At 26.0% G+C, this 143,839-nt stretch overlaps 4 protein-coding genes across 5 annotated transcripts; 2 read left to right on the top strand and 2 right to left on the bottom strand.

Annotated features, from left to right (window-relative positions):
• Positions 1 to 13,586: 13,586 nt before the first annotated feature.
• Positions 13,587 to 16,663, top strand: LOC145849830 (large ribosomal subunit protein P1-like). The gene is made up of 4 exons (XM_082954906.1): positions 13,587 to 13,730; positions 15,695 to 15,769; positions 15,924 to 16,109; positions 16,574 to 16,663. Exons 1-3 carry the CDS (start codon positions 13,656 to 13,658, stop codon positions 16,107 to 16,109), a joined length of 336 nt encoding a protein of 111 aa, XP_082811032.1. The 5' UTR covers positions 13,587 to 13,655; the 3' UTR covers positions 16,574 to 16,663.
• Positions 16,664 to 29,440: 12,777 nt separating this feature from the next.
• Positions 29,441 to 61,447, top strand: LOC145829681 (unconventional myosin-X-like). The gene is made up of 44 exons (XM_082937537.1): positions 29,441 to 29,539; positions 31,486 to 31,587; positions 32,179 to 32,337; positions 34,226 to 34,413; positions 35,896 to 35,988; positions 37,349 to 37,530; positions 37,753 to 37,766; positions 37,832 to 37,916; positions 38,088 to 38,191; positions 38,850 to 38,979; positions 40,346 to 40,464; positions 40,930 to 41,076; positions 41,980 to 42,080; positions 43,330 to 43,489; positions 43,657 to 43,725; positions 44,056 to 44,138; positions 44,254 to 44,359; positions 46,116 to 46,196; positions 46,254 to 46,378; positions 48,284 to 48,398; positions 48,708 to 48,869; positions 49,065 to 49,262; positions 49,349 to 49,483; positions 49,604 to 49,882; positions 50,045 to 50,287; positions 50,403 to 50,486; positions 50,560 to 50,640; positions 50,786 to 50,992; positions 51,372 to 51,547; positions 52,126 to 52,329; positions 54,115 to 54,248; positions 54,634 to 54,779; positions 55,231 to 55,437; positions 55,852 to 56,019; positions 56,083 to 56,190; positions 56,326 to 56,672; positions 58,163 to 58,376; positions 58,457 to 58,593; positions 58,693 to 58,813; positions 58,942 to 59,054; positions 59,438 to 59,594; positions 59,759 to 59,920; positions 60,326 to 60,501; positions 60,704 to 61,447. The coding sequence occupies exons 1-44, from the start codon at positions 29,513 to 29,515 to the stop codon at positions 60,855 to 60,857; spliced, it is 6,303 nt and encodes a 2,100-aa protein (XP_082793663.1). The 5' UTR covers positions 29,441 to 29,512; the 3' UTR covers positions 60,858 to 61,447.
• Positions 61,448 to 73,027: 11,580 nt separating this feature from the next.
• On the bottom strand, positions 73,028 to 79,054 carry LOC145849855 (large ribosomal subunit protein eL32-like). Its single transcript, XM_082954936.1, has 2 exons — positions 78,976 to 79,054; positions 73,028 to 73,490 (listed from the first exon to the last, which is right to left on the bottom strand). Exon 2 carries the CDS (start codon positions 73,478 to 73,480, stop codon positions 73,070 to 73,072), a length of 411 nt encoding a protein of 136 aa, XP_082811062.1. The 5' UTR covers positions 73,481 to 73,490; positions 78,976 to 79,054; the 3' UTR covers positions 73,028 to 73,069.
• Positions 79,055 to 94,667: 15,613 nt separating this feature from the next.
• Positions 94,668 to 126,941, bottom strand: LOC145830280 (uncharacterized). 2 transcript variants are annotated; one of them, XM_082938234.1, is made up of 13 exons: positions 126,684 to 126,941; positions 120,337 to 120,397; positions 117,861 to 118,003; positions 102,070 to 102,169; positions 101,645 to 101,717; positions 101,330 to 101,575; positions 99,902 to 100,202; positions 99,217 to 99,324; positions 99,107 to 99,152; positions 98,067 to 98,136; positions 97,818 to 97,905; positions 96,987 to 97,346; positions 94,668 to 96,355 (listed from the first exon to the last, which is right to left on the bottom strand). In XM_082938234.1, exons 1-13 carry the CDS (start codon positions 126,906 to 126,908, stop codon positions 95,855 to 95,857), a joined length of 2,322 nt encoding a protein of 773 aa, XP_082794360.1. In that variant the 5' UTR covers positions 126,909 to 126,941; the 3' UTR covers positions 94,668 to 95,854. The 2 variants fall into 2 exon arrangements, with proteins under 2 accessions (XP_082794360.1, XP_082794361.1); XM_082938235.1 differs by having other exon boundaries at positions 101,645 to 101,714.
• Positions 126,942 to 143,839: the final 16,898 nt, after the last annotated feature.

Genomic DNA, 143,839 nt, shown 5'->3' with positions numbered 1-143,839 from the left:
ATGAGATAAAACTACTGTGTCCTATTAACTAAGTTAAGAGCATATTTTAAATAACTTTAATAAAAACTATCAATTTTAATTCTGCATAGATTTTTTCTAAATAAATGACGGGTTTAATATAAATCACAAACCTGATGTTTCTACTCGCGGGCAGTATGTTACCTACATTAAATCTCTGAAATACGTTACTATTCAGTTATTTAAATGAAGTTAAATATTTCTATATAAATGTTATATTTTAAGTTTCCCAAACCCGAAATTGTTTAAGCTGTTTTTCTAAAATTAGTACAAATTTATTTTGAAAATAGATTTTTATAAAACCAATAGTTTTTTCTTTAAAAGTTTCACTAAGCTTTCTACACAGGTCAATAAAATAGACAAATTTAAATAATTTATGATATGTTTATCTTTTTGGAAAATAAAAGAAAGGTTCTTTGATAACCATCTTTTTTTCAAATTGTTTAGTAAATATTTTCTCACTACCAAAATTTTCAAAAATACGAATCTGTAAAGGATGAAGGTTTTAAACGGCCTTGCTTACTGAATTTAGAAAGGATTAAAAACAAGTGTTTAAACTTTTAGCAACCGAATGTTGAACTATTACATGATTAAGTGTAAATACTCCCTATTCAAAACATTTTCAAAAGTTCTCTATAGTACTTATTTTTCATAAAAAAAACCGCACCTATTAAGCTTTTGTTGATACATTGTGTTTAACATGATTAATTTTTTGTTAACAATTTATTCAGTCACTCTCTTTGTACTTTTTGAAATAAATACATTAATATGAGAACGTTGGCTTTGTTTTATTAGTTCTAACTCAACACAACTGAGCATTGTTTATTTGACTTATGAAAAGTAAAAAAAATAACTATAAAGAGTATTAATTTAAAAGTACGTTGTTTTATGAAAAAAACCATTTGCCTTTCATAATTTACTCTTTACCATTTCATTTTGTTCAATTTAAATTATTATCTATCGAAACTTTAAAATACGTATAACTGTTTTATTTATTTCGACTTCAAATTTATATTAAGCTTCTTAGTTAGTGGCAGAAAACTATAATAATAAAGCAGATTAATTAGACCGCATTGTAGAAACTTACAACTAAGAATGACGACCAAAAATATACTTTTCAAAAGAAAAACTAGCATTTTAAGTTCAAGTTATGCTATAAACTATTCTTTATTAGAACACTTTACAATTAGTTCCAAATTAAAGATACCTAATGTATATTTTATAGTTTAGTAGACACCATTTAAATTAGTTGTAGTTTTTACTCAAAAAAGTTACTAAAATTTTTTTATGAATAAAATATTTAATTTTAAGTGTGAAACTTGTTTTTTGATCAAGAAAAAATTTAGCACGTAGATAACAAATCTATTTTCTAGCTTACTAGAAATCGCTCCCTTTTGTGCTTGTTTCAGTTATTGCAAACAAAATCAATCAGTTAAAATTCTTCAACCTAAGAAACCTCTTTTATAAAGGAAAGAGAACTTCTTTCAGATTAATGTTTTAATAGTTTATATAGACCTAATTTTTAAAGGTCAAAAATTATTTTTGCAATGGTTAGAATAGAGTGTTATTAAATTCCATGTCGGTTTTTTAAGTTATTGTTTTTACTCAAATCAAAACGTTTATAATATGCTTCAAAAAAGAAAGAACCATAAGTAAATTTAATTTTTAGCTTTATGACTGATATATTGATAAAAAAAATATATTTTGTATATATTTTGGTATAACTACATAGATTAATTACAACTTTCAAGCTCGTCCTTAGAACTTCTACTCCCAGAAGTCCAATCTAACAACTGAAAGCAGTTTTTTCAACTACTTATAACCTTTTTTTACATAAATATACAAAATTAGACAAAATTAATAATTTTGACCTTTTAAATAGGCAATTTTATTTTGTTATGAACCAGATATATTTTAAAACAAAACCTCACAGAGTATTACTTTTATATTGCATTTAAAACAGTGAAACCAATTTTTTTTATTCAAATCTGTATACCAAAATAATGTTTTAATTAACAAAAAAATTTATTTAAAAACATAACTTACTTAAAAGTTTTACAATTAACAAAAATGGTGTAATAATGATCTCGTTGTTATAATCAACGCGTAAATTGCAAGTTTGTAAAATTATTTTGAATCAAATGTTAAAAAAAGCGTTTTTTTAAATTTTTACAGTTTCGATAAAACCATAGCTTTATTTTAAAAAATTATTAAAAGCTTTCACAGACAAATTTTTTCACTTAAACTAATTAAAATTTTACTATGCACTTTTTCTAAGATTATTTGACAAAAATCAAAGAAGTTTATTTTTTAGTTTGGAATTGTTGATGAAGAAACAAGAAACATAAGTTTATAATAAAGCTATATTGAAATCAATGACTATGTGAATAAATTTATAAGATGTAAATGAAGAAAAAACTGAACAGTTTTACTTTGGAACTGATACAAAAAATTCTATATAAATCACATATTAATTTTACCATTTTAATTAATTCAATTTATTTATTTGACACATATCGTCTTTGATACATTGCTTTTACAAAATTATAGTATCTGACAAAAAAATTTTTGAACTCCGTAGTAATTTACTCTTTACATTAAAAATGTTATAACAAAATAATTGTATAACTTTCTTTTTTACACTAGGTTTCACTTTTTTAACGTGACAATTTACCTCGGAATTACAATGCACAAAAAAGAAGCTACATTGTTCCCTTGTATGCAGTACTCCGTTATGCGGTTGCAAAACAAAGACATTGTCTAGGGTGCAGGAGAAGAAAATCATTATCTCCACCTACGTTGCCTCCGTAGTACCCTTAAAATTATTACTCAGCAAAGATCACCAACAAGGAAGTGTTGAGACGTACTGGTCTCTCATCAAGCGCAGGCTCCATTGGGTTGGTCATGTTTTAAGAATGGCTAAAGAACGAATCCGTTAGTCTCTGTTATATAACAAGTTTGCCGTTGGCAAACGCAACTGCGGTCTGCAAGCGCGACTTAAAGAGCTTGATGTGTTGAAGGAGCTTACTAGTAATCGCGACAATAACACTTTAAAACACAGAAGCAGACGATGAAATGAGAATTGAAAGCAAATTTATTGTTATTTACTTAGTATATGATGCATCAACCTGTTTGTAGTTTTGTTCTGTAGATGGTTAGTTTCACCACAATACGCTTGGCCGATTTTGGCTGATACCGGCTTGTTATTGTTATCTGTTTTGTACTGGTGATACTTTTACTTTTATCCTTACTTCTGCGTTTATATCAATGTTTAAATTTGGAATATTTAAGTACTCACCATCACATGTTGTGTTGTTCGTCAAATGCAATGTTTGTGCTTAATTTAGTCTTTATAATGAGCGTTAAATAATTAATGGGTGTGGAATTTTAACACACATTAGAAAAAAGCAGAAAAAGCATGTATAATTATGTATAGTGTTTATGTAGGTAGTAACTATAAACGAACTTTATGGTTTAAAAACAAAGTTTGGGATAAAAACATAAAATTATAAAATTGTGTACAAAAATACAAATTTATTAAAAGTAAGCACTAACCTCAAATAGCTCTAAGAATAGGCAAGTTTTTAAAAATAAAAATTAAATTGAGTTGTGCAGAAATGTTACGTCATAATAAATTTAACAAATTGGTCAATAATTTATGCGGCTTAAAAACATGAAGTATTAAATTTGCAATTGTTTGTGATTGTAAGTGTAGTGAAATAAATTAGTACATAAGTAAACAGAGTTATTTAAAGTAGAATCGTCGGTTGTGGGGACAAATATTTGATAAATCTTGCCGCTTATTCAGAAGTAGGTCTTTATCTTTTGCTGCAATTACTGCTCTTTCTGTATTGCAAGTTGGGCAAATTCTACTTACTCCGTTGGATGCATGTTTGATCTTTGAAACAATACTCCACTCCATGTTTGGCCTTTTACCGTACCTGTGAAAAAAGCTCCAGACATAATCCGATAAACGCGTGCTTTGTTTTTTATTTATATTTTTAAAAGTATGTTTATGGTTAGCATATCTATCCTTGAAACTACCTGCTGTACTTCCGATATAAATTTTATCTGGGTCCTTACTTTCAACTTTAACTTTATAAATTACATTTTTAATTAAACATTTACCTTTTAATGGGCAGTTATCTTTATTTATTTTACGGCAATTACATGTTTTAGGCATATTACTTAACTTATTACTATTAGGGTTAGTTGGTTTTAAATATTTATTTATAGTTTTATTGTTATGCATTTTGCTTATACTTTTAGCGCTAACATCACTTACTTGTTCTAAGTTTTCTTTTATCATTTTAGAAATACTTCTAGTTATACGTTATTATAATCTACACTATTGTTAGTACTATTGATATGAATATTTTAAACATATAATGTGGTATATATAATGTGGTATAATCCTCCATATTGCTCTTCAGTTAATATAAACTTAGGTAAAAAAATTTTAAAGCTAGTCGATAAACATTTCCCCGATAGCCACTTTTATAATAAAATTTTTAATAGAAAGACAGTTAAAATTTATTATAGTTGCATGAGTAATGTTAAAACTTTAATACAATTGCACAACAAAACAGTAATTTCAAACTTTAAAAATAGACATATCAAAGCTAAAACAAATAATAATTCTAGTAATAAAGTTAGTAATAACGTAGATATGTATAATATTTCTAAATATACTAATCATATTAATAATAACAATAAAAATAATAATTTTAATAGTAGTGACAATAACAGTAGTAAAGATGATAATCATAATAGTAATAATTTTAATTACGGTAACAATAATGTAAAACATATTAAATTTTAAAAATTAAAGATATAAGCTGTAATGATAACTTTGATATTAATGATAATGAAATATTCATATCAATAGTACTAATAATAGTGTAGATTATAATAATCAACGTATAACTAGAAGTATTTCTAAAATGATAAAAGAAAACTTAGAACAAGTAAGTGATGTTAGCGCTAAAAGTATAAGCAAAATGCATAACAATAAAACTATAAATAAATATTTAAAACCAACTAACCCTAATAGTAATAAGTTAAGTAATATGCCTAAAACATGTAATTGCCGTAAAATAAATAAAGATAACTGCCCATTAAAAGGTAAATGTTTAATTAAAAATGTAATTTATAAAGTTAAAGTTGAAAGTAAGGACCCAGATAAAATTTATATCGGAAGTACAGCAGGTAGTTTCAAGGATAGATATGCTAACCATAAACATACTTTTAAAAATATAAATAAAAAACAAAGCACGCGTTTATCGGATTATGTCTGGAGCTTTTTTCACAGGTACGGTAAAAGGCCAAACATGGAGTGGAGTATTGTTACAAAGATCAAACATGCATCCAACGGAGTAAGTAGAATTTGCCCAACTTGCAATGCAGAAAGAGCAGTAATTGCAGCAGAAGATAAAGACCTACTTCTGAATAAGTGGCAAGATTTATCAAATATTTGTCCCCACAAACGACGATTCTACTTTAAATAACTCTGTTTACTTATGTACTAATTTATTGCACTACACTTACAATCACAAACAATTGCAAATTTAATACTTCATGTTTTTAAGCTGCATAAATTATTGACCAATTTGTTAAATTCATTATGACGTAACATTTCTGCACAACTCAATTTAATTTTCATTTTTAAAAACTTGCCTATTCTTAGAGCTTTTTGAGGTTAGTGCTTACTTTTATTAAATTTGTTTTTTTTGTAGAAAATTTTATAATTTTATGTTTTTATCCCAAACTTTGTTTTTAAACCATAAAGTTCGTTTATAGTTACTACCTACATAAACACTATACATAATTATACATGCTTTTTCTGCTTTTTTTTCTAATGTGTGTTAATATTTTATAGACTCCGTAGATCTGTTCTTAAATTTATTTGAGAGCAGTGAAACGCCGTTAGTCGGAATAAAGTTTTAACACAAGAACATCTGTGGTATATATTCCGATAAGCTTAGCTTATCAGGATCTCCAGAATTTAACGCCTTTTAGTGTTACATCTTAGTAGTATATATATTTTTATATTATTTAAAATAAGTTAGAACTGTTAAAGGAAGTATTGGCTTAATATAAAAATAACGATCTGAATTCTAGTAGTAAAAAAAAACCAAAAGATTAAGAAAAACTATATTTCAATCCTCCGTCTTACAATTCTGTAAAAACCAATAAAGGAAAGATGTTTTTGGATCTTGTTCCCAAAAACAATAACTTTCATAAGGTTTTTAACAGGAATACGATTAAAATCTCGTATAGCTGTTTGCCTAATATGAAAAATATCATCAACTCACACAACAAAAATATTTTAGAGATTGAATTTAACTACGAATAGAACGTGCAATTCTAGAAACAAGATGAATTTCCCATTTAATGGTGAATGCCTCTTAAAAGCTGTATATAAAGCAACAGTCTGAGAGAAGGAACACATTGATTCTACGGGAGTTTCTTTCAAAACAAGGTGGCAACAACACAAGTACAGCATCCTTAAGAAATTACAAACAACAGCCCTGGCCAAATTTACTACATCAAATAACATCGAATTCTCCGAAATTAATAGGTAAATGCTACTTGAAATCAACTTCTCAGTATCCCGAAAGACAGATAATTATTTTATTTGCAATTTAGAAAGAATGGCTACCGCCGAAGCGGACAGAGTCAAAGCACATAATATAAGAAAAAACTTACTTCTACATTCCCCTATTTTAGATCTAACTATTTCTTTTTTTTTTTTGTTGTTGTAGTTTTTTATACTATCCTAAGTTTCATTTATTTATTATTATCAGTTTATTTATAAAAGTTATTTTATTTAGCGAGTGTTTTTGCTTAGTTTTTATTTTATATTTCATTAATTTCCATATATTTACTTAAGCACGTAATTACAATGACTAATTAATTACTAATTAGTTATTTTCTCATTACTTGATCTTACCATATATATATTTGTGTGATTCGTGTTATTATATTGTTACTTAAAAAGCACTGAAAGTCCTTTTAGGAGAAACAGTGTCAGCTGTGTATAAGTATTTACCTAGCTTTCATTATGTTTTCTTGTACAGATTTTATCATTCTTTTAATTAGTTTGTAAATAGACTCAACAAAGAAAGATATATTTATTTATGATAAAATCTTGCTGAATTGAATCTACAATGCCTGTGATTAAATGCCCTCTTGAGTGTTGCACATATGAAACACCAGACGTTGATGCTTCTGTAGCTGCTTCTTTACTTATCATTCACAACAACGTTCACATTAATGCAAATTCTTCAAAACCAAAGCCTCCAAAAATGGACCGTCCTCGAATAGAGAGAGACTGCAATGAAGAGGGTTGGAACATATTTTTGCAGAAGTGGACTATTTTTAAAGATAGTATGGAAATGACAGAAGTAGAAAAGCATCGTCAACTGTACCAGTGCTGTGAGGAAGATCTAGGCGATGCTATTTTGAAGGGACATAATGATGTAGTAAATTTAAGTGAGCAAGAGCTTTTAAGGATGATCAAGCAGCTTGCAGTTATTCCTGTTTCAGTTGTTGTACGACGATCAGACTTTCTTAGTACAAGACAGGATTTGACTGAAAACACGAGATCATTTGCTGCCCGTTTAAAGGGAAAAGCTAGTACATGCTCGTACTCATGTAAATGCCCAAAGGATGGCTGTAACCAAATGATAGATTTCACAGACATTATCCTTAAAGATGTCATGGTAACCGGTTTAGCTGATGAGGATATACGCAAAGAGGTGTTAGGATGGGGTAGTTTAGACGAGAAAGATGTCAATGAGACAATTAGTTTTATTGAGGCAAAAGAGATGGCACGAGATGCAATGACACAACCTGCTGTTACTGCCTCAGTTTCCTCGTACAAATCCTTTAGGAAAATTACAAAACGACCAAGTGGTAAAATAACTTGTAATATATGTAGTAAAACATCTACAAAATTTATTTGGAGCAGGAAAAATAACAAGTATATTGAGTGTAATACATGTAAGCAATGCTGGATTAAATCCAGGAAAAAAGTTTATCATGGTGACAACAATTGTGCAGATGAGACGAATGCACTTCTAGTTGGTGGATCATATACACAAAATTTTGATCAGTCAGTTGATGTTAATGATAGTGTAGTAAAACTTGATCATTACGTCTTTGATTGTTTGAATGGATGGAAAGCATCAGTGTCACTGAAACACCCAACAATTCAATTAAAAGCTTCTATTGATGAACAAGCATACACTCAGATGAATATAAAATGCCCTAGACAAAATTATTGCAAAATTAATGTCGTTACAGATACGGGTGCTCAGTCATGTTTATGGGACCTTAATAGTTACCTCAAACATGGTTTTAAGAAGTCAAGTCTTATACCAGTTAAAAGGAAAATGTTAGCGGCCAACAGAGAACAGATCAAAATAACTGGTGCTATATTTATGGAATTAATGGCTAAAGATGTACAAGGTAAAGTTCATGTTGCAAAAGAAATGGTATATATAAGCCCATGTACTGACAGGTTTTTCCTTTCAAGAAATGCCTGCATAACACTTGGCATAATAAATCATGATTTTCCTCGTATTGGTGCGACCATTGAATCCTGCACTGTCCATGAAGAACTGCAAACTTGTGATTGTATACCTAGAACTCCTCCCCCTGATAGGCCAAAGGAGTTGCCATTTGCTTGCATTCCTGCAAACAATCAAAAAATGAGAGAATGGCTTTTAGATAGGTACGCATCATCTACATTTAATAAATGTACTCACCAATTGCTTCCAGAAATGACAGGTCCACCTTTGAAAATTCATATTGACCCAGATGCCATTCCAAAAGCAATATCAACTGCTTCCCCAATTCCAAAACATTGGGAAAATGAAGTAAAAGAAACTTTGGATAGGGATACTCGATTAGGTGTGCTTGGTAAGACTCCAGTTGGTGTTCCGTCTACTTGGGTACATCGTATGGTTGTGGTTGCTAAAGCTGATGGTAGCTGTAGAAGAGTTGTTGACCTTTCACCTTTAAATAAGTATTGTGTACGAGAAACACATCATGTAAAGCGTCCATTCATTCAAGTATGTGAAATTCCTGCAAACACCTGGAAAAGTGTGACCGATGCATGGAATGGGTTTCATTCAGTACCACTTCGTCCAGAAGATCATCATCTCACAACATTTCTCACTCCATGGGGGAGGTACTACTACAAAGTAGCACCACAAGGTTATTTGGCAAGTGGAGATGCATATACGCGCAGGTATGATGAAATCATAATAGATATACCTAGAAAGACAAAATGCGTTGATGACACTGTTTTATGGGATGAGAAGTTGGCTGATCATTGGTGGCGTATGATTGACTATTTAGATTTAATGGGGAAAAATGGAGTTGTACTCAATCCTGAAAAGTTTCAATTTGCACAAAAAGAAATAGACTTTGCTGGCTTTACTATTACGAAATCTGAAATTAAGCCACAAGAAAAGTTCATAAATGCTATTAGAGATTTTCCTATACCAAAGTCAATAACAGATGTGCGATCATGGTTTGGTTTAGTGCACCAAGTTTCACACTACAACCAATTGACTTCTTTGATGATTGTGTTTAAGCCATTATTAAGTCCAAAAACTAAATTTTACTGGAATGATGAGCTAGATGATACATTCTACAAATCAAGAGAAGCTATAGTTGCAGCTATAACAAAGGGAATACAAATTTTTGATTTGGGAAAGCCCACTTGTATACAGCCAGACTGGTCTACAACTGGTATTGGTTACTTTTTGTCGCAGAAACATTGCTCTTGTAAGTCTGCTGTGCCAGGATGTTGTCAAACCGGATGGCGTATTGTTTTAGCAGGCTCTCGCTTTCTTAGACCTTCTGAATCACGTTATGCTGCGGTAGAGGGAGAAAGCCTTGCAATTGTATGGGCACTTGAGCAATCACGGTATTTCACACAAGGATGTGATAATTTGTTGGTTCTGACTGATCACAAACCACTGGTTAAATTATTTGGAGACAGAACACTTGATGAAATTGCAAACCCCCGCCTTTTCCGGTTAAAGCAGAGAAGTCTTTTATGGCGATTCAAGATTCTACATAAACCTGGTAAACTACACCTTGCTCCAGATGCAATGTCACGTCATCCAGTGGTTACCGTACATAAAACAAAAGATGAAGTTGAGATAAGTGCTTCTGAAATTTTAGCTGGAATACGTTTGCCAGACAGTGAGTGTATCATTGCAAGTAATCAAGTAGGTGACAATTTTCAAGCTGTGACTTTTGACCGAGTTAAAGAAGAAACTTTAAAAGATAAACAAATGATGAAGCTTATTCATTATGTTCAAGTTGGTTTTCCAGAGACCAAAGACCACCTACCATTAGAATTGCATGAGTTTTGGATAGTTCGCTATTCTTTGTTTATGATGGATGGGGTCATTATGTGTGGTGATCGTAAACGAGAACTTGATCATAATAAGTTTCTATCAACTAGCAGTATACTTAAGGATGATGTGTATAGAATTGTTATTCCTCCATCATTAAGAAAAGAGGTTTTAAGAGTGTTGCATTCTGCTCATCAAGGAGTCACTGCAATGAACGAGCGAGCAAAATCGATTGTTTATTGGCCGGGAATAACAAATGACATTCAAGGCTGTCGGGAAAATTGCAATAGTTGCAACTTAATTGCACCAAGCAATCCTCGCCTACCTCCAATTGAACCATTGATTCCAAAGGTTCCTTTTGAGTCAATTGTTTGTGATTATTTTCAGTTCAAAGGTTGGTATTATTTTGTAGCTGCCGACAGACTTTCAGGATGGACAGAACAACAAAGAATCAAATTGGGTACAAATGATTCTGGTTCAAAAGGGCTGTGTAAAGCTTTGCGTCGTATTTTTGTGACTTTTGGTGTTCCAGTTGAAATATCTTCTGATGGAGGTCCAGAGTTTTCTGCAAAAGTTACCAAAGATTTTCTGAAACGATGGGGTATACACCATCGTATGTCATCTGCATATCATCCAGTGTCAGACGGTAGGGCGGAATTAGCAGTAAAGGCTTCTAAGCGATTGTTAATGGAGAATGTTGGTTCAAATGGTGAACTAAATAATGACAAAATGGTACAAGCTTTACTTACGCAGAGAAACACGCCTGATCCAGGATGCAAACTATCACCTGCACAGATCCTTCTTGGAAGAAATTTAAAGGACTCCTTGCCTTACCTCAGGAAGAGTATCATGGCTTACAATAACCCGCAGATCTTAAACATTTGGCGTAACGCATGGAGTAAAAAGGAAGAAGCTCTTAGGTCTCGTTATGTTAAGTCTCTCGAGAATTTAAGTGAGCACACAAGATTGTTGCCACCATTGAATTGCGGTGATCATGTCATGATACAGAATCAAGCAGGTAAATTCCCTAACAAGTGGGGGAAAAGTGGTGTAATAGTAGAGCTAAAAGACTATCATCAGTATGTTGTCAAGATTGATGGATCAGGTCGCTTAACTGTACGAAATCGAAAGTTTTTAAGAAAATTTAACCCTCCTGTTTGCAAATCTCAAAATAGTATCCCTTATCTTAGAAAAGCAAACATACCAACGCAGAAGTTGGTTTTTTCTGGCAACTATGAGAGAAAAGATTCCAAGGAAAGTTTTGATTGTGTGCGCTCCCATAAAGGAATACGTTTCAAAGCTTGAGATAACTTTGACAAAATTTGCAAAGCGAAACCAGCTACCTTCCTTTCACCTGAGGACTCAAATTGCACTGATGAAAGCCAATCCTCTACAAATCAGAAAAATGGTGTATTGTCTCGTTTGGACCCTAATGATAAATCTAGGGTATTTGAAAGAAATTTAAATGACGATGGAGTATTTCCAGAAAATGAACTGCGTCGTTCCAGTCATGTAAGAACCCGGAGAAAGATTTATGATGCCGAAAGAGGTACATACAAACCTGTTTAAACTGTTGTTAAAATTAATGTTTTTGTACAAATTGTAACTATGTTTATTGTAACATTTTAATGATTTACGTTCGTTTTGAGTGTTGTTTCGTTGATGTTAGCACAGAAAACGGTATTTAAGTTTGCAATTTTGTAAATAATTTGTTTTGTTAGCTAGACGTGTCGTTTCATCTCCTTGGTGATAAAATCTGGGGGGAGATGTATAAGTATTTACCTAGCTTTCATTATGTTTTCTTGTACAGATTTTATCATTCTTTTAATTAGTTTGTAAATAGACTCAACAAAGAAAGATATATTTATTTAAGCTGAAGTGACAATTTTTGAATAGATAAAAAAATAATAGAATTGTTTCTATAAAGTTTGAGCATTGTTATTGTTTTTAAATATATAAGACCAACTTAATTAAAAAATAAAAATCTTTTTATAATTTTTCTATGGTAACTTTAAAAAAACAAGGAAAAAAAACGCTATTTTTCTTTGTAGCTTTTATGATTTTAGTTTTTGGTTTGTTACAAAATTTTTTTAAAATAAAACTAATAAAAAGTAGTAGTTTTGTATTATTAACAGTAATAATCTTTTTATATGCAGTGTTACTTACAGTTTTATTTTATAAACCATTTCTATAAAGTCTTTACGTAGAACTGTACCTTGATCTATAAATTATTAAAGTTTTTAAATGATTGTGTTCTATATAATGGTTTGGTGTAATGCTGTGTTTCCTAAAGTATACACTTTTTTATGGCACTTCCACAATTTTGTAGCGAAACGTAGATTTGTTTCCAAAGCAGGCCTAATAATAATTTTTTTTTTATCTAGCTGCTTAAGCTATAAGCTTAACTTTACTCTTAACTTATTAAGCTAAACGTATTTTGGTCTAAAAATAAAAAAATTAAGATATTTAAACAGCTAGATTTACAAAAGCTAAAGTGAAGGAAACTATGCACCCGTTTAGATCATTGACAAACGACTTAAAAACAGTTTATAGAATTTATTTAATGTATTTTGATTAAAGGTTGCGTAAAGTGTATTGATAGCAAAAATATTTAAAATTTGCTTAACGATTTATTTTATTTGTCGATTGTGGTAACACAAAATAGCTTTTTCGTTAAAAAGCAAGTTATCTTATATTAAAAAATCTGCGCACTTAAATGCTTTATCTTTTAAATTACAACAAAACTAGATTTAAAAAAGCTCATTTAACATAAACTCTTTAAAAAATTAAATTTATTTAATTTGTGGTATCAAAAATTATAAAAAAAAGTGAAGTAATGTAATTTAGAAGTTTTTATTTATTTTCTAAACTTAGATTATTTGAAATATTTTCAATTTTACTGTAGTTAAAATTTTTTGTTTTTTTATTTCAATTTTTAATTTAGGAATATACTGTTTTAATTAAAGTTAATAAAAAAATGCTTTTAAATTAATACTTAAAAATGTTGGTATTAAAATATATAATTTTTCATTTTAGTATGAATTGATTATTTTATTTAATTACTAAAAAAGTAATTTTCTTTTAAAAATAAAAGCATATTTTTGCCCTGCTACTTGAGAAACCATTTTAGGTAAAACACAAACTAAAAAAGCCAAAAAAGGATAAGATAAAGTAAAACTAGCTTTAAGTATACTCTGTCTTGCAAAACAATTGCTTACTGTCTTATCTCAATCAAGGCTTAAATCTCGTTTGCATTTGAAAATGGCCCAAAACATTTCAGAAAAAGCTTGTGTCTACGCTTCCATCATCTTGGCTGATGACCAGATTGAAATCACAGTAAGTATCATAAGTTTTATATTTATATTATATATAATTACATGTTAGATAGTTTGTTTACTAAATAGCTTCTTTAAATTTTTTTGTTATAATTTAGAAGAAATGTATGAAAACTTATATAGAATATGGTTTAAATATTCATGAAATTTTGTTACAAATAGTAGGTTGGTACATTAACTTTATTGTAATCAGCTTCGTGTGCTAAAACAAACAATTATTCATATTCTTTTGTTTACCTGAATTTTAACCTTGTGAACTCATTTACCTCAAATTAATAATGCAGATATAACTATTATACAATCTCACTCTAGTAGATTAATCTTATAAGTTGTTTATTTGTTTTAATAGAATGTTGTTCATCATAAAGAAGGTGACCATATGGTACTGAATTAAGGATATAAGTCCTTAGTTAAAATATTTGTCCTACAGATTGTATTATTAGTCTTAATGGTTTCCCAGTATGACTACATTCCTCCACATTTTTAGAATTTACCCAAAATTTTCTATATTACCCTGTGAACTTTTGAGTAGGTGATGTAATGCCACTATACGATTTATTAGCAGTATTAATGAATATTAATATCAAACTTCAGTAATGTATTTCTGCTAAGTGCTATTAATTATTCTCTAGGTTCCAATACTTTCAGTTATATTGTCTTGATTAAAGTATGAAAAGCATTATTTCTGGCTAAGCCTCAATGCATATCTTATGAAACTAATATTTATATAAAAGTAGTGTATATGCCTAGGTCTTTGATATACTAACAACTAACAGAAGATAATTATTAATATTAAAATGAACTCAGCCTATTAAATTTATTAATTTAAATAACTCAGCCTAATTGATTTTAAATTCTAGCTGACTTGAGACAAGTTTGTTTATTTTGACAAACTCTGGATATATTTAATTACTATTTATTCTCAGAGAATATTTTAATTTTATTTTTGAATATGTTGTTTAATTAGTTCCATGTTTGTAATTTTTAACCTATCATATTAAAGAAGAACTTAATACATTTTTTTTTTTAAAGTTGTAAAAAACTTTTACAGGAAATTGAAAATTATAAAGATTTTGATGTCAAAACACAGTTTATGATCACACATGACAGTTTCTAGTCTTTCAACATAGTTTGAGAAAACTTATATTTATTTATATTAATAAGATAATGTTTGCAAAATTTTATGTTGAAATAATGTGAAATAAAATTTCATTACTAATAAGTATTATAATTTCAATTAGTTTGATTTAGTGCGTATTTCAATAATTGTGGTATATGTGAAATTTTGTGCTTTACATAGTAATTTTTAACAATAGGTTTATCTAATTAAAAAAAAAAATTATAATAAGAATTTAATAATAGTGATGTTTGCCAAATAGTATCTGATTACCCTAAAACTCAACATAACTTGTTGAGTTTTAGTTGTTTTTACTATATTGAATTGGATTATAACCTGGTTATAAATTAAATAATATTAAGCATATGGTTTTAAAAAGTGATCCTATAATATAGTCACTTATTAATATATTTTATATAAAAACTTATTAAAATACGTTAAACATTTAAACAATTTAATATTAATTTAATAAAAGTATATTTTCAATTTGCTTACATATAAATACTTAATAACAAACTACTTCTGGGTTACCACTTGATTTTCCTCAATTAGATTGATAAAATACCATGAATACTTAGTATGCTTAGAATTCTTCTATTTTGCCTACTGTTGGACCAACTTGTAGTTGCTCAATCATAAACAAAATAGTTATTCAGTGAAAAGTAGTATTTTTTAACAACTTGTTTTCTTAAAATATTAGTTAAAGAAATTGTAGCATATTTCAGCCTTTATGTTTTATGTTAAGTGATACATTTCCAAAAGAATATCGCATTATATTCAACATAGTGATTAGCTGATTAAAAAAAAATAAATATTTAAGAAAAAATATGGAGAATATTATTTTATAGGCTGACAAGATCTCTGCTCTCTTATCTGCTGCCAAAGTTGAAGTTGAGTCCTACTGGCCAGGTCTTTTTGCCAAGGTAATTAATTAATATTTAAAAAATATAACAAACTGATTTGCTTTATTAAAATTTTAACTTTTACTTACAACTTCAATGTGTTATAAATGAGAACCTTTTGTTAAATTGTTTTTATAAAGTAGAACTAATTTAAAAAATAATAATAAATTTACAGGCTGTCAACGGCATTGATGTGAAAGCCATCGTTGGAAACGTTGGTGTTGGATCAGGAAGTGCCCCAGCAGCAGGTGGAGCAGCAGCTGGTGGTGAAGCAGCAGCAGCTGAAGAAGCTAAGGAAGAAGTCAAGGAAGAATCTGAAGAGGAATCTGATGACGATATGGGATTCGGCCTTTTCGATTAAGTTAGTTTAAGTTAAATTAGTTATCTGATGACAAGACATACAGTATTTATTTATCTGTTACAATATTTCTAAACTGTGTCACAAGTGTCACAACTAGAATTTAAAACAAGCTTGAAATAATTATTTTTTGTACTATATAGTGCACTCATTGTTTCCAATTTTTTACTCAATCATAAAGAAAAAAACTTTCTTAAAAATTTGAGTATATAGCTTTTTATTTCCGATGTTTTGTCATGTATTTAATTTTAGATGAAAAAAAAAAGTTTTTAAAACCCCTTTTTAAAACTTGCCGTTATTAATTTTTACTAATATATTTTGTTCTAGACCATTTTGTATAACAAAATATTGTGTTTAGCATGGTTGATAATAAGTGTTTAGTATTGAATACATTTATATTTTGATCCTTAAATAAATAACATAATTTAAAACGGTTGTCTTTGTACTAATTACAATTTAAATTACAGATTCTCTCACAACGTCAAAAGGACCTAGCAAGACCAAGGTCCATTCCGATCTAGGAAATTTTATTGTGTACTAATAAATAATAAACCAAATTTTTGTGTATTTGTGTAATAGAATTAATTATTTAAAATAGAATAGATAAAATTACATAATAAAATTTATTTAAATACTATATAAAAATAAAGTTTATTGAAATAATTAGATGAAAAGTTATTGTGACCAAAAGATATAAAAAAAAAATTATTCATTAAACTAAAAATTAAAAATAATTTTTTAACTATAAAGTGGCTAAAATAATATTTATTATTTACATCAAGCAATTGTAGTACTGTGTCATATTGTACGCTAGTTCTTGAGTGAATAATAAAGTAATTAGAATCTTTTCCGCGAATTATAAACCTACACATTTAATTAACAACATATTAAGAGTCGTTCATCATGGTATTATATAGTAGAGCCGTAATGTTGTAAAAATGCCGCCGGAATGTAATGTAGAGAAAGTTAGAATTAGCAACCAGGACAGCAAAAATATTCCTAAGATTTAGTTGGCAAACTGCAAAAGGATTTATGCTAGTTGAGGTCAAGTGCCTTATAAACAATAGAACGCTCCAGTAAATTTATAAATGTTTTAAAAGGTAGCCTAAATTAGAAAAAAAAATTACTGTGCAACAGGCAGGGTTGCCGCTCTACCTGCTGTTTGACAATTTAGGCGAAAAAGTCTTGAAATTTTAACAATTTTCATATGTTCAGTAATAAAATTTCGTTTTGACTCTATCATAAAGATAGATTTTTTTCATCAAAAATATTTATTAAGAAAGAAATTTAAAATAGCTTTACAGCATCTTTTCAATGTTTTTATACAATTTAACACAGTTTCTTACCTTGAACTTAATTTTTAACTAAAAGTAGACTCAAATATGTGTATTTTACAAAACCTGGGAAAAAATTTAGGAAAAATTAGTGGCAAACCTGAACAGGACATTCTTATTTCCAGGGGTGCCACAAAATTAGGAACTAAAAAAAAACAACTAAAATAACCAAAATTTTGACATGCGAACTAGTATAATTTCGATTTGACACAAGAATTGTATCATATAGATAATATTTTTTGTAATCAAAAAAAAAAAAACACATTTTAAGTTTCTTTATAGTATCTTTGAAATGTTGTTATACTCTTAGACATAGTTTTTTTCCTTTAACTTTCATGAAAATAGATAAAAAACGTGTACTGTTACAAGTATGGAGTAAATTTGGCAACCCTGTAACTCTATCAGTTTTAACCGCTTTAACACTATATAATACTTCCTCGCTGATAAATACAGGGTTGCCACTTTACTCGGAATTTGACAATTTAGGCAAATAAAATAACCTGAAATTCTAAAAATTTTCACATGTTCAGTAATAAAATTTCGATTCGACACATTGTTTCATCAAAATTATTTTAGCTAAAATATTTATCTAAAGTAGCTAGACAGTATCCTATTTAATGTTTTTATACTATTTAACACAGATTCTTACCTTAAACTTGACTATAAACTAAAAATAGACCTAAAAATGTGTACTTTTATAAAACCTTGAAGAAATTTGGAAAACCCTGAAAAGTTTTTGAAAAAACGAGTGGTAATCCTGTATACATACTATTTACTTACAAGTGATCATTTTGTGATCAAAAAATAATGGTTAATTTAGATAAGTTCGTATTAATGTAATCTACAGATTAAACAAATATTGTTCTTTAATTTCAATCAAAAAATAAATTTTCTAGGATTCATAAAATTCTACAAAAGCATTGTTTGGTAAACAAAAAGAGTTTATCATCTAAATAATGTACTCAAAACAAAAAAAAAAAAGAACTTTTTTATAGAAATTTAGAACTTTTCAAGCATTTGTACTAATAATTTGTCTTCAAATAGTTGAAAAAAAGTCAAAATCTAGTAATCTATTCGATTTTTTTTAAGTATTTAAATTGAAAAAACTTAGAAGTTGCCACTTTTTCTAAAAGAATTAGCCTGAAGCGCACAAACCCCGCTGTGTGTAGTTTTATAAAATTTCGTGTTGACAGCCTTGCAGGGTTGGTGCACATCAGGCTAAATAAGTTTAAAAAATTGCAAAATGTCTGTCTTTTGGTTGAAAATTTTAGGATTTCAGTTTATGTCATTTCAAATACTGGAAAACTTCTGAACTAAAAAAAAGGAGAATAGCTTATATTTCTAAATCTTATTAAGCTTCGAATTCGTTTTTTAAACTAAATTAAGTTATTAAAGGTATAATCAGTCAGTATTTGTAAAAACAAATGCTTAAAACAGGATTGCCACTTTACCTGGAAAAACCTGGAATTTGAGAAATTGTGAAAAAAAACCTAGAATTTTAAACAATTTTTACATGTTAAGTAGAAAAAATTTGATTTGACACAAAAAATCTACCATATAGATAAAAAGTTTTTCTCATCATCATAATTTTTTTATTTAAAAACATATTTAAAATAGCTTTACAGTATCTTTTGAATGTTTTTATACTATCTAACACAGCTTTTTACCTTAGACTTAAGTTTAAACCAAAATAGACCTAAAAACAAGTAGTTTAAAAAACCTGGAAGAAACTTTGAAAACCGGAAGAAAGTTTGCCAAAAGTTAGTGGCAACACTGTTAAAATTTGTGAAAGTATGTTTTTGAATTTATTTACATCTATTATATATATTTACAGCTATTTTTTTCAGAGCTTAGTTGCTTTAACTGTTTTGATTTCTAATTTAGAAGCTTTACACCTAATACATTTTATACTAAAACTTTTAGCAGTTTATTCATGTATTTTACTGTTTGTTTATTTAAAGTTATTAGATACATTCACAAGACTAAAACTTCCTTATGATATAAATTTCTATCCATATATTCATAGTAGAACTATACTTTTACAAGTTATTAACTTATTAGTAATTTTTATTTTACTTTTTTTTTAATTTAATAGTGAATTATCTCAATTAGGCAATTTTAATTAGCAAAATGAAGCTTATTTTAAAATTTTGTTTTTATTTAAGAAGTTCAAAATAAGTGATGAAAGCAAGTAGTTTAAATAACCGGTAAATAATAAACTTATTTTAAAGAGTTAATATTTTTCAGATTTAGTTAACTAACTACAATTATATAAGAGATAGCATTAAGTCAAAAGTTGGGAAAAACTTATTTCAATGATAGTTGGAACTAGATTTGATTTTGTTATTCATTTACAGACTTATTCAGAGGTTTGTTTTAATAAAAACTTGTTGACCAGTAATGTAACTTATACTTAATGAATTCAAGGATTATTTGACACGAATCCTGTATTACAATATGTGTGGTAGATGCAACCAAGCCACAAAACTTGATAAAGATAACAATTTATTGAAGCAGAAATTACAATGACCAGTTTAAAATAAAAAAGTAGCTTGGTAAGCGATTGATAGATGTTAAAAAATAATTTAGTTAAGTTTTTATTTGAAAGTAGTGTTTGTAAATAATTAATGTGTTAAATTACTAATTAAGATCCCCCGGTACCCAAACTGACTTCTAAAGGGCTAAAAATATCAGGCTTAATCGGTCAAAATCAGGGTAAATTAAAAAATTTTGCGCACGAACCCTGGCCTTCACAAAAGTTTACTGACCGGATTCGATTGCATAATCAGTCGCAACATATATGCAGTTGAAGCAAAACTGATTAATTGTTTCTTGACGATTCACACTAAGCTGCAATTATATTTAAAAATTTTAATAGCCGTACATCTAATGCAGGAGTAGTTTTAACTTTTAATATAATTTTCAAATAGGCACTTTTCGTTTTGTTGATAAACTGCTGCCTATAGTATATAAATAGGGTTCCCAATTTCTTAGACTTCTCCAGATTTTTGCAATTTCCTGAAAAATCTTTAGATTTTCCTTGATAAAATTCAAGAATTAGTGAAAATCACTAGACTTTGCTTTTTTTTAAAGTGCTACAAATTTTTACAATATATGTTTTTTTGTATTTTAAATATTTTTTAGATTTTGAGTATATGTTCTAAAACATAGACTTTTAAAAATATTGTAAATTTGATAGGATATTGCACAGTATTTTCATTTAAGTTTTTGTTAGCTTTCATTTTACTTAATGTGAAGGAAATAAGAATTAGTTGCAACAAGAAGAATTATTTTACGAATTACTTCATTCTTAAAATGATTCATTTCTATTAACTATAATTACGCTTACTATAATCAAACAAGAGTTTTTTTTTAAAGTTAAGTATTTTAAGTGTAAAAAGTGGTATTTTTTACGGGTGCACGACTGTCAAAACTCCAACAATTCAAGTTTTAATAATGTAGGGTTAACGTCAAATACTCTTTCAATAAACGTTAAATTAACTAAAATATATTACCATTACAGTATTATTAATAAGATATGTATGAGTATATTTATCATTATTTTTATCTTAAACCATTTTATGAGATATGGTAGTATACTAATAATTTATAGTAATAAAATATATTAATTCTTTGTAGTTACTAAATTTGTGTTTTTATAAATATTATAAAAAAAAAGTTATTTTTACCTATTTATCCTTGTTATTAAAACCTACATAAGTAATTTTTTCAAATATATATATTAATTTGTGAGACATGGCCTGTTGATAGAGCAGCTAAAATTCGTAGGGTGTTAAAAACAGTAGAGAAAAATTTTCTTTTATCTTTCAAAGGATCTTGCAAAATTCTTTTTAATTATGTTTCGGGTAGTTTGGTAGCTATAATCTACAAAAATAAATTAATAAAGCTATCTTGGAATTGAAATTTTTTGCTCAAAATTAAGGAAATGTTTTGATAAAGAAAACTGAAGAGAGCAGTTGTTGTGCTTTTTATTTTGATAACATTTTTAATTTGAAATAAATCTCGGTAGGATATCATTGTCAGATTTTTTGACGATAAAAATTTTAAGAGTAATTGTAGAAGGTTCCTGTAGAAGAGACTCTTTAAGTGACTGCCCTTAGAACTCGTTTTGAAACGTAAGGAGGCTTGAGTCTAAAATATACCCTAGAAATGTATCCTTTTTCTAATTATCTCTCTATCCTTTTTTTGAAACAATAGTTCTATAAGAATACTTTGGTAAAAATCCTAATATAAAACTTTTAAATGTAGGCATATTAAGCATTAATTTTGATAATGCAGCAATATACTTAATAAAAATAAATTTCTACGTATACTACATTTCTGCGTAAGTAAACCCAATACAGGTAAAATAATCCTAAAGTTTCTATACTTTTCTATATTTTACCTTTTTCAAATAGCAGTTTTGAGTACGAATCGCTTCAATATAAGCGATTCGTACTAGCTACTGCATTGCAACTACTTAAGCATAATACGAAACGCGTTTAAGGAGTCATTAAAAAACCATTCTCCATCATTATGACCAAACTAGGTAAATGAAGGCTAAAAAGTATAAAAACTACAAAATAAGAAAAAAATAACTTCAGTGAAAGCAAAAACGAAAACTAATCTAGCATTTTCATTTAAAAATATTACTGCTAATAAAAAAATAAATAAATGACAGAAAATATATGCGACTAAAGTAAACTGTAAAATTATATACCTTATGTAAGAATGGAGATTGCGGACAGAAGGTTTTTAAATTTTAAAACGCAGTTTGTGCCCAAACACAGCTTTTTATCGAACTAGAAACATTATGCTTGATACTATTCATTAAATGCTTATAATGCATTTATACCATTACTTAAAACTTATAACTTAAAAGATTGCTTTATGATTAAAACTTATTGGACTGCATGTTTTTTTGCTTTTTGAGATTTATAAGTAGTTCTAGAAGGGTACTGTAGACTTTAAGTTTCTAAACTTTAACCATTGGTATACTAGTAATCTGCAATTAGATCTACTATAGAGTATTTATAGGATTAAATAAAACATTAAGACTAAAATAAGTGCTGAATAATTGTCCTAACAGGCGTCATTAAACTATTCTTAAGATCAGCTTTAATTTATTATATTTTGATACGCTAATTAGTCTTAAAAGCATTTTTTATTGGAAACTTTTTATCGTAGATTATCTCTTCTATTTAAACTTTTTTAAAGTTTTTTGTTACGGGTTTGATATGAAAAAGTAAAAACTTGTTTAAATAAGTATAAGGTCTTTGACTTTTAGAAAATAAAAACAAAATAAATGCTCAATTTTTCCTAATACGTAATGTGGTGTACGACTCGATAACCGAAAGGTTCCTTTGTACACCAGTTCCTTAGACCAAACTTTTTGAGAACATTTTTTTATCGTTCAATAAACAATATATATAATATTTGTACTTAAAAAAAATATAGCTTATTGTTCTTATGTCTACTTAACTAAATACTTAACTTAAGAATTTTACAGATTTATTATGTTTATAAAGCATCTACAAGAAATTTGGTGGAAAAGAAACAGTCAAAAGGTTATACTTTAGTTTGGACCTTTTTCTCCTGCCACTAGAATAATCATAGTTTGTTCTTTACGCAGCGTTCGTTTATAAATAATAAAATTAAAAGAGACATTGCTTTTGAAGCACAATTGATTTTTGATTAAACAAATTATTAAAACAAAATGTGTATAATTAGATAAAACCAATCTAATGTTTCAGTTATATAATTTTGGTGATCTAGCATTTTATTTTATTTTTTCAAGAAAAACATATTTTTAATTTTATTGAACTTATCAAAAGGTAATTAAAAGCATATCTGAGAACACAGGCATATTTTCATTTATATCGAGAATCATAACTTAATCCTTTAAACTTTCAATCAAAGCTACTTCAACTTTATTAACTGTAAGAAATCAAATTTTAATTCTTGAATATGACCTATTTGCTAAGATAAGATAGAGGAAAACTGAAACAGATAAATTAAAACATTTAAAAGCAATATTTCTATCTGTAGCTATAAAGTTTCACTACAATGTGAAAACTTAACAAAAACAATTTTTAAAGTTGAATTTAAAACTCTCTTTTTTAACTCAACTTAATTGACGGTATTTTTGGAACAGTATACTTTCTTCTACAAAAACTGGTTTGTTTTTCAGTTTAACTAGAGTGCTAATCCTTAAGTATACATGGTAAAATCCTTGTTTAGGATAGGAGAATTGTCTTCTTTAATTTTGCGACACAAAAATTTCTGCACTTGATCATTTCATCTTTGGAAGTTTAAGCTTTAAATCGATAACTTTATGCTGTAAAACTACATATTGTATTTTATACTAAATGTTTTGCGTGGTTGGGCTTTTCGGTTGAAATTCTCGATGTGTTTATTCTTCAAGCAAATTTTTTTTTCGAAGCTGCGCTTCAGACTTTTTTTTAGTCATTTATTTTTCTTTTTGGGTTACCTCACGTGATATTGCATTTGTGTAATTATGAAGATAGTAGTTTAAATATATACATTAGTTTTAATTATTATTATTTTCTGTGCTTTCCTTTATAAAGCTATAGAGTTCAGTCTTATACCCTACCTAAAAGATAGTTGCAAAAATTTGTTTTTTTTTATTTTTTCCTAGTTTATTGACTTAAAAAGTTATTACTAAAAACAAAATTTATTTATTTATTCATATTTACATAAAACTTTTATTCCCGTTAAGGAGCAGATTGAGTTCAAGATACTTTTCACTATTTTAAGATATTTGTAGATTTCTCTTTTTACGTTCTCTCAAAATAATTTGCCTGTAAAAAATGTAGTAATTTTATTAATATCTACAAGCCATTTTTTTCTTTTTCTAAAATGGTAAATATATTTTTTTTATATGGCTAAAATGAATTTTAAAGTATACTTATTTTTCATACTTTTTTAATTTCTTAAAAATAACTAATATTTTACAAAAAGAAAAAAATGGCTTTTAGATATTTATGAAACCAACATACATATTTTTTATTTATTTCAAATATATAATACTTTTTAAATTGTGGCCTTTAAATTTTTTTTTAGAACTTGAGTTGTCGGAATTTGAATTGTCATGTAACCGTTTAAGAATAGAACACTGTTGTGAATTATTTTCATTATTTCTAAAAGCAATATTAGGTCGCAATTAATTCTCATAAGGTGCTTTTCTGTCTAGATCTAAATATTGAATCGATTTTTGAAACGTGCTCATTATCTGAACTCTAAAAATCAATTGCATGCCATTATGATTTTTCAAACTATTCTTATAACTTTTTATTTCTTGTTAAATATATTAAAACGTTATTTAACTTGTTCTTAGTTTTCTAACTGTACTAATTTCATATTTTCTGCTGGTTTCATTGTTGCTTTCACTGATTTATGCTTTTTATTTTCAAAATGTGGTTGCCATAAAAGGATACTATAAACTACTATATACCGTTATCAAAATTAATAACATTATTTTTTGAGTACTCCGCTCCTAAGTCTACAAAGACTATGTCTATTTTTGAATATATTAGACTTTTACTATTTATTTAATATATAAATACTCATAGGTAGTTCTCAATTAGATGTTTAAATATGAGTTTATTTACAACACAATAATACAAATCTGATACAAAAAACTGTAACAGAATTATAAAACAATTAAATGACAAAAGTAGTGTAATAATATGGAAAAGTTACGCCCGCGACTGTGTTTCCACATCTACTGCTACCACCAGTTGTTATGAGTTGTTTAAAAAAGAAAACGAGTGTTTTTGTCGAGGATTTCAGGAAGAAATTATATTTTAATAAAATAGTAACTAGATTGTAATTAAATGATTTTAAATTTAAAATAAAAGTTTCAATTTTTTTTTATTTAAACTTTATTATTATATATTTATATATTTTTTTATTTTATTATGTTTACAGTCGGTAAGCTAAGAGTAAGAAGTTTATTTACGGTAATAAAAACGTATTTTCGCCATATCTCTAAACATATTAAAACATTTGGAAAAAAAGAAAAGTTTGTGGGTAAAAATTCGACCATAAATTTTTTTTTTTCAAATGTATACTATTAGTCGAGTTGTGGTCCTTTAAACTTTTTTTTTTTAACCAGTTAGAATTGTTGGAATTTGAATTGTTTAAATTCGAATAATCGTGCACCTTAGCGGATAGCGTTTTTGTTCTTTTCTTTATATTTGTATATATAATTTTGTTTATTTATAACACTTTTTTTTCTCGTTTTAACTATTTTTGTATTTATATTTAATTTTAACTAGGTTTTATGTAAATGTCTGTAAACATTTATTAGTAGTGTATATAAATTTTTATTGATTAAGCTTGAAGACTCTACCAATATTTTTTTTTCATTTGTAGCTCATTATAATTTTGATTAAGTTGGATATGCAACTCGATAACCGAGAGGTCTTTATGCATATCCAGGTTCTTAAACCAAAAAGTTTTGAGAAATTTTTTGTTTTTGTTCGATAAACCACTAATAATAAAAACCAATAAATATTGATTTACTAATTACAGTAAATCTAATTTCAACTTTTTTGTTCTAAACAGAACTTGGCAGCGTTTTATCAGTAACAAGCCTTTTAAAAAATATTTTTTTTCCTAGAACGCCACTGTGTACGAAAAATAAAACTAATTAAGTTTACATTCAAATACTTAATTGTGATAGGTAGTCGTGAAACTAGCAGCATGGTTGTTTCTTGAATGTTTAAACTGTACATTAAAACTATAAATGCAGTAAGTTTGTCAAATAAGGTACTAAAGCTCAGGTTTTTAATACTTTTAGATAAATCAAAAAAACTATAAAAATTGTTGAAGTATCAAATTTTAAGCGACTATTCTTTATATTCTACCGAAAATAAATTGAAGTACTACTTTTTATATTAAAGCATTTACAAAAAAACCCATCCTAGGTTTAAAGTATAAGGCAAGTCATTTATTTTTGCTTTTGGTAGTCTAAACTTTCAATTTATAAGTAAACTAATATTTGGAGAATTTTATTGACGAGCAGATCTGGCCCGTGGTTTGTAGTTTACCTATATCTATTTTTAGAAAGTAAACTTTAATTTTAAAATAACAGGTTTTGTTTATTACTTTCTGAGTTTGTGTTATGACCGCCGTATTTTCTTTACGTAAAATATCTCAAAACCATGTTTGTTTTAATATATTTTCTCGTATTAAATAAAGCTTTTTATTAAAAAGCAGTGAAAAATATTTAGCAAAAAAAAAACCTTTTAGAGTTTTCTGCGAAAGTTTCGATAGTGTATAAAAGTATATACTCAATAATCATCTAACTAACTTACGTACAGTTTTTTTGATCTATCCAAAGACAAATGTAACTTAAATAGTTTATTAAGTATGTTTTTCTTTAATTTTTATAAAAGTTTTAATTTTTGTTGCTTACTGTCCTCTTTGTAAACCATAATGATAGGACTTTTTATATAAATAATTTAAACTTCCAAAAAATTCTTATCATGTTCAACGAAAGTGTTTTAGGAACGATCTTTATGTTAAAAACTATTTCTAAATCATACAAGTGCTCTGCTAATTTATGTATTATATATGCATAAGAACTAGATTGTACTTGACGACCATCACAAACAATCCACTCGATATTGTGCTTCTATTTCTGGTGCTTGTTGTATGATGGCAAAAATACAACAGCTTTGTTGATAATTGACGAAATACTGTTACTAGTTATTAAATAAAAACTTATTATTATTTAGTTATAAAAAGTATATGAAAAATGTTACTTTATAACCTGTGAAACGTCTAACTAGAAAATAGAACCAAATTTAAGTATCAAGCTAAGAACTGCCACAAATTATTGTTTTAAAATAAATTTGGTGGTTTTTACACAACTTCTAACAGCTAAGAGAAAATACTAAAATATAAATTAATTTAAAAAAAGTACACAAGTTAGATTAACAGTCTTCATTTGTGCAGTCAAGCTATTTTTCTTTCAGTAGAAAGCAAACGGAAGCTGTCCAAAGCCCATGAGCTAAAGTTGTTATATAAAAATAAGTGAATTTAATACTTAAACTAAAATTTAACAGCAAACTCATGAAAAACTCAAATTTTATAGTTTAGGGGTAGAAAACATTTCTGAACATAATAGTTTATTGTTAACGATAAAGTAAACGACTATCAAAGTTATGGTCAAAAATCTTTTCGATATAGCGAGACAATATTCGGTCTACGACTTTTAACTCAGTGGGTCAGGTTTATCAGAAAAAATATTTTATATTTTTATCTACTTAGTTGCATGAACGTGTTTTAGTTCTGCTAGTTTTTAGTTCACTGATGAAGGACTGTTGTCCGAAATCGATTTGAACTCGTATGCAATAAACTTGTAGATTTTTAAACAATAGTTTAATATTTTTTGTAAAAAATATTTTGTAAGCCTTATTTGTTAAAAAATATCTTCGTGTGCCAAACTATTTTGAAAAATTATAAACTAAAAATTAATGGTAAATGTTGAATAAGTGATAAAATTGTTTAAAATTGCTTTATTTCTTGACTTCATTTACTTTGGTTTTATTACTTCTGCCCCGACGCAATAGAGTATAGCTTTATATTTAATTAAAGCCGAGCTTTATTAGTTTTTTTGAACTCAGCAGAATTATTATTTACTTCATATAAGTTATTATTAAAATTTTTTTTTTTAGTTATTTGCCTAAAAATTGTTTTTGATATTTTTTGCTAAGTTAAATCATAAACTGGCTGTAAGCGTATTGTATAGAAAAAGTTTTTTTGTTTAAAATTTCTTACAAATTTTAATTTCTGTAATGTGTTGTAGATAACTAATATTTAAACAAGTTAAAATTTAAATTATTATATGTATTTTACAAACATAACTACAAAAAAACTTTATTCATAAAGATAGAAAACGAAATCTTTTTTTTTGGTTTTTCAAAGAAACTTTGTATTGATTTGAACAAGTGACTTGTTTTAAAACTTAGTTTAATGTTATTAAACTAGAAAAGAATACACACTTTTTTTTTATGCATTATTAAAATTTCTTAAATATAGTACAAAACAAATGGTTAATTAAAATTAATGAGAGTATTCAAACTATGTTTATTAAGTACTTTAAACAAGTTTTTGTATGTTTTTTTTTTGAAAGAAATGTTTTTAACTTAAGTATTCTGTATTAAAATTGTCGGAAACTATTTAAACTCTGAGCTGAGCTATTTATATGAATGAAAATTTTGCAGTTTTATATTTTCTTATAAAATTATTTATAAAAAGTATGTTTCAAAATAAGATGCTTTAATATTTTAGAAATAAGATGTTTGTTAAATATAAAATAGCATTTTAAAATTTGAGCTCTTTATAAGTTTTTGATAATGCAATATTATAAAAAAGATATTCTTATATTGTTAAAAGAATAAATATATATTATAATGATTGCCCTCGCAAAGTTTATGGTTTATAGTATTTGGATAATTAGAAAAACTTTTTATGTCATACACTTTAATAGTATTATAATTCTTTTATTGTTTTAACAAACAATAAAAATAAGTAGATTAAGTTTTTAATTAAAATTGTCAAAAAGAAATATTTAATTTAGAAACCAGATAAAAAAAAGTAAACATACAATAATAAACTAGCTTCTATAAGAGTTCTTTAGTTTTCGCTTATTTGAGAGAAAATTAAAATTTGAAAAAAGTTTGAAAAAAGCGGGCCAGTTGTGCTGCAGTAGCTACAATACATTAAGCGTTGGTGGCTTAAGCATGTTGTATTTCATTATTGAAGTTTTGTTTTTGTTAATTTTGAGTTTTCATTGAAAGTTTGTTTACTTTTATTTATAAATTTAGTTCATGTAAGCTTAATTTTAAAGTATATTTAGAAAAGAATTTTATATTTTTATAAAAGAGAAAAAAAAAGACTATGTTAAAGTTATAAACTTTAAACAAAAATACAAACTTAAAAATGAACTTAAATTTTAACAAATATTTAGAAGAATAAAAAGTTTAAACTACTGTCTGAATGATTTCAAGAATAGAAGTTTTATACACATTATAAGTAGCCATGGAAAACCAAGACTTAATAAAATTGGTTAGCAAACTGTATATATTTGAATTACAAAATTATTCTATTTTATACTGTAATAATTTTGAATCAAATTTTTGAAACAAATTTGTATTAATCAAAACAGTATGTAGCACCTATACAAATAGTTTTCAGCAGTACTTAAAATTATTTATAGCTTTTATTTTGATTAAAACAAAGTAAGATAAAATATTGTTTTTTTTTTATATTGACATAGTATAAAAAGACTCATATAACTTAAAAATTAAATATTAAAAATTTATAGAAAAATATTTTGTAACAGCGATTTGTGTAAAAGAAATTATAGCTTTTTGGAAAAAAAGTATATGTTAGTAAAAATATAAGCATATTATTAAAAAAAAAGTTTTCATATATTTCTTTTGATGTTTTGGTTTTGTTCAATATATATTTTATGTCAATATACATTGTAAAAAAATTAAATATTTACAAATTTTAAAAGTTTTATTGGCATAAGTTTAAATGTACTTTTATAATAAACACATCGTTATATCAACAGATATCAAAAAAATCTTACAATTTTTTAGTTTTCTTTAAGTTCAAAAAACAATTAAAAACATTTTGTTGTTATAAAAAGTGCTTAACTGTCAAAAAAGAAATTAGTTGATAATTCTTACTTTTTAAAGAAGAAGCTCATAAGTTTTAAAAAATTTTAAAATTAAATTCCAAAAACTTAAACCATAACTATAACTTATGAAACTTTAACTTCAAACAAATAAATTAAAAGTATTGTACTTTTTTACATATTGAAAAGAAAATTACAGGTAAAGTTTAACGCAAGACAATAACAAAATACTACTATTAAAGATAAAGTAAAAAAAAAAGAGATTTGTTTTTTTTTTGTATCTTAGTCGTAAATTAGTTAGTAGTTTTGTTACAATGTACGAACATTATTTCAAATTCTTGCAACAAGTTCAATCAACATTTCAAAATTGTTGGAACAACTTTAATTAAATGAAATCACGAGATAAAATAAAGTGTTCTATAATAAAGAAGAATCCTAATCTAAAAAAAGAAAGCGTTTTATCTTGAGACTTTTAGTACCGTCAAAAATGACCCAACAAGTTTATTAAAAATTAAAATAAGTTCATAAAAACTTGAGATAAAAAAATAAAATTTAGATAATTGTCATTGATTCTCAGTGCATCCTGGTTTTAATTTATGAAAGCGAAAGTTTCGTAGTTTCAAATGGTTGCATAGGTATAACTAGTATACTTAGATACATTAAACTACACTAGCGTTTAGTCATAATATTACTTAATAAAGATATTGTCTTAAAAATTGAGATGTGTTGATTTAATTGCGTCATTTTTGACCATATCCAGAAAAGAGCATTTAAGTACTGATAGTTTGGTCAATGCAGTATTTGAGTTCTTCAAGAACTTGTGTACATGACGTTTTAGTATAAGAAAAGAAATCTTAAGTTACTAGCAGTCTCTAGAAAGGTCTTGTATAAATTACAATACGACAAAAATGTAAAGCCTTTGTTGATGAATATCAAAAACTACTAAAAAATTAGTAGAATTAAAAAAATATTTCTTAAATTCTTATCTTTTTAAATATTAACTAACTTAACTCGCAAATCACTTCACTTATAATACTACACTAGTGTAAGTTACAAATAATTCATACAATATTTTTTTTCTATGCTTAATAATTTTTATTTTATTTATTGTAACTTAAATTGTTAAGTACATGTTTGAAAGAAAAAAACAGTTGGTTATAAATACTAAAATAAAGTAATGAGTTAGTTCAAGAAGTTTTTTTTATTAATATAACATATTTAAAATGTTTTAAAGAAATATAAAAATTTAAGAAAAAAGTGTTTTTTCGAAAAAAACCTAACTTTATAAAATGGTTTGAATTCAATTCAACTAATTATAAGGTTTATAAATACTTTAAAAATTAACTACAACTTTTAGTAACAAATTTAGGGAGCAAGAGTTATGATAAAGAATGAAAAAAATGAGTGGGAATGTGCTACTGTAGAAAATTGTAATGGTGCAACGGTTTTACTACTTACTGATTTTGGAAAGGTTTTTTAAACTTGTTTGATTTAAAATAATTTCTAAGCTGATCTAGTATAGAATATACGTCTTAAAAAAAGATAAACTTTGAATTTAAATTAGATATTTGTTAAGTTTACTATTTCTAAGAAAATAAATGAGAACGCTCTTAAACTATTTATTTACTATTTTTAAATTTTCATTAAAAGTATCTTACGTTAATTTGAATACACTTATAAAAAGTACAATCTAAAGACAATAAAGATTAAATAATTAACTAAATGTTTTATTATCAACTTTGTATAGCTTCTTTGTGGTCTATTAAATAAGCTAGCTGTATAGAAGAAAAATTTATAACAGCTAAAACCATAGCTTTAATTTCAAGCAAATATGTTTGACAAAACAAATGTATTTTTAAGCTAAATAAAATTTTATTGTATGGCATAACTACACAAAAAATACTTGTACAGCATGATTATAGTAAACCGTTTACTTCTTCATTCTGTTAATGTTTTAAAGTTTTATACAATGAAACTAAATAAACTCCTTATAATATTTCATAGGGAACAATTTAAAAAAAAAGTATCAATGCAAACTATTGTACAACATAATGAAAAACAGACTATCGAGAAAAGCCTAAATAGTGTAGATGGGGAGTTTTTGAAGCCTATGTCAATAGAAGTCGAAGAAGGGTCTCCGGACATGGCTCGTATGAGTGAACTGAATGAAAGTACTATTCTTGCAAATCTAAACACTCGTTATAAAAAAAATGAAATTTATGTAAGTGTGTGAAAATTAAATTTATTACTTATGTTGTTGAAAAAAACTTAAAAATAAAAATTAATAAATGCCTACAACACTGCAAAAATTTTGAATTCAAATAACTTTTTAAGAAGGTTTATTTTTAATTAAATTAAAAAAAAAAATTTTTCACTTAATGATACACAAGTATAAATAAACTTTTATTCAGAAATGATACTTAAACTAAAATGATTAAAAAGTATGCTTATCTTCGTAGTTCGATTAATCTAGTTGAACACATAGAAAAATATTTATGATTTTAAGATAAACCCAGTAATATTACGTCAAATTGAAGGCAGGAAGTTATTTAATAGTTAATGTTTAAAAAGCTGAAGTATCTACTAATTTAAAAAAAAACTTATGGTGCTTGTAATTAAATTGCTATATCAGATTTTTTCACCGATTAATATTACATTTAAGCCGGACACATATGTGGGGTCGGCTATTTGAGATATGTTATCAATAAGTTTGATAATAGGCGTCTTATTTTGATTAAAGGTAAATAAACTTTTTATTATTTTTGTTTGATAGTTAAAATTTTTTTATCTTTTAAAATTTAGATTTTTTTGATATTTAAGAAATCAATACTTTGTTTTACTACAATTTTTTTAAGTAGAGGTAGAAGATAACATCGTTTAATAAATTATAATCGTTCAATTCCAAGTATTCTTTATAAACTTAGAATTTTTACTTTAGTAACTATACCTGAATGAATATCTTTAAACTAAAAGTAACTGGTATTAATAAACTAAAATTGTGGCCAAGTTCTGTAAAAAAACTATGACATTGACAATGACAAATACAATAGAAGCAATGTTCAAAACATACTTACGTGAAACATTTCTCTTTGAAAAAGTACTTAAGCACTCGTCAGAAAATGAGAAAATTTGCTAAAGATTTTTTCAAGAACTTTTTTAGTTTATGAATTTATAATAACTATAAAAAAAATTAATCCTGAAAATTTTATTTTTTTCCCGTTCGATTACGTAATAAGGTATTTTATAAACCTTAGCAACATTGTATGACTTTAGCGCATTTTTAGGTTTTTAAGTTTGTAAAAAAGTATGCTTAAAATAACTTTAAAATTTTTATTCTTATACAAGAAAAATAATTGCTTAACTAAATGAAAACATCTAACTGCGTATTTTTAATGTATTTTTCTTGCGTAAAACACTTTATTTATGTTTAATCTATGATTAATTAAGACAACAGTTGAAATAAAGTTTAAGGAAAACAAAATGACTAACAAAAAGAAAAGTACTATATAGCTAGTAAGATTTTATAACTTTTAATACATGTATACAAAATAAAAATATTGTTCAAGTATTAGACGAAAATTTTTTAAGAAATAAAACATAGAAAAAGGTTTACTTCAATAGAAATAGAATAATGCTTATGAGCATCATAAACGTTTAGATTTAATCTAAATAAACAATGCTTGAAATTTTGTTTTTAACTATTTTTATTTAATATTAAAGTTTTTTCCGATATTAATCAAAATCTATTCAAAACTATTTAAATTCAAATTAATAAAATACTGTTTTGTTGTGAAGTATAAGATTAACTCTTATTAAAGAAAGATTTTTTAGTATTATATCTCTTTTGTTAAGAACTTATGATATTTAGATGTATTTGAAATATTAATGAGTTTTAGAAGTATTTTAATTTTTTATGTTTATGTTTGAAAAACAATTACCTTTTAAAAAATTATTCCTTAAAAAAAATAGTATAAAAAAAGTTTAGATAAAATCTAAAATATTTAAAATACACAAAAAATAAAACAGTGCGTCGTTTAATATATTAAGTTCATTATTGTGATTTTTTAAATGTAAAAAAACCTAAACTAATAGTTTAAATCGAACTTTAGACTTATATTGGATCTATACTGATTTCTGTAAACCCATACAAACGAATACAGTCTATGTACTCAGATGAATGTTTAGCTTCGTACAAAAACAAAGACTTAGGAGATAGGCCTCCACATGTCTTTGCAATTGCTAACGAATGTTTTAGCTGTATGTGGAAAAGAGAAGAAAATCAATGTATCCTTATAAGGTATTGTCAATAGTAACTTAATTTTTTAAAGCTAGAATCAGTAAAGTAAAAAAAAGTAGAATATTTACTTCTATAGATACATTAAAAAAAAGTTCACTGTCTATTATATTGCTTATAACTTAAAATAGGTTTTAAGTATAGTTTTACACACCATTAACTTAAAACTTAAAAGAAAGTTATTTAAACTACGAGGATTTATTCGTTGTTAATATTAGAGTGTAATTATATTTTAATTTTTTAAAGGTTAAGTTAAAGATTTAGTTTTCAGTAACTAAATGTTAACTTAATTAAAAACTAAATAAAAAAAATTATAATTAAAACTAGTAAAAACATGTCAATAAAGTACATAAAAAGCTGGCATAGTTAGATAAATGACGTAGTACAGTTTAGTCGGTTTTCTGTAAAATGACGTTAAAATTCATGAGTCATTTAAAGGGGTAGTTTTTAATGAGACCGTACAATTTTATTTACAATTTTATATAAGCTAATGTATTTTATTTTAAGCTTAGTTAAGTAATAATTAATAGAATATTAAAACATATTTTATTCCTTAGAATAAATATTTATAGCGATTTTGATAATAACAATGTTTAACTATAAGAATAAAAATAATTAATTGATAAGTTTTTATTTATTAAATTAATTCAAATGTTTAAAACTTGAAAAATATTGGAAATATAATACAAAATACTTAAGAGTAAAAAAATTATAATTTCTGTGAGAACTTTATGTGTTTGTATTTTGTTTTTACAATATAAAGTTATAAAAAAAGATAGCAAAGTAATACTTGTTAGCTTTAAAACAAAACCATTTCAACTTTAATCGTTAATCTTTGTTATTTTCTAAAATGTTTAAATATTGTGTTTATTTTAACAAATTTAAAAAAAGTTATGTAAATTTTGTTTAAAAACTAGTTTCGTAAGTTAAGTATTTCTTCATTTTATACTTAATATTGGATAATTTCAAACAAGTGTTAAAAAATAATAAAACTCTTTAATAGCTTTGCTAATCATAAACATTGGTAGCTAAAAAGTGAAATTTTTTGAAAAAAAAGCATTAGATACAAACAAAAAAAAATTGGAACTTAATCTACAAATTATCCATTTATTAATAAAACATTGGTGCAACATCTGCATATTGATTAATGTTTGGCATCAATAACAACTCGCGTGAAAAACATATCGGCAGATTGTGTACTTAAATTCTAGAAAAGATTAGCAAATTTACATAGAACAACAATTAAGAAGCCTAGAGTTTTTTTTGTTTTTTAAGTTTTTTATTTGTCTAAAACCTTATATTTTTATTATACTTTTTATTTTTCAAAACAAAACCATAAAGCCAAAAAAAGATAATAACTACAGTATTACGCTGTATAAAAGAAAGTAGTACAATTTTGAGTTTTGATATTACATTTAAGTTTTAAAGAAGACAAAAACTTTTGTATTAGAGTGTAATAAAAAATAATCTTATTTGGCTTTACAGTGGCGAGAGCGGAGCTGGAAAGACAGAAACAACAAAGTTTATGTTAAGATACCTTTCTAGTATGAGTCAGCTTCAGCAATCAACAAAAAAAAAGTATAAATATTTAAATTAGCATATAATTAAAGTAATGATGTTTATTTAAAAATTACAATGTTTTTAAGCAAAAAAAAAAAAAACACAGCAGAGGTCTTATATTATAAAAAGAATATATGTTAAACAATACTTAGAAATACTAGGAAATAAACATAAAGTAATAAAATCAACTACGATCTATTTTGTAGTTATTTCAAGTATTACACATTTTTCTTAACATTAATTGTTAGCTTTAGTTTTAGTTTTTATTTATTTCGATATTTTACTTTTCAATAAATTTTAACAATATTTTTAAACTTATTCTTTGTCTTGTATTAGAAAAATATTGTCATCAACATATAAAAATCTACTTTTGACAACTTTACAAATGCTATAGCGAAAACGTGCCGAACATTTCTTAATTGAGCCAAAATTTAAAGCTTGTGTTGTTACTTGTATACTTGTTGTACGTTGTATAGTTTAGTAATGTATAAAGACTCTGCTACATTAAAAAAATAGTTTTCACAGATTCTTACAGCTCAACAAAAAAAAAGTGATTTAACAAAAAAAAAATTATAAATAATAAACACGTTTTTGAAATGAATTAATTAGTGTTTACGCAGTAAGTAACGTTAAAAGACAATAAAATAGGGAGAAAAGAAAGTTGTATTATAAGAATTATTCAAGATAAACAGAATTTTTGTTTTAAAACAAAAAAAAAGATAAAGAATTCAATTTCAGACAAATACTTTCATAAATCGTTACGGTTAAATTTTTTAAATAACAATATTAAAATAATTCAGTTATTTTTTGTTAAACAGAACACCGTGAAAAGTTTTTTAGATATTAAAAAAATTAATACTCGAAACTCGAAAGTTGGAAATATTTTTGTACTGTAAAACTAAAAAACATTCAAATAAAACTTAAAAGTCACTAGTTATACCAAAATCAACAAAAATCTTTTATAGTTTTTTACAAGATAAATAACACTATTTTGTAGCTTTATTCTAATCTGAAATTAAAAAACATTTAAATTTAAACTAATTAAAATTGTTAGTAAATTTACTCAACATGTCTATAGATAATGGTAATAAACTTTAATTTACATCTGTACTATCATTAAATATAAATATTTTATAATTTATTGTAAAAAATTGTTTTTAATTTATTTTTAACATTACATATTTCTTTATATGTCTATTAAAAGCAAAGTTTAAACATATTAACTTTTTAAGTATCTTTACTAAAATTTATAAATGCTTAAAATTTTTATTCACACTGCACTAGTTTTAAATTAAAAAAAAATTATAGTAGCGAAGATGACTTATAGCCACTGTATAGTATGTTTTTGTTTACTTTTGCAAAAAAAAAATTATATTAGCTTAGAGCCGAATGAGGGATTCAAAAAATCAATAGAAGCATCAATACTCGAAAGTGGCCCAATTTTAGAAGCTCTAGGAAATGCAAAAACAGTTTACAACAATAATTCAAGTCGCTTTGGAAAATTCATTCAGCTTCTTTTTAATGAGTCCGGACAGATAAAAGGAGCACGGATAACTGATTGTAGGCTTTTGTTTTATACTTTTAACTAGTTTTTTAAACTTTTAAATATTTAAGGATAAACACTTAATTATAAGTTAAAGATTAAAAAGCTAAAAAAATCTAATATATAATTAATATGCTTTATATGTCTTTAATACTAGGTCTAATAAATTTAGTAATTTTTATTTACATGGAAAACTTACACTTCACTTGACAACTGAATTTCAATTACTTCTGCAACAGATCTTTTAGAAAAGGTGAGCATTTTTATTATAATTTATTCAGTTTTTATTTAACTGTAAACCTGTATTTTTTTTTATAGCATCGTGTGGTTCATCAAAACCCAGGTGAACGAAGCTACCACATTTTCTATCAAATACTTCGGGGATTATCTGAAGAAGAAAAAGGTAACTATACTTTTACAGTAATTCAAAAATAGGTTTTATTACAAATAGCTTCTAATAATGTATTAGCTAAATTTTTACTTTTAAAATGTTCAAATTATTAGAGAAGTAATTTTTATATTTTAAAAACTAAGACTGTTTTTTTGCTTTTTCTTTTAATAAACAAACAAACAGAAAAGTTTAAACTTACTGAGCCTGAAAACTTTCACTATTTAAACCAATCAAATTGCACTAGTGATCCTACCTTAAACGACAAAGAAGATTGGGATGCTTTAGATGTTAGTTGTTTAAAAAAAATTTAATGACCTTAAAAAAACAAAAAACTTAAATTTAGTTTTCATTTTATTTCATATGCCGTTTCATATTCAAGAATTTCTAAAGTTTTAAATGACCAGAAACAATATAGACAAGGCTGTAATTTTTCATATTGAAGTTTTTAACGAATGATAAAAAGTTTTTGAGTTTTTATAAATAATGAAATCTAGTCTTAAGTAATTAAATGTTTATAATAAAACTGCAGTATATTTCTCATTTATGTATTGATAAGTTTATTAGTTCGATTGATATACTTTTTATTAATAAAGTAGATTATTATTCTACACAAGTGTTTAAAATTTCTCTTAAAAATAAAAATTATTAAAGATGCAAGTATAGAACTGTAGAAATATTTGTTAATACACTTCAGTTTGAAATTTGTTGTCGAAATTTTTACACAACTTTTCATTTCAGTAAAATTATAATTAAAAAACTATGAAACCATAATTTAGTAACGGTTGCATATTTTTTACATAATTTACTAGTATTTACTTTTTAAACTTTCTATTAATTCTATAAACAAACACATTAAAGCAAGTACTTAGATTAAATATCTAGTTCACCTTAAACTACAAGTCCAAAGTTTAAACTAAATACACAACTTGAAGTGTAACGTAATAGAATGCGCTAGAAGTATTGGGGTTCAAAGAAGGTCAACGCGAAGATTTTCTCAGTGTTTTGTCCGGAATACTTTATCTCGGAAACGTTGAATTCGTAAACGCCGGTGGAGCTCAAGTTGCTCAAATTGATGGTGAGCAATGTTTTTGTATATAATATTTTTTTTAAGCACAGTAAACAAATTACAAAAAACATTTTCGCAATAAAATACCAGAGTTTTAAAATGTCTTAGAATTCTATTAAATAGGAAACACTTTCTTGTGGAAAGTTTTTTTGGTTTGTAGAAGCTTCTGTACTTTTATAAACAAAATTACTTTTCTAAATAATTGTTTAACAGTTGATAAATCGTTTTTCCTCTTTAAAATAGAGTTTTCTCAAATAATACTAGATTGCCTACTTCATACTCTTTTAATTGTAATCAATAATGTAAGTTTAAATTGACTTTATTTCTGTTAAAACTTTACTACTTTTTTAAAAATAAACAAATTTTAATTTATAATTTTATTTAATTTTAATAGACAAGTAGTAGCTTTGGTTGAAACAAAAACAATAAATTAAGCTAAAACTTAAAAAAAACTTGTCATTTTATTGATTATCTGAGAAAGAAACTAATTTTAAGGTAAAGCACTACTTCATGAAACTAAATTAAAAGGTAAAAAATGTTTTGAATAGTAGATGGAAAGTAAATGTTTGATGTTGTTCATTGTTTAGTTTTATGTGAGTTGCATAGTTCACAGTTGTTTGTTTGTTGTAAAACTGGATTAGCTTCTTTTCATATTAAATCATATTTTTTAAAGTTAACAAAATTGAAATAAATTTGGTGTTCTCAAAAAGCTAAACTTGTAAAAACTCCAAAATTAAATTGTATCTGTAAGTTTTTGAACTTAGATCCTTTACCAACAAATGAAACGATAGATAAAAATCATTACCTTTTATGGTATAGCACTTACAAAAAATTGTAATTTAACTTGAAACTGCGTGTAGATTAATTTTAAATTGTAGAGCATAAAATTTAGTAAAACTTTTAATAGACTTTTTTATTTTTAAAGTTTTAAATGTTTTACCTAATAAAAATAAAAAATACTATGTTTATTTTCTTGCAACTAACGCATGCTTTAAAAGGTTCTCAATTTTATTACGTCTATTTTTCTTTGAACATTCTTTCTTTTACGTACAAATTTTTAAATTTTATAGCACTCTGCAATTAAGTTCCAAATTATTTTAGTTTTAATTTTATATTAAACACTTTGCAACTAAATTTCAATGGAATCAATGAAACATAAAACGGTAAGTTTATACAGAAAACGTTTTTACAGTACAGTTTATTAGTTAAAATAGATTAATAAAATTGAAATAACATATAGAAAACCTAAATTTATATTTATACTTTTTAAACTTAAAAGCTATAATTTTTGTTAGAGTTATACTACAATGTTATTATTTGAAAAAATGCTGTAAAAAATAAAAACATTGTTTGTTTAGTGCTCGTTTTTTTACAGTAATAGAAACAGCTTCAACGCTACTTGGAATTGAAGGAGAAAGGTTGGAAGGGGTAATGAAAGAAAAAACTATTCAACTTAGAGGGGAATATATAACATCACCCCAAAGCGTAGAGCAGGTAGTTTACATTTTAAAATAAATTAAAAAAAGGTTTTTTATTTTTAGAAAACTACAATTTTATAATAAATTAGTTTAACCTATTTTTTGTGGATGTTTTGTAAGTACGAAATATTTAAGAAAATTGTAAAATTTTTATTTTCTATCTTTCTTAAATGTTATTCAAAGTAAATTTCTTTTTTAAAGTCTTAAAAAATATGTACATACTTTTAGTACAATATAAAACTTACATATAAATTTTCAGACAGTAGAAAAACTTTTAAAAGTATACGCTTAGTTTTGTAAGGCTTTAATTTCATAGCTAATTTGAAAAATTTTAGAAAGCAATTAAAAACGAGTCGTTTGAACTATTATAATGAAACATTTTTGCACAAACACTCTAAATTTTTTTTGTGAATGATAACTAAGCGGTTATAAACTACAGTAAAGTTCAAAAAAAAAAAAACGTTCGACAAAAATTATTTAGGCTGGAGCCTCAAGAGATTCAATTTCAATGGCTCTTTATTCTAATTTATTCCGTTGGGTAATATCAAAAATTAACGCAAAGATTAAAGGACCAGATAATTTTCATTTTATTGGAATATTAGACATATTTGGATTTGAAAATTTTCAAGTAAGCTTGTTTATATCTTTTTTTTAAACATTTACTGTAAACTCAATATTATTAATGCTTAACGTTTTTAGATCAATCAATGTCAAATATTATTTTTATGCTTAAAAAACAATAAAAAGTTACAAGACTTTGTAAAAGTTAGTTAAAGGAAACATATTTTATACTAATATGCACTGAAACCTGGTTATCACAAAAATTTTAAAAATTGTAAAATTTTTCTTAATGGCTTTCATAATTTACTAAAAGTTATTAAAAAATTATAAAAAAAAACTGGTATTTAGGAATATATTTAAAAAACTAAATAAATATGTCTTGTATTTTTCATGTAGAGCAAAAAATATACCTGACAGACATTTAGATTACTACCCATATAAATTATATATCAATGGTAAAAATTAAAGAGTTATTAAGTTCCTGGCCTTTATAAGAATAATAATCAAATTCAAATAGTTACTCAAAAAGATTTACTTGTTTAGCTACTGACATTTTTGAAAAAAAACCTTTCTTAGTTTTTGTGCTTTAAATAGGTACATTTTTGCTACAAACAAGATTAATTAAAGATTATAATTATAATTATAATTAATAAAAGGTCTAGTCTAAGTTATTTAATCAATGGTTAAAAAAATAAATAGCTAAATCAAAGTTAATTCAAATATTTGTTTGACAACTTTGGTTATGCTGTATTTTATTTTATTTATATTTTCTAAAATTGAAATTAGTTTTGAACTTACAAAGAAATTTACAGCTCTTTCAAATAAATTAATAAATAAATTCACTCTTAAAATATTTTAGCTTTACAATGTTTATCTAGTTTAAAAGTGTATTTTTTTTAACAAACTTTTATCACTTACTTTAAATTTATTATAGTTTTCACTATTTTTGACATATGTAAATTAAAAACAGGTTAATCGTTTTGAACAATTTTGTATCAATTTTGCAAACGAAAAACTACAGGAATATTTTAATAGGCATATTTTTAGCTTAGAACAAATAGAATACAGCAGGTTTGTTTAATAGATATAAAATAAATTAAGTTAAGCTAACTGTATAAGGTTACCAAAAATATAATAACATTCTTTAAAAAAGAAAAAGACTTAATATTTATTTAAGCTTATGATTTTTTATAAAAATGTTTAATTTTTATCAAATCTAATATTTTCTGTGCTTTAGTTTATTTTATAGTCAATATACGTTAGTTAAAAAATAAGTTTATTAATAAAATAATATTTTTGCATTTTAGAGTGTTTTTAGAGATGTACAGCAATTTGAAGGTTTTAACTTCCTGTAAAACAAAATTAAAAGTTTACTTATGAATACAAATGCCAAGCTTCGATTTTTTGTTTAAGATTATTCTTGATTTCAATAGTTTAAAACTAATATTCTATTTTTTGACCATAAAGTTGTTTTGTAATACTAAACAACAAAGTTAGTACTATTAAAAAAAGATTACATGTGTATAATTAAAACTTTATTTTTTTACATAACACGTTAACATTTTTTTTACTTAAACTAAGTTATTAAACTTCTAAATAAATAGTTCAATTATACAGCTAAAAACATGTATTTTTGTTTTACTTTATATTAATAAAGTTTAATAAACTTGGTATTTGTTTTCTTGGAAGGGTCAACACATCTAGAAACAAAATACACAACTTTTGACTTTACAAAATCAAAATTATCTAGCAACCATTAATTCTTATTATTGTAAACTAAATGCTTAAATCAAATCAATTTTTAAAAAATTAGCTATAATTTAAAACGTCTCTTTTAGCTAGCATTGAATAAATAAACTAAATATTATTTTTGTTTAAAACTTTGTAACTAATAGGTTAGTTAAATTGTTTTGTTATGATTTTTTTGATTAATAAAATATTTCATAAAGTTTGAGCTTTTGTGATGAAAGTTTTATGGATGATGATCAAAAATATTTTAACAATTATAAGCTTTATAAGCGTTTTCATCGTGACTAAAAGTAAGTCATATAAAGAAAGGTAGTATTAAAACCTTTAAATAATTAATAATCAAGTTACACTTAAATTTTCATCGCTTTGACGCAAAACGATAAATATTTTTCTTATAATAAACACAATCAAAACTTCAAATAAAAACATCTGTGCACAAGCATATATCTATACATAAACCTACTTAATCTAGATATTTATCTTTTTAATTATTTGTTACAAATGTGATTTTTAGACTAAATCATCTAAACAAGTTGCTATTTTTAATGTACTTATCTCAACAATACTGTAGAGAAGGTATTGACTGGTGCGAAGTCGAATGGATGGACAATAGCGAATGCTTAGACTTAGTTGAAAAAAATCTCGGATTAATTTCACTTATCAACGAAGAAAGTCGGTTTCCAAAAGGAACTGATGCATCTTTGTTACAAAAGCTTCATAATCAACACAAGGTTTATACATACTTTTTTAACTAATCTATATGAATGTCAAATATTAAGTCACAAGTTTTTTATTATATGTTAATTTAGTTTTTAATTTTTTTTTCCAGAAAACTTGTGTAGTAATAGATAAAAACTAAAATAAACATGTGAGAAATAAGAATTATTTTTTTTTTTAGAAAAACGTTTTCTATGTGAAACCAAGGGTTACTGGAAAAGAATTTGGAATAAAACATTATGCTGGAGAGGTTTTTTTTCTCTAGATAATTTTCATTTATATAGTTATTTTAAAATATTTATTAAAATATAATAAACTAATGACCCTTTAAGTTATGTATTTTGAAAGTTTGAAAAACAGAAAATCATTTTAGATTAACAAAATTTAAAACGTTGTTTAATGAGTTAGTCAGTTATTATGTACAGTGAAATAACCTTTTTTCATTTGAATTTAAGAAAAAAAAAACATTATTTATGAACCATTACGATAAACAAAAGTTGTCTTTGTTCATTTCAAGGTTTTTGAACCTGTATAGTTTGTTTAATTCGGATAAATTTTATTTTACTACTTAATTTTTCAGGTAATGTACAATGTTGACGGCTTTTTAGAAAAAAACAGAGACACTTTTAGAGACGATTTACTTGTACTACTGAAAGATTCAAGGTAAATCTTAAAAATTTTAATATAAAACTTTAACTACTAGCTGTATATTAATAAAATATATTAAACTTTATTCAAAAAAATCATAAAATTCGCTAGCTTTATTTTTTTTTAACAGTTGTGACTTGATATACGAGCTTTTCGAAAAGACGCGGGTTGAATCAGATCAACCAAAAGGAAAAGGAAGAAGAAAACAACAACCCACAGCAGGGGGACAGTTCAAAGTAAGCAGATGCTTGACTGAAATTTTGCTTGTCATATATCGGTTTTGTGGTTTGCCATTAAAAAAATATATATATAGTAGGTAAAAAATGACAAAGACCATTATGATTATTGAAAACAAAAGCTAAAAACTGAATACAATTAAAAATAGCATATAAATACCTAGCTGAATTACGATTGTTTAAACTTTTAAAACCAAGCTCTGTATACATATAGTTTTACTTTTTTACTTTTGTTAAATATACTTTGTTTAAGTTGTCGAAACAAATAGTCAATTATTTTATAAAACTTATTAAAAATACTTGTTATTAAAATTTAAGGGAATCAATTTTTTTAGTTGTAGTATATTTTTAATTGATAGTTAGACTTTTTTTTTGATTATCAAATAATAAACTAAAATAGTAGCGGATTTAAAAACATATATAACTCTACTAAGCTGAACAGCAAAAGAATAACGATAAACAAACACAAAAATGGTCAATTTTATATGTTTAAAGATTATTTTTTGATACAGACTAAATAAAAAAAATCCTACTTTCATAGTTTTAAACTATCGTGAACATACTTCAAACGCATAAAGTTTAACTCGATAGTTTAAATATATCTTTTATTATCATTTTATATTTTGAGTATTCTCTGTTACTTAACTCATTAGTTAATTTTTTGTTACATAAATAACTTTAATTTAATATTTTTAACGATGGATTTAAAGAATATACGTTTAAGGTCAAACATTTTTGGTTTTCGTGTTACGGTTTTTTACTGAATTCAAATTTTTTAAGCATTAAAAAGATATTAGATCGTTGACATTTTAAAAGAGGTAATATTAAAAACTAAGCTAAGTTTAGGAATTTTTATTTTAAATAATCTTATAAAAAGTTTTTTTTTATATACGACGGAAGCATTTTAATGAGTAATCTAACGACTTTTAATTGATTAAAAATTATTTAGAGAACTTGCTAAATATTAATATTATGAATGTTTAAGCAATAAAATCAAAAATTAGTTACGTCTAAAAGAATAAAGTCCTTTTTATATTTTCTTAACATATGCGTTTTAAAGTCTAAGCTTTATTTACGGTACGAAAAAAGAAGTAATTTTATATGTAAACTACAAAATTGAATTTTAGTTATAGTTCAAGTTAGTTTAATATTTTTTTCTTAATGAAAGAAAGGTTATCTGAGTACGCATTCAAAAAGAATAAAAATAAACAAAATTTTAAATAACTTTGTTAAAGTATTGTAGCTTAAAGTCTAAAATATATATGTAAAAATCAAGTTTTATCTTTTTAGGCGATTTTAGTAAGTCAGGGGGCAATAAATAGTAAGGGGCAGAAGAGAAAAGGGTAAAAGTATTAAATTTTGGACAAAAAGGGGGCAATAGCTAGGAATTAATTTGTATTAGATGTAGTTTGGTTTGTAATGAACGGGGGTATTATTTTTTAGTTGTTTGAAACAGGGACGTTTATGAAAAAAGATAGAGAAATCCTGGTATAAACAGTGACTTTCACTCGTTTTTACTAGCTTATATATATTTTATAACTTCTTTTTTTACACTCTTTATAGTTTAGCAAATATTTTTTGGATTTTTTAAGAATTTTAGTTATACCTTGAAATCTTAAATACTATAAAAATTATTAAATCAATTATTTTTATTTATGTTTAATTTAAGTATAAAATGTTTATAAACTAAAAGGTTAAAACTTTTAAGTTAATTTAAAAATATTTGTTTATTTTTATTTGATAATACTTCTTTTAGAAATCGCTACACAGTTTAATGGAACAACTTTCGACAGCAAACCCGTTTTTCGTTAGGTGCATCAAGCCAAATGTGGAAAAAGTAAGTTATTAGCATACTTTTAGAGTTTAGATAAAGTTTAATCAATCAATTTTATAGTTACCAGAATTGTTCAAATCTGATGTGGTGTTGAACCAGCTCCGTTATTCAGGAATGTTGGAAACTATAAGAGTCCGGAAAGCAGGATTTCCAGTTAGACGAGCTTACAAAGATTTTTGGGACAGGTTTTTCAAACTTTTATTAAAGTATAAAAAAAAAACTACTATACCAATATAATTTAATATTAAGATAAAATTAAAAGCATGCTGGTTAATTTTTAAAGTTATTTTTATGGCATTTTATCTTTATAAAGCTGAAAAATTATTTAGAACAATCACTTAAAATTTCTTTATAACAATAATATTGTTATGTATTGGACTTTGGACATGACTAAAAATAAAAACCTAAGACTGAATCAATAAACTTTTATGATTACAAAAAATATTAGTTTTTATGTCAATTATCATACCTTCTAAAGTTAATTTCAATAGTCAAACCTTCAAAAAAATTGATGTATCAGAAATTAGAAATAAGTGAAAAAAAAAAGTTTAGCGCAAATATATTTTCATCGACTACCTATATGCGCTTCATACTCTTGAATTATTAACAATTGTTATTAACCATTAATCTTAACTAAACAAAAAAGAAAGTGAGTTTTAAACATAGAAGTTCTTCTATGAATAAACCTATCCAAATGAAAATTATTTAAAACTTCTGAAGACTAGCCTCATAACCATATACTATTTTATTAGCCCTTGTAAATATGTATTATTTATTGAATGACAAAAAACGCTCAAAAAGTTTGGTACAAGGACCTGGTGCACCAAAAAACCTTTCGGTTATCGGGTCATACACCAGAACAGTTTAACAACATGTCCAAGACAAATAGCGCTGTCTTAAGTTTTTTTACTTTCTCACTTGCTTTACAATGAATTAAAATGGAGTAAAAACTTAATTTACCTCTATACTAAGGTTATCAAGTTTATTAACAAAGTCTAAACGCTTTTATAGGTTTTTGAAGGTGCAAAGTGAAGGTTACTGAAAAACTTTCGACAGCTTGTTTCTTTGACTTATCAAAACTTTTATTTATTTAGCTACTTATGATGCATAGGCGGTGTAAGCAATACATATTATAAATTAAGTTTACTATGCTTCTTTTAAACATGAGTTTATGGTTAATTTATTTTAGGGAGTGATAAAAAGTAAAAAATTATTGAAGAAAAATCATCCTTAAAGTTCAATAATTTTTTATAGTCTAATTGACTGGAAAATTAAGACTTTACCGTTAATACACTTTAAAGCTATTAAAATCAACTAGACGAAACACAGGCGCCCAATTTTTGTAAACTCGATAAAAAAACTGAAGATATTTTTAGCAATGAACAACATCCTTTTTGTTAGTTAAACATAAGCTAAAAATTTAGCTTTAAAAAGCTTTAGCATAACTTTTAAGGATAATTTTTCTATACAGTATTTAGAACTTTTGGAAACAATCTATAACGAAATTTTTAAAACTAAGTTATCATTATATTACAGTTTATTTTACAACTCGACTGTATAATTAAAGTTATAGTGGAGGTTATTTGCTTGCAGCATTATATATTGTAAGGTAGCCAACAATTTTTTTAAACAAAAAATACTAAGTTTTATAATCTTAGTAGACTATTTTTTACTAATTTTAGATATTTTTTTTTTGTTAGTAACTTAGTTTTGTATCTATTTAACTAGTTTTTACAAATAATAATCACGTTTGCACAATAGTTTGCATTTAAATTAGTTTATAATTCACAAAAATGTTTATTATTACTGAAATGTGTTTGTAGTAGGTATATATTCCTTAATTTAATAATTTTTGAGTTTCTTATTGTAGTTACCAAGAAGTTCTAACACTTTTACAACAGCAACCAAACCGTAATAATAGTAGTTTTACTATGAATAACTATTACTATGAAAATTTTTTTTGTTTAACGATCTAGTGTAAACATTACTTTTTTAACTATTTTAGTCAACTTTTAAAATTATTTAGCTTTTTAATTTGATTATCGTTTTTTTTTCACGAGATTTTTAACGAACTACATAGTTTTTTCTAGGTACTGGATGATTTCAACTAAAGGAAAGCTGGTTGAAAACCCTGAAAATCACTGCCAAGAAATATTAAACTATGTAGAACCTGAAAGAAACTTATGGAGAATGGGGAAAACAAAGGTTGATTAAATTTGTTAAATTGTTCTTTTACTTTGTTGTTTTAGATTTTAAATTTTGTAATATTTTTTTCTAATTGTGCACTATTAGAAAAAAAATATTACAAAATTACAAAAATATAATATTACAAAACTATAAATAACTCAACACTATAGTGTTGAGTTATTTATAGATAAAATGAACGTAAGTTTGAATTTGAAACGACAATTTTTTAGATATAACAATATTATCTAAAATAAAAATAATAATTTTAAGGCTTATACAACTTTTTAGATATAACAATATTATCTAAATAAAAATAATAATTTTAAGGCTTTCATGAAAGAAGGTATCGAAAAATTACTTGAAAAGGCAAGAGGTGAAAAAGTTTATGACGCTGCGGTCAAAGTACAATCATTAATCAGATGCAATTACCAAAGAAAAAAGTATCTTAAAATATTAAAAAGCAACATTGTTATTCAAAGAATTGTTCGAGTAAGTAATGAAATATTAAGATTTTAATGTTTCCTACTTAAAATATATTTTGTTTTTCTTCAAAAACTGTTATTACAGTTGTTTGAGTAAACTTTAATTTATTTGTACTTTTTTAAATTAACTTTATTTTACTTAATCAGTTTCTTTTACATTAGAACAATTGTACACTTGCTAAAGTACAAATAAACTTTGTAGGGGTTTCTTGCTCGGTGTATGTACCAAAAAGCTAAAAAAGCTGTGCTTACATTGCAAAGGTGTGAAAGAGGTCGGAAAGCAAGAAAACTATTTAAAACACTTTTGGAAGAGAAAAGACAACGTGAACGCAAAAGAAATAATGCGGCAATAACAATCCAGAAATTCACCAGAGGTTACGCAGCGAGAAAAGTTTTTAAGGTAACAAAAATTATTTTTAACACAGTTTTCAAAATCGAATACTTTAAAATAAAGAAAAAAAAGAGTTATTGTTGTCTATCATTAAGGTTCTTCTTGAAAAACATCGTCAACTTATTGCTTTAAAAGAGCAAATGGAAAAAGAGCGAAAAGAAAAAGAAGAGGCAGAAATAAGACAGAAGGAAGAAGAAGAAGAAGCTGCAAGAATTGCAAATAAAAAAGAAGTAAGTATTCTTAGTGAAAAAAAATAATACAGTTTCAAATAATTATTTTGTTTTATTAATTTATGGTTTTTAAACTTGTAGGTTCACCATAAGATAAATATTAAAATATTTTCATATTAGGATGAAGATCTACAAAAATCTAGTCTTATTCTTCCTGAGCCACCAGAATTTTTGCTAGAAACTTCTTTGGAAGAGCTGTCAGATGAAATCTCAATATCCGAAGCCACAGCACCAACATTGAAAGAAGCAAGTGAGAATAAAATAAAAATACCACCTCCTCCGCCGATTCGTTCCGATTCAATGTCAACCAAAGTTCATCAGAACGAAAAAAATAATATTGAGATTTTACTTGAAAATGTCAGCTCCAGTGAAAACCGGTCTTCTTTTGAAATAAAACAAGTTAGAGCCTTGTTAATGGTTTTCACAATATTCAGTATAAGTTTATAATTATTTTAAATCACACAGTATACTATAAAAAAATTAACTAGGTTTTATTTTTTCTATTCTTCTACTTTGTTTTGCAAAACTAGAATTTTCAAACTTAAAAGCTTTTTTTATTAGGAACAACAACTTGTCCTCGACGATTTAGATGCAGTCATTCAACAAGCGGAGACCGACAGCGCTTATTCTACTGTTAAAAAATCAGATGAACCAGGAACAACGTCTGGAAGTCTTGACAGTTCTACTAGTAATTTGAGATCACAAGAACAAGAAGAAATGCAAAGAATTATTCAGCTTGAAAAAGAAATTCAAGAAATGCATAAACAAGCTGAAGCTAGAGTTGATGCTGTTACCCAACTACAAGTATGTCAACACAGAAGCTTTTTTTAAGCAAATTGAATTTTGATTATTTTTATCTAACTTAAAGACTTGAACAAATAAACTTTTTTAGTCAAACATGATTATAAAATTTTAACAGCAAACTGTCCCAGAACCTTTAATTGTATCTGAAATTATATACGAAAAACCAAAAGAAGAAGAAGAAGATATTGAACTTATGAAAGTTTGTTAAAAAATGTTTGATTATTTATACTTAGTTGTTCACATAATAAAAAGTAATGTAACTTATTTTAAAGGATCTAGGCTTCGAAGACTTTGAAAAAGAAATGCAGAGTATGCTGAATGAACAAACAGAACAAGAAAATGTTGTTGAAAAGGTTAAAACATTTTAGAATAAAGTCAAGACTAAAGTTTGATTTTTTAGAAACATTTCTTCTACTTTACTATAAACTTATTTCCAAACGATTGGTGCATAGTCTTTAACTGCAACCTTCAAATAATTTTTAACTACTTGCTCTACAGGTGCTCAAACAAGATGATATGCGAAGTACTGATTATCATCTTGGGTCAAGCTCACAAGAGTCTGACGAACAAGACGGTTCAGATTCGTATTATACAGATTCCACGTTTGATAACGACAGCGATCTTGGCAGTGAAATTACAGGAAGTGAGGCAAACGAAGAAAAATTTATTCCAGATGTCTACTTCCACTCCTATATTGAAATGAAAGTTAGTTTAAAAGAAAAAAAAAAACTCAGGAAAAAAAATTGATACTAATTTCAAAGTATTACTTTTATTTACTAACTTTTACACTGAAAATATATAGTAAAATTATACAGAATTTATTTTTTTAACACTTTAACATTCCAAAAAAATAAAAACAGCACAAGCATAATTTAAAAAAATTGTTTAATCGACTTAAAAAGTTAAAAAGTAAATAAAAAAAAAAAAAACTTCTTTGCTAGAATATCTGAATGTTTAAAACTGATAAGCTTTTAGCAATCGACAAAAAATTTTCAAATTTGTTCACCAACGTTGTAAAGCATTGTTTTAATTAAAAGTTTAACAAGTTTTTTTTTACAATTTTATTTTGATAAAAACAACATAGGGAGGTTTGATGAACCAATGGAAGAGGAGATGGTGTGCCATTAGCAACAATCTGTTTATGGTATTCCGAAGTAAACAGGATAGTCTTAAATGTGGTTGGCTGTACAAAAAAGCTGATCAAAAAGAAAGAAGTGGGTCTCTTCGTGGTACACTGCCACGTAAAAACTGGCAGAAAAAGTTAGATATAGTATTTTAAAATATTATAAATTTATTTCAAAACTGAACTTTTTTCTTAATCTTTTTTTATGTTTTCGTTAATTGTTTTAATAATTCGATACTAAACTGTAAAGTTTTTTTTTAATGTCACAAAGTTATTTATAGTGACGATATATTATATCCTAGAAATGACAAAAAACGTGGCCTAGAAAACAATTTAATACCTATACGTGATAAATACTGTTCATTTTTTAACAAAAACACTAAGGTACTGAGAAGCCTTTCGTTTTAAAAGAACTGTTTTTACTGCGATCTAGTGTAAATAATACTTATAATTTAATGATTGTAAGTACGCTCTGAAGTTTTATAAACTTATTTTTAAAGGTTAGCTCAGTGAAAATATTTTTATTTATGTTTAGCGTGGTTATAAACTTTGTTGTTAATATATAAATTAATAATAATTAATAAATAACTCAAATTATTGAATTTAAAAAAAATTAAGACGGAGCTAAAACTTTTTCGTGTCCATAAATGAAAAAACTACTCTTTATAATAAATCAACTGTGATAGAAAATTAATGTTTATAAAACCTATTCAAGATGGTTCACACTAAAGAGTACTGAGATGTGTTATTACGACAATGACGAAGAGAACGCAAAATGCAGAGGAGCTTACTCTATTAAATCATTCGTTGACGTATCAGACGTCACAGAGAAAGAAAACGGCATCGACATTGTCATGAGCAACAACAAAATATTGCAAGTCGCTGCTGAAAGCTCCGAAGACTCGAACGACTGGTACAGGTATGTATTTTTTATAATGTTTTTGCTTTATTCAAAGATTTCCTTTTATAATCGTATAACTTAAAGAAACTTTACGTAAGCTTTATCTACTGGTATTTTTAACTAAAAAATGATTTATATTTTATTTAAAAAACACAAGATATTAATATAAAAAATGAAAACAAGTTTTTTAAGGTTGTTTGATAATAAAAAATAGTTAATTTTGCTAATAGTGAGTAAGCTTTAATTAGTTAAGAAAACTTAAAAACTATACTACACCCATAAACATTTTGTTTTGCTTTTTATTTTTTATTTTTTTGGATTTAATTATAAAACGATTTATGTTTTTTTTGAGTAGCAAAAAAAACTTTAGTTTAAATGTATTTTTCAGCTCTATGGTATGATATCATTAAAGTATGAAAATGATATTTTTGCATAAATAAAGTTTTTTATAATCTTGTATTAACAAAAAAAAAAGGTTGATAAAATAAATAAAAATGTCTCCAAATGTTAAATGATAGTCTGCACTACAATAAATAAACTAACATACTTAAGTGATAAAATTTATTACTTGAAACTTGTTTTATTTTTTCATTAATAACATAATTTAAAATAGTTTGAAAATCGTGAATATATTCTTTTTTATATTCGATGTTACTATTGTTAATTATATTTTTTATTTAGTTAGCTAGCGTGCAATTTATTTTTATAATTTCTTTCCCCGTGTTTTCAGTTTTATAAAAAAAACATTTGTTAATTTGTTAAACTTCTGTTAATTACTTCTAAAAACAAGTTTTCAAACAAAGCTAATATTAATAAATGCTTTTGATTAGCGTCTCTCTAATTTACTATGTTAAATTACAAAATAAAAAGATCTAAGTAAGTTGGTATATCAAAGGACAATTAATAAAAAAACTTAATATTTTGTCGTCTATCAATACAAATTTATTCTCATTGATTTTTTTTTTTTAATGCTAAAGACATATTTAGCAAAATTTATTTATTTTTTTTTTTTAATTGATGGTTTGATATAAAACTAAAAACACTATAAAAAAATATAATAAAAATAAAATGTAACTCTAAACAATTTTTTTTTGATCAATTACTAACTTTTCATTTTTTGTTTAAAGAACATTTTTAATTAACATAATTTAACAACTTAAACCACTACTCTAACAGTTAAATTTATTTGAATATCGCTTTTTAGTTATAAGTATTTGTAAATATAACTGTAGTCATTAGAATTAGATTAATGTATGTCAACTTAGACGCCATTCTAAAATTCATAAAAAAATATGCTTATTTCAAATAAAAACTAATTTGAACTTAGTACAGAGGTTCATATTTTTTTAAAAACTATCACATCATATAGTTAACTAAAAACTTTTGCTCACTAAATGCATTAACTTCTTAAAAACTACTATTTTTATTTTTATCATGTATTTTTATAAAAATTTTGCTGACACTTATTTAGAAATATTATGTAAAAAATTACAAAAATAAAGTTGAATCAAAAATTTGTCTAGAGTTACTCTTAATTAGCAACTATTTTTTTATGCAAAATAAGTTCATTACAATGAACAAGTGCACACTTTATGAAATACTAGTTTAAACTAGTTAAGCTTTACTTATGTTTTTTCTTTGAAATGCAGTTTCAAAGAATAATTAAGCTTTAGTTTGCTTTTCTTTTTTAACTTAATAGTCTTGTTAACTATAAAGTGAATTGCTTTAAATTATCAAATCAATGTGTATACTTTTTAAGAAAAAAATATTTCAACTTTTAAGAATATTATTTTCAATATTCAGTATTCTGATGAAAGTTCACTCAAGTAGTGATCATGAGTTACAAACAATGGAGTGCGATTACGCAAATCCTAAAAACGCATTGACTACAATCGAGGGAACGACCATAAAGCAAGCAGCAAACAATCCCCAAGCAGGTCTCCTTTATAATTCTGCTTAGATAATTCAAACATTGCTAAACTGTTTACAAAGTTGTTGAACAAGTATTTACTTAATAGCTGGTTTTTTTAGACTTTAATATCTAAAAATCATTCATAATTTGGTATGTAAATTGATTATTTGGCAATCTTTAAAATGACTAATATGTTGACATGAAGCTACGTAATCAGACATACAGTTTTACTTATAGATATTTTTAATGCTGCAGCTAAAAGCTAACATAAATAAAGTATTACGGTGTATCGTTTTTTAGAAAAGTATTCTTATACTTTACTTATCCATCTTTATTACTTAATTAAGACACTTTCAATAAGTAAAACTGTCTTTAACATATCTACTAGTCAGTTTTTTTATTTAATACAGGTAAACCAAATGTTTTTTCTATAACAACATCTCAAAGAGTGTATTCTTTTTCATGCAAAATGGCTGACGAAATGCATCATTGGATTAATTTAATTAATGAAAGTAGATACATTTCCACTTCACACACCTCTGACGGAAACAACTTTGTTAGTTACTAATGCTCTCTTGCAACTTACGTTTTAAAAACTTTTTTTGAATTTTTACTATACTAATCTTTTTTTTTTGTTATGTAAGTAAACTTTTGTTAATTGATATTTTTGAGTTATTTTAATTATAACAAGCAAAATCGTGTTGTTTTATATTTAAACCTTACTGCCTAGTTTTCTTTTTTTTAAGAGGATAAAGTTCTCCAGATGCTTCTTTCTATAACACTGACTATATATTCTATAAATCTATAAAGTATCATGTTAACAAGTTTTTATTCGTGAAACTGTTTACAAAACTAACAACTAAAAACATAATAGTTTTAGTTCTTATAATAAAGTTTCTGTATCAACTTTTATTTCTATGAATTTAGACAGTTTTTTTAATACAAGCATAAGTAATCAACATATGTAAAACTCAAAGCAGTTCAAAATATTACTGAGTATTTAACAGAAACAAGTTCATGATTCTGCAATTCAACACGGTTGGATGATGAAGGTAGTCTATAACAAACTAAAATGTATTTACCAAAGGAGGTATTTTGTTCTAAAGTCAAATGTGATTGAGTATTATAAAACTGCCGATGCCAACTCGCAAAAAATGGGCTCATTTGGTTTAAATAGTCTGTGTTTAGTCGGTACACCAGATGAAAATGTTTTTGTAAGTCTAAATATTATTCACATTTTAAGTTCAAAGTTATAACTTTTTATTTTGATTTTTTTATAACTTTAACGTATGCCCTAATAATTGAAAAATGTTAAAACATTTTGTTACTATTTTAGTTTAGATTAAGTTTTAAAGTTTTTAAAATTTTTCATTAAAATGCATATTTTATAATAACTTATTCTTGTTTTTGAAACATAAAACGATCTCAATTTTATAATAAAATCAATGTTTTTATTGAGCATTTTTAGTTCAAATTAGAATCTAAATGTTAAAGAACTTTGATACAATGTGTTTGCTAACTTTATTTCTAAAATTCCCTGGTAATAAGAGTTAATTAAGTTTTGTAGTCAACACAACTAGTTAAATTGTATGTGTAAAAGATTTATTTATAACATTTCTTTGTTGTAGAAGAGAACAGGAAAGTGGGAGTTTACAGTGTACGGTAGAAAGCACCAACTTCTTATTGCCAGCGAAAAAGAAGAAGATGCAAATATATGGAGCAGCGAAATTCAAGCCGTCATTGACAACACGCCACCTATAATTACTAAAAGTAAACAGTGTCTTGAAAGAATCAAGGTATATATGCTTTTTATTTGCTACTTAGTTACTAATTTTGTTTTGATTCAAATTTTTTTTTAGTGTCTAAAGAAAGATAAGGAAATTGACGTTTTTTACAAAAGACACCCAATTATGCGGCAGACACAGGTTCCACTTCGATCACCATTACTACCTCTTTCGTATGAGCAGGTTCGACCGACTTTATTAAGTACCTTGTTAAATACTTCTACAACTATAAAAACTAATATTAGAGTTTACCTATGTAGAGTTTAAACTATTTTTATTTAAAACTGCTTTTATTACAACTTTAATTGATACATTTAGGTCCCAACGAGGGATGATCATTTTACTTTGCGCGATGAAGCAGTTAAATTTTTCGCCGTTTTAATTTCGATGGAAAAAGAAAGTTACGGATCTGTTGAGCACGAAGCAATGGCTCTGCAGGACTTATTACGCGTCTGTCATTGGTCCAAATCTCTCCAAGACGAAATCTTTTTGCAATTGATAAAACAAACTGCAGTTTTTCATGTGAACCTGATGTCGTTGGATGAAGTGTGTGAGCAGCAACACGTGACTGGTTGCCCTCATTATTGGCACCTAATGGCGTGCATGTGCTGCGCTTACTACCCGTCCCGTCCTGTGCTTGCATACTTAAAATTTCACTTAGAAAGGTTTGTTATATGTACCTAAAAGGATTTATACAATAAGTTATTTTATTGGAGATGTTTAGGACAGCAACATCTACAGTGCTTACAAATAAAATAATAAAAAATAGCTAAAATTTTGAACTTTTTTAGTGTTCTTTAATATAAAAACGAAGTCTTTTCAGCTTTAAAGTTTAACTACTTTATATTACATTAGGCTTAGCTGTAATTTAAACAAAATAACTTTTTTGTTGTAGAAAAATTTGTCAATCCGTTTTGAAGTCTAAAGTTTTTTGATTCTTAAATGCTTTAAAAAACTAGTTTAGAATACTTTTTTTATTAAAATTATAGTTAATTTTTTGTATATTTGCTTTACAAAGTTAGAAGAAGACCTGAGGTATTTCTATAGTACTAGCTGTTTTTATTGAAGCTTTGAATTCCCTTAGAAATTTATTTTTCTATATACTTTTACAGTTTAAGTTCTAGGGCTTTTATTTTCATTTTTTAAGTTGCTTTATTTAGTTTTTTTAACATTAAGCATAAAGAAAACAAAAATACTAAATATTATTTTTAACATTGTATATTGCCAAGGTTTAAATTAATTTTAAATTAATTTTTCAGAAACTATTTTAACCGTTAATTAATCTAGATTGAGAAATATATAGTTTTTTATAAAAAATTAAGAGTTTACAACGAAGACGTACTAGTTAATACCAGAAGTCATTTAAGTTCTAAATATATTCGTTTAAAAAAACAAGAAAATGTATTTCTTAAATTTGGCATAAAAAAAGTATAGATAATAAAACTATGTTTTTAGTTTCTAAATGTATTCAATATTATAAACAAACATAATTAAGTATTTATATTAAAAAAAAACTTATTGAAACAATTTAGTTGTTGCTAGTTGCAATAAAACAACTAAATTTGAAACAAGTAAATCATTACACAAAGTACTTTCATAAAATTAAAGGTTTGATTATTTATTAGTTACAATTATAACTAAGCATGAGTAAAATATATATAAAGAACACAAACTTTAAATTGAACCTTTTTTTAATTTTTGTAAGCTTCAATAAAAAATACAATACCTAATCATACCTAAACCAAACATTACCTAAAAAGTTGGATTTTAAAGCTTCAAAAATTCTACGTAACTTTTTGAGTAAAATTTATGTTTTTGTTTATCTATAAAATTTATCTTATAAAACAAACTCATACAATCTCATATTTGTCTTGCACCATGCTTTTAAATTAAAATAGGAAATACATAAAATAAATCAACTATGCATTCCTATAAGCGTATTTCAATAGAAATTTTAATTTAATGTTTAATGAATTTTTAAAGGTATAGAAATATATGTTCTTATTTAAAATTTCTATATAAGCTTATCGATGAAAAGCATATAATATTAACTGTTTTTTTTAACTAAGACTGTAATAAAATCTTAGAACAAAATTAAAAACTAACGCATTTTTATATAAAATAAGTATAAATAGCTATAACACTTTCAAAACAGAGTTCAAAGCAAGTATCCAGAATCTCAAGCAGCAATTTATGCTGAGTATGGCGAAGAAGCACTGGAACTGCAACCATCAAGAAGAAGAGAGCAGGTCCCTTCAATTATCGAAATTGTTGCTATACTCCAGCTACGAGAGCTTACTACAAAGATCAGTTGCCTTGGTGGAGCGACTTGTGAGATTTCAATTAGATCAAGTACTACCGCCGGACAGGTTCGTTATAAATAAAATGTGAATATACTGAAAATAAAGTTTTGAATTCTTTAACTTACTTATAATATTTTTTTATTTAGGTTGTTCGAAAACTCCGCCGAGGCATGCAGCTCCAACAAAACTTAAACACATTTGCTCTTTTTGAACATTGCAATGAAATTGAAAGAGCAATTGAGCCAAACATCTATATGGCAGATCTTATAGCTAAATTTGAAAGGTATAAACAACTTTCAAACTATAAAATTAGTAATTAATATAAAATCAAGGTTTATCAAAAATTGTTTTTTTATTATTTTAAACCGTTTTTTTTTTTCAGAGAAAATATGTTACGAGGCCCAAACAATGAAGATTGGTGCTTTTATTTCAAACTACGATGTGTGTTTGACCCAATTAATCTGACTGAGGACTCAATTGAATACCATTTCGTGTTTGAAGAAGTAAGATTTTTATCTTAGTACTCGAGTTAAAATCGTTTTTTACACACTCTACTGATTAATATGTACACAATTCATTATCTTATAAATGTTAAATTAGTTTGTTTGAATTTAGCTCTTTTGTTTAACAGGTACATGAACAAGTTATTCAAGGATTGTTTCCTGCCTCTGAAGATGTTTTAAGAGAGCTTGCAGCTTTAAGGATGCAGTTTACTCATGGGGATTATAATTTACAAAGTATTGAGTAAGTTTGTTTAAATGTGATATATATTTAATAAAAGTATGCTTCATAGTTTAGTGAAGCTTTTCTTGTGATTTATTAAACTTTTTTTGTGGCTGATATTAGCATGAGTCTTTGGTAGTTGTAAGCGATATCACTTTTTATTTTTATCACCTTTTCAACGATGCATTTTACTTTTGAATTAAACAAAAAAGAAATAGGTTACTATTTTATGCTTTAATTAATAAGAATTATTTAAAGTTAAAATAAAACCTTATTTTTTAGCCCCTTTTTTGTCACTTCCAAATACTTTCAAAACATTTTGTATATTATATTTAACATTAAATATTTACTCAGAAATTGTTTACTTTATCAAAAATGATAGACGTTTTTTTTTTTGTTATTAGGAATGATTTCCACAAATATTATCCGGTCAGTCGAGTAGTTCATGCTTACGATTTAGCAGCAAAAACAAGAGAAGGAACAAAGGGGAGATCTCCAAGACATATCAGCTCTCCATCAAGGTCTCTTGCTACTATCGCAGAGTCTCCCAGAAAGAGAGCGGTAAATTTTTGATATAAAACAGTAAACTCTTGTTAAGAAACATATAATTAAACTCTATTTTGAAAACTTTTATTACATAGATATCGCTACGAAATAATTTTTTGTTGCTTTATTGAAATTTCAAAAATTCAAAAAGATAAATTAGTTTTGAAATTACACAACAGTCTATATTCAATACGTTCCGGAGACGAGGTACAAAAAAGGTAAAAGAAAGTGAATCTCAAGAAGCTAAGATGACGTTATTCCGCGAAGAAATGAATGACATACAGTCAAATGTAGCTGAAAGATGGCGAAAGTGCAAAGGAATTACTCCTGAAGATGCTGTTGTTAGTTAATAGTATTAAGTATCCTAATAAATATGTTTAAATGTATTTTGTAGGTTTTTTTTTTGTTAAGTTCGAACAAGTTTTAATTAAATGTTAGAGTATTCAAAGAGCTTTTATAATAGTTACAGTTTTTTTCATTAAAATAACGTATAACTAGGTAAATAAAAAAAGATAAATTATAAAATTTTTTTAATAAGTTATACATTTTAGTTTTGTATTTGTTCTAAAAAACTATTTATTTATTTAATGTACCTTTTATTTAGATTGTAGATAGGTCTCATTAGTCATTTTTATTCTAGAATCTGAAGTTATATATATTTTTTAAATTGAGCACACTACAAAAAAAAATTACATGTCTACCTTAAATTTCCTATGTGTATTTCTTGTATCAAAATACTCTTTCAGCGTGACTATGTTGAGTTAGCCCGTCACTGGACTGGATACGGAAGTAGTCTTTTTAAAGTTGAAAATAACGACTCGCAGTTCGGGGATCCTATTCTTACTTTAGCTGTCCATACTTCAGGAGTTTCTGTTTACAAACGAGGGCATCCAACAAGACTTGAAGAGTTCTCATACAAAAAGTTAGTTTTATTTGTAAATAAACTACTAACATACTTGTTTCAAGCTTCAATTTGATTAAAAGTAAGATAAACTTGTTCTTTAAAATGATATTTTTTGTTTATACCTTATGGTGTGCCATTTGATTGTTTCGACTTTCAAACATCTAACTTAAAACTTAAAATTTGTTTAATGAACATCATTTTAAAAACAATATTGTTTCAGTATTTTATCGTTCGGAGCAAGTGAGTCGAATATGGGCCAGTTCAAGTTGCAAGTTGAACATCGTGGAGAGTTGAGATTTACAACTGATGACGTCACTGAAATCGTCAAACTTATGCGTTCTTATGTTCAAGCACTTTATAGACGCAAGCACTAACAGTACAAAACTTATATATAAAATGGAAACACAAAAAAATCTAAGTACATTACTGGTTAAATTACTAATAGATTTTGCAACTTATATTATAAGATATTTTAAAGACTTTTTGTTTTAAACTAAAACAACTTTTTTTCAAAACATCAGTAAATTAAAAAACTGCCTTGGCTGTGTCTGATTTTTGTCAAATGCTTTCTTTTTTGGCCTTTTAAAAAGTTTCAAATCATAGTTGATTAATTTTATTTAATAACTATAGCCAACATGACTTTTCTGTTTTTGAATGCATTTCTAAACAACCAACTTTTTTTTTTTAATTAATATACGTTTGTCCAAAAACATTTATTAAGTGCAATTTGCGTAGTTTGAAGCTTAAGAAAAAGACCCGATTTAAAATAAGTAGAACAATATACACTATAAACTTATTATACAAAGTACTAAATTTTTAAGAAACATTACTTTTTTATTTTTTTGATTGTTAAAACAAATTTTAACTTGTAAATAAGTGTGTTTTTTAAAAACTTATGGATCAAAAGCTTAATGTATTACTTTTTGTGCTTAATAAACAATCAGAAAAATTAATAGTGTTTGCTCAAAGGCTTTCTGTTTTTTTTTACCAAAGCTTATTTAGTTGTGTGTCGAAAGTTTATAACGCTTTGATTTTTTAACAATTTAGTTCCTTTGTGTATACAAACTAATAAACTTTATGAAATTTTTAATCTTAAGTTATCTAAGTTATTAGGCTTAGTATTTAGAGATATTACTCATAGTTTGAACATAAAAGTTTATTACTAAAGATGTTTGTTGTTGAGATAAGAAAGTTAAGTAAAATTTTGTCTGAATTCAATCTAGATTATACTAAACTACAATTAATTGTAGCTTTACACAGTTTCAAGTCGGCATTTCGGTTTGATTTTTTTATAAAAACTAACAAATATATTTTTCCGGTTATTAGTAAACTATTAAATGAGGAATATTATAAAGATAATACAACAATTAACAAAAGTGCTACTAATACTCAACTCAGTGTTTTATATATTACAACGAAACAGTAGGTACGTTCAATCTTATTTAACTTGAATAAAAAATTCGAAAGAACTGTATATAACCGTTTGTGTAGTTTTTTAATGTTTGACAGTGTGTGCCACCTTAAGTTTGACTGTTTTTATTGAAGAAGTTCTGTATATATAATTAATGGGTTAAGGTTTACAAGTTCTAAGTAACTTTCCTTTCATTAAGTGAACAAAAAATTTGAATTCTATTATAAAATATTCTAACTGCTTATATTATATATAAATAAAGGAAAATAGCTTGTAACAGGGGTATGGATCAACCTGTGAAAATATTTTTGTTAGATTGCAGTAAGTTTCAATAATTAGATCTTTGCTAAATTTAGTAAAACTAAAATTCTTTTCAGACTAATACTAGTTTAACTGTTTTTAGATTTTATGGGTTATTAACAACAATTAAACAAACAAAAATCGACAAGCAGACCTTAATTTTCAACTAAAAAAAGTTCAATTTGGCTTACTGAAAACTAAGTAAGTTAAACATTGATAAAACTAGAAGTGCGCTTTTTTATCTAGAAAAAAAAATGTAAAAGCATAAACTTTTATATCTAAATAGGTAAAACGGGGACGGGTCACTTTTGCACAGATTTACATTTTATAGCTTAAGTTAAGATAAACTAAAGTGTGAGACAATTAAAATTAACCAAATAAAAAGTAAAGTATTCATCACAAACTAAACTTAAATAAAAAATTACCGCAAGTATAAAAAATATTAGTTCGATAGTGACTCCGTGTATTAGTGACTTCGTGTAAAAGTGACTCTCGTGCACTTTTGACACCTACCCAGGTGAAAAAGGTGTATAATGGTTGCTAATAAGTATTAGGGAGTAATTGTCGATTATAATAATAATTGGTAGGATATGTATACCTGGTCAGTAAATTCAGTTCGTTTATCGTTAAAAAGTTCTTCAAAATTACAATTATTAATAAAATTCACATAACAACAAAATATAAACGAGTTTTTTAACATTCTGTATTCTTAAACAATAAAGTATCTTTAAAAATAGGAGTTTGCAGCCATTTATGAGGTATTGGCCATATTTATTGAAAAAAGATCTTTATGGATCAGGAAAAAAAAAATTCACGAGCAGTTGTACTACTTCTTAAATTAAGACAAAAAAAAATTTTTAAAGTAAATTTTAAGTTGAATTTACATTTCACAGGCAGCATAGTTTACTCATGTGTTTGTAAATTTTTATTAAAAAACTTAAACTTGATTTTCTTTGCATTAGTTGCTTATAGCTAGAAAGTACATCGCGAATTAGAAATCATTGCTCGCTCAGCTGGCCGCAATTTTCCGACTCCTCCTGTATTAAAACGTTGTTGTTCAATAGCTAAATCTAATTAAAATGGATTTCGTTGTTTATATTATTTTACTTTAGAATAGTTTAAACTATTCTATCAATAATCCTAAAAGTACTACAACTTATCACTTAGCATTTTTACATCAGAATACTAAAGTACATTCTTACTAAAGTAGAGAAGGCCTACTTCCTATACTTCTGAACACTGGATGTCCTTCAAATCTATTTAACGTTGTGAAGTCTTTTCACACAAACACAAGGGCAACCATCCAATATGATGGTAGTGATTTTGATTCATTTCAAATCAAAAGTAGGGTAAAGCAAGGAAATTCCAACTTTGTTTGAAATCTTCTTTTCAATGATACTAAAGCATGCTTTTGTTTGTCGATAACTGGTATTTAGCTCCATAAAAGACCTGAGGGACGACTTTTTCATCTTGCAAGTCTAAAAGCAGGGCAAAGTCTTAAGATTGTCACAATACGTGATCTTCTCTTTACTTATGATGCTGCACTCGTGGCTCACCCTACTAAGTCAGTTTTCATCGGCATGCTCGGATTTCGGCCTTACTATAAGTCTTAATAAGACTAAAATTCTAAGTCAAAGAATATATATTTTTGGAACGGGTCTAAATTGCGCGAAGACAAAGTTGCACGAGGTTACTAAATTGCACATGGGGACAAAATTGCACGAGTACAAAGTTGCACGACTGTACAAAAGTGCACGAAGATACTTTTGCACGAAGACTAGTTTGCACGGGGGCACAAAATTGCACGAAGACTACTTTGCTTAGAAGGTCAATCTTGCACGAGTAACACTTTTGCACGGAAGGTAAATTTTGCACGACAGACAGTTTTGTACGGAGAGTCAATTTTGCACAAAAAAATACTAACATAAAATAACTAAATAAAAAATAAATTAAAACCTATATATTTTGTAAAAAAAAAAGCATGTATAAAGTGTAATTAATTTCAATTTGATTAGGTTTACAATTTTTTTTTTTTTATTAATTAGATTTTTTAAATTGAAACTAGATTATTGTGTTTAAAAACGAATATAAATTTGAAGACTTTTTGATAAAAATAAAACTAGAATTTTAATTTAATAAAAATATCCTTTATTAAAGAATAAACATGTATTGATGTAAACTTAAATTAAATTAAAATTATACTAAACTTCAATATGAAATAAAACAAGATTATAAATAAAAATAAATTAATAATATTTACTTGGGTAGGTGTTAAATTTGCACGAGCGTACAAAATTGCACGAAGATACTTTTGCACAGAAAAAAACGAGCATGCGAAATAGTGAGACAGTTAAATAAATTTAGAAGGGAGAATTTCCGTCTGATGAAATTTTTATTGTGCATTGTACAGAAAGTTCTGTTACGGCTGTGTACTTCCATAAATTATACTTAAAATTGTTTTTTTTGTTTTATATAAAAGTTTTAAAGATAATTTTTATATCATTATTTTCTATTTGTCTAAACTTTATCTTAGTTGCATCACTATTTGCACGCGTTTTACTCTAATTAGCTCTTAAGTTTCTCCTGCTCTGTTTTTTCTCTTTATCTACGTTTTTAGAAGAAAAAGGTACAAGCTTTTGACTAAAATGAAACAAACAAAGTAATACAACAGCTACAATTAGTTATTTTTTATTTAAAAGAAAAAAAAAATAATATTAACAAACCTCTTTTTGGTAATTATATTTTAATTACGGTTAGAATTTAATTTTATAATTTATTTTTTATTTTTTTTCGTTCAATTTTTTTGATTGATTTTTGTTTATTATTTAATTTGTTCAATTAGACTTTTTCGATTATTATTATTTCTTTTAAATTTATTTAATTATTTTTTCATTTATTTTGACTTTTTTTATTAGTTTTATTAACTTTAGTTTTGGAGATTTATTTAATGTGTTTATTATTTAATTTATTAATTTTTAGATTTAAATTTTTTTTTTTTTTATTCATCTATTATTTAGTTATTTTATTTTATAAATTTTGAATTTTTTTATTATTTATTTTAATTTTTTTAACGTTTAGTTTTTATTTTTTACTTGAAATTTTTTTTTTTACTTAAAAATATTATATATATATTTTTTTAGTTATTTTTTTTTTTAATTATTATTTTATTTGTTATTTTTTACTTAATATTTATTTATTTTTTAACTAATTTCTTATTTTTTACTTAAAATTTTTAGTTAATTTTTTCTTTTTCTTTTTTTTTTATTATTTAGTTATTAAATTTTATAATTCAAATTTTCTTATTTTTTTAAATATTATATAAATTTTTTTCGTATTTTTCTATTATTTAGCTATTAAATATTTTTAATTCTGATTTTTTAATTTTTTTAAATATTGTATAAATTTTTTCGTGCAATTTTGTCCCTTCGTGCAAAAATTTCTACGCGCAATTTTGAACCCGCTCCCGGGAAGGAAACAAAATCCGTGCAAAACTGACTCTCCGTGCTAAATTGTCACTCGTGCAAAAATGACCCTTTGTTCAAAAGTGTCTGCGTGGAAAATTGACTGCTCGTGCAAAAATATACCCTCCTGCAAAAGTGTCTTCGTGCAAAAGTGAAACTTCGTGCAATTTTGTCTACGTCCAATTTTATCTTCGTGCAATTTTGCGCTCTCGTGCAAATTAGTCTTCGTGCAAAAGTATCTTCGTGCAATTTTGTGTTTTCGTGCAATTTTGCCCCCTCGTGCAATTTTGTACGCTCGCGCAATTTAGACAGCTACCCATCTCTTTTACCATCAATGAAAATCAATGGCAAGGATATCAAAAATGTAAAAAACTTTGTATACCTTGGCTCAAATGTTGCGTCAAACGCAACATTGGACACAAAAATAAATAGTTGCATTGGTAAGGCCTCAGGCACTTTCGCTCGTTTTACTGCAAGAGTTTGGGATAACCAAAAGTTAAGCATTCGCAAATAGGCTAAAGGCTAACGTTTATTGTTCCTGTGTATACAGTACTATACGGTAGTGAAACATGGACGTTGTCAATAAGAAAGTTAATACCTTTCACCCACGATGCCTTCGTCGCATCCTTAGAATTGCATGGCAACAAAAGATTGCCAACGAGAAAGTGTTGATACGTACTAGTCTTGCCACCATGTACTTTACCCTACTCTTTTAGTCAGCGCAGGCTTCGCTGGCTCGGTCATGTTATGAGAATGGGTGCTGAGCAAATCCAAAAGTCTCTATTGTATGGCGAGTTGGTCGTTGGCAAACGCAACCGTGGTCGTCCAAAATTACGTTTTAAGGACGTATGCAGAGCGACCTAAAAAGCTTGAATATAAGATCTGATGAGTTAGAGTTGCTTGCAAATGACCACAAGGTACACAAAAGACTAAAAGAAAGGGAAAAAGAATACTTTAAGAAACTGAAAAAGATTAAAAAATGTTTTTTTTATTTGTTATCTGTTTGTATTAATTTTTGCATCACTGTGATTTTCAATTTATTATTATCATATATTTTTATTCTCTATGCACAGTTACGCATAGCCGATTCCGGCTGATAGCGGAACATCATTAACTTATAATTATATAGTTCAAAGGATTTTTTAAACTAATATAAGTCTAATGAAATAAACAACAGTTCAGTAGCATATTTGTAGAGTAACTTGCCAACTTTGTACGCACTTTGAACACTACGCAAAAGTGCGTACCTTCGGAAATTTTAGTCCTTAGTTACTTACATTAAGAATAGTACACGAAAAAGTTAAAAGCCACTAAAGTTTATAAATTATTTATTAAGAAAATCCCAAAAAAAAAAACTTTTGCCATAAAAACAAAACATATTTGTTGAAAGTGTATTAGAAGTCTTGAATATTTACTCGATCTATCTATTTATATGTAGTATTTTTTATATCTGTATGTTCATAATCATGTTCGACCCACAAAGTTTTTTATTATATCTTGTATTTCCATGTACCTAGTAAATTTACATAGTACATACAATTAATTACTAGTTTTAAGTAAATAAAGATTTATAAAACCATTTATCATACTTTTAACAAATTGTGTTTATTCAAAAAAGCTAGTTTAAGGTTATAAAATTTTACTCTCATTTTTTAGCAATTTTTGCATTATAACTGGTTATGTTGGTAGAAAACACAGTTGTAAAGGAAGAAATTATGTGGTAGACTATCATTTTGGCAGTAATGTATTTTATAAGGAGTTCTTAACAGTTTTACGTATTTAAGCATCGCTTTTTTATACGCTTTTTACAGTTATGTTTCGACCATTGGGTATGTTAATTGCAGTATTCATTATTTTCGGTTATCTTAATTTTGTATGATCTTTCAATAAGATTTCATTTTCCTATGTTTTAATCATGGGGTATGCAATCTTAAATTACATTCTTCGTTATTTTCGTAAAGTAATTTAACTACAATATGTTTGTTTTAAATGTTGAACTTGATATACAAGACATTAAAAGGTATCCGTGGTGTACGACTCGATAACTGAAAGGTTCTTTGTGCACCAGGTCCTAGGACTAAATATTTTGAGTGTTTTTATTATTGTTCAATAAAATATAGTACGATTTGTATATTAATAACTTAGTTTATGGTTCCTTTAGCTTTAATGCATTTAAATTTAATACAATATTACATTATTTCAAAATATAATACTTTTGTATTATTACTTTTAGGTTTGTTTTTTCAATTTTAAAGTATAAAAAAGCATTATGAACACAGCTTTTTTCGTACTTACTTAGATGATAAGTTACTGTACTTAGTTTTTTGAAACAACTGCTGTTTGCTTATTTATTACCTTAAACTTAATGTTTTATAAAAAAGTAATCAAATTTTTTTAAAGACTTACTTTTTTCATGTACTTTTTCTCTTCAACAGTAAAAACTACTTTAAATACCTTACATAATACTGCTGTTTTATTTTAATGACAGGTAGTAATTTAATGTGTCTGACAAAAACTTTTTTTGGGACGTTTTACTTTTTTTTTGTTTAAGTAATTTTAAAAACCTAGTTATGTCTACACAGAAAGCTTTACTAACAAGATCTATAAAAAACAAGTATAATTTTACATTAAGAGCTTTTGAAACACATTAAGTCTCATACATTAGCTAGGCAAGATTTACAAAATAAAAAACTCAAAAAACTATTAAACTTTAAATAAAAAATGAAAACAAAAATATAATCACTGTTAGAAGAAAATGCAATCATGATCATTATTTATTCGTAATTTTTAATTACTTTATTTTTGCTGATGATGAGTATTATAAATATTAAAAATCTATTTAAAAAATAAAATGATCCTAAAATGCCAATACAACAAAAGTGATATTAAAAGATAACAATAAGTTGGACAAAATGTGGCATTTTTGTTTTAAAAATCACGTGATAGCAAGTTCTAGCGTTTAATGGTTTAAATGGACATCAAGAGCTTTAAGTTTGACATACACGCGTAACTAATTTTGGTGGTTTTTCTATTTAGGAACTTTTGGGATAGACTAGTTTTTTGGAAATTTATATCCTGTAGTTTTAAGAACTTATTTTCCATATTACTTTATAGTTATAAACTATACAGTGGATTATAATAAGTAAGACGTTTTTTCCTTCCTTTTTTTCTTAATACTCTAATCGCTTAAAATTTGTTTGTATTCCAATGTAGAGTTAAATTCGCTATTTTTTATGCGTGCTGGTAAGTTGTTTTGTATTTTTCAAACACCTTTTTATTTTTTAAACTACCATAAGAGTATATGCTAAATAATTTTAGGTATTTTTTTTTTACTGAAAACGATAAAGAAATCGAAGTTAAAAAATAAGTTAAGTTGACAAGATGTGCAGTAAGACCTTATCATAATTTCAAAAAATATCTAGGACGATTCTTGCTTATATATTTTCTTTTCTCTTGCTTTTTTGAATAGATGGTATAGACTGCTCTGCAAATAAAAGGCACGTTAAAAATTATACTTTTTTTCTGTCTAAATAAATTTTGTTTTTAGACTCTGATCAAAGGAAGGAGCTTAAAGAGCTTTTCAGTTACTCTGAAAAATTCGAACAATTCACAGATTGGTTTGGGGTATAATTGGATCCGATAGATAACTAGATTGATTGTTTGGTATCTGTCCTGGGAATGACGTTAAAAGGCATCCGAGTGGTGTGCGACTTGATAACCGAAAGGTTTTTTCGCGCACCAGGTCCCAGGACCGAATATTTTGAGCGTACTTTTTGTCGTTCAATAAAAAACGTTCAATAAACATTTTTTAGTCTTTATATCTGTGAAAGTATTTAGTTTTTAAGTGAATTTTCTTACTTCTAAAGTTTTTTGAACTGAATACTAAACAATAACACAAATGAAAAATCTTATAAATAAATAAAGATCAAAAATACATTTTTATTCTAATCATGATATTGTTTTTCTTAAACAATAATCTCATTAATATAGCTAAATTTGTCAGTTATATTTTACAAAAATTATTTTTTAGAACAAAGCCTAGTGCAGTGGCTATTAAAGTGTCCACCGGTGAACTTGAGTGAGCATGAAAATATTTTTGGCACAAGAAATCTGTTTTGGGGTGCATGAAAGTTGTTCTAAAATTTAAAACTTACACTAGATATTCAAGAGTTCTTAATTAAAAAAACATTAAGTGTTTTTAAGGCTAATTCTGAAACTTACATTAGATGTTCTGGAGTTCTTAGAAGAGCAAAAAAAAGGTCTTAAGTGTTTTTTAAGGTTAATTTTGAAACTTGCACTAGACATTCTTAAAAAAAAGACTTTTAAATTTTGTGATTTGGGGTGAACATATTTTGATTAGCTTGATAACCGATTGCCTAGTCCTAGTGTATAAAATACTGTTTATCATAGTTAACTATATGCTTGGTTTACGACTCGAAAACCGAGAGATCTTTTCTTACTTTCAGGTCCTATATCCAAGTTTTATTTTAAAAGTTTTATTTTTCTTCAATAAACTTACTAATGAAAAGTGTAAATATAAACCTATTTTAAAACTATATTAAACAGGGTTTAATTTAGTCTTTACACCAAATTACAACAATACTCCCATAAAAACAGCACCAAAGTCTACTTACAATCTAGTTGGTTTAATATTTAGATTTTTTTTTATTTAAACATTTTTTTTTATTTTCTTTTTTTAGTATTACTAATATTAGTCGCAGGCTTGACTCTACTTGCAGATCGAATGATCTCCACCTCTATTTCATATAAAAACAAGGATAATGGAAAAAATCAGAACTTGTTTTACATTTCAGTTAGCTAAAACAGAACTATAAGCGACTACAAATTGGCAACGTATAGCCCGCAGATTGGACTTGTCCTGCTTAGCAGAAGTGGGAAGTATTTTTGAAAACAACTAACGTTGAGCTTTTTTACAATACATTCTCTTTAAATGCACTGTTTTTTAATTAATTTAAAAATAGTTATTCAAATGCAGTTCGGTGTTAAAATATATGCAAAATAAGTGTACAATTTTCATGTTACACAGCCCATCGAGATTAATTAAGAGGGACAACAATAAAGTAACTTGGCTCATCGACTAGAAAATTTCTCACATCCACTCTAGGTTAAAAAAAAAGAAGTTTAGTTTACAGATTGTTTTTCAATTCTTATAATCTGGAACCGGATCTTGCTAAAAAAAAAAAGACGTGGATAAATGGATCCTGGTTTGTGAATCCCTGTTTTTTGGGCTACATTTTTTTTTAAATTTAAAAACATAGATTTTCTACATATTTTGTTCCCTATTTCCAGTTCAGCGCGATTTGGGTTAACTGCGCACAATAATGTTAAATATATTTCAAGGAACAAGTATATAAAATTTAAAGTTTTTTACTGATCTTTAGCTTTTGATCAAGTATGTTAACTGAGGTCAAATTGACTATAAGTTTTTCAACTAGAATACTTGCAGAAAATGAAAAGATGTTATTTCACTGGTCACCTTATGGAATGATATTGAAAAATAACAATTTTTTTAAATATTAATATTTTTACCGTCTTTTCAGCACAATAAAAAATATCAAAAGAAATTTGTCTATATCTCACCAGTTTTTAAAGTGTTTGAATATTTTTTTAAGAAATATGATGTATAGTAGGGTATATTGCAAGTCGCGGGACAAACTTAATAAAAATAAATGGTTGGCAGGTCGGTCTTAATTAGGAAAGTTGTAATTAATTTTTTAGAGATAATTTTTTTACAAAAATAATTTTATCGTTTTAACCGATCATGGTTTACACGAAAGCACGCCTTAGGTTTCGCACTTGGCCGAACCCATGATGTAGTACAAGGGTCTATAAGTTTTCCCACTAAGCCTTATAATCGAATATGATCTCAAATAAAAAAGTGTTACTAGAACTGCCGGCCAGCAAGCAACATGCATTCAATGAAAGGTAGAATGCAGCCTGATTAATAGGATTAAATAACTCGCAAATATGACTCTGGATTAAATAAAAGAAAGTTACATTTTTCAGGGTTTATTAAGGATCAAAAACTTAATTCGCAGTCATCAAATATTTTCTAAACAGAAATTTGGTCTGTATCAGTCAAATGCCTGCCGACCCCGAAATTAGCATCTTAAAAAATATTTTTCTTTTAACAATCCTAATGCAATCATGTTTCCTGGTTTTAAGACTTTGCCTATTAAAAAACTACATATATCTATAATTATTAGATTTTGCTTCGTCAAGACTATAATAACCCTCAAGCGTAGAGTGATAAGAGCTTTTTACATGTAATTTATGTTTTGTTTAATTACCAATCTTTGTAAGGTGGGTTAAGGGTATGAATAAATTTCTTCAGCTTTTAAAAACTTACTGACCGGTCGTCAGAGTATTTTCCTTTATGGCTTAAGAGTGTGTGTGCGAATAAGTACACAAGCTGGATATTGTATTTTATATTACTTATGGGATTTATATACAATTGTGCAGAGTAGATTCCATGCCAGGGTTGCCAAATGTTTTTTTTTTTAATATCTGTTATAAAATTACTGCAGGTTATTTAAAGTTTTAGTTTATAGCTAAAAACTGTGTTAAATAGTATTAACCATTAAAAAGTTACTCGTAAGTCTAGTTTTTATATTTTTCTTCAAAAAAAAAGAGTATAAAATGACAAAAATTTCTTTATAAGTCTGTAAATCAAAATTATACAACCTATGTAAAAAGTTCCATGTTTTTCAGTAATTTTTGTTCAAAATTGCAGGTTTCTTAGACTAATTTGGCAAATTCCGGGATTTTAGGCAACCCTGCATACGTACTTTAGCGTCCTTAATTTAACAATTTACTAACACTTCGAAATGTTACCATTTTATTTCCTCTATATTAAAATCTTAAGTGTAATTAATGAGTCGGCCGCATGAAGTTATGGAAATTTTTCATTCTTTACATTTTTAAGCAGTTTAGTAGAATGCAACAGTTTATTAATATCTAAACCACTTCCAATTACCAATGTTACCAAAAAATATTTCATCTAAAACCTTACCTACCTAGCCTATACGTATAAAAAGTTCAACTAGTAAAAAAAATTAAGTATTGGTTAATCAGAAGCGCCTTAAGAAGGTATAATGGTGCAAAAATAACAATTAGCTTAACTATTAAAAATGGTGTCTTTTTAGCTTAAGCTATAACTAGTTACAAAGTTGAAAAACTGTTGTTCACATTATTTACACCAATTTACATTTTCTATATTAAAACTTAATTAGACTTTCAGGATAAATCTAGAATTAGAAAAAGAACAATTCAAAACTTTGAGTGTAATCAGTTAGCTATTTAAAAAACTATCTTAAATCATAAAACATTCAAGTTTAATAAAAAACGACAATTAAAAATTAGCTAAAATTTATTCTATGCTAGATAAAGAAATTTATTCGTTTTCTTCGGAACGGAGTCTGGCGTTGGGGTTGGTGACATAGATGTCCAGTTGGCTGGCGCGTTCCACAATTGATTTGCGGTTCTTACTGGAAACTCCTTTAGCGATCTCTGCGGCAAACTGACGGTTAGACATCATGAGTACTTCCAATTCCCTCAAGTTGTGCACGAGGAGTTTCTTGAAGCCTTTGTGGTCACGCATGCAATGTTTGGTTTTTTTATTGCTACCATAACCAACTGATGGCATAAGGTACTGTCCCTTGAATCGACGACGGACTCTGTTATCAATACCCTTTGGCTTTCTCCAGTTTGGCTTCAACTTGTTGTAGCGATCGCTTTGATGGCGGATGAATCTTTTCACTCGCTTCTTAACGATTTTCTTTCCATTCAAAGGTGTAGGAGACATGCTTATTTATCTGAAAAGGTTGAAGAATTAGTCAAATCTAATTTACTTGAATAGTACAAAGTTTAATTTATTTCAACCAAAAAAAACCTTGTCTTAAGAGATAATTAGTAATTAAATATACAGAAGTTACAAGTAAAATAAGCTTTGTTTATCCACATTTATAGCTTTAAACTTATAAAAAATCACAATACTGGTGTAAATATCTAAATTAGAATTCAATGTAGTGAAATGGTAACAAATTGACTAAATAAATAAATAAAAACAACTTGAGCAGCATGTAATCATTAATCAAAAAATTAAATTATTATCCAAACTTCAAAGCAATTGACATTAGTAATATACTAATAAAACTATTCCCATTACATTTCAGCTTATTAATGTACTGGCCATTTAAGCTATAATAATGAGTAAATATGAATTATATTCTCTTTGGTATTTCCATCAATAAAAACATTTGCAAAGATCTTTGCCATGAAATAACATCAGTATTCCTAGTATCAATTATCAGAACTGAATACATTAGAGCCAAAAGAGAACAATAAATTAGTCTTTTTTCACTAACATTAAAATAACAGTACTTAATATTTTTTGAGCTCATAGTAACTTTTGAGACATGAGTGATCTCACTTCAAGTGTTTGTTAGGCTCCTGAAGGAAAGCTCTAAACAAAATGACAAAAATAGAGTACTTCACTAGAAATTTACTTCAGATTTTGAGCAATTGGTTAAACTTGCTTAGCTTGGTCTTAGAATAATATTTAACTACTTTAAGTATACACATTTTGATAATCTTACATTTTTGTTAAATCAAAATATACTTAATACAAACTATTAATAATATAAAAAAGAACATATCTCTAAAAAATTGAAAAAAATTCTTAAAAATGAAGGAGATAGATTTTTAAATGTTGTTCGAGAAAATAAGCATCAAAAAAATTTATTTTATCGAATTTTTTGATTTTATCACATACTAAAATTTTATTGGAAAATTTTTGACAAACTGGTAAATATCTTAAAACTGGATTCAAATCTTTTTGTTTTATAAAACTATCTCTTAGCATATACAAATCTGAAGAGACAATGTGAATTTAAAAATTAAAAGTTTGCATTCCTGCCAGGGTTGCCAAATGTTTATAAGAAATTTCTTCGAGATAATATTAAATTATGTTAAGTTTTCGAAATTTGAATTTTTTAAGATACAAAATTATAACTTGATAATCAATTGTCTTAAAATCATTATTAGAAAGATACTTGTTAGGCTAGTTTAAATATGTTTTTTAATAAAAAAAAGAATTTCAATGATAAAAAACAAAATATATCAATATAGTAAACTTACTATGTCAAATCAAAATTTCATTATTTAACATGTAAAAATTATTCAAAATTTAAGGTTTTTCTCAAAACTTCTCAAATTCCTTTTATAATAGGCTTAATTGTTAAATTTCATGTTTTTCCAGGATTTTAGGTTTTTAGCAACCCTGTCCACTCATAGCATTCATTAAGCATGATAAGTTATATACATAAAAAGGCTTTTGAATACAACAAATTTTAAAGAAACTTATAGTAAAACTTGATACAAAAATATATAAATTACTAATTTGTTTTGACTGAGCCCACTTAGGGGATTTTAAATAATTTATTGAAAATTTTTTATAACCAAGTATAAAACTCCAAAAATAATTGGTATAACTATTTTACATATGCTTATGTATATAATCCTCATTAGTTTGAAATTTGAATACATATTAATAATATACAATTAAATTTATAATCATTTGAAATGATCCATCATTTCTGAAATGCTTTTTATCAAACAATTATCAATTCAGTTAATCAACAACTGAAGTACAGACTATTTAGTAAGATCAAAATTTATCAATCACTGAAAGCTCCAACAAAAGATACAATCAAAAAGGTCACTCCCACAATCATTAATTTAAAATTAAAAAAACTCGTACAATTTGTTAAAGAACTTTTATCTACATATGTCAGGGTGTAGGAGAAAAAACTATGTGATTAATATTTCATACAATATTATCTTTCTAATGCCTATCACAGTTTTATAGGTTTTAAAATACAAAAAATAATTAAGCACCAGTTTTAATGAGTTTTCTTTTAGTTTATATAGTCAATTTTGTAACATCTTTTCCCAGTGTCTTGTTGTACAATCTAGTTTTATATTTGTATACAAACTTTTGGTTAAGAAAATTTATATTGCACATATTCTAGAAATTTATAAAAACTTACAAAAATATATGTTTTCCTTCACTTTTTAGTCAGTTATTTTAAAACTTTTTTCACTGGGTTGCCTCTTGTTTAAAAAAAATTACTTTCAGATTTTTCAAGTACTTGTTTTTTAATCTATTTTTAGTTTTAAGATAAGTTAAGCTCAAAAACTGTTTCTAGTAGTACAATAACATTGATAGAATACTGTAAAGCTACTTTAAAAACATCATTGATAAAAAATTATGTTTATATTAAATAGTTTATCTATATGATAGATTTTTTGTGTAAAATTTGTTTTAATTTGTTAAAAATTGTTGGTTTCTTTTTCAAAATTTCTTTAATTCCAGACTTTTAGCCTAAATTGTCTAAGTCAAAGTTTTTCCAGAATTCTAGGTTTTTATTAGCCCGGTATTGAGGTAAGAAAATATTGTATTATGGGTGTTCCAGAAAAAAGGAGCAGTTAATGATGAAAACTTTAAGAAAATAAAACATTACCCGGACCTTAATTAAAATTAAAAATAGGCTTTAATATTAACAATAAAAAAACTGTTTATATAAAGTAGAAATAAACACAGACTTCCTATAATCATCATGAGAACTATAGGGCAATCTTAATTTGTACCTTGAAATTATAAATGAATTAAAATTTATAGCTAAAAGCTATTGCTTGATTGAATATCTTACAATTAAGATCAAATTTTAGAAAAACCTTTACCTTTTTGGCCTGAAACATTTCTGTTATAAAAGTTGCAAATGTTCCTAATGGCTATAGCTTAGAAATTATCATGTCAAAAAAAAATTGTACATTTGAAATTATATATTAGTTAGGGTTTTGAAAATTGTAAATACAGTTCAGTATGAGTTCTAGGTTTTATTTGTTCTTTTAGGTTTTAAAAAGTACAAATTTTATAATTCCTTTTGGTAGAAAATTTAATTAATGTTTAAAAACATGATTTTCTGAAAATATTCTATTAAATTGAGTTTCAAAATGAACAATTTTGTAGCAGAATATATCATAATCTTATCTATTATTAATTATTGTTGATGTAAAATTATTCAAAATACAAGGACTCTCTAGGTTTATTTTAATTTTTTTTCAAATTCTAGGTTTTCTTAGGTTAAATGCCCCCCTTGAGTTTTAATACAAAGATTGGATTTTAAAATTTAAGCATTTAAAGTATTCAAAAGGGAGAAAAACTAACTTACAATTTATAAAAAAATTAAAACATAATTTTCATAATTGATACAAATGATACAATATGCAGGTTTTGTTACAGAGGTTTTTTTTTTAATTCCTCCAAATTTTCTGAATTTCTTGAAGGTTTTCAAAAGTATACATTTTTGGATCTATTTTTGGCTTAAACTAAGTTAGATATTAAAAACTTTGCCAATGGTGTAACAAATTGGAAGATATACTGTTAAGCCATTTAAATTGTGTCTTTTAATAAAATAAATAAGGATTTGACTATGACAAATTTTTTTATCTATAATAGATTATATCAGGTCAAATAAAATTATACTACTTTAACATGTAAAAATTGTCTTAAGTTCCAGGTTTTTTCAAAATAAACTCTAGGTTTCTCTAGAATTCCAGGTTTTAGGGCAATCCTAGTATTAGGGTAGATTACTGAACAATAGTATTAACTTTGGTAATTTCTTTAAGTTGAGACTTATATATTTAAGAATAATTTCATCATCCTGACCTTTTAATGGTTATTTAAGACATGTGGTGATATTGTAATCAAAAATTACAAAAAATCAGCTTTGCCATTCTTTGTGGCAATTAAATTAGCTTGGGTGACCAATTAGCAGTCATGTGCACATATTATCATAGCTAGAGTTAAAATAAAATTGTATCATTAATTTGTACAAGCAAGAATGAAAAGAAAAATTATTTAATCCCAGATACCTTATATCAACTCAAATATTTAAACAAACCAAAGAGAGAAGAAAAAAGTGTCAATACAACTATCCTGAGGTTTTGAAAAATTTTAACAGCAGGGTTGTCATTAATTTTTTTCAAAATAAGTTCCGGGTTTTCTTAATTTTCTCTAGGTTTATTAAAAGTACACATTTTTGGGTCTAATTTTAGTTTAAAGTTGTTAAGATTAAAGTAAGAAACTGTGTTAAACAGCATAAAATCATTGAAAGATTACTCTTTACTACTTTAAATGTGCTTTTTAATGGAAACATTATGATGATGCAAAAAAAAATTATTTGTATGCTAGATTTTAAGAGTCAAATCAAAATATCACTACTGAACATGTGAAAATTGTTAAAATTCAAATTTTTTACAGGTTTTTTTTGATAAATTTCTCAAATTCCAGGTTTTTCCATGTTTCCATGTAAAGTAGCAACCCTGTAACTAGCCTGAGTTTGCTTAGTCAACTTGGTCAACTTTAATTGTTTGGTTGAAAAACAGCCTGAGTGCATGGCAAAACATGCAACAACATGTATTATGGTAAAATAATATAATGTTTATTCTTAAGGTTGTCTTACAAATTATACTGATGTAATGATCAAACACTCACATAATAAGACCAGATATCTACTTTAGTATAAGTTTTCAAAAGATATTACTATCAATGTTAAAATAGAAGTCTTTATGGGTAAAGGGACCTAATATCACTTAAATAAACGAATTGGTTGTTGCAATATCAAAACCCTACCCAGTGATAGATAAATTTATAAAAAAAAAAATTATAAAATAAAACTTCGTAAAAGATTACATGAAAATTAAGAAAAAAATCTGACTGTTTATACTGTTTATACTGTTTAAAAAAAACTTAGGCACAATTTGGTTTACTTTAAATTATTTTGTAATATTACCTTATAAATCATTATAATATGATGTGGCAAAAATTTTAGATTTATACCTTAAAATTTTCTGTGCAAGATTCCAACACAACTAAATTATACCAGTAACCTTATTTAGTAATTACAGCATTTACACTTAATTTCTAGAAATAGAAAATTTTATTTCTTAATTAAGTAGAGATAGAAAATAACATGATGGTATAAATAACTAACAGATTGTTCTGATCACAAGTTCATGGAAGCTCTCAAATATTCAAACAAATGATTATTAAACTTCAGTATAAAGTTAATTAAAAATGAATAACTTGAGGTATAATTTATATTTACAAAAAGCTTATGTAATTTAATGCTTTAAACAAAACATATATATATACTCTAGGTAGAAGTAAAATTACAAAAAAATTATCTTATATTAGTAATATATTGTATAATTAAATATAAAAGAATAACTCACATTAAAACAAGAAGCTCACTATAGAAGAGATTTTATTCATTTGCATGTTTTTACTAACCAGACAAAATGACTATTTTGGCTAAAATGTTTTTAAGAACTAACAATTTTTTCAAGCAGGGAGACAAAAGTTTTTGGAAAAGCCGAAAAGTACTATTTTTTAATTTTAAATTGAAAAATAATGAATGTAAACTTCACTTTTTTCAGTAAAGCATACAATGCAATATTAAAAAACTTTCAAAAAAAATTAAACTTTTTCATAGCTAGTTTCTTACTTTTTTATTTAAACATTACAAAAAAAGAAATCATTGTCTATGTTTTTTTTTTAATATTTCAACATAAGTTGTTGACATGTAAATGGCAATAGTATTTTACAGCTTTGTAAAAAAATTAATGAAAACAAGTTTTGTGAAAAAAATATTGTTAATTATACTAATTTATTTCGTTCATCGTTCCAAAGGGTAAAAATAAAAACTCTTTTTTTCAGAAAAAGTTACTAGCTTCGGAATTTAGATAACTTTTTTTGTTTTGCAACCAAATTTGAAGTATATCTTATTTTTTTATTATTTTCTGAACGGTATTAAAATGCATTTTTATGTCTGTAATAATTAGAGATTCAAAATAGTTAAGATGCCGATGCGTAACAAAGTTTAGTTTATGATTAGCAATAAACTTTAGATTTTATAAATTTTCCTAAAACATACCATAGCTGAAGTTTTTTTTTTCATATTGGTTTAGGTTTGAAAATTACAATAAAAAAGTATATCTAAAATAAAATACATAAATAACTTAGTTTTTAAATTGACAAACTGCTTAAAATATACTTTTAACGGGTCAAAAACTAAACGTAATGTTTTGTTAATTAATCGTTTTTATGACTCAATTTTAACTGTGGTTTAATTTATAAAATGTAAATTGTTTAATAAGTTACGACAAACAAACTAATAACTTAGTTTCATTTAAGCAAAAACGATAAATTTAACATTTACTTAAAACAATACGTCGTAATTTTAGGCGATAAAAGTTACGATTTAATTTTTAATAATATTACATAAATTTGAAAATAATAAATGAATAAAAGAACGATTAGATAGTTAAAGTTTTTTAATTTAATACTTAAGAAGCTATTTGTTTAAACATAAACACTTGTTAAATTAATAAAAAAGTACTTAGTGCTTATAAGAGAAAAATTTAGACCTTTAGTAACTTAGTTTTAGTTAAATTACTAGATTTTATAGCATACACTAAAAAAAGTATTTAGAACATTAAAGATAATGTAACAATAAAATTGAACTATTTCATAAAAAACCTTCAGAAGTAAACATACTATAACAACAATATACAAAAACACTAGCTAGAAAGATATTTAAAATCGTTGAAATTAAGTTTAAACTAGTGATTTCAATCTAGAACCTAAATCATAAAATTTATGTGGATTGATATCAATCATATCTCCTTGAATTTGAATTAATATTAATTGAAATCTATATTCAAATTGAATAATTTAATTAAAAACTTTTTCTATGTGTGAAAAAAAGCACATTGTTCTCAATTATTTCATAATTGAAACAGATAATAAAACTTTTTAAAAGTATGATTAAAGAATCTATAGTCTAAAACTAAATAACATACATTTTTAAAACGTTCAGATTTTGTTCTATTATTTGTTGTTATTGTTGTTTATTGTGCAACGTTAGATTAAGGAATCAAAACTTAAGCTGCTTGAACAAATGACACGCGAAAAATAAAAACAAAAGTAAATACGGAAGCGACAGATACTTCTTCAATTTATAAATATTTAGAAGGTAAAAATAAAAGTATTAAACACAATAACTCAAAAACTAAACGTTAATAAAAAGAACACAACATTTCAGATTCAAACATATGAAAAGATAATATTTATACAAATTACTATAAAAGAAAATATCTTAATCTTTTTACTTTAGCAGTCAAATACATATTAAAAAACTATAGTTTTCATAATTAATAAAAGTTTGAATATTTCAGTTGGAACACGTAGAAAAAGTATTATTATTACTGATTTGGTAGTAAACATTTATATAAAAGTTAGGGTCTTTTGTGTATCGAATTTCACTGTCAATTATTTTAATTAAGTTTTGATCAAAAATTCTCTGCTCTCTTGCACGAAACTACATCGTGTGGTAAATTATTCCACAAGATCTTTGTTCTGTGAGAAATAAAGATTTGCCATTGGTTGTTTGTAAATTACTTACTTTCCTGTTGTTTTCTCTTAATGCATAGTTTTTTTTTGACACAAATAAAAAATTGATTAAAGAAAAGCTGATGTGTTCCATCCACAGTTTTAAAAGGAGTTTTAAGTTAAATTCTCATGTTCTATACTTCAGAAAATTAATGCCAAGTTTACTTAATCTTTCTTGTTACGATAAATTGTAAAAATTACAGCGATTACATATTAAATGAGTGATTAATTTTATTTGAGTATTCTTTTTTTATTTATGTCTAATATAAGATAAGGTCAGCAAAGTGTATTTCTGTACTCTAGATTAGGACGAACATGTAGCGTAATTAATTTGTTTAGAACAGAAATTTTATAGATATGAAACTTTTTAACACTTGGTAGGCTGATATTGATGCAATTTTGTAGAGACAACTAATGTTATCGTTCCATTTTAAATATATAGATATGTATATACTCCTATCTTAAATATTTAAACACTGTACTTGAGCGTAATTTAATTTTAATAAATTTAAAATTGTTAGGGTTAGATCTGTTTTTGTGGATATTAAAGGTTTTAGTTTATTAGAAGCTAATTTTAGTATTCTTGTGTCAAACTTTTTGTAAATATTTCTTTAATAAACTAGATATCTTTATTAAGAGTTATTTGTAAAGTAACATTTGATTCACTGAATATTTTCGCATTATCTACAAAAAAATTATTATATTTTAAGTGATTTGAGATACCAATGATATAAATTATGGATTGAAGTGGTTCGATTACTCCACCCTGTGTCTTCCAATAAAAATATTAAACAATTTGATAGTAGGTTGTTAACGAGTTTTTTTTTTTTGTATGTTCTTAGGAACTTTTAATACAAATAAGTAACTTTTCATGCAGTTTTTATTTACTGGTTTATTTTAATTTTTGGTGTGACACTGATAGGTTCGTTATTACAATAAGGTAATAATACGAATTATGATTTAGTAATGTAATCAGTTATGTAACATCTTATGTCAAACTCTAGTCAAAAGTGCAAAGGTGTACGGCAGGGGAAATTATAAGAATGCGATGCGAAGTTAAGCCTAGTTGAATATAATTTTTACTTAAAATAAATTGTAGCAAAGAATTAAAACTAATACTTTAAAAATGCTTTTTTACTGGTATTTTTCTGATAATTACAAGTTTTATTTACTTTTTAATAGCGAACGATCATTTTTTTTTTTCAACAAAGATGAAAATATAGTTTGTTTTGGAATTAAGTTTATTAGGTTAATATTAGTTCATTTAGCTTCTCACCTAACAGCTTTTCAGTTTAATCAAGTTATAGTACTCTGAAAATTTAATGATATTTTACTAAAAATTACTTTTTTATATTTGACTCAATTTTATTGCGGAGCCCTTGTTAAAAATATATCTTATAGATTTTCGCTGGGTACACAGGACTGGAAAGCTGACAACAGCTTTTTGGTGACAATAATATCAAAAAAAAAATAATTGGAAATACCTGGAATATTATCATTTCTGTTTTATTATTGCTCGAAAGACTTAAAAAATTACTTATTGCTCGTAAATTATGTAAGATTGAGTACGGCGAGCTTTTGCTTACTTATAATTAAAAAACTATTATCGAAATACTGCATAACTTTACCTTTAATTTTAGACTGATTAAACTACAAAAAGATACGTTGATATAGTAGGTATTTTTATTACCGTTTTCTATAAATAAGTAAAAAGTTCCTGAAAAATAATATAAAATATGTTTTTAAATTGAAAGTTTTTGATATGTATATATTTTGTAATTTGTTTAACTTTTTGTTCGAAAATATAAGGGTAATTTAAGTGATTTAAGTTTCAATGTTTTAAACTTTAACTTTGAAATGATTTTTTAATGAATATACTTTAGTTATATAAATGATTGAGTTAATTTTATCCAAAACTGATTTGTTTTTAAAACCAAGCTTCGATTGTTTTCGCTAGTGTTTTTTTAAACTGCTGAAATAAGCAAAAGTATGTTGCAGTAAGCAGTAGCAATAATATGTAGCAACTAAAAACAAAACTAGTTTCTTATATCCAACATCTATCAATTACAATTAAATATAAATTTCTCATTAGATAAAATTAATGTTACTAAGTTAATTTAATTCCTCTCCATTCATGCTCTACGATAATTTTTAGAAAATGTTGAAATTATAAAAGAATTGTTAGTTTTTGAATAATTTAAAGGTTTTAAGAAGTTCTGAACAATATACGAATTCTATTAATTTGTAAACACTTAATTGACGAATAATAAAAACCAAAAACAATAAAAGTACAAAAGATCATATCTCAAAACATAATAATCATTAAACAAGTTTATAAATCTGTGTTTCTATAATTCTAAAGTTTAAACTAAAATGTAATAATAAGTATAATTTGAAACTTTTAATGTTTGTATTTTAAATTTTTGTGTTTTTATAACCTAATCTTGTATTTCAGTGTTTTGATACTTTATAACTATATTTAAACTTTTTTAAAAATTAACAAGTTAGTGCTTAATTTTTTTTTTACCATAGTCGTATGTTTTGTTTTCAGCTTTTTTGAATCTTATTTTCAGCAAAACAGCTTTACACAAACAAAGTTAATCAAAAGTATCTGTTTAAATTTATAATTTTTAAGCCAGTTAAAATAAAAATAAAAATATTTATGTTTATTTTGTTATTGTAGTGTATATTTTGCGTTCACAAAGTCTCTAAAAACTTTAACGTTTGATAGTTAAATATATAAAACATACAACTTTGTATATGTTTAATGTTTTACCTCAATCTAATCGTTCTGAACAGAGGTTTATCTTGTAATCGAAAAGATAATAAGAAGCAGTTAATAAAATTTTCAGGGACTTAAACAAAACAAAAACTTAAAGACTTAAAACTTAGAACTTTATAAGGTTTTGTAATAAAAATAAAAAACTTTGAGAAGTCTTAACGCATGATTTAGTTCTTACTAAAAAGTTGCACACTTCCACGAAGTTTTTAAGAAATAAGTTCTTCAAAGGATAGAAGATAAAAAGTAGATGATGAAAGTGTGTATTTCATTAATATATTTTATAAGTACGAGTAAAAAAACAATAGTTACAATATTATTTTGTTTACTTATATTTATCAACTTAAAACAGAGAAACGTTCAATAAAGCTAGTACATACTAAGCAAATTATTGTAATTGCTATATTTAAATAAATTGTTTCGTTCAGATATCTTTTAGTAAAGATACTAGTAATCTAATATTTTTGATCATTTGAAAATACTAGACTTTTTTTGTTATAAATAGTTGTTTTAAGTTTAACTTTGTAAGTAAAATCTATTTTAAATTCTTTCTGTAAATTATTTGTTCAGATATTTATTCAATTATTATTTTTAAACTATTTTACACTTACGGAATTACATTTTTCATCATACAGTATGTGTAAATATAGTTTATTGAACAAACAAAAATATAGTAAATAAGATTTGGTCCAAGGACTTGAGTGTACGAATAGGCCTCTTGGTCACTTAGTCACAAACCCAACTACAATCAAAATTATTAGGAGCAAAAAAAAATTAAGATGGTTTATAAAGCTACAGAAACTTACAAACTAACTAACAACCCCTTAAATAAGTTTGTTTAGTTTTTTAAGTTTTGAATAATGAAAGGTCTGATAAGATAATAATAGGTAAACAAATTGATCTACACCACATAACTCTACATACCCATTAGCTCATTTAAAGCACAAAAAAAGATTTTTTTTGAAGAGGAATAACATAATATCAAACTTTAAAAATCAAAATTAGAATTTAAAAAAAAAAAAAAAAAAAAAACATATTCCAACTAAATTAAAAAAAATTAAAGCAAGATTATTAATAAAAAAGTAAGAATGCACAAATAAAAATTTAAATTATCTAGATTCTAGAAGTCCATGCTAAGTCGATTCGGTTTAATCGAGAGTGCTCCTCATTTTTTGTTTAGCTTACCGTTTATTCTCGTTCAAGCCTCCCTTCATACATTTGCTCATTAGGCAAGTGGCACATCATTTGTATTTTCATGAAAAAGATGATTCATGGCAAGAAGTTGCTAGTTCAGATTGCTGCTGGTGACAGAAAAACTCCTCACTAAAATAGAAAACAATTTAAGTTATAAGTCATCTAGCCGCTCAGACAATTATGTTCTACATACTACAGAGACTGCAGCAGATACTCAAAAACTTTGCAACTTTTACACATATAGCTCTATAAAGTACTATGCCCGGCACTATACTCATAATTTTAAGCAATATGATATAATTAGACATATACTGTAATCAAAATTTAAAAACTTTTTGATAAGTGTAATGTTTAATGAAAAAAAAAGTTAAATAAAATGATTCCAAAAATTACTAACAATTATTTAAAGTTTATTCAAACTAAAGTTTTTATGAATATATTTTTATTCTTTAAATTCAAGGAGCTCGTATCTAAAACATAATAAGAAAAATTTCAAGAAGGGTTTATTTGAAAAAAAAATACAAAAGTTTTTACAGTTATAATTTTAAGGTTTGTTATTAGTTGTTTTCTAAAAGATACATACTTGCTTGCAACTTTTATATACTCATTTTTTTTCCATTTCATAAGCGTAAAGGATGTTTAAGAATACATATAACAAACATTTATTAAGCAGTTTATTTTAAGTTTGCTTGTGCGGATGGACATTGAAAATAAAAAAAGGTAAAAAATTGTAAATTATTATACAAATTTTGTACTTGTTTTAAATATTTTATCTGTTATTTACGTGTTTATTTTAATGTAAACTATTTTTGTTAGAGATTTTTTTTTCTGGTTTATACAATCGTAACTACTTTTTAAAAGTTTATAAGAAGTGAGCATCAATAGCTAAAAGTTAAACCTTTAAACCAGTAGTTTCTAAATAAAACTAATTCAACACCGAAATTTCAATTATTAAACTGATTGAAAAATATAAAAGAAGTCAGAAGGTATACTGTTTTTGTATAACTTTTTATGAGTTGAAGAATTTTTACACAAAAAAAAAAGAAGTTAGTCAAAACTTTTTAAGGGTAAGAACATATACTGTTTTTTTAAGCTTTTAAGGAATTTAAGTTAAAATGAGACATTAGTATTTAAATTTAATTCTTTAATTAAAATTTAACATAAAGTGAAATTATCTAGCCTATATGTACAAATTAATTAAAACTGAAAGAATTGAAGAAAATTTTGCTTGCAACAAAAATCGTTGATATTATTAATTATAACTTACGTTTATTGAACGATAAAAAAGCGCTCAATAAGTTTTGTTTAAAAACGGATACAGTTTAATGGCTTATCTAGGAATGATAGTAAACAAAATACTAACAAACTAGTCTTTCATAAAAATTTAATATAAATAACTTCACTGAAATTTTAGGTAAAGTAAATGAAAAAAAAAAAATTAGTATAAGAACAGCTTTTTATACGATCGTACTTGTATTAAATTTAGGATTCCAGCAATAGCCTGTTATCACAAGTCCAATGTTTGTTATTTTCAATAAACATTTCTATTCACTAATAAAAAAATCATTTAATTTGGTTAAACAAATTTATAGTTTTTGTTATTGTTTGCAGTTTGATTTTCTATACAAAAACTATTTTACAGACCATTTACTTGGAGTTATGAATTTTGCTTTCACAAAAAATGCAATAAATTTTAAGTATCAAAAAGTATTCAAAAAATTAACAAAATCAAGAAAATAATGTAAATTTGAGCAAATAATTCATTTCATTTCAAAAGAAAAATAAAATAAAATGCATTTAAGTTTTAATTAATACAAGTCTGCTATTACTTTTTTGTAGCCATTACGTGGGAATATATCAATTTATCAGAAATATTTAAAGTTTTATTTTGGTTCTATTTTAAAATTGAAATATGCAACCTGACTTTTTATTTTACTTAATGAAAAAGATTAAGCTTAGCATTAACAAGAACAGTGAACTTACAACAATTCACAGCACTCAACACATAACTAACAAAAAATATCTAAGTCTAATACAAAATTAAACAAAAAAACTTGGTTTAAAAACTATGTCGATTTTTTGAAGTAAAAAAAAAACATTAATACAAAAAATAAGCTCCTCATTAAAAAGTTGTTAACTATAAAATATATAAAAATCAACAATTGATTTTTCAACTAAAAAGGTTCTCATTAGAAGAAGTTATCAAAAAGATCTTAAACCATTAAATTAATAACTACTTCAGAAAAAAGACAATGTAACATGAAGAAAAAATACTTCTGTAGCCACAAAAGAGTTTGAAATTAAAAAAATTCAGTCCTTCATTACAACAAGTTAACATAAAAGTTAATTATACCACTTCGATCATTAGACTACATGTTTTAGTTAGACTGAGGCCTGGAAACCGTTCTTTTGACCTGGGTTTTGAACTTTAGCTTGTCTCACTGCTTACGAAAGTCCAGGCTTATGCTTTTTTAGAACTTTACCGACGTTTTCTTTGATTTATTACAAACAAATGTATAATTATTACAATCATTAAACATAAGTTATACTGTTATATAACTGTATGGAAGCTATACTTTTATATAACTGTATAATATGTTTGGAAGTGTTAAAATAAGATACCTTAAAAAAAAATTAACTATTATTAAAAAATTAATAAAGTGAACATAAAACTGTACGCAAAGATACAAAATACATTTTATAGTATGCTTAATATCAAACATTATCTAAAAAGCAATAGTTGAAAAAAAGTATAAATGATTACAATCAATAAATGTATAATCTAAATCAGGGTTTTCCAAACTAATTTTAAAAAGAGTCATCTTGGTAAAAAAATAAAAAAGTATTGCATCTTAAATAGTTAAAATCCTATTTAAATTTTGCAACCTTACAAGTTTTTTTTTCCTTATAGCTATAATTGCTAAAATGGGGCGATACCGCTCATTTTGGAAAACCCTGTCCTAAGCACTTTATTTTACTACTTTTTACTTGAGCGATAGAGGGTTTTTTATTTAAATTTTACTTTAGGGTCAAATATTCAATAGCAGGCAAAAGTTAGTATAAAAGCTAGCTAAAAAGTAAAATAAAATATGGATGCTAAAAATTTCAAAATCAACCCTTTTCACCCCTTTCTAGTTTTTGTCGTCTCTCATTAAAGGGTGATATCTAAATTAATTCATTGAAAAAAAAAGTTTATGGTTATATAAAAATATTTTTGCTAAATAAAATATTTAAAAAAATGTTGTTTATTAGTATCTTACTTTGTTGAGACCTCTAAAGTTGCTCGAAAAAAAATTCTGCACGTTGTTATAAAACAATTTCATATACAAATTTTCACTAGTTTTAAAATGAAGGATAGATCATAATTGGATTAAAAAACAATTTAAAAAGTTTTAATTAGATACACTGAATTGGGTTAAATGTTCTGTAAACCATTTAAACAAGATATAATTAATCTTTTGAAAGTAACGGGCAAACTTTTCTAGAAGTACTTGCATGCGGCCGCACTGTGTATAAAAGTCTTCATTAATTCACAAATTCATTGATCAAGATAATTACATATATCAGTAAAAATTCGCTGTTTAAAAACAAATGAGCAATAGTAAAGCACTGGTAGTTACTTATTATCAAACTAAGAGCAAAACTGTAGGTTTTTACAACACATTTTTTATTAATGTTAAAAAAAAGTACTTTTTAGCTGAAAAGTACATTGTGGGCTGCAGTTTGCCGACCCCTGATTTAAAGTGATATGTATTATTGTAAGAAGGTTTCATGTAAAATTATTTTTTTTTTTCTAGTATTTGAAAATTTAGATTATTACAAAAAAAAAGCTTTATCTTATATTTCAAACATAACGTAATTTAAGAATTTTAAAATATGTGCTAAATTTTATATATAACACAATTAAGAAATAGGAATTCCAAGATTGGTTCGAGAAGTTTTTTGAAAATAAAAAAACACCACTAAAATGAGTAACTATAGTTTAAAATATTTAAGTTTGAAATGATATTTAAGTTTTAAAATTAATAATTGGAGAACTTTTAGTAAATACTGTAAATTTATTTTGTTATTATTAATGCCAAATAATATCTTAGCTGTGGTGTTTATTTTATTTCTTTTATGTATAAGAGACTAAACTATAGTATAATTTGTAGTAAAACTTAAACAATGACGTACAAATTTTTTCTATGTTATATATAAAATAAACAAACTTTTAAGTTATGATTTAAATGAAACTGATAAAAAGATATTTGAGAAAAAATAATAAATTTTAAGGTTTTTTACAGTTAGTTTAGTACACAAAACATAAGTAACTTAGATAAGGCTGAAAAAATCTAATGAAAAATTTTATGGCAATAAATATTTATAACTTCTACTTAAAAAATTTTTAATTTAAAGATACTAATTTATTTTTTTATCTTTTATAGTTCATTGTACGACAAAAAAATGACGCTAAAAGTATTTTGTTTTAGGACTGGTGCACGAAGAATATTTCGGTAATCGAGTCGCACACCGAGAATACCTTTTAACATCTTGTCCGGGACAAGTTTTAATTAAAAAAAAAAATAGTTGAAATTATTACTTGAAATAAATGTTGTTTATATGTAGCTTAAAACTTCTCCTTTTAACAAACAGCTTTTTTTAATTATCCGAGTCTTTTTAATTTAATACTAAGTTTACTAGTTTTAGGGAATGATTTTAATCTACAAAGACTGATTTAAAATATCTGTATAATGTATATTGATTATAAGGGGAGAGTATACTAGCTGAATCAGCAGTTTTTTTAAAGCTTATTATTATTATTATTGTTTTAAACCCTTAACCTTAACCCTAGCCCACCTTGCCCATAAAGATAAAAAAAATATCAAAAAATAAAATTTTAATAACAAAAATTGAAAATTACATGTAAAAACGTTTTTTTTGCTGACTCAGAAAATTTGCAATTCATACTGACTTTAAGTATACTAGCCCTTATAAGGTACCATCTGTAAGTTAAATAAAAACTTTAGAGATAATGGTTGACGTAGAATACCTAAAATTTAGAAAAAATGTTATATTAAGCAGAGTTGCCATAACTTTAGTTCTTGTTAGTAAGTGGTTGTAAATGCTATGGTTTCTTATACTTTAACAGTCATGCATCTAGTATTGATGATTTAAGTACAGTAAAAAAAAAAAAACTACATCTAAAAGGCTTCATTCATAATGGCTTTGCTTTGAAAGCAAATTTGAATTTGGCCACCAAATTAAGCAAAAATGACATTATATCAGGTACAGGTGTCTTCATGGTTTGTTGCTTTTCTTATTTTACATTTATTAAAAAGATAAATATTAAATACTGATAGTTTAAGTCTAAAGTTGATGTGTAGTTGTAAGATCATTTTATCATACTACGGTTAGATATATTTTAAATCAGTGACAAATATTAGTTAAGAACAAAATAAACTTAGAAAAGTTTGTTTTATTGGAGGTTAATCATTGTAATTTTGTTATTTTAATTAATTTATATAATTTAAATAATATAGAAGTTTCCGTAATAAACTATGATAATTTTTACTTAACCGAACTTTATACATACTTGTACCCTACTTTTAAACTTTAAAATAAATACATAAATGTTATTTGAAAAGTTTGCAGACTTTTCGTTTGTAGTTATAAATGATTGTTTACAGACTTTATTTTGGTTATTAGAACTATTATTTACGTATAGATAGTAATTTATTTTATTTGTATTGTTCGATATTAGTATGAAATTGATATGTTAAAAATTACATTCAAAAAACTATTCAAAAATAATTCGAATACTAGTAGTTTTAAACAGTGGTTTTGAACTTATTAGAATATGATATATATCTATTAAACTTGTTATTGAATTTTTAACAAACGAAATTGAAAATTACTATTTAATTTTGTGAGACTTTTGTATTTAAGTAGTTTTACTAACTTTAAAATACATAACATGAGGGAGATGGGTCAATTTCAGGCAAGTGAAAGTTTTGTACGAGCGTAGAAAAAAATATTTAACAGGTAATTTAATAGGTAAGGGTTACAGTAATAGCAAAATAAAAAGTTTCAATCCTTGCAAAAGTGTCTTTGTGCAAAAGTGACCCTTTGTTCAAAACTGATCCGTTACCATTACGAGATATAATTTCTATCAGTTTAAATTTACTAAACTTAGTTTCATATAACAAAAAAGTATACTTGCAACGAACTTAATATACTTTTATTTGTTACTCATTGAATTACAGTTTACTGTAAAACATTCTGTACACTTTCTGAGAAACACTGCTATACTCATTTAGAAAATTCTTAAAATATTTATAAAAGTAGATCCTTAAAATGTTTCTTAATTAGTTTTATATAAATTGTGATAGAAAAGCAAGTATTACTGATTCCTTTAGTTATAGCAAACCGTATATAGGTTTATCGTTTTTTGTTTTTAAATAAGTTTTAATTAGTTAACAAAAAGCCTTTTATTACAAAAAATTACTCAAAAAAAGTTAAATTTGCGTACTACATATTTTGGGCTTCTGTTCATAGTTGATATGCTTTTTAATAAAAGAATTGACTTTTTTGTAATTTTTACCTTTTACATTTGCCAAAATAGAAAAAGTTTTAGTGATATAAAAAAAAGTAATAAAATACATAGATTGAAATAAAAGTCAAAACAGTTTATAAATACAACAAAATTATTTACTTTTGAATTTTTTGTACATCAATTATTATTAATAATTTCTTTTCTTAATAAAAAGTTGGGTCACTTTGACTTTTAAGATAATTGATTTATAAATAGATATAAATAGAACGCAAGTTAAAAAAAAAGTTATACTTTTACTCAAGAGTTTTTTCGAATGCATTATTATTTAGTGCAAAAGTCAATATCGCTTTAATGGCAAGGTGATTGTCATTTATCTATTAGCAACTAAAAAAAACTGGTAAATGAACTCCTAAACAGAATGAAAAAATAAAAACTTAAATTTTTTTTTTGCATTGCTTGTCGTATTTAGCCCGAGGACCGTAGTTTGCCGACCCTTTGGTAAAACATATATACAAACTTACAAAAACTATATAAAAGGCATTCTAGGGCCGTCTTTTTTTTTGTAAAGTCAAACAAAATAATAAGTTTTTTGCTTAAGCTATTTATCATATAAAGTAGTAATATACTTAGCACCAGAACTTACTATTAACTACAATAAAAACATTCGAGGTCAGATATTTTTACAAACCGTAATTTACTGACCATAAAAGCGAATAAAAAGATTAAAAATGTATGTTTGTAATCACTTAGTTTTATATTTTTATAACCATTAAATGGTAGAAACTCCGGCACAGCGCAATTTTTTAAAGATTTGTTACAAATCGAACTTTAAAAAAAAAAAGTCAACTGTGTGTATATCTATCAAAGCATAAATTTTGACTTCAATATAAGATGTTTACAACTTTAAATTTAATTTTTATTTTAAGCAGGATGTATTGGATTCTAATTAAAATGTTTCTTTTCATATTTAGATAAGAATTTGGTAACTTAAAAAGTATCATGTTAGACATACATTAATATGAAACGGCAAACAAAGTTGTTAAATAAAAAATCCATTTGAGATTATATAAATGATTGTTTGATAAAAGAACATAAAAAAAGTTAATTGTACATAAAAGTTATAATATATTGCATGTTCTACTAAGTTATAAGTAATACACTTCTTAAGTATTATTTTAGTAGAAAAACATTTACTTTACAAGATTTATTGTTATAATGTTTAAGAAAAACTTACTTAGTTATTATATTTAACTATTTTTACGTATAAATAAAATATTAAAAACAGAATATTAACTCAAAGGTAGAATTAATTTAATTCCAAAAGACTTTCTTATTTATTATAAAAAGTTTAAAAAAAGAAATAGTATGTCTAGTGTACACCTTGTTTAAAGTCTATGCAACAATAAAAGTTTTTCTTTTTGCTCTTTTAAAGAAACTATTTTAATGCGATAAAATTTTTAAGCAGATGAATTATAGTACAGCTTTTTCCTTTTATTAAGTAGAATATTGTGAATATGCATAGTTTTTAGTACCTAACAAAACATGTAAGTTCCAATATTATATAAAAGCTAAGTATATTAGTTTAATCATCTATAGTTTGTACATATGAATTTAGAACCACTTTTGCAAATTAGACATTTTATAAGAATTTATTTGAGGTAAATAAGTTTATATACAAACTTTTAATTTTTAGGTTCATAGCAACAAATTAACCTAACCTTATATAAAAAAATAATGTAGTTAAAAAGTGTATGTTGTTCACATATTTAATATACATAACAAGTTTTTTTTTCAAAAAAATACTTAATTTTATTTTATTATACTACTATTACTTAGTTGAGAAATTTCTAACTATTTTTTTGGCATAGGTACTTTTTAAAACTTATAAAAAAATGACTTTACATTTTTGTGTTTTGATTTTTTTAAGAATAATTTTGCATAACAGTTCTTAATAATTATAGGTTTGTTTAAAATTATAATACCGTATACTAAATTAAGTATAGTGTTTTAAATAATGATATCTATTTCAATCGCAATCATTATTAATCAAGTAAAAGATTTTTGGATTTTTACTGAAAAATTGATATAAAAAACGATGTAGGCAAATGTATAGTTAAAAAAACTCTTTACTTAACTAATGTTTTATTCTTAACTATTAAAAAGAAAACTTCACGACGAATACATTTAATATTTCTTCTTTTATTTTCTCGATGAATGATAGAGTTGATGTCGATTTTTAATATAACTGTCATTTTAAGTGTTTTAACGTATTAGAAAAACAGTTTTGTCTTTGTTGAAAATTTATTTGTTACCATTTGATTTTTTTATAAATAAATTTTAGTGTTTTTAGCTACTCATAGCAAGAAAAACTATACTTTTCGATTTTAAGAAACAGTGTAAAATTCTAACTTGATACAAAAAAAAAAAAAAACTGTATATTTTTTATTATACTAAAACAGTTATTACCCTCAGTTTTTTATTAATTGAGTGATTTGTTAATATTATTTTAAGTTATTTTTTTCGTATCATACTATTATTCGAAACATTACTGAAATTAAATAAACATATAATTGCAAAAAATATTTTTAATGAACCAATATAAATTAAGAAAATAAATTTGCTTTAGTTTGTCCAAAAAAAAAATATATAGAATGTTACAAAGTTTGTTAAAGACCAAGTATTTTAACTAATTATAATGATTAATAATATGGATTAGCGCAAAACTTTGTATAATGTCCAAAGTTTTTCTAGTATTAAATTTTTATTAGTTATTTACGTAAATTGTACAAAAAAAAAACATTTCATACATAAAAATTTCAACTGAAAATTTTTGATATGACATTTTTTCAGTTATTTTTCTATACTGTTAGTAAGTATCACATATTAATTTTTACATTCAAAAAATAATTGCAATCTAAATAATATACAAGTTTTTTTTATTAAACTAAATAGTCAATAAGGTTTTGTAACGATTACATCAAATATTAAAAAAAAAAAAAATTAAAACGTAATGTATAATGTAGTTTATTGACAAAAAAAAAACTGCAATAAAGTAGTAGTTGTACGAAAAAATGTTATATATGGATATAAAACAGCAAATAATAAAAAGCTACATTAAAGAATCAATTCTAATAAAAAGTTGTCAACTTCAGCAAACAACAAGAAATACAAGTCGATTCGTCTAACATAAATATAAAAGAAAGAAATGTGTTACACAATTGTCTGAATAAAGTTACCTCCCTAAATTAATCTAAACAATATATATAACAAAAAAAAAATTAAAGTTTATATAAAAAAAACTTTACTTTCAAGATCAATTAACTTTGAAGCAGCTGAAAAACTGACACGCTTGAACTCGAAATCGACAAAAGCCAATTAAATTATCAACTACCAGTATATAGATAAAATTAAAATGTGCAAATTTGTAGGCACATGATGTTTGTTTTCATGCAATAAAAAATCACAATATGTAAAAAGGCCTGAATCAACTTTTTTTGTCACGTTGGGGTAAATAGTATTTGGAGTTTTCTCACTTGCATGATGATAGTTTTACTGTTTGCTGAGGATCAAGACATAATTATATGTTAGGAACATGAATTGTTGTAGGTATTTATAGTAAAAAACTTAAACTCGAATAGTTTTATTTATTTGTTTTAAAAATAAATTATAAACGAAAACTATTTCAAGATTAAAAGCTTAAATTACTTACGCATAATGAATGAAGGCAACGTAAACCAAAAACTGTAAGAATTTGTAAAATAACTATTAAATGTAACAATTTGAATCGAAAATAAAAATAACAACTTAATTCATAGATCAAACAGCTTTATATATTTATAATGTTGGTTGTGTTAGAAAAAGTTTGAAGTAAATTTTCAACTTAATAATGAAGGCAACCTTGGGTTAAAGTTTAAAAAAATACTTTATATGTTTCACTGTGTTAAAAATGTAATTATCTTAAAAGCACTTTAGGCATTGTAAATGAAATTGGCATTTTTGATATTTATTGGCGAAAATATGTAGGTATTTAATTTAACTTTTCCTTTTCTGTACTTAAATTTAAACTTAACACAAACTTTCCCATATTCTAGGCAGTTTTAATGGGCCTGGGCCCTAAAACCATTCATGTCACGTCAAGCCTACAAGCTTCCACTTAAGACTTGCCTTCCAATGCAGAACTAGTTATCCTTGCCTGGTTGCCGCCCTGTATTGGGTTGGCAGCCGTGTTTGACTGTGGCGAAGTTGCCGTACCATTCATGTTATGCGAATGAGGCATTTTGATAGCATTAAAGCTCATCAGGCTGCTCAAGGCCGAAGGGTGGTGTTGGGGAAAATTAGCAAACATGTTCATCTGGTTGAAAGGGTTGAAGGGAAAACTGGCGGAAGTATTCTGCTGTTGACTGTAGAAATTTTTAATTAATGGACTTTTCTTGTTACCATCGATTTGTCCTTGCCGTTTTGCGCTTTCTTTATCTACTCCGTAATTTTTGTTTCTGTCAGCTTCCGAATTTTCGCGTGGTGCCTGAGCTTGTACCGCATTGCTTTTAGCCGCTGTTGAGTTTTTGCCTGACGAAGACTGTTGATTGTTGTTGCTGTTGTTGACGTTCATTATTGCGCTTCCATTGTTATGATGGTTGAAACTGCTCACTAGACCCTAATAAAATAACAAATTAAAATGTAAAAAATTTACTACAAAAATTCCTTATAATCGTACACAATACTTAATAAAGTAAATTAGTAAACGGATGTAGATAATATTATAAATAGAAGAAGATAAACTCTGTTTATAAGAAAGGCTTTAATTTCTCAATAGATGAAGGGAGTCTATTGTTTTCTTGCTTTCTTCGAATTAAGCCTGTATTTGAAGTAGTATTTTTACCGGAATGCAAACTGCACCTTATAAATGCACTACCTTATCTGCTTTGAACCTGATCGAGCCAAAACCGCTGAATTGAACTAATTAATTAGCGCGCCGTGCCGCTAAGCTGCATAATGGATATCAATTAAGTTAATGCTAATTTAGATTGAACGATTAAAAGTTTGTTTCAAGTTAACAAAAGCTGGCCCAAAGGGCAAAGTCAAAACTCAATATTCAAAGAGTTCTATAAAAAGTTAGAAGGATGAATCATTATTCGACTTAATATTTACACAGCTCTACCTTCTTCATAATCAATTAGTAGAAGATAAAAAAAAAATCATTCTTTCATTACAGCTTTAGGTTGCAGTTTTATTTTTTAGCTATAAAAATTTGAATTCAAAAAACATTAATAATATTAAAAACTTACATTTATTTTGTTGATAGAGTGGTGGTGAGAATTTTCCTCCGAAGAAGAAGGCGACTTAATTTGGTTGTTCGGAGGAGTTCGCTGCTCTCTCTTGATGCTGCACATCTTCTGCTGGTTGGTCGGCGAATGCTGCGAGCTGTTACCGGAGGAGCTCATCGGAGGAGAAGTGCCGTTCGAATTGCCTCCGCTGCAGTTGCTCGTTCCTCCGCCCGGAGTGATAGAGGGCGAACTGTACTGCATGCTTTCCACTTGTGGCGCTGTTTGCTGATCGGAGTTTCGGTGAGCGAATACCGGCGTGTTTGCTTGATGCTGCTGCCCTCCCTGCTGGTGTATTGGTTGCGGGGGGAGGCCAGGCGAACCCTGCGACAAAAAAAATGTTTCATGAACTAGTTTGTTTTGATTTGGTAATTTCTCAAAGGTCAATTAATAATTTTAAGCTTATATGTTATACGTTATGTAAATAACGTAATATTACGCATAATTTATAGTTTTTGACATAAGTTAATAAATAAATAAATTAATAAATAAATACTTCTACAGTTAATAGTTTGTGGGTTAGTAATTTTGTCTTTTAGAATGTAATTGCATCATTAGTAATATCCAAAAAATTAAAAACTAAAAGGAAACAAAAAAAATTATATTTTTGAAAATTTTTGTATAAATTCACAAACAGTTTTGAAACAAAATTACACAGTAATGTGATATTATAAATGAATGTAATTGTGTACAAACAACTGTCTCTGCTGATTTAAAGCGTTTTTTAATGATATCAAAACCATTAACTTTGTTAACATCGAAAACTAATGGTTTTAAAATAATTTTGCTACTTACTTGATACATATTCATAGGCGAGGAGTCGGAGTCATCTATGTCTGAATCGTCACCGTCAACTTTGTATCTGACGCATTTTTTCTTCCTTCTGCAATGTAACAAAACTAAACTAAATAGTACATAAACCAGAAACTCAAGTATAAAGTTAATTAAACAGTAATAGTTTTATTTAAAAAAATCAAAACATAATTTTTTAATCAAAGAAATTTTAAAGTAGAAAACAATATTTTTTAGCATGCAAACACAAACCTGCAAGGTGCACACCACAAATTTTGTGATTCCAAACCGTAAACAGCTCTACACTTTTTCGGGGTCTGGGCTGCGGGTGACAAACAGCAAACAATGAAAAAATCACAGGATAAAATTCCAAACGAAAGTCGTCAACAAAATTCATCGAAAACATCAAAAATGCAGTGGAATGATTTTGTGTGGTGTAGAAGAAAACATGCAAAAAAAGGTTGAATAAGTTTTTAGTATAAAACCATGCTATATGTTTATAAATAATCCATATGTTTAAATTTTAATTAAAACATATATTTACACGCAGGTAAATTTGATGGAGAGTACTTATAAATGAAATCTATAACAAAAAACAAAATAGCGAACTTTCAGTAAAGAACCAAGAATAAAACAATCATTTTTTATAAGCACACGCTCAACAAAGCAGACTCATGAATGACATAAATTTATGTGAAGATAGATGAAAAAGCCCAAATTCATCGGAAGCCAACCTTTCCGAGTGTTGCAACCGATGGTAGTAAGTAGAATTTTGGTGCGCGTAAGAAGGCTGCAACGAATGGTAGTAATGGTGGTTTGAAACCTGCATGTTGTGTAAACTGTGTTGCAATTCATCCGGTCTGCTTTGCGTTGCTTGCCTTTGAGCGTTGTTGTTATAACTCACTGCCATTTGATGGCTAGTGTTCGCTCTTTCTTCAGTTTTATTGTATTGATAGGTAAAACAGCAGTAAATGTCGAAGAAAAAACACGTACGGTGTCGAAAACGAAGTAACAAGAAACAGAATAAAATGCAGTAGAAAAACTTTATAAATATTGTTCTGACAACAAAAGTATGGTGAAACATTACTAAACCTTTGCTGTTTAATAATATAAATACTTGATCAAAATAACATAATTAAAATAGTATAATCAGAATTTAAACAAATGTCAAATAAAATGTTATATACAACTCATTAATTATATAGTACTTTTTATCATTCGGTTACAAAATAGATAACCGCCTTAAATATTTATATTTATTAAGTTAACTTCATGTAAACTACACAACTTACCCGTGCAATCATGTGTTTTTTCTTTCTTTCTTTTTTTTCGTTTACCCTGTCAAAAATAAAATATAAAACAAAAGCTAAAAGTAAACAGAAGTCGGTAAAAAAAAACTTACATAGTTGTCTCGAGCGCTCCACCCAGGAAACTTTTCCATGTGAAGTTGCCTGGCTTTGCGTGCTTTATCGTAGTAAACTTGCTGTTCTTCTCGGCCCAAACTGTGCCACTGAAAAACAAGAAAAATACCCATCAATCAACAGTTTTCATCATAAAGTTGCTTTTTATCAATATAAATACATGTTTAACCTAACTACGCCTACTAAGCATACACTCTGGATTAGCACAAAGAAAAACATTCCCAATTGTAAACAGCTAACACACACACATTCTCAACTTATAAATCTTTATTTCACACAACGCGCCTAGTTTCGCTAAAATGAGCTCAATCTACGAATAAGAGCACATTTAATTTAAAAAAATAAAATGTAAGTTTTAGTTTAAAAAGATACAATAAGTAGTTTTACCCCCTTGTCAGCTGCATGATAAAGCAGATTGATTTATTTTAAAAGGAAACAGAAGATTTAATAATCGTTTAATCACTGACACTTACCAGTTTAAAAGGTTATGATAACAAAAAAAAACAAACTTAGTACCTTTTAAATTTTCATTGTCAAAGATTAGAATTTTGATAGTATACATATAACATTTATTTGTTGTAAGTTTTTAATAAATAATCACCTTATAGTACCATCAAAAACGAATAACTTTGTAGTGATATGCACATAAAAAACAAATGTGCAAACCTTTCTTCCTAGTATTTGATTTATGGCGGCACTTTCCTTCAAAGTGCACTCGGCAACAACTTTCTGCCTCTGCTCTTTCATGTACAACATGAACGCGTTCAGTGGCTTCTTAACGTAAGGCCGATCGGGCTTTTCCGATTTTTCTTTGCGCTTGCTGCCTGGCCCGTGGTGATTTCCGTGGGAAGAATGGGGTCCGCCGCCATTGTGCATCATGTGGCCGAGGTGGTGGTTGCCATGGTGAACGGGGTGGTGCATCATGGGGTTGTTGCCACCGTCGCTACCGTGGTGATGCTGAAGCATTCTGTAAATTGTGATTTAATTAACAAAACATAAAAAAACTAAACGTTCGCATCTTCGTTCAAAAAAAAAGTGGTAAATTTTTAGTAACTTAGTGTTTGTATGTTAGTACAATGATTTTACGGAAATGAATATCCTATAACTTTTAGGTTGAATTCTTACTAAAAATGTATAGAAATTTATAAAAAAACGATTGGAATCACACTGAAACTTTTATTAATTATGTCCATATTTTTAATGTTTTTCACAAAAACGATTTGTTTAAGGTAAAAAAACATCAGTTTAAACGTCTTATAATTAACCATTAAGTCAATGAAGTTACCCTGGGTAGGCGTTTTAATTGAATGATGTCATGTTTACAAACTTTCACTTTTCTACGTCATTGCACTCAATAATTCGGTTAATAAAAAGACAAGCGTTGCAGTTGTAATGACGTGAAAATTACAATAACGACTTCGCTTTCATTTGACGAGGTGACAGGAAACAGTTTTAATGAGCGAGTAATGCGTCCGGTTATTTTTTGAAAAAGAAGATTGTCGGCAGCTGATTAAGCTAATTGCACAAAACATGATGTGCTGACCTCACTTAACTGTTTGTTTTCAAACTCTTTATTTGCCATTTCAAAAAACTGCGTCAAGGATACACAATTTAAAATTAATGTCAATTGTTATCTAGATTAGTAGCTAAGTTTTACTGCATTAATCAAGTATATAAATGTGAAGCAAATACTTCAGAGAGTAAATCATTAAATGCACGGAGACATTTTATTTCAAGTTAATTGTACATCAAACATTGTGCAGAACTTGCTCTTAACCCTGCCTTTCGCTGTAAATCAAATATAACAAACGATAGTATAATCTATTATTGAGCTTAAGTTTTTAAGGGTTATTACAAATGTAAAATTTTATAATACGATTAAATTATAATGTCTTGATTTGTGTTTTGTTGTATTATTGAAACCTTGAAGACTACTATTAAAACTTTAAATCTAATTATTTTATACACTTAGCTCATCAATAAATATATAGTGATATTTTAAAACAAAACTCTACTTAAGTGTTTAAAAAACACGAAAACAACTAAATTTATGAGTGTTACTAGTATTACGTAAAACTATTCTTCTCAACTAACTTGTCTATATTGTTCGCTGATTTCGGAACATTTTGCGGCAGTCCGTGTCCGCTGGGCATTTGCAAACCAAGAGTGGTAGGATGGGGCAGCATTGAAGGATTGAGGCCGCTGCCTTGTGGGTTGAGCATGGCCGGGAAGTTGGGGAGACCGGTGCCGGCGGATGAGAACGGGAGGAGCGGGTTCATTCGGAGGTGCTGCGACATTGAAACTGCGATCGAAGTGGCGTAGGGATTTATTGCAGGGTTCCTGAAAGGTTTGATTTTTTTTGAGGATGAAATTATTTTCTTGTCAGTTAGTTGTTAACAAAAATCTAACCACGGAACGAGCGGATTAGGAATTTGTCCGAGTTGCCCGGGTAGAGAGTACATTTGCTGGGCAGCCATTCCTGCTGTAAATAAAAACAAGTAACTAAAAAAATGGTTTACAAGAATAGTAAACGCTAAAAAATCATGTAAATTTTGTGTAAATCATGCATTAACTATAAAAGTGTAAACATTGGACAAAAATAACAAAAACTTACAATAAAAAATATGTAACATGCTTATACAGCAGTTTTTGTCAGAAAAATATACTAAGTAATCATAAAATTATCTTCCTTATCTGTTTAGCAGCAATTTTGTTAGCAATAGCTAGTTAAAGTTTTTACTTAAGTCAGCATAAAAAATTAAACTTTGTTTATAAATTTTATAATAAAATAAACAAAGTTTTACACAAAAGTTTAGTTAATAATTTCAACTAACCAAGGGCTTTACTTTCGGCTGTAGCTTGTGAAGTGGCTTGTTGGAGTAAGTATTGGGGGTTTATATGGGGATGGTACGGTGAATAAGGGTAAGTTGTTACCTGCAAAAAGTAACTCAACTTTGTTAAAGTCACTATACAAATGTTTTGGTTTCTAAAAACAAGCACACTCAATTAAACATGTGAGAAGATCAAAGCTGCCATTTACAATATAGTGATTAACAGTAGTGATGTTTGTGATTGCATGTATCGTTTGATGCTACTTTTTGTTTGTTGTCGACTCAACAACTTAACATTGTCCTTTAAACTCTTGCGCAGCTTACTTACATAGAACAAAGTAAATTCAAACAACTTACTAAAACCAATGCTATTGCCTATTATATAATTTTAACACACATTTTTTCTAAACAGTTAAAAAAAAAGATAGGAATAAGTCGAAAAAGCTTTACAAATGTAACAAACACTACTTTTAATTTTAGAACTAAAACACTTATTAAAAGTAAATTAATAGATATATGGATATACTAAAACTAAAGAGCTAACCAGTAAATAAAAAGTGTAACGATATTTTTAAATTGAAATATGTCAATATAACACAAACTTTTTTTTTCAAAATTAATACTGTAAGCTTTTAAAACAGTGTTCAAGTATTATATAGATAGAATAACTTGCCATGAAATTTAAACAAAACGAGAACACGACATTATTGACAACCTAAATCATAAAAAAAAAACAACAATTTTGTCAAAATGTTGGTAAACAAAAACTAAAAAATTTACAGTTACCGATGTTTTAGTTGCGATAGCATAAATATTTGGTTTAATTGTGATTATAACGAATTTGACAAGTTTGCAAATGGCAGGCTGATGCATTACAGCGAAAGTGTTTAGAACGCTAAAGAACACTTTGCGGTTTGATCAAAACGCTGAAAGTGCTTCCGTTTTTGCTAGTAATTAGCATCTAAAATGTTTTAAACGAAAACGAGCGCTAAACGTTATCTTCAATGCTAACACGGCGTATTGTGCCGCCCTCTTAACCTTTGCGACAGTAACATTTTTGTCAACATAAAAAGTTAAACCAAGTCCACTCAGCTTTACAAACCGGAAACTCGCCACGACACTTGTATTGAAAAGGGGCGGGTAATGAAAAGAAGAGCAATTAAGCGAAAACTGTAGAGGCTTTCATTTAAATTTCTTAAGCTTCTCTGCTGCTTTGTTTTCTTGTAGCAAGTTGCGTGCTCGAAAGTCACCAAAGGCTTGTTGCGAACAATGGCAAATGTTTCGTGGTTTTTGTACAGGCAGCTTTTCAACGTGGACTTAAGTGGATCAAAAACTTTGACGCTCAACTTCTTAGCCATTCAACGTACTCGGTTAAAATTCAGCCGCACGACTGCGCCCGAGAGCAGTTAACAAGCCGACACCGCATAACTGTTGTTTTAACATAACCATAACTTCATTTTTGTTTATTTATCACAAGTTTTATTTGCCTTGTAAAGTGTATTTAGCAAGTGAATGTTTTGTTGGTTTAAAACTAAAGGTCTAGTAGTTTTGTAAAAGTACAAAATAAATTAAAACAAAGTATTTGATGTATGTTAACCAGATAAGACAACATTGCCTGTCAACAATTAGAATTTAGTAATTACTATTTTTTATTTAGAAAACTTGTAAAGTATAAATAAATACTTGAATAACAAAGAACATAGTTGTTTTCCAACAATTTAATTTTTTGAATGTATAGTTTTAAACTAAGTTTTAAAACAAAAAGATACAGTTTTAAATAAATTAAAAATACATAGCTAATATTTTGCACGAAGCTTTACTTTATATTGCATTGAAACAATTTTGAACGTAATTGTTACACTTATTTCAATCAATATAATAAAGCTGACAGCTAATTGACAGGCATAAAATTAATTTATTTTACAATAGAGTATGCATCAAGCAAAGCTGGAAAACCGACAGAAAGAAAATTAAGATGGCGATTCCACAATTTCATGCTATAAACAAAACTTCATATAATTGCCCGATCCAAAACTTGAAAAAACAGAACTAGATTCTTTTTTTTAATGTTTGTTTATGTTCAGCTATTTTATGCTAATTAAAAAAGATCCTCAACTCATGTGAAAAACCTCAAAAAAATTAAAAAAGTGCAAATTATAAAGTTTCCCATAACTAATTACTGTCCTAAAAAAACAAACTTTCATCGAAAAATGACGAATAAGTAGAGATAAAACGACTTAGTAAGAAAAGTATTTAGAAATATAGTTGGAATAAAAAACCAAACGAGTGATAAAACCTATTCAACCGAAAAAAGGAAGAAAAGGATTTGTTGGCCGAGCAGTAAAATGCTTAATTTGTCACAAACTTGTAATGCTAGAAGAGTCAAGCAATAAAAAATATGTCTTTACAAGATTTATTTGACTACCAATTTAAACTGAAAATTATTTTCGAAAGAAAGTTTTTTCTTTATTAGCCTGAAGCAACACAATGAAATCTATTGTTTCAAAAATTGCTGGTAAAAAAAATGCGTACACTGAAGCGTTTTTTAAACGATAAAAAAGTAGAAAATTGTTTTAAAGTAAACTTCGTTACAAACACGTAAATAATATTAAAAAGTTGTTTAACAGCAGAGGTAGGTGTTTAGAAATCTGTATTTTTTTTAACGGTATTAATGATATCACCAAAAATAAGCTATAAAAGTTTTAAAGTTTATTGAGTAGGATTTTTGATTGACGAAATATCGAATAACTATAAATATTAGCATCTGACGTCACAAAAGATCTATGTTAGCTTAAGAGTTGTGGATGTTGGTAAGATGTCAGTGTCATCGACCCTGTAAATTTTGCAATGGGTCAATGACCCTTTAATCTCATCAACGCCTCCCTAACATCAGTCATTTGCGACTCATCGCCAAAATACGAACAAAAACACTGTTATCACAAATTCATGACGTAATAATTAAATTTCAGCTGTGGGAAGTTTTGACATAGATTCTTATGCATTAAAAAAAAAAGAGCGCGGGAATTGACCTTATAGAAAAAGAAATTGCGCTCAAATAACTTATATTCATGTTACACTGAAATTTCATACTTTACGATTAAATTTTGCTATATACTGTATTTAATTCCTTGAAAAAATACTTTACTTATTTTAGCTGTTTGTTAAATTTAATTTGTCATCTAAAACCTAAAAAGTAAAATATTTATTAAAATGAACTTTTTAAATTTCAGTTTCAAATAAATTCCAAGACAGTAGCAACTGGCTTATAAAAACTTTGCCCAATGAACCGAGTACAATATGTTCGTATAAGAGACTGCTATCAATATTGTTTACGTCTTCCTATCAACTGCGTGTTAGTAACCTGTCTTCTTGATAACAGTTCACTTGGTGTGTGAAAATCATAAAACCGGTAGAAAGCGGAAGAATTTTGTAGTTATAAAAACGACCACCTATATAGGTAAATAAAAAGTTTTGAGTTGTATGTACAAATAATAAATGTTTTGTTTTTAATTTTTTGAGACAGTTTTACGCTTTAAAATAATATAAAATTATATTAATAGAAAAGACTTTCTAAACTGCAACAAAATATTTTTAATACAATAAATTTTAGAAAATAATTTGATAGATTGACATACAAATTGAAACATTAAACATATTGTATTGATGTATACTTTTTTACAAACAAAAATATCTTAAACTAAATTTTATCAGATTTAATCAAGTAAAGCATTTGTTTTATCCGTAGTCTTTGACGCTGTCAAAATAAGCACAAGATTTTTATCTTTTTAAACTTACATGATAATGCCTGTTTAATTAAATTTACTTACATCCGGTTATGAAAATGATTGAAAACTTAAAGTGTGCTTTTATTCCAGGTTAAGTTAAAATATATCGAACACCATAAAAGTATCAATCGAAAAAAAATGTAAAAATCAGCCATAAGTTATTCAATAAAAAAAATAAAACAATAAAAACATTTTTAATATTTTTTTTTCTTAAATTAAACAGTTCGAAACACGTAGCACACTACCTGAGAAAATAAATTTTGTGTAAGTAATAAATCTTTAGATATTTCAAACGTGTATGAGCTAGTGCGCATCACTAACCGTTTGCACAGTTCGATACAAAAGACATTAATTTCGACCCTATGAGCTTATGTTGGTATATGCACAACTTAATTACTGTAAACTAGTACATTTATCACTGGTTTGACACTTTTTAAATTATGCATACTTCTAAATTAAGCGGCGCTCTAGAAGCGAATAAAACCGTAATTACGTTTTCCGCTCGTTCAAAACGACATTTGTTGCTATCGCTATTATTTTTGTTTATTCAAGGAAGGTGCTTTTCTATTTGCTCCTTCAATAAACACGCAAACGCAAAACAAGCAACGTGTTTATTCCAAACGCTTAACCGTTTCGTGCACACAAAACCGTCACGAATGTTGCATGTTTTGTTTTACCTTAAGGTTCATTATTATATTTAAGCTATCGTCTAACTTTTTAAGAAATGCACCCGCATAAACTTTTATTGTAACAACGTGCAGTAGCAACGGTTGTTTACATTATGAACAGAAAGGTTGTTAAAGCCGAAAAATAGCAGACATCTTCATTTTTTATTTTGCGCCGCGAAGAAAAAGATAAACTTTTTCAGTTACGTTGTTGCGCAAATAAAAATTTCTACGTGTAAAACTATGTTTAAGTGTAATTTATAATAAAAATGGTTAAGCAAATTGACTTATTCAATACTTGTTTTTATGCTAAATAAAGTTAAAAAACGTAATAGTCAGCAAACATGGTTATATAAATATTAGTTCATAAGATATCAGCGACAATTTTATAGAATAAGCAATCGGGGCAGGAATGAGAAGTTAATTTTTGATAGAACGGTAAAAGCATATAAAGTTTATTTATTGAGAGCTACCGCGCCAATTTTACGGAATGACTTTCAAGTTTAATATTTTGTCGTGTTAGCTCATTTATTTGTTCATTTCCACATATTTCGCAGGCGTGAAACTAACTAAATGATGATCATGCATGAATTATACACTTTTTACAGTATTTACCGAACGATCAACGCCTCAAAAATTACTGAGGTTTAATTTATTTTCAAGGGTTAAAGTCCAAACTTCACTACTCTACCTTACTTTTAAATAGGTTAAATATAATATTGTAACTTGTTTTAAATTAAACAATTTAAAGTTCTCGACTAAAATGTCTTTAAGGAGATTTTCCTATATGCAAACATAAGAGTGAAACATTGTTTTGTTAGTAATAAACTGTAAGAATAAAATAGATAGGTTAAATATAACTAATACAGCGAAAAATTTTTGATACAATATAAGTTAAGCTTTTTTATTTAATTCTAGAGGTGCAATCAAAATGAAACCATACAGAATTTTAACCATTTTAAAATTTTGTTGTTTAATTACTGCTAGCTACTGGGAGATTTTGTTAGTTCGACTTAGTTAGATCTAAGTACAGTTTACACTATATTGGTCAGTCATATGATTTTGTAAAACAATAGTACTTATCCATTAATACAAAAGAAATGCTTACAATAAAATAATACGTCTGTTGATCCTATAAATATTTTAAAATGTTTTGAATTGATAAAAAATATGTTGAAACATTTACAAGGTAATACCAAAATAAGCTTAGTTTTTAAAATAGCAGCGTTATCGTAACAACGAACTTTAAAGCTTCCTGCCCGGCCTGGGTGATTTGCATGGCCGTAAAGATAGGCGCCTGATAGTCTGGCTACTAATTCACCGATTAATTGACACTCACTATCACGTTGCAATGGTGTTAAATCGCTGGTTAATACCCAAACGCGGCGGCCGATACAAATGTGTGAACAGCGCGGCGGCCAATTTCGAAAGGGTTCGCGCCCTGCATGAACTGAACAGAAAATACGTTCGTGTACCACATGTGTACTGACGCGTCGGCTCAAACCTCTACCAGAGCAATTTTCACGCCTATTTAAATCTTGTTAACTCGCAATACAGTTGAAAAGCCGTAGAAAATACCATCGACACAGCTGACGTTATTTTTAATGTGAAAGTTTTGTCTGAGGTTAATGTGTGATATAATATATATACTATACAAGTAATAAAATAAGAAATAAGTTAGCTTAAGATGTAAAAAAAAAACGTTTTTTATAAAGATACGTTGAATATTTTCCATAAAAGAGTTATGAATTCAAAATAAAATATTGTAAAAATATTATTTACAAAATCAAAACTAAAACAATAAATACAACAGAAACCACAACAAAATACCAGGCCAAATACAAAAACTATTTGATCACGAATAAACTTAATTGGCAGCAACGTAAGCGAATTGTGCGTGAAAAACCACCAATCCATCATTAGACACATGTGATATACATGACTTGTAATAAAGTGAAGCGAGCTGGATTTTATCAAATAATTTTAAACTAGTTGCATCTGCTGCTTCAAAGCTAGATTTATGAGTTTAAAGCAAAAACAATTCATTATAACTAAATGACAAAGTGTGCTAATAAAGTATTCATTTGGTAAAAGAAGTAAAATTTTTTTTTTTAATGTTATAAAAAATATTTCCCATAAATTGTAACTATTTAAAATTTTAGACTTAACAAAATACTTTTAAAAAGCAAGAACTTAAAGATAAAGCAAACAACATTTTTAAATTGTGAAAGAACATAAATAAACTAGTTTTAGTAAATGTCTATCGGCAAAGTTCTTTCCATTCATTGGACCAGTATAAAATGAGATGTTAGAACTAAAATGAAGTGCTTTTAAAAACCTCTAAAACTTTACTCGCACAATTTTTTTCAAACTTCAAAATGTTAAGAGAGATCGTATGGTTTGTCATTAGACTCAAAGTATCACATGCATCACAATTCAGCTTCTTTGCGGGAAAACTTAAGTTAAGTTTTTTTTTTGACAAGGTTTGCAAACGATTTATCTCAATTACAATTTATTAGTTTTTTCTTACTTTTTATGCGCAGCAACTGATAAACGGTTAAAAGTTCATCATTGAAGTGCAAGACAAAAACATAAAATTAAATTATTTTTGAGGAAGTACGCTTAAGTCTAAATGTGCAGTGCGCACGTTAATCAATTTAGAAAATAAATATTTCTATCAAATGTCATTGTTGAAAAAATGATTTCAAGATAATACATTTGTTTTCGTAAACTTTAATAAGTAGCATTTTTTTTACATGTAAATTCTAAGTTCAATAGCAACCTTGTCTATTTCATAATAAATAAACAAATTTTAAATACTTAAATTTTCACTCGTTTCAAAAAGTTTTTAAAAGTAATACTAATAAAATTTAAGGGCTTTTGATTTCATAATTACAACAAAGATACGCATCAGAAGCACTTGACAAATTGAAAAGTACCAATTTATGTACTTCAAACAGATTAAAAACAATAGCAACGACAAGATTTCAATCAACACGGCTTGTTTCCCATCGTAACCGACCTAAAAAACTGACAAAAGCAATCAATTGCATAGCAATTAAAATAAAAATTTTATTTATGTGTAATTAGCTGAAAAACATAAGTGTGTACTTGATGTTTTTTTTTGTTTAACCATATAAAATTAACATAAAAATAGTGCATAAAAAAGCAAACATGTAAAAACACATTCGATGTTTTGATGTACCAATTATAAACCAAAATTTCTTACAAGTAAAAATAAAACTAAAAACAGTAGTAAAGCTACTTTAACTTGTATTATTTCAAATAGTAAAATTTATTGCATGTTTAAATCTTCACCATAAATGTTTTCTTTTGTTTTGGCTTTGACCCAAACCTTTTATCTTATATATCAAAAAAAGCATTTGTTAGCAATTTTTGAACTAGCTTAAATAAAAAATGTACAACACTGTAACTATATGGTTTAGATGAAATTAATATAATAAGACTTCCTAAGCACCAAAAAAGTAAGTTTCTCATGTACTCTGCGTTTCTCAAAGTTCACAGACGGATACTTGTGCAAACAAAATGAAGTAATACGTGTAGGCACATTGAGGCAATATACGTGCGGTTTGAAACGCGAGGTGCATAAATGTATCTCAGTTGTTAATCTTCCGCAAATCACAGCAAGCAGCGCATTGTTGTAGATAAAACAATAAGATGCAGGGACCACCCACCATTCAGTTTGTTTATTAACACTTTTGAATTGGTCGTTCTTTGTTTTCGTTTTAAACCTGCTAAAACATCTCGCTGAAAGCATACTTTTGAGCTGTGATGTTGCGGGATGTTTCATATTAATCAACATAAGAAATAGCTGAGAAACTAGACAAAACTTCCAGACATGATTTAAAACGCAGTCGACACTCGAATTATTATTAACATTTTCTTTTCAATTGATAAAACAATAAAACATAAGAATACAAAGCTAAATTTGTAGTACTCCCATAAATTTCTACAGTTTATTATATCTAAGTTCATTGTATGTAAATATTTTGTAAAATTTTGATTCAGTGAAAATCTGAGTTATGAAAAAAAGAACCTGTAAAACTAAAGTTTTTTTTTAGTAATTAAGTTAAGTAAAGGTTAAAAAGGAAGGTTATCAAGTTTAATTTAAAAGTAAACACAAAGAAAAATTAAAGCCAGATTTTTCCCTGATAAGTCGTCATTACGTTGGCAAGTTTAACTAGTACTTTTGAAAATACAGTTTTCTTTTTTACCATTTTAAGTAAATCTTATAATTAAAGCTTAAGTTTTAATTGATGTCGTTTCGAACGTGAAAGCTTTAAATCCGCTTGACTTGTATAGAAGTAGTAAATTAAAACTATTTTTTACGCGTTAAAGGTATCTCTGGTTTTCGACTGCATTTAAACAAAATGTTTTTTTTTTAATCAATATGCTAATAATATAAAAAATTAGTATATGATTTGTGTCATGTCAAAAAATTTAATAAAAGAAGCTTTGATTTTATATTCTACACATTAGAGCATTCGCCAAAAAGTAATAAAGCATTCCAAAACTATAGCAAACAAATTGAAAAATTACACAAAACTTGCGTATTTTTGAACGCTCACAGCAGGCAAAATCACTCATCGTATCCATTGAAAAGTTATGAAATTGGCGATTTAACACGAAATCTCAACGTTTTCAATATTCTATTGTGACTAACACGAAGGCACCGGTTCCGCACTGTCACTTTTGTGTGACTAAGTATGAGCTTTAAACACAAAATTTATAGTGTACAGTCGACACGAACAAAAACGCTAAAAATGTTCTGTTTCAAAATAAAAGCTGTAAATACTGTATAAAGCTACGCAGAGGGTAGCGAACACAACAATTGTGTAGGTAATTTTTCTAAGTAAACTTCAGAGCTGAATAGATTTACAAAGCTTATAAAATCTACTAAAATATTATACTAAAAATTGTTTATTTTAGTTGCTGTTAGTTCATGTTTGAATTAATTAAATAAAAAGAAAATAAGTATAAAAAATTTCCATAAATTACTAATAAGAGCAGTAAAGCAATTCTTTAGACAACAAAAAAAGGTTAAGCCGATGGAAAAGAATAAGTATAGATTAGTTTAAGATAAGTTTGAAATTCACGGTTTAGACATGTTTATCGAAATCAACTTGTTTCTCTCACTCTATACAACCAAGTTAGTAAGTAACACAGCAGACTTGTTCGTTAGATATGAGTTAAAAAAATAAATTTCGAGTAATTTTCATGAATGCAAGCTGCTTCATCACACTAGTAATTGAAAAGTTGTAGTTTTGATAGCATCTACTTGTAACAGTTATGATTTTACTGATAAGTATATTCAGAGCATATGTAGCAGTACCCATTAAAACTCTTAGAACTTATTTCCAGTAAAAATAAAACTGAACAATATTTTATTAAGAAAAATAGTGAGAAATTAATTTAATTGATAAAACTATTTTTTTTCATCCTGATTAAGTTGCTAAAAACTTTTATTTATAAAAATAAAAAGTTAACTACAACGAAAGAGATACTTTTAATCAAGAAAGCCATTACCACCTGTTTGTTTTAGTTGATGTGGTAGAAAAGCAACGAGAACTAAAAACAATTAAAACATGTAAAAATTAATTACTTTTATTATTACAATTATTGCCAAGTACAACAAGTTTCAATCAATAGTTAAATTAAAGTTTTTGAGCACTTGTGTGATGGTTAATGCTAAATCCGGTTGTTGCTTCTCTTAAAAGATAAAAAGATCTAACTCGACTTGACTTTTAAGGCAAGGGCGAACATTTTGATAAAAACTTTAAAAGTTGAGTGAAAGACTTGACTGAAAAAAGACGTAATACAAATTTGTATTAAGTTATATGTTTGAATTCTAGTTCACCGTTCTTATCATATACACTACGAAAATTTAATTGTATAACTTATTTGTAACATTAATTACCATTAAATACTGAACATTACAAAACTTATATTTGAACAATATCCAAGGCAGGAGTCTGAAAAAGTCAACTAAACTTTGTTGATTTAACAGCTTCCGCCCTTGCTCAAGCACCAGCAAGTAAAGCTATTATGAAATTACAATAAAAACTTTCGTAGGATGGCAGAGCAGTAGACAGCGCTTAAAACTTGGCGTGTCATTACCTTTTTTTGTTTGAAATTCATAATATAGATTAATGGAAGGAATATTTTATTTTTATCAATTTTGCTGTGTTATAGATACAACAGCCTTATAAAAATCAAGCAGGAAATCAAACTAAATTCAGAATGTATTCAGAATAAATTCAGTAAGTAAACTATTTAGTCAAGATAAATTTTCAGCAATAACCTTAGTTCTATTTTATCCAGAATTAAAGAAACTTAATATTTTGCTTATACATTACCAATTGATAAAGACGTCATGAGATAAAGCACTTTAAAAGACCAGCAGTCCTTTCAGTATATTGATATACCTTCTAATTTTTAGTTGTATTTAGTTACTAAAATAAAAATTGTTGAAAAAGAAAGCAAAACCTAAAATATGGACATAAATAACTGTTTACTTAAAAGGGTTGTGTATTAGGTTTCAACTTATGAACTTTTGGCACCAAGTGAAAATTAAATAAAATTTATATGAGTAGCAACACACAAACTTGCAAATACTTAATATACATTTTTAGACATAAAGTATGAGGATAGAAATTAGTTAAGAAGTTAATTGCTTGATTTCAAAAGTACAAATTAGATACAATTGTAAACAATTATTTATAAGCAAACGAAGGAACTCAAAATGACATTAAAAAAAAAGCTAAGTAGACAAAAGCTCAGCTTGCCACCGCAGTAAATCATTGTATTAAATACAATCAGCGGAAATTGGAGTCAGGTTACTCTGCATGAATCGTTCATGCAGTCATCTTTGTAATGGTTTCAATACATAAGATAACGCAACGTTACAGCCATAACGGGAAGTATAAATAACACCCTAGCTGTTTTGCTTATAGTCAAAGTAGGCAGATAAGCGTGATAACTAAAAACATGCTGAGATAGCATTTATTTTATTTATCGATAAACGAAAACTAATAACTAATACAGTTTATTTCTCATATTGTTAATCTAACAAAATTATATTTGAAAGGGTGTCTATCCAGCGAAATAAAAAATCTATAAATCATTTTGTTAATATTAAAACAAAAAAGTGCTCATCTCATGTTTGAACTTTCAATCGCCTGATTCTGCGAACTTTTACTTTCAAGCAAGTCTTATTTTAAAGTTAAAGAAACAATAATTTTTATTTATTTTAAGATAGTATTTGTACTGTCACGAGTTTTAATCATAAAAATTAAAAATAAATCAAAACCCTTTGAACCTAGACTATGCAAGATTTAAAAAAGATTTAAATTGCATATTTTGTTTAGAACAGGTTAATTAACTAGGAATCAAAAAGTTATATTTTAAAATTACTTTTATAAAACAAAATCAAATATGATAAAAAAGTAAATAAATATTTTAAACTAGCTTTATTTATTTATAGATAATAACAAACATTAAAAAATTAAATATTCAGCTTTCCATAAAACTATATCTAATGCTTTTATATATATATATTATTTTTTTACTTCATTTTTTCATTATAAACTTAGAAGGTTTTAAACTTAAATAAATCAAATAAGCTAAAATAGTTTATTATTTTTACTGTATGAAAATATTGTAATTTTATTACCATTATGATATAACATTGCATTCACTATTGTCCAAAAATATATAAACTTCGAAAAACTAAAACTAAAAAAAAAACTAACAACCTGACTTTAATTCATAATCATAATTAAAAATATAAAATGTTGTTCTGGAAATGAAACTGAAAATTTTTAGTTTATAATTCGATATTTTGAAGTAAGATAAGTTCAATAAAAGTTCAAACAAGAGCGGAAGTAACATAAAGGAAGTAAAAAGTTTTAGTAAGTTTCTACTTGTCTTGCCTCTACTTTATTGAAATTGATTGGAATTTTTGTATGATAAGCAAAACTAAAAAACAGTCAAGTTTTTTTTTGGACATAATGGTTCTTAATTAAACCGAACTTGTTTAAAAGTTTAAAACCTGACATCAAAAAGTCAAAAAAGCATTTGTTGAACATTTATAATTAAGTTTCACACTTAGTAGTAATAGTCAAAAATTGTAAATTCAACAACAAAATAAAAAACTTTAAATAGTTTTTCAATACAATGGATACTGTTAAATTATTTTAAGTTCTGAATTTTATTCAACTTTAATAGTATCGACTATTAAAGTACAAATTGCTCGAGTTTTATAATTTAGAGTTATACCTTAAATAGCTGTTTAGTGTAATTAAAAGCTTTTTCGACGAAAAACTTTATACATTGTGTACGTAACGTTTGAAGACTTGAGCTTAGAAAAACAAAAAGTTTTATATTTAAATTAAAATTAACTTTGAAATGAATAAAATCCTGAAATAAGGCAAATATATCCAAAAAATTTTTCTAAGATAAACAGCTATGAAAGAAAACTAATTTCGAAAATAAAAGTGCTTTTGTATTTACAAGTAAGATAACTCTAGCTTATAAAAATAAATTGAAGTCTTAATTAATACAGAACTTTCACGGTAGCTTTTAGCATTTATATGCAGGATGGCACAAGAAACAATAACAATGAGTTTGTTTTACAGCAAAAAAGCAACGCATCGATGGCCGGCAATGCGCATTTTGTCAGAAAACAACGAAAGTTATTTAGCTTAAAACCAACCTAGGTAGTAGTTGTTATCTCAACTTAATATAATTAGCGTTTCCGCCACGCTGGTAAATGCACGGACGTTTTAACTTGAAAAATACTCGCTTTTTTGCATCAAGACAACTTTTAAATCTTATCTCGACATCTCACCAATAGCACGGGCAACAAGAGACTGTGCTAATGTTTTTGTGCTATACAAGCGGTAGGCTGTATTAAAATTTAAAAAGAACTACCGTCAGTTGGTAGAAAGCTGCAGTTGCACCTTTTCTGATTTAATGCAATTGTAATCGCAGAAAAGCCTTGAGCTATTCAACAATTATTTATCACTAATAATACCTCATTTTTATTCTATACATAATAGTATCAACTGTCTGTACTGTAAATAAAGCACTAACGGAGGCTGTAAATAACCGTTAAGAAGTCTTGCTAACAACAATATGTTATTTAGAATAAAAGTGTTGTTAATATAATTTTGCGTAGTCAGTTGTAAAAAGATTGTTTTCTTAATATTGAATAACAAACTTAGGACTATGCAACTCTTAAATTTACCCAACTAAAAATTCGGATAAAAAACAAATGTTTCAACATCAAGACTAATTTTGATTATTTAAGCTACAAAGCTAACTTTTAACGACTATTTTTATTAACGTAAGTTTTAAAAATGCTTACTAATTTCAATTTATTTATGTCAGCGTATGTTAAAGTATCTTGTTTTGATTGTTACCTGTTGATGAAGATATTGCTTCTTTATTTTGTTTCGATGAGATTAAAAAACAGAGCCGGCGAAAATTATCAGCCATTTTTATAAGATTCTTTATATACGATAACAGATAAATAATGTTATAAAAGTATCTGACGACTTGCCTACATAAAAGAAATCTTTTCATCAAGGTATAAAAATTTAAACTCTTCAAACAATACTCGTACTAAAATTCTAAATTTTTAATATAAAAAGTAAAACTACAAGTGTTTATTAAAAATGTGAATAGCTTAGTAAAGGTATTACCTTGTTAGACATTTTAATAGTTTAAAACAAATTTTTAATGCAAAAAATTAATCTAGTTCCAATAAATTATATATTAACATTTCTATAAAATTACAAAGTTATATCAAAGTTTGTTTTAAAGTGAGGTAAAAACTACAAGTATTTATAGAAGGGTTTTAACAATTTCTATGTAATATTGGATTCAATGTGAAACTGTGCTTAAAATTTTAACAAAAATAATGTTTACAGATCAACTTTAAAATTTCTAAGAAATAATATTGTTCCAAATTAACTTTTGCTTTTTTGTTGTACATAATCTCATAAACTCTTCATTTTTTAATTTATATCTCAAAAAATAAATTAAGCACTTAAAGAATCTAACGAAAAAATAAAAAATTGATTTATACAAAAAAAGGTTTTATAGGATTGCTATAAAATATTTGTAAGTGTCTTAAATTAATTAAAAAATTGTTTACAAAGAAATTAGTTTAAACTATAGTCATAAACAATTTTTACTTGTACAAAATACCTTTCATAAAATTTTGAACTTGGACTAGCTAATTTGAAAAAAAGTACAAATTGTTAGTAACCCAGAACTTGGTAAAGACCGCAATAAGTTCGGGTAATTGTCCAATTAAGCTACGCAATACTGCTCTCAAATGAGAGTTTGAAGAGTTTGTAATGACAAAAAGTAACGCAAAATGTGGGTGGGTTTACGTTACTTGCTTTGGTTAATGACAGGTAATTTCATTTTAGTAATGGACAACCACATTTATACTAACATATCTAGTTGTAGTAAAAGGTTACTTATACCTGAGAAAAAACACAAACAAAAAATAAAACTAAGCAATATAACACCTTCGTTAGCTTGGCTAGCTTTATATGTATAATAAAGATATAAAACTAAACTCAAACGAGCCCCTACCAAAGCTTGTAAGAAGTAACAATTGCAAAAAAATTAAAAAAAAAGTAAATAAACAAACTTATAACACTCTATAGATATAAGCTTCTTTTAATTCAAGAAAAGTCTTCAACTAATTAAGATGTTTGTTTCGATAACAACTAATATATTTTTAATTTAAAAGCTAAAAAAACGAACTACTAATAAAGAAAAAGAGTATAAATAACTAATTTAAATTTCGAAATTAATATATTAAGTAGTGGAATCGTATTGACTTAACTTGTCATATTCTGACTTTTGTTGTAGTCGACAAACTAGTTTTAACAGCTTATTAATATCTTAAACTATGACCGAAAAGGTTAAGTTGATGTCCGTAAGGTCTACATACTAGCTTTGAAGAATGATTTGCTTGATAAAAAATCTATATATTGTAAGCTTTATGTGATAACAGACATGTTTTTAACATTTAAACAACAATCAAAACACAATAACTTTAATAAAAACATTGCTTTCTACAATACAAAAATATTTTGTAGTTATAGATACTGTTTAAAAATAATCAACAAAACTAACAGAAAAATTTGATTCTATTATTTTTTCTTTATATAATGTTTATTAGTTGAAAATTGATAAGGCTGATTATAATTTTTTTTATTAATCTCTCTAGACATCGAATTGTATATTATGGCACTGACAGATTTAATCACTATTTATTAAAAAAAATTAAACTAAAACTAACTGGGCCAAGTCCAGCAAGAGGAAGGCTAGGAAAATTAGATGCAGGAAATGTTGAGTTTATGAGTGGATTGAGGTCTGGGTTGTAGCCTGGAAGGCCTGGAATTGCTCCTCTTCCATTGATTGAAAGTCCTCCAGAAACAATATCTGTATCAATAAAACAAATAAAATCTACATTTTAAGAAAACCAGACCTATAAAAACAGCAAAAAAAAGTTTTTCACATACAGCTCCTTATAAAATTTTAATACTACAGTAAAAAAACTAGCCAGATAGCTCACGCTCACTAAAACCAAGCTTTAGCAGACTAAATCATCTTAAATAATTTACGCTTATAATACTTGTATATAATGGTTTGGTTGAAGTGAAACTTATGGTTTCCTAGATATAGAGAAAAACTATGTATTCTAAATATGATTGTTTTCTTCGATAATTCTTTTTGCTAGATTAGAATCAAGAACTTATATTCAAGTCTGCTAAACTATTACTTATGCCCAGGAACCAGAATTAGATTACTATTAAGTCTTCACCAAAAAAATATTGACCAATATAAAATTATTTCGTAGTGATCAAAACTATATTTGAACCAGTCGTAAGAAAACATGTTTATAAATCCTTTTAAACCTTTTAGTAACCAGTAAAAATCACAGTGGGAGTTCCAAAAATATAATAAAATTACAAGTCTTTTGAAAATGAATAAAGGAGAAGGTTGTAGTTGGTTGTTATAAGTGCAAATTTCAAGGTGGCTTGGAAAGGATTACATCATAATTTGTACAGAAACACGCACTACCACCCAGAATTCAGTGCCAAAAAACCGTTCATCTGTAACCAAGTTTCACACAGAAATTAATCCTTGCAAATTACTGGACTTTGCAATAGGATAGTCTTAACTACATAAATAAACATAAAAATTTCTTAGTTTGTAAAAAAATATTTCCTTTTACGCTTTTCATGCTTAACCAAAAACTTTTAATTAGTGTTTAGAACAAATGAACTCTTAATTGTCAAAAAATTATTCATATATTTAGGATTTAAAAGACTATAACTACTACAAAATTGTTAGGTATTTTTTAATAAATACTAATAGACAAACTAAATTCTAAATAGTTTATGAATAAACAAACTGTAGTCGTTAACTAATTCTTTTCATTCAAGTATAAAAACATTAAACACTGCGATAATCATACCACAGAGAAAAATTTAAAACAACCAATTCAAGAAAAAGAACACCATTAGGTTTTAATTTAAACAATGAAAATCATTATATTAAAATGTTATAATGTTTATAAGAAAGTCTTTGGGAATATTAAATGTAAATGTTACATTACATGGTTGAAAGCACGAGAAAATTACTATTCATAAATGGTATAACTATGTAAATATATTGAAACGAAAAGTAAAAATAATGACTTATTATTCTGCGAGTTTTTTTTTTTACTACGCTACTTGATATTTTTATTAGCCCGTTTGTACAATACAAATTCGTTAATGCATACAAAACAAAATACAGCAAAACCTGACTTATATAAAATTTTGAACATCTAAAGCTCAAACTGATTATATTTAAAAAATGGTAAAACAGCCAAAAATATAAACCATATGAAAATTAATTTAAACAAAATTATAATAAACCTAAAAATAATTTATGAATCTTAACTAAATTTATACAAAAAAAAAAGATTTTTATTTAAACTGTTTTGTTAAACATATGGAATAAAAAAAAAAAAAAAAAACAGTCAAGAGTATAAAAAAGATATTAAAGATACAAAAAATGTTAGTATAAAATACTACATTTGAAAAGTGAATTTATATTAAAAAAAAATTCAATACAAGATAGAATAAAATTATTATAAACAATAATAAATAAATTATTAAGTTTACTTAGCTGCAAAAAATTTGTAAACAAGGAAAAAACCAAGAATATTTAAGTAAAGAATAAGTTAATAGTATTAAACAATTTATTTTGTTTAAAACTTTTATGTAAACTTTACTAACAAAGTAAACATAAAATAAACAAGAATTTCATTCATAACTGGTTTAAAATAAAGTATAGGAGTGACTTTAGTTTTTAACAAGAAAAGACTCAGCTATTTTTTTTGTCCGAATTAATAAAATGTTAACAAACGATTGACTTGATAGATAAAACGCTTTTTCATCAAAAATTTATTTGTGTTTCTTATCATTGAAGGAGTAAGTTTACAATGCTTAACAGTTTAGCAGGTCGTTTACTATCAATAAAATAAAAAAATACTGCTACAAATTCCTAAACAAACAAATGTCTTGCTTAATTATCCAAAAACATTAATCATATTACATATTCTTCCATAAACAAAAACAATAATGTTCATCTTAGTACGAAACAGGTCGTTTAAACTTATCAATCAAAACGTCTGTTTTCTAATATTATAGTTAAATTTACCATGAATAGTATTACCTTGCTAACATGAAATAGACCGTAATAAAAAATATGAATAAAATAACCTCTGTCAGAACTTTTTCGTCTCTGACTGGAATCGTTGCTATGACTGCTTCCAGATTTTCCCTGTTGATTTATCGTTTGATTACGTTTGGTTGAAAAAAAATTAAGTTGTCTACACTAAAAAATCTGATATTAAAAAGTTATGTACGTGCGTATACGATTGCAAAAGTAAAAGCTTTTTTATCTCATATATGTATACATATAGATCAAAAAAACAAATTAAATACAAAAGTATATGAAACAAAATTTAATAAAAATTGATCATAGAAGATATTTGATTGACAAATAGCATATTACAATACTGACGTGTGTACATCTGCTTAAGTGTATAAAAATAAAATCAGATAGGTATAATAATACAAAGTTTGCATGTAAAAAAAAATGTGAAAATTTGTTTACATACAATAGTAACATATATATCTTATTTTGTATTGATATTCCATTTTACATTTTGAAAGACTTTGTAAAATTGAAAGATAAGTTATTGAAAAGTAATTTTGCTTTCGCAGCATACCTTTTAGAAATTAACTTTAGAAAATTGTCTATTCATAATTATAAGTTTGTAAAATCTTTCATTTAAATAAAGGTTAAATTCTTACAGAGAACAAAAGTAAGTACAATTTATATAAAAAATTAAAATAAAGTTATTAGCTATTCTTTTATAACTTTTAAATTCAACTTATGTAGATAAAATATTACCTTAGTTAAAATAATTTATGGATAGAATCAAGATTACTTGTTGAAATAAATAGTTCTAAAAAGGCGGGAAATCTTAATAGTTTGAGATAAAATAAAGCTCATTTTATGTTTAATGAACTTTTTTTTTTCACTTATAAATCTAAGTTTTAAAAATACATAATTAAAAAAAAAATCAGTTGTGCTTGTAGTTTAGAAAAATGAAACTAATTTGATGCAATTTTTAAATTCCAGATGCCCTAAGGCCTAAATTAGTTTTAAAACGTTAAGCTCCAAAACTTCCACTCACACACACAATGTATAAGAACAAGATAGGTTGTACTTACGCGATTGTAAAGTTGGTGAAGCATGAAAAATCAAGCACTTATCACCACAAACACTCATCATCTCGTGTTTTACTTTCATAAACTTTGCCCGTTAAACAAAAGTAATTTTTACTGCCTATACCTACCCATGCTTAATTTCGTATATCTTAAGTTTAAGAGGCTTAATAAGGTTTTGTTGATACGAAGCTGTTCGTTTTCGATCTTTTTTTTCTCTGCGTATTTACAACACAAATATGCTTGTGAGTAAACATGAAATCTTAAAAGTGTTGACCTTTTTTAGACATTTATTTACTATTTTCTTATAATTCTTATTGACTATCATATTCTATACATAATACATACTTTGGTTTTACAGTTTTTCTTATATATACTTGTAACAAAAACTACATATTTTAAAATAAATTAAGTACCAAAAAAACTGAATATATACAAGTTTCACATTATTTAGACAACTATTAACAAAACTTCTGTAAAATCGCACAAGATATCAATTGAAGTTTATGTTAAGCTAACAGAAATAAAAGATTAATAACATCCCAACACCTGGCAGCCAACACTTACATCTGTCATGGAAACCCACAAAAAACACAGCCTCAGTGTTTCCACCAAAGCACCACAGAACCGCATAAACTCCACACTCAACTATATCGTTTATTTAATAAAGCAGATAAAAAACACTTTTTATTTATCTATTACAAATTTTGAGGTGTTTATGCATATATAATGTATATATATATACTTATATTTTAACACAAATGTAACACATGAAAAAAATTCAAATAATCTTATAAGGTTTTGCTTGTAGTAATTTTACGTAATAATTATATTCACTTAACTTAACTGTTAAAAGACTAAAAAGTTACTTTTGAAAGTTTTATAAATATATTTTTACATTACAATTACTAAAAGTCATATAAAAGAGAATTGGTCTTATTTATGCTTTCTTTTTTCATTTAAGCGAAACAACTAAAATAGATTTTAGTGTGGCAAATTTTTGCAAAACAAACAATTCAAATCGTTAGAAATTAGTTTCAGAACGTCTTCAAAAACAGCTAAACATACAAACAAACATTCAAAATTTTTGTTGTAGAACTTTTTATTTCATAGCTGTAAAAGATTGGCTTTATAATTAATTAAAACTTATAAATTCCTTTACAAAAATTCAATTAAACAAAGCGTAACGCCGTTTACTTATGAAAAGTTCACATCAGTGTAAAAAATTATTGACGTGTTTAAAGAGCTTTTAATTAAAGACTAAAAACAACTGGATAATTGGACTTTTTGATTCCCAAAGCAATTGGCTGTCACGCAATGAAGAGTCATTTACAGCTGCTAAATTAATTGTCCATAAAATTTTAACTTAGCTTCGTTTATAATATTAAATAATCCTTATCAGTACAGAATCCCTGACAGTTTAAATTATTGTCATTAAATATTTTATTGGTAAAAATGAGTAATAAGCAATCGAAAGTATTATCAAATTAAATTCTTTTTGATGGTATAAACTAACTTAATATTGATTATAAAGTGATTTAAATTTTTTATAAAGATAAGATTGCATAAAAAGTTTCAATGTATGGTATAACCGTGCTTAAATTGTAGTTGTATTAAAACATTCTTCTAATTTCTTTTAGATAAAAAGCCTTACAAATAAAACTTAATATAAATCTTAAAAAATAAATTTTATCATCAGCAATGAGCAATCAACTTGAATTTTAAACTAAACCTTACTGTCTCCATTGAAAGTATTTTTTAATAAAATATCTTAAGCATTTTTTTCCTAAAAATTATAATGTGATAATAAGGTCTGTGTTAGTGTCGTGGTCTAAATATAGCAAACTTAAACTTAAATTACTAATTTTTTTGTTTTATAACCAAAGAAAAAATCATTTTAAATTTATTTAAAACCTTTAAGTACATAAAATATATACTGCAATAATAAAATAACTTATTTATAAAATAAGTTACAAACAAAAATAAATGTAAATTATCTAATTGCATAATTTTGAAGATAAAATACCAAAACAAAATTAAAAACATTCTGCAAAAACTGGCATTAATTTATAATGACCATTATTATGAAAGTAAAGATGCACAAGTAGAAAAGGGGCCTTGTAAGTGCTTGGTTACAAAAACAAAAAGTAAAAACTTTCCTTGCGTATAAAAACCGAGGCAGTTATTGAAGAAACAAAAAGTAAACAAAAGAAAAGTTGGGCGGAGAGAGGGAAACACACTGAAACTCAAGTACGGTTCTCTTGCCTTGCTTACCAAATTCAACAAAATATTGCTGAATAAAATTTTGGAAAATAAACTTAGTTTGTTTAAGGAAAAACAATTTAGAGCATTCTTGTTAGTCTATAAGTTCATTTATAGGCAACCAATTTATATATATAAACATTGTTGTAATATTTAAACTTAAAACAACACAAACATTTAAAAACTATTTTACTATATTGTATTCAGTTTAATCACAGCTTTTTAAAAATTATTTAAACAACAATGTTGCATAAAAAAAAATGTGAGTTTTAAAAAAGATTAAAATAAAAATTATTCTTATAAAAAAACAGCCAGACAGCCTTCACAAAAAGTTAAATAAACAAAATGTTTGTGCCCACGCGAATGAGTAGTTTCAAAACAGGCACTACTCATACATGATTCAATTAAGTTCACTTATGATTAAAAAAACAAAACTAACTATCTTCTATAAGCTTTTTCAAAACTCAACAAGTAAAACATTAAACTTTCGAAGAATGTTTTAAGCAAAAACTTTGACAAAAGTAAAAAGTATAACAGTATTTGGTATCAATTATTTATTATACTACTGTTTCATTTGGGGATAATAAGCTTAGAAAAAGTTATTTTATCAGTAAAATACTTGCCTAAAACCAAACTTTAAGCTTAACTATTAGCAAGTTTTCAATAAATTTAACTCTTAATTTAAGTGAATATATCTTAAAGAATTTTGTGCTATTAAAAAAACTTGACTGTTAATCTAAAATATATGTGTACTAATTAAAAAAGATACCTTTTTAATATCAACACTATGGACTAGGGTTTATTAATGATAAAATATACTAAATATCCAACAAGTTTTACAAAAGACCCTAAGATGTTTGAATTTATACTGCACTTATTTATGAGTCATCACCCAACTATTTGCTTTATTTTTCTCCCCAGCTACCTATCTATATGGTTAGTAGTCTTTTTTGTCAATAATTAAAATATTTAAAGTTAGTTTTAATAGCTTTGATATTTTTTTTGAGATAAAAGTAGGTTAAACTGTAAAAAAAAAATCAGTTTCACTATAGCTTAAAAAAAAAGCTAATTATTACTTAACAAAAAAACAATTTATTAACAATTTTGAAAAGTAAGTTATATTATCAGGAAATTTGTTTGTAAAGTACCTCTCTAAATGATTTAATATTAATTTTTAACTTAACTAAGTAATAACAATTATGCCTATTTTTACGTAGTGAAACAGAACAAAACTAAAACAGTTACTTTTTTACTTAATAAAATAAAATCTTTCTTTTTATAACATTAAGAAGAATTCAGTAAAAAATATATAATTATATACTAAAGTAAAACCTTTTATATTTACAGCTGTATGTAAGCGTGATTTAATATGGGTCTGAGATTAATCTTTAATGAAATCATAAAGTAAATGTTTGTTCAGTACTTGATGTGATGGTTGAATGATAAACTTGTTCTATTCACTTAACCAAATAAATATCTATCTTGTCTTGACTAAGTTGATGGTTTTACCATGAGTATAAGTAACTGGTTGAGATAACGGCTATCTAACAAAAACTGATTTAACCATCGAGAGTTGTTTGCTGCCGTGGCTCCAATCGACCGAGTAATACTAACCAGAACAAAAGGCTGGGTGTTTACTAAATGTGATAACAAATTTTTCATTTAGAATTTTACAAAAAAATGCCATTAAAGAAAGAAAATATTCATTTACAAAAGCAAAAAACAAACTTTATCAAAACAGTCTTAAATATTTTAGTTCAGTAGTTCTCAAAATTTTGAAAGCTGTGCAGAGTAAAAAGTATAAACTATTATTTAAAAATAGGATTTTTTATGTAGTGAGTGTCTTGTTTTATATATGTTAAAAAACTGTGAAATTATGTTTAGCTTTTTAGAATAGAATAAGACAAAATAGACCTCTTTTACTAAACTTTCTGTGGACAGCAAAACAATTTGTATGCATACTACATTACTTAAGTGCATCAATGTTAATATTGAAGACTTAGATTTAAATACAACTTCTCAGATAAGTAAAAATTATGAAGTTATATTTATAAATACTACTTTTCTATCCAAATACAAGTTATTACATAAAAATCGCCTATATACTAGTTATAAAGTCAAATTAAAGAAAAATAAATCCTATGCATTATATTATCTCTTGAGTTTTTCTATTTATATGTTTTAAATTTTTGGCATGTTTTTAAGTAACATACTGTTGAGAAAAAATCATTTCAACAATATTAAATTAAAACAAAAAATACTTATCCAATAATGATTAAAACAACATAAAGAAAAAATCAAAATCATTTCAACCAGTTAAAACAAAAAACTTATAAGTTAGAAAATTATGTAATTATGGTCATAATAAAAGTCATTTATTTTTAAAAGATTAAAAAAAGTTTAACTCATCAGAAACTCTTACATATATACATAAAAATACATTTTGCAGTAAATTCCAATCTGTCTATTTCATTGTTTAATAAAGTTAAAACTTAAATTTGGATACTTAGTAGTAACTCAGACATATTGCTACTTGTATTACAGAATTATTTCAAAGAAAACTTGTATATATGCATGAATATGTATTTAAGTAAAACAAGACTGTTTGGAGGTAGACTAAAAGTCTATATGTGCATAAATTTCAGTCCTTACTACAAAAAGTCAATTTTGATAGTAAATATATGATTAAAGTTGTAAAAAAAACAAATCATTTCCTGAAACTTCAAGGAGAAAACTTCAAGTTATGATCAATTTTAAATTAAATTTAGTACAAACTTCAATTTAAGCATTTTATATAATAAGTATATGGTATTGCAATTAAAAAAAACAATGAATTTATTTTCAATTACTAAAACATCTTTATCCATATATTAATTAGTTGATAGAGATTGTTACAAAATAATCAGTCTATAATACAAAGAAATTACTTTTGTAACTACATCTTAATTATTACCAAGAAAGTAATATAAGTTTAAATTGTTTAATGAATTTAAATCCAAGTACATAAACTTTCAAAACAGCTAAACAGTTATCAATATATATATATATGAAGAATTAAAAATTTAACTTACATCATAATTACTTTGACCATCTTCTCCATGGTCACCTTGCTGTACTAAATCACCTTTAACATTCTCTAACTCTGAATGTAAGGTGTCTTGATCTTGCCATGGATCATCTTGTTCATGACAATAAGTTTTAGGTTCATCATGAGCAGCGTCATCTGAGCTATGATGAGGAGCAAGTGGTGTTATCTTGTGCTGTGATCCACCTGGGTCTTGCTGTTTTGTTTCCATATTTTTATTGAATAGGGTTTTACAAAATTCTAATTTAATCTGTAAATACAATAAAATACTGATAAAAAAATTAAATAAATAACATAGTATACATATTAAAAATCAAGTAAAAAAGAATAAGCTTAAAACTTGATAATTAAACAACACTAACCTTTACTTCAAAGTAAACAACAAAGCAAACTTTAGGAAACAACTTTAATTTTATATCTTAAAGTTGAGTTTTTACACAATAATAAAGGTTTTTGAAATAATTTTCTATTTAATAGCACTTTAAATTAGCGAATATCAGTAATGCTTTTATAAAATTATTGATACAATAAGTATTCTTCATATACAAATTCTATTTTTTAAATAATCATAAACTTTTTTGTAAAGTGATACATTTGAAATGTTTAAGTCTGTGGATATGACTCAATCTTAACGATTTAAAAACTATTTAAGCTTTCCTATTTGACAATTCACACGGTCTAATACACTCACCTAACCTTAAAAATAAGCGGAAACACGCCTTGCTGTTGTTTAAAATTTATTTAAGCTAAAACAGACCAGAAATAAATAATATTTATTAAAAACTGTAATACTTTTACAATTTTGTTTAATTGATTTATTAATAACAAAAACTATACTACATAACCTTGTTTTAAAAGTAGTTTATATCATCATAATACATTTGTTTTAATTAACATTTTATTAATTTAAACTAATAATTAAGATAAGTTTAATAAAAATAAAATTTTAATTTATTTAAATGGTATTAAAAATTTAATTTATTAAATTGCATCTTTAAATAATCCAAAATACTTTTAATTTATCTTTATAATTATTTGAAGTCTTACTAAAATTTTGTATCAAAAAAGTTACTTAGGCTTTAATTTTTAAGAATATGTTTCTGTAGTTAGTTTTCGTAAAAATTGACAGAAATTTTTGTTTTCAATAAGCTTTATTATCCTGTACAAATTCCTTTGAATTATGTAAAAATATAGTCATTTATTTTAAGTAGTAAATGCTTTCACAAATTACAAAAATCTTAATAATATTAAAATGTGTGCTTAATTTCTAAAATTTACTTCAGTATTGTTTATCCCTACTTTTGTCACTTTTTTAGTACTAATAGGGTAACAGAAGTTAAGCTTAACAACTTTAGTAAAAATAAAAAAATAAAAACCATGATTTACCCAAATTTTATTTTTTAACTAATAAATTATGCTGTAAAGCTTCTGTTTGTTGTGGTTCCATAGTAATACAAACAATAAAAAATAAAAAACTGCATCAAACTACTTTTTAGATAGTATAGTTGTAATGATATATACTAAATTTATTAAAAAAAAAGATAGCAAATGTAATAATTTGTGAGTTTACATTAAAAAATGTTAAGTTCAAATTGTTTTATCTTTTATTGATAACACTGAACTTTTATGAACAGTGTAATTAGAATATTTACACATTAGTAGTTATTGCTATATTTAATAAAATTGTTTTTTAAATAAATTGTATAATAACTAAAATTGAAAAAAAGTATACTATGCAGTTTATATTTATTTAAATTAACAAACAAAAAAGTTTACTTTTGAACACTTTAAAAATTAGAATATATGTTAATATGTGTTCAATATTCATAATATATCATCAATGATGTATAACTTCCTAGTTGAAAGCATAACAAAACATTGGCTAGAAGATCAAAGTGAGTCTAAAGATGAAAGAAAATAGACTATATATAAATATTGACTCAATTGTAATGCATGCTAGAGATAGTTGTGATGGCATGAGGATTAATTTTATTAAGCAATAGATTCCAGAATAAGAAGTCTAAAAAAAGATCATAGGGACAGGTAATTAAAGAAGCTCTAGGTATCTTTGATTTATATTAAGTCTAATAGATCAATGTGTTTAACTTAATTTCCGAGTAAAAAAAAAGTCAGAAGTTTGAATTTAACAAAAAAAAAGTTTTCTGTAAAAAAAGAGCTTAACTATTTTATTAAGTTGAAAGCTTTTTGACTATACTAAATAACTCTTGAAAGGTTTCAAAAGATTTGTGTAACGACAATAACAAAATATATTGAAACTATCATGCTAATTAAAACTGTGTGAGTTAACATGCTAAGTTATTTTATTATTCATTTAAGAAAACAAACATAACAGTCTCTTTTGAGTTGTTTTTGATAAAGTTTCTGCGCTTTGTAGGTTTTATTTTATTGCAGAAAAAAAAATCAAAGATTTTACTAAAACTATACATTAAAAACTAAATCAAATTAAATATTACTTAATACTACATCAAAAAAACTATAAAAAGTAACTTATATCAAAAAAATATCTTTTAGATTATCTAAATTCCAATGAAACTTTTAAGCATGAATTGATTATATTGATGTAAAGTAATAAAAATTGTTTGTTTAACTTAATATATCATTTTTTATAAAAAAAAAGAAAATACTTTATAAGATTAGAAACTAGTGTTAACTTACAGTTAGTAACTCACCAACTCAAACAAGCTATGTACTACTGGTACAATTTAGTACTTCTCTGGTTGGTGAATTAAATTTTTTTGCACTAGAGCAAATTATGTATTCTAATGGTTTAATGATAGTTTTTTTTTATTTCACAGTTTAATAACTAAAACAAGTTCCTTAGAATCTTTGAATACATAAAAAAGCGAATAGAGTAATATTCACGTAATATTGCATGTACGAAAGGTTTCAAAAGCTTTAACTATATTTCAACGATTAAGTTAATGGCTTAAAAAAGAAACTTTAAGTAAAAGCTCAATTTTGTCTTAATCATTTATATTTTAGTATTGTGTTTACGTTTGTAAATTAGATCAATACTTAAGTTTAAAAAAAACTAGTTTAAATACAACAAAAAAAAAGGTTTGTCTCTACCAGCTACATTGCTGAGTAAAAACAAAAGGTCTCGATTTAAAACTATTCAATGATCGAATGAGGGTTATCATAAAAAAAAAGGTTACTTGTTCAATTTTATCCTAAAAGTTATTATATGTTTTTGATTTTAATTCATCAGTAATAAAACCAATAGATATTACTATTAAGTTCTTCAATCATTGTTAAACTTTTTTTTTCGAGATAACGGTAAAGCTAAAAACTGTTTTAATATTTTAATAAGTGTAGCGTTTTATCTATTTAGTTTTGGGAAAACCAACAAAGCTCTAAATTGAGATCGAAGTTTAGCCTTTTTTAATTACTTAGAAACAAAATAACACAGTTTTTGTAAGAGTAATTTTAAAGAATTAAAAACTTATTTTAGCCATTAAACATCGTACCTTTTCATAACAAAATTTATATTTATCAAATAAGTCAAAGCTTTTAAGTAAAACTCAAAAAACAAGTTAAACAAAATTTTTTATCTATTAACCTATTTTATATTATGCAATAAAAAATTAAGTGTAAAAATTATATATAATCTGATATTTTTATCTGAATACTTAATCTTTTTCTAAACCTAGTTTTCCTGAAAGTTTTATTGAGATTTATATAACTATTTTCTACAAAAAATTATCATGTTAAAAATCGAAAACCGTGACTATCTTTGTCATTGATAAATATGTATCGTATATACAAAAAAAAAAACTGTAAGACAACACGCAAGGCTATAAAAAAAACGCAGAAAAACTTAACAAAACTAAAAATTAAAACAAACTTTCTCTTAAACAACAAGATCTAACAGCTACGTCTGAAGACAGGACGCCGGTTTACATGCTATACAGTACAGTAAAGGTGGTTGCTGATAATTGCTGTCAAGCGGCAACCGCGACGCCATCGTTAAGTTTAAAGTTAACGAAGAAGTGTTTTTCTTTTTTTAATCTCTCATTTTAAGTTTTGTGTTTTGTAAGACTCAAGTGCGCTGTATGTGGAAGTTTTAGGTAACACCGAAAAAGTTGAAGTCTAGAACCTTTTCTAGTACTTATTATTATTTTAGCTGAGAATTTTTTTTTTGGTTTTTGTTAATATTTTAATTAATTATTTTGAATTCAATTTTAATAAAAATAAAAATTTTAGCTTACAATCAAGTAATTTAAAGCAGTTTGGAATTTTTTTTTCAGATATAGTTTATATGAGTTATTGCTTTTATGAAATTAATTTAAAAAAAAACTTGATTAGTAATGTAGACAATTTTATTCTTTACATTAAATAAATTTTAAATTTTGTACACATAAAAGTGTAAGTTCAAAGTGACTTTAAAATAACTATTATCAGTCAACGCTTTATTAAAACAGGTTAATCAAAACAGTTTTTAGACTTTGAGTGTCTACTTTTAACTGATAAAATATTTACTGTTTTACTTTTTTAGATTGAAAAAAAACTATGTTAACTAATTAAAAGTTTTTCAAACATGGTGATTCTCTTTTAAAACTTACAAAACAAAATTTTAGCGATTAGTAAAAACTTATTTAACAATAAGTTATAACTAATATAAATATTACAATATTTAATATACTATATGTTTTGGTTTTAAGAAAACAAATGAATAGATCTCATTTAATATACTAATTTCTTTAAAGAAGTGCTTTAGACAAAATCTTTAAACAAAACTTATTGTAAAGGTAAGTATACAATTTATTTTTCTAAAAGTTATTGTTATGTTGATGAAAGGACTACAATAAACTTTATGGATAGCAATCGGGTTTGAAAAAATAAAAAAAGTAAAAAGTTAGATTTGGTGTACTTTTTAGCTTATTTATTTTCGCACGGTAGAGTTCGCAATAGTGATTAATTTTGCAATATTGTCAACAAATAACTCCTTAGGCGCCACATCACTTGAAATAGTCGCCTAAACTTTTGCATTAACACTAATTTCGTATAAAACAATGTACAGATTAATACCAAACAATTGTAAGAAAGACAGTACGTAAACTAAACTTTCCAAGTATACTTGTAAAAGATAAAACATTGTAATTGTTGTTGAAAACTAATTAAAGATTAAATACTAAGTTTTTTAATTCAGAATTTTATTAAGCTTCAAATATTAAAAAAAAGACAGAGAACATTAGTCCCATTAAAAAAAAAAATTGTAAGAACGAGTAAAACTGTTTTATAAGGAATTGACTAGAAATAAATCATCATTTTTAAACAAATATTATGAGTTAAAAAAAAAACGAATTAAAGGTTTTTGTGCTTTAAGATATTTTTGAAAGTAATGAAAATGTAAAAAAATACCTTGACTTCAATTACTTATTAATATAAATGATTTTAACATAGAACTGCATTCCATTAAATTTTAGCTTAATAATTTCATAAACATACAGTTTCAATTATAAAAAATTGAATAATTTAGTTAATGATTACTATTTAAATGCACTAAAAAAGCACAAGCACTGTAAGCCGTTAACCGTAAAACGACTAAAAATACAATTGTAATAAAAGTATATATATTTTTTATCAAGTTTGAGTATATCTCTAGGATATAAAAAAGTACAAAGTATTTTGAAAACTTTGTTGAAACAGTTAAACATATCTATCAATAATTTTTCAGTTTTCCGTTTTCTAGTGAACTTTTTGTACAAAAAAAATTATTACAAAATTTATTAGTTTCTGTTTATTTTGTTGTACAGGGTTAGCAAAAAATATTTAATACCTAAAGCTTAATGTTTTTTACGATTTTATTTTTCTTACATAAAGTTTCGGCTACGTACTGAGTCATGTAGTGTGTAGCAGCAAACTTTTGAACAAAAAATCAAATTTGTACTAAAAAAATCTTTGTTATGCTGGTGCTCAAAAAACGTGCTCAAAATAAGCTTAATAGTGGTTTATTAGGGAAGCTTGGATCCGGTGGGCAAAGTTCTCGATGACCCTTCTAGGGTCCTTTCTTATAGATAGCTCTTATTGCGACGGTAATTGCTGATTTTAGGTCAGGGATACTTTTGGGGCTGTTGGAATAGTTTTTTTCTTTGGGTATTTTCAAAAATAAAAATCAAAAGGATTCAATTCTGACGTATTCGTCGAGTACTGCTTGTCACGGTCTACTATCAAAATCCACCCGCGTTCAAAATCCATCTAATTTTTTTTTCTTTATTTATTAATTTATTTTATATATTTTTCGCATTTTTTTGTTGATTATTTTTTTATTATTCACTATAACTGTTACCCCTAACCCTTACCCTCGATCTATAAGCGGTTCCCGAAATTAACTGGATGGATTTTGATTGGGTCGATTTTGAACGCGAGTGGATTTTGATCACGGGTGGATTTTGAACGTGTCCCACGGGTCACACTTGCGACTGCTGTAGCCTTGGTAGTAGTTCTTGTGAATTGAGGCGTCTTTCTTAACCATCAGATGACTCTGACGAACTCTTTCCACCAACTAAGCGCTGAAAACAAAAAATCTTCAACTTTATTTATGTTGCTCCGTACTTCATAACACCTCGAGGGTCAAATTTATTATGCTTTTCAAACATTAATGCTTTTGATTAAGCTGAACATAGAAAGCATCAACTAATTATTTCAAGCTTTATTAAACTTTAATTGATTACCGTCATTTTAGACCATTTTAGGATCGTGTAGTAAAAAGGATATCAAGCGGGCTCCTAACCTTAAGGTAAGGTGTCAGGTAAAATTTACACAAAGAAAAACTTCAACATAACTTTTAAGGTGACAGACTTTATGTTTATTTTATAAGTCGAAGAAAACCTTGAATTGTATTTAATATGTTTCGAACAAAATCATGTACATAAACTAAAAGTAATCTTACTTGCTTTTAACCTTAACTTATCTTTTAGCTAAAGTTTCAAATTATTACTTGCTCTAAACAGCCAACTTAAGGACTGTGATTCCTTACACTTTAATAAGTTTTTTTTTATTTGTGTATTATATAAAGTTTATTGATAAAAAACACCTTCATAAACTTGTTATGTTTTATAAATTTATAAAAACGTTTAGACCTAATTTATGCGAGCAACAACATGTTTATAAATCGAATCTTTATAAGTTGTTATATATGTTTTTTTCTAGTTTGTCGCTTGTTTTATTTTACTTATTGTTTGTTTTTACTTTTATTTTTGTAGGTATGCTCTTCTTAGTTAAATTACTAATTAATTTATAATATTTAATTATAAACTGTTTATCTATCTCTAATTAATTTTACTTAATTTTGCTTAATTTTATCAATTGAGTATTTTCTGATGAAATATATAACTGTTTACTTACTCAAAATTTGTTTTTAAAATTAGTTGCTAACAAAAGTAGTTAATAAGGGTTAGCTGAAATATAGTTTACTTGTTTGCTCAATAAAGATGTTTTTAAATGTATATTGTCACGAGTTTTTGTTTAAAAGCTTCTAAATTTGTATTTTTCATCTAAAATTCAAATACTAAAAATTAGCTAAGAGTTTGTTAAAATGGATCCTAATGAAACATTTTTGTTAAAATATACAATAGTAACAAAAGTTTGCACAATGCTTTTATTTACTTAACTGATATATGTTTTTGTATGTTGAACAGTTAACACCGTACTACAGGTTCTGTAAAAAAAAGTAATAAAAAAGAATAGAAAAAAATAAAAAATAAGTAGAGTATGTGTATTTACTAAAATATAAGCCATATTATTATAGATTAATAATTAAAAGTAGATAAAATAAATGTTAGTCGCTCACAGTGTAAACATGAGTTTTTTAAAAAACATTAATTAAATACTTTGGAAACCGCTGAGTTCCAACCCGCGATTATTTCCCAACCGATCAAACCCGAAAACTGCTTACCGATCAATGGTAAGGATAAGGGGTAACAGTGATATTAATAAACAAAATAAAAGAGAAATAAAGATTGAAAAAGTAACAAATAGAGAAGTAGTTAAAAAAAAAATTTGGGTGGGAATTCTGGAGTAGGAAATGATCGCGGGTGGAAATTGTTAGTATACCAAACATTTTATACTATAGTATCGTGAAAAGTTATATTTTGATTATTTAGATTAAGTCCGGGCAACGCTTTTATTAGGCGGGTCGGATGCGGAAAAATTTAGTCTTTGTTGGGCTGAAACATTTAAAATCCAATCATTTCACAAAAAAAAAATCAAGGTTGACTTTTATTTTTATTTAATATTCAGAATTCTATTTTTCTAGTACTTCAGGGCCGAATCAATGCTTATTTAATATATACCATAAAATAATTAATATACACTAATCAAGCATTTTAAGTTATAACATAAGAAAAACTTTTAAGTATTCGGAATCATCTTTTTTTGTTAAACCTGGGCTTGATTTTTACATCGCTGTTAAGACTACGGTTAGGTTAAGATTCCCGTCTGCATTAACACTACTTAATTTAATAATTAATTAATATATATTATCACATTAATCACCTTTTAGTTTTTATACACTAATAAACATCTTTATATGTTCTTGCATCGCACGCAGAAACAAAATAAAAAGTAATTTTGATATAAAATACAGTTTTACAAGAAAAAGCGAAAAAATTATAAGATGTCGACAACAAATTTGTATATGATCAAATCATTGAGTTGTTTAAAATTTAGTTGAAAAAATTAATAGTTTGCATATAACTTATAAAACTTTAACTAAATACTGTACATTAAACAATGTTTACAAAAGATGTGTTTAAACTATTTGTATAAAAGTACTAACATAAAATGGATGCACGTTTATTCAAATTTGGACAGTTCAAATCTAAAAAAAAATTAAAGGCCACAACTCAATAAGTAATATATATTTTAAATAAAAAGTACGTACTTAGGTCTACTGAATATTAAAATACTTTTTTCATTATTTTACAAAATTTTTAATAATTTTTAAAGTATTTTTTTTAGTAATTTTAAAAATTCTCCTTTAATAAGTATTTGTTTTCAATTGATTTTTACTATCATAATCTTATTAATTAGACCTACATACTCCTTTTTGTTTTATAATTATGTACATTACTTTTTAAGTTTTAGCCTTAAATATTTTTTTTAAGAACTTGATTTGTAATGTAACCACATAAAATAATAAAATACTAAGTTAAAAATAAAACAATAATTAATATTTCAAACATGACAAGCTTAAGTTATATCCGTTCAATTCAAAATCTGAAGGATAATAAATGTTACAAACATACACAAATACAAATGCTATGCAAATCATCCTTGAAGTTAAAGAATCACTTTAAAACATTTATGAAATAGTCATAGCTAAACTTAATCATATAAATAACCAACAGACCCTTTGAAAAAAAATATACACCATAAAAGACTGCAAACTGTGATCTTAACTTGGAAATTTTTAATGTAGAGTTTAATAGTTTGACGGTGAACAACTTAAAATTATCCTTTAGAAAATATTAACGTTTAATTTTTCTTAATAATGAGAAAAATGGTTCACTATTTTTTGGAAATGACTGTTAATTTTGACTCGTCCATTAATGTCATTGGTATGGTAAATTGACAAAAGTTGATATTTAAAATATTCATACCTAAATAAACATTTTGCCTGGGATAGTTTGATCAAAGGATATTTAAGGAAGGATAGAAGACAAAAAAATTAAATATTAAGAAAAAATTGTGTTTTTATCAGTGTTAAAAAAAAGCCAATTTTTAACAATGTTTTCAGGATGAAACTCTTACAGTTTTGTTTTGTAAAAACTCTAATAAAAAGATTTATATAAATTTTGGAGTATTTACCTTGGCGGGACGGTCATTTTCATCTGTGAGCCTCATTCTACTGATATTTTATAAACGTTCGGGGCCGGTCATTTTCACTCCGCGGGTCGGATCCTGCCCGAGAGCTGTACAGTGTACATTTCCAGCCTAAAATTTAATTCAAACTTAACAAAATTTTTTATCACTTTTGTTAAGTTGTATTTAATTAATCAATATATAACTTTTTAAACGACTTCACTAAAAAAATATTAACTAGTGTTTATTCAATTCTTCCATTTTCAAATGTGAGTGATTAACATATATTTTACTTGCTATTGATTAATTATCTATAATATAAATGGCTTATACTTTACTAAATACACACACTTATTTTCTTTATCTTCATTCATTTTTGCAGTATTTTTTTTTACCGTATTCTGTAGAACTTTGTTAATTGTTTAAGACAGAGAAACATATGTTAGTTAAATGAAGAAAAGTACTGTGCAAATTATTACTATCAGGATTTTTATTCTAAGCTGTTTAGTTAGCACACTTCAGTCTGTGACAAGTGCAAGTAGTCAGAATTGTCCTGTAAACTTTTGAGCAAAAGTTAAGAAACATAGTTAATAGTTAAAGTAAAAGAAAGAACATTACTTTAAATACTTAAGTTATACATTTTTATAGTTTATTGAACGATAAAAGGCGCTCAAAAAATTCGGTCCAAGGACCTGGTGTACGGAAAAACTTTCGGTTATTGAGTTGCACACAAGGGATACAGTTTAATGTCATGTCCAGGACATTTATTGATAAATTTAGTTAAATAATAAGTAAAAGACTTTTTAAAATAAATATCAAAAAGTATTTTCAAAAGAAAAACACGGACATCGATAAGTTACGCACCTTTAAGCCAGGAAAAAAGTGTATACCTTAAGTTAAATGCGTACCTTACAGCTTTGAGAAGTTTTAATCGTTTCTCACCGAATAATAGCTAACAATTATTTATTTACAAAAATGTCTAATATAGTTTATTTTTAAGTTGTTAGACTATTTAAAACAAATTTGTACTATATTTGTATTAATCATGTCAATATTATGTTTTTGTTCATTTAACTTTGTTACTTTATTAGAATATCACAAAAAACAAATAAATTTTCTTTTGATTGCAATAATTTCTAAAATTTAGTTAGTACCTCTTAAATTGCCTACCTTTTTAATGTCCTTAGTGCCTACTCTAATGATCGCTATACTACCAGAGTATTTTTTAGCACTTAACTAATATCCAGACCGACTAAAATTTTATCAAATCATTTACCACTAGAAAACTTTCAATATAATTGTTATTGTTTTTGTTTATACCGATCCTATTGTTTTCTTTTTAGTTCAAAATATAATTAGTTATCAAAGTCATTTTTTCTAACCAGACGCTTTACAAACAAAACACAGTGGGCTGGAAAAACGTGTTATAAGGTAAGTGACTAGATATTAACAATAATTAAGGCATACATTTAAATAAAATACAAATATAGGTAAACAGCTAGTTTCTCAAAAATGGTTATGCTTATTATCAGCTTTTAGTATTACAAAAATTATTTAAGTTTAAAGCAGTCATTCTATTTAAAAAATAAAAAATACTTAAAATTCTAAATAACTTTTGCCAAAAATGGTTTGCAAGTACAACAAAAAAGACCAAAAATACTTATATATCGCTATCTTTGTTTATTTTTCTTTTGTGTGATATAGTATTCATCGAAAAATGACATATGTTATTTAGAAATTTAAAATTTTTTTTTTTGTTTTGTAGAACTAAAAAAAAACACATTAAAACCGTTAAGATATTGGTTCTTAAACCTTTATAAATGTTTTATTAGATTCTCTATTCTGTACGATATAGCCTCAGGAAAAATAAACTTAAGTAAGGTTTCCTAAAAGCCTTTTGAGTTGTATAGGTGTAAGAAATTCACGGAGCGTCATTTTTGCACGGAGCGACTATTTTGCACGAACAGACACTTTTGCAATCAAGAGGTAACATTTCGAAATGAATGAATTAAATTTTAAATCCGAATATGACGTTTTAAAGAAAAAAACTTATATAAGTTCTTAATAAGAACAGTTAAAGCTCGTACAAAAGTGATGCTTTGTACATTTGTGACCCATATGACCTTCATTATTTCCTAAAATTGCTCTAAAACAACCCTGAGCTTTTTAAGAAAAAGCAATTTTAAAAAACAAAAAAGTATTTAAATACTTTGAGTTTGCAGTTAACTTATGTTATTTTTAAATAAAACTAAACCATATCAGACAAAGAAGGTGATTACAAAAATTTATGTAATTTTTTTAGATATTTTGTATAGTTGTTTTGATCTAAAATTTAGACGTAAAATTAAGATGTATATCAGATAACTTTTGAAGAAAAATTTAACAAAATTGGTCGCATTTAAACTTGCATAACTAATGAAGTACTTCATGTAGAAAAGAAAAAAAAACAACTGTTTTATAAAAAAAAAATCCAGTCCTATTTAACAGTGTATGACTCTTAGTAGTATATTACTGCTTGCAAGTACACTGTGCAAATGAGCATAAGGAGTTATGCTAGTTATATTTTAACATAGGGAGACAGAGTTAATCTTATTCTGCAGTTCTATATGAATATAGTTGACTTTGTTTTCTACAATTAAAAGTTATTGTTTTTAATATTACTCAAAAAATCATGGTTCTTAAATCATTTAAAAAGTTTAAAACTATTTCCACAAATTTTTACAGCTATGTTTTATATGGTATTAGAGTTTTTTGTTTAACAAAATTTAAAGTTCTTATTACAAATGTGATGAAATTTCATTTATCTAGATGTGATTTGATTGTTTAAATGTAGAATGTTAAATTTTTGTAAGTCAAGTTTTACAAAGTTAGCCAACAAGAATGCACCACGTGATAAGCTGATGCAAGTGGTGTATGTGCAAAGTAGAGCTAAATACTTATCACAGTTTACATTTAAAATAAGATTTCCAGCCCTAAGTAACAACCCTAAAACACAAAGAAGTAGTATATTAACTTATAAACATTTAAATTCTATATTTATGAACTGAATGTTAATTTGTTATTGCTTATTTAGTCAGTTATACTTTAAAAAAAGTTTAAATAATATGTTTTTAACTCATCTTAGTTTGAATTTAGTTATCTGACGAGTGGTGTACGACTCGATAACCGGAAGGATACTTTCTACACCAGGTCCTAAGACAAAAATTTTTGAGCGCTTTTTTATCATTCAATAAACAATATATATACAACTTAAGTTCTAAATTTCAGTTTATAAATATTAAAAACACTTTTGACTTAAGCCCAACTTATCTGCTAAATTTTGATTCTATTTATAGTAAACTTTAAAGTATAGTTTTGTTTTAAACTATAGCTTTAATATTTAAAGTATTGTTTTAATGTTATTATAGTGGTTATTGTTTTTATTTCAACATAATGTGATCACGTTTTTTTGTGCTTAGTTTTTATTCAATAGCATTTATTGTTTATTGAGCGATAAAAGAAAATCGCTTAAAAAGTTTGGTCTAAGGACCTGATGTACGAAAGAAACTTTCGACAATCGAGTCATACACCACAGTAATTTTGTAAGGATGTATTGAGTTATGAGTAGCAGTGTAAGTAATATAGGTTAAAATTTGTCTACTGCAGAAAGCAGACCCTAAACTCACATCCCTTAGACAGCCACGTTACCTGTAGCAGAAGAGTATTGCAAAAGATCTAAGAGACAATATGGCCTTGTATAGTCCACTAGACCAAATTTAATTATTAAAAGTTTAGCCATCAATTTTTTTCGGTTTCGAAGATAGAAACTATTGTTAATACTACTTAAAGAATTAATATACTTCACTTAACATGACAAAATTAAGTTTTTAGGACAAAAATTATGCTTGAAAAATTGTTGGCTCAACTTATATATATACTGACAAATGTAAATATTATATTTAAAATTGACGAGTTGAAAAAGTTTATCTTAACTTAGTAGTTTGTTTAACGCTAATATTGTTTTGTTGTTGTTACTTACGGTGTTTTTTCATTGAAATTTAAACTCATAGCCGTAAAATTACAAAGATGCTAAGTTTACGTGCTAAAATTATTACTTAACATTTGCATTATTTCAAAGTTGAATTAGTTTGTAGGTTATCCCTACATTCTAAATACTCTTTAGAAGTTATATAGTGAAGTTGTGTTAGACGAATCTGAGTTAATCAAGATTTACATAACTTTTAGATGGTTTAGTAATACTTAAATGTTAGATAGTTTGTAACTATTATTTTTAAATAAAGTTTTAAACTATTAATCATATATACACACTCAGTAACAAAAATTAATATGAAAAAAATTTGCTTTTTTTAGCTTATAAACTTCATGTGAACGAAAGAGTTTTTACATCTGTAATTTGACAATGAAGCTTTTATTTGTTAACATTTTTTTGTAATTTTTGATTAATCTTAAAAAACACTATACTTAATATGTATTAGTTTATTTAAAGTTTTGTAAGTATTTAAACACTAAACATAAAGCATTTTTAGTTTACACAGCTAAAAAACCCTTTATACGTCTCTATACTTTGTGGTGTACGACTCAATTACCGAAAGGTTTTTTCGTACACCAGATCCTCAGACCAAACTTTTTGAGCGCTTTTTTTTATCGTTCCATAAACAATATAAATAAACTCAAGATTTAATATAAAAACAAACTAGATTTAAACAAACAACAATTAATTTGTTCTTATCCTGAAGAAATAAGTCTATAATTTAATATTTATCTTTTTATTTTAAGGTATAAGATACTTTTCTATCTGTTTATTTTAATTGAAAGAATGTATTTATCTTTTGTATAAGGTTTTGATTAAAGAGACTTTTAATGAACTCATTCTTCATGTAAATTTCTTTTTTCAATTCTAAGTTAATTAATCATAAACTTATAGTTTTTAAGTTTTACATCTTACTAATTGTCAATTTGTTTGTAAAACAAAGCTATACTTTATTAAGCATTCTTCTATAAACTAAAAAAAGAAACTATTCAGTTATAAATGTTAGTTTTATTAAAACTAGTTAAGTTATAAAACTAAGAATCTAAGCCGATATTTATTTTTAATAAAAAATTACAAACATAGATACCAGTATTATATAAAACATAGTACACACTAAAACATATTTTTTTATTAGTACTAATCGTAACTGATCTTAAAAAGTAATCTACATTTATTTAAAGAGTTATTTTAAAGAAAGAAGTGACGTACTTTATTTTCAACAAAACATTCAAAACGTATTATTTTTTTCTATATCAGTAGTTTTAATTTTTATTAATTAGGACTAACTTGTTTATTTTTAAAACGTACAATTATAAAATAAAATAAATTGAAAGAAATTAACAAAACAAAGACAAATTTTTTTTTAGTACATTTTCTTGATTCAAAAATCAAATTAGCCAGGTGTTTTATTGAATAAGTTATTAAAAACAACTTGAGCTCTTTTTGTTTTGATAAATTATAAGTAATTAAAGAATGCAAAAAAATGCTTGGAGTATTATTTTTCAGAAGTAGGTGAAAAACAGCTTCTTTTAATCAGTCCTCTTTCAATTATTTTAGCTGAATATTGAGTTACAGGCTTATGTTTTATACTAAAACCTTCATTGTCAGTAACGGTGCTCGTAGATATCGTATGAAAATGATTTCTTTTTGGCTGTAAATTTCTTCTGCTATCTAAAATAATTGAGTCATCTTCTACTTGAAATCCATTGATTTTGTTGTCAGTAATAATTGTTGATCTGCTTGGCAAGGTGTAATTTGGAGTTGAAATTTGACTAATGTGCCGTAACTTTTCGCTACTTTTTATAAAACTGCTATCAATTTTAGATACAGTCGGCCTAAAAAATTAATTGTAGTTACGTTCATCGTTACGATGAAGTTAAAAAATTTTTTTTCTGTGATTCACAATAATTTAATTTTAAAATAAAGTTAAGTGAAAAGTTTTAATCAAGATAACTTTTTAAAACTAATGTATACTTACTTTATATCAGTAAAAAGTGTTTGTGTTATGTTTCATTATACATAATCAGGAATAAGACTTATAGACGCTTAAATGCTAAAAATAAAAACAATGAAGTTTCTTATAATTATAAAATTATTACGTCTTTGTAGGTAATTATTTATTGTCATTTAAAATATAATCATGAGATGATTGTGGTTTGAAGTATCACAGATAATAAATACAAAACATATTTGACATTTGGTGAAACAACTGTCATACGACACCTATTAGTGTTATAAATATTCTATACATAAAAAAACCTTACAGATATTTGAAACTAGTTAAATGGATTGAAGTAAAATAATTATGTTGTTTAATTATTTCACAGAGTATTTTATTAACTAGTTAACTAATGGATAAGATTAATTGAAAATATTCAATTAGAAAAACTTCTTTTAATTATTTTTTGATTTGTTCACTTGAGTTATTCTGGTTTTTCACACGGTTATTGTTATATAAATGTCAGAGTTTCGATAAACAACGTAAGTACGCTTTAACAATAGTACTTAATAATTTATTTAACTTTTTTTTAAATTAAGTTTTTATGATTATCACAAACATTATAATGAATTTGTTATGAAAAGTAAACTTAGTCTTGTTTATGCCTTTGTAACAACGTAATTTACTTTAATAAATGAAATTTTATACTGAGCTATGATATAAATATTACTTTAAAACACAGATAAAATAGTTATACATGCTCATGGTTCACTAAAAAAACTAGTTGACTATAAGTAAAGTTTATCTTATTTTAATATAGATAATTTTGTGTTCCGTTATGATGTTTTGAAACTGAGTTGTAAATAAACTTTTAAAGTAAACATAAATTAGCTATCCTCTTAAGTTTTTGAAATATATCATAGTTTTTATACAGGTCTGTTGAAATTATAAGTAACATAGTATTTGTGAAATACTTGTTTTTGTTATTTTTTGGAGTTAAACACTGTAGTTGCTGCTTTCGATCATCCAAGAAGCATTTATTTTCAGCTTTTGTTTTCTCATTCAAACTTAAAGTTGAACAACCTTTCTGCTCAAATATTTTCTCCTAAAAAGAAAAATGTGAATAAAGGCTGAAGCATTACTGTTTTTAGAATCAAATCTTAAAAACTTTTGTACAAACATGATAACAAACTGTGTTTAATTGTCATACACATATTAGCTTATTGTCAAAAATATTAGTTTTTATACCGTCAATTTTTCTTTATTGTTGCCAGTTTCTAAGTTTATCTTCAGCTTGTTTTTTACTTTAACCAAACTTTGTTTATTCTTTTGAAAGGCAAACATTTTT

The sequence above is a fragment of the Thalia democratica genome, chromosome 2 (genome assembly GCF_965202585.1).
Source record: "Thalia democratica chromosome 2, ktThaDemo2.hap1.1, whole genome shotgun sequence".
Classification (NCBI taxonomy): Eukaryota; Metazoa; Chordata; class Thaliacea; order Salpida; family Salpidae; genus Thalia; species Thalia democratica.
The sequence above is the reverse complement of the archived record's forward strand: the minus strand, read 5'-3'. Positions and strand labels throughout refer to the sequence as shown.

Excerpts from the sequence above, each read along its gene's own strand:
- LOC145830280 (XM_082938234.1), bottom strand. The coding sequence starts at position 126,908 with ATGGAAACAAAACAGCAAGACCCAGGTGGATCACAGCACAAGATAACA. Across the intron at positions 97,347-97,817 it reads CGCCTATGAATATGTATCAA|GGTTCGCCTGGCCTCCCCCC; the intron begins GTAAGTAGCAAA and ends TTTTTGTCGCAG. Across the intron at positions 96,356-96,986 it reads ACTCTATCAACAAAATAAAT|GGTCTAGTGAGCAGTTTCAA; the intron begins GTAAGTTTTTAA and ends TTATTTTATTAG.
- LOC145849830 (XM_082954906.1), top strand. The coding sequence starts at position 13,656 with ATGGCCCAAAACATTTCAGAAAAAGCTTGTGTCTACGCTTCCATCATC. Across the intron at positions 13,731-15,694 it reads ATGACCAGATTGAAATCACA|GCTGACAAGATCTCTGCTCT; the intron begins GTAAGTATCATA and ends ATTATTTTATAG. Across the intron at positions 15,770-15,923 it reads GGCCAGGTCTTTTTGCCAAG|GCTGTCAACGGCATTGATGT; the intron begins GTAATTAATTAA and ends ATAAATTTACAG.
- LOC145849855 (XM_082954936.1), bottom strand. The coding sequence starts at position 73,480 with ATGTCTCCTACACCTTTGAATGGAAAGAAAATCGTTAAGAAGCGAGTG.
- LOC145829681 (XM_082937537.1), top strand. The coding sequence starts at position 29,513 with ATGGAAAACCAAGACTTAATAAAATTG. Across the intron at positions 50,288-50,402 it reads ATGCTGTTACCCAACTACAA|CAAACTGTCCCAGAACCTTT; the intron begins GTATGTCAACAC and ends AAATTTTAACAG. Across the intron at positions 60,502-60,703 it reads GAAGAGTTCTCATACAAAAA|TATTTTATCGTTCGGAGCAA; the intron begins GTTAGTTTTATT and ends ATATTGTTTCAG.